Source organism: Heterocephalus glaber, unplaced genomic scaffold, assembly GCF_053883595.1.
Source record: "Heterocephalus glaber isolate CG9 unplaced genomic scaffold, H.glaber_assembly_v1.0 deba00001724, whole genome shotgun sequence".
In the NCBI taxonomy this organism is placed as follows: domain Eukaryota; kingdom Metazoa; phylum Chordata; class Mammalia; order Rodentia; family Bathyergidae; genus Heterocephalus; species Heterocephalus glaber.
In genome coordinates, this window is record NW_028258435.1 from 3,727,173 (window position 1) to 3,871,351 (window position 144,179).

General features: G+C 41.4%; 3 long non-coding RNA genes across 3 annotated transcripts; 1 reads left to right on the forward strand and 2 right to left on the reverse strand.

Moving 5' to 3' along the window:
• Positions 1 to 51,795: 51,795 nt before the first annotated feature.
• On the reverse strand, positions 51,796 to 94,409 carry LOC101721252 (uncharacterized). The gene is made up of 3 exons (XR_206296.3): positions 94,303 to 94,409; positions 93,756 to 93,856; positions 51,796 to 54,237 (listed from the first exon to the last, which is right to left on the reverse strand). It is a non-coding gene; the product is annotated as an uncharacterized LOC101721252 (long non-coding RNA).
• On the reverse strand, positions 74,342 to 79,838 carry LOC110346742 (uncharacterized). Its single transcript, XR_002390952.2, has 3 exons — positions 79,744 to 79,838; positions 78,527 to 78,657; positions 74,342 to 74,487 (listed from the first exon to the last, which is right to left on the reverse strand). It is a non-coding gene; the product is annotated as an uncharacterized LOC110346742 (long non-coding RNA).
• Positions 79,965 to 90,310, forward strand: LOC106008168 (uncharacterized). The gene is made up of 4 exons (XR_001182651.3): positions 79,965 to 80,217; positions 81,420 to 81,571; positions 82,877 to 82,961; positions 90,039 to 90,310. It is a non-coding gene; the product is annotated as an uncharacterized LOC106008168 (long non-coding RNA).
• Positions 94,410 to 144,179: the final 49,770 nt, after the last annotated feature.

Below are 144,179 nucleotides of genomic sequence, written 5' to 3' on the forward strand. Positions count from 1 at the left end.
TCACTAGTGAACATAGATCCAAAAATCCTTAATAAGATATTGGCAAATAGAATGCAGAAGGTCATCAAGAAGAGCATACACCCTGACCAAGTGGGATTCATCCCAGGGATGTAGGGATGGTTCAAAATATGCAAATCAATCAATGTAATACACTATATCAATAGAGCCAAGGACAAAAACCATATGATCATCTTAATAGATGCAGAAAAACCATTTGACAAAATCCAACATGCATTTATGATAAAAAAAAAACCCTACAAAAAATCAGAATAGACAGTCTCTACCTCAATCTGATAAAAGCCATCTATGAAAAACCAACAGCCAATATCATACTAAATGCTCAAAAACTGAAATCCTTCACACTAAAATCAAGAACAAGACAAGGATGTCCACTATCACCACTCCTGTTCAATATAGTTATGGAAACATTAGCCACGGCAATTAGACAACAGAAAGAAATAAAAGGAATAAAGATAGGAAATGAAGAAGTCAAATTGTCATTATTTCCAGACGACATGATACTCTATATAGAACACCCCAAGAACTCCACCAAAAGTCTTCTAGACTTAATAACCAAATTCAGTAAAGTAGCTGGATACAAAGACAACACACAAAAATCAATAGCTTTCCTCTACATGAACAACAGACTCACTGAGACAGAAATAGGGCAAACAATTTCTATCACAATAGCATCCAAAAAACTGAAATACTTAGGAATCACCCTAACAAAAGAAATCAAAGACCTCTTCTCTGAAAATTATAGCACTCTGAAAAGAGAGATTGAAGGTGATATCAGAAAATGGAAAGACATCACTTGGTCCTGGGTAGGAAGGATCAAGATAGTGAAAATGGTCATACTTCCAAAATTGCTATGTAGATTCAATGCAATCCAAATTGAAATCCCGGCAGTATACTTCATAGACCTTGAGAAAACAATCCAAAAATTCATTTGGAACAAGAAGAGACCCAGAATAGCAAAAGCATTTCTAGGTAACAGGAGAAGGCAGGGGGTATCACAATCCCCAACCTGCAACTATACTTCAAAGCTACTGTGACAAGAACAGCATGGTACTGGCAAAGAAACAGACCTGAGGGAGGACCAGTGGAACAGATTAGAAGATGCTGAAAGAACTCCAGGCACACTTAGCCACCTCATCTTTGACAAAGGAGGCAAACACCCTCACTGGAGGAAAGATAGCCTCTTTAATAAATGATGCTTGAGAAATTGGGTTTCAACTTGCCAAAGACTAAAACTAGACCTGTATCTCTCACCATGCACTCAACTAAAATAGAAATGGATTAAAGATCTAAATATTAAAACAAACACTGAACCAGCTGGAACAGAGGTTAGGTAGAACTCTTGAAGACATCGGTGTAGGAAAAGATTTTATGAACAAAGCCTCAGTTGCCTGTGAACTAGCACAAACAGTCAACAAGTGGGATCTCTTCTTATTAAAAAGCTTCTGTACAGCAAGAGAAACCACCAGCAGTGTGAAGAGACAACCCACAATATGGGAAAAAATCTTCACCTGCTTTTCCTCAGCAAAGGTCTGCTACCTAGAATCTATGAAGAACTTAAAAAAAATCAGACCTCCCAAATGTAAAGACCCAATCCAAAAATGAGCATCTGAAATGAACAGACATTTCCCACACAAAGAAGTAGAAATGGCAAATAAACATATGAAAAAATGTTCAACATTGCTGGTCATTCAAGAGATGCAAATGAAAACAACGTTGAGATTCCACCTCACTCCAGAAAGAATGGCTGCTATCATGAAATCAACCAATAACAAATGCTGGCAGGGCTGTGGAGAAAGAGGAACCCTGCTCCACTGCTGGTGGGAGTGTCGACTGGTGCAACCACTGTGGAAATCAGTATGGAGATACCTCAAAGAACTAGGGCTAGAGGTCCCATTTGACTCAGCTATTCCTCTGCTGGGTATCTTCCCCCCAAAATTAAAAGAATCACACCACAGTGATATATGTGTACCCATGTTCATAGTGGCACAGTTTGTAATAGCTAAAACTTAGAAACAGCCCACATGCCCATCAACTGGAGACTGGATAAAGAAAATGTGGGGTTTTTTATAAAATGGAGTACTACTCAGCCATAAAAATGAGAAATTAGAGACATTTCTAGCTAAATGGATGCACATTGAGGCCATACTCTTAAGTAAAATAAACAGGACACACATGTGTAAATACCTAGTAGTTTCTCTAGTATGAGAAACTGAAAGTGTAAATAAGGACTAAAAGGTATAACAGATAATGTGAAATAGGAAGAAAAGGGGCAAAGGGGAGGAGGAAGTGGGAGGGGTAGGGGAAAGGAAAGAAGGGAATGGAATTAATATGAGAAAATGAAAAAATGGAAAGAAAGTCTCTGTAAATAGGAAGGGATGCAGGTATTGAAGGGAGGGCAGGGGAAGGGGAAAAAAATAAAAACCAGGAGAGATTATGTAAAGGTGCAAATTTCCAATGATGAATGTCATCTTGTATACCTAAAATGTACCAATGAAAGGATATACAGTTAAAAGAAATACTCAAAATACCTCCCCTCACTTTGAACACTTATCTCTGAAGCAGGTCTGGAAGTCCTATTTCATAACAAGGTATGACCAAAAATATCGTAACTGTGTATTCCAGATGCCATCCAACAGAGAGGCAGGTTTGTAAAACTATGACGCTGTGTCTTCATCCAACTTATTGACTGGACCTGGCACCATGGGACTACTGGCTCATCCCCAACGTCAAAATGACCTTGTGAGCCAGGTGCCTGCAACACCAGCACTTTCGTGGCTGAGGCAGGAAGACCACAAATTTGAGGCCAGCCTGGGCTACATAGTGAGAGGCTGTCTCAAAAAAAAAGAAGAAAAGACCAAGGTAAATGTTTCAAATCAATTCAGGACATCAAGGAAGCTCTGAGAGTGCAGCTAACAATACTCACAAAAGATGACTTCCAGAACTGCTTCAGAAAGGGACAAGAATGATGGGAAAAGTGAAATCAAAGTGAGGAAGAACATTTTGAGGCAGATTAATGGTTATGTCTTTTACTTTAATGAATGTTTTTTAAAATGTAAAAACAAAGGAAGAAAAGATATTACTTCATAGCTTGTATATAAATATATACAGAAGGGGCCGGGGATTTAGCTCAGTGGTTCCACCACCTGCCTTGCAAATGCAGGGTCCCGAGTTCAATCCCCGGTACCAAAAAATAAAAATAAAAATAAATAAATAAATAAATAAATAAATATATATATATATATATATATATATATATACAGAATATATACTTTAGATATTTTACACAAATATATTTAAAAATCCACTAGGTATAGTTATATTGATCACATATTTAAATATAATATATAAATATGACAATCACATTATAACTATGCATTGGATGTTATGTATAATTATGTATTATGTATAGCACCTATATAATTATATATTATACACAGTACATATATAATCATGTATTATTATAATTATATTGTTATTTTATATGTAATATATGAATGTATAATCCAAATTTATAGCACATAACAAAATACATTTTATGTATATAATAATACATTGCATATTAATTACACATTGCATATCATATACTATTATAATTAATAACAGAGCTATATAATATATAGCATGACATACAATTATGTGCATTAACTATTAAGATACTATTATAATGCATAACATATATAAATATATGTTAGATTACATTGAACTATATTTATATATCATATTAATAATGGTATTCATTATATATTTGCATATAGTATATTTATAAACATATATGAAATATGTGTAAAATATGGAGATGAGACCATCGAACAGAATCAAGGAGACTCACAAAGTGTTTGTTTTCTTTGATTCCAGATGTCCCAGGACATCAGAAGCTTTGTAATTAGATATGAGACACAGAATCTGCCCGTATTTTACAGGTGGACAAACAACTTGGGTAGCAGGAAGAAAACCTCCATGCTTGACCCACAGCTGCTATGTTCGACACGGGGTCTACATGGCCCCTTCTCAGGTATTTGTGCACACAGCGCTTCATTCATTTGTCTCAGAAACCAAGACCAAGCCTCCCCTCCGTGCACACGAGGACCAGCCGGCCTGGTGAGGCCTCCCAGCTTCCTAGGACTGTGCGCTCAGGGTCAGAACTAGGAGTGGGGGCCGGGGATTTAGCTCAGTGGCGCCGCAGCTGCCTCGCAAGCTCAAGGTCCCGAGTTCAATCCCTGGTACTGAAAAAAAAAGGGACTAGAATTAGTGCTCAGGTCTTAGACACTGTCTCCATTATTCGTTCCTGTGTAAGGCGCCAGTGTGCATCTGAATACAAGGATGAATGATGAAAGTTTCCCCAGAGAGAATCACAGAACACTGAACCATAAGACTATGACTGCTTTTGAAGAAACGGGCACAGTGTTCTTTTTCATGCTTCTTTTTTGTCTTACATGATTATAAATCATGGACTAGGTGCACGCAACAAAAGCAAAGCATACACTTTTCCTGCTTTTACCAAACACCATTTGAATAATGTTTCGCTCCCTTTGATTTTAAGTGGATGTCCTCTTTTTTATTTGTTCATACAGTCTGCACGGGTGCATGAGACATTTGAACTACACTCTCCACTGAGTCCTCTCCTGTGCATGCATTTTTCCTCTCCACCCAGTCTCAGACATGAAGCCCTTGCTTGTCTGTAATCACCTCGTGCTCGCTTCCCACAGCTCACCTGCTACCGGTTAAGCAGAGGCAAGTAAGGTCAGCATGGGATTTATGAATCATCCTCTCCGCCACCCTTTACCGGCACATCAAGCTGAAAACCAGACTCATTTGACATTGACTCAGAGCGGAACATTCTTAAGCAGTGAAAAGAAAAGGAAAAGATGTGTTCTAAAATTGAGCTCAACCTCAGCAACCCTGCTGCACGACAAGCCCAAACCCCAGCACCTGGGGCTGCAGAACTTTCTGGTGGAAGTCTAGGATGCATGCTTGGCCCAACATTCTGCTACCGATTTTGACTTGTTTTTGTCCACATTCCTACTAGAGAATCAAAAAAATTTCCCTCGCTGAAATTTCAGTTTGTGCCTTTTTCTCAAAGGCCTCTGTTTGGAGAGGAACATCTGTCTGGTCATTCATTCAACTGATTGATGGATCAGTCCACAGGACTTCCTGGGAAGGTTTCTACCATGCGTTACATACTTATTCCATCCTTAATGTTAACTAGGTGGTTGCATATATTTAATATTAGTTAATCTTGAAAAGAAAAGAAAAAGGAAATCATATAAAAATGTATGTGAATGGTTATCTGGTAAAGGTAAATGCATGGACAAAAATGAAAAGTAGTACTAATATAATCTAGTTCACCACCCTACTTTTGATTTTTTATGTAATTTAAAAAGTACTGGAGATTGAATCCAGGGCCTCTGCACTGAGCTATATTTTTAGCCCTTTTTTATTTTGATACAGGGTTTTACTAGTTGCCTTGGCTGGACTCAAACCTGCAGACCTCCTATCTCAGCTTCTCAAACTATTATGGCCATGCATAAAAATATACATAAATCTATGTCTTTATATAAATGTATGTTGATAGATTTATATAAAGATGTGATTTGTATATCAGTAACATAAGGTGGAGGAGAACGTAAAGAAGTAGCTTCTACATGCAATAAAAGTCGGGTTGTTATGAATTTAAAATAGATTGTCATGATTTTATAGGATATTACAGGTAATCCCTATAAGAACCAATGAAGAAAATATCTAGAATATGCACAAAAGAAAACTAGATGAGAATCTACTAAATACAAGAGAAAGCAATATGGGAGGCAATAAAGAAAAAAATGCTATAAGAAATAGAGAAAGTAAATAACAAAATGGCAATGGTAAGACCTTCTGATTGATGATTATTTAAAAAGAATGCATCATGTGCAATATTTAGTCACAAAAAGGAAGGAAATTCTGACACATGCTTCAACATAAATGAATCTTGATGCACTTATGCTACTTGAAACAAGGCAGTCACAGAAAGACACACTGTATGATTTCATTTACTTGAAGTCCAGAGAGTAGTTAATTTCATAAAGACAGGAAGTAGAATGACAGGAAGCAAGGACTACAGGGGGACTGGGGAGTGACTGGTTAAGGGAGACAGTTTCAGTCCCACAGATGAAGAGTTCTGGAGATAAGATGGCGGTAGTGGCTATACAATGGGAATTTATCTATCTGCTGCTCCAGAACTGCACACTAAAACATGATTAAAATAGTACATTTTAAACATACAAAAGAAAGAAATTAAAACATTAAAAAAAGAAATTAAAGTGAAGAAGGTTCCCTTTTGCAGGTGCGCAAAGTAAGATCTAGAGCCATTGAACATCAAAGGAGGATCTGATGACAAGTGAGGGACAGAACTTGGATGTCCACTGAGACCCTGGAAGACAGAGGTAGGTCTACATATGCAGACTCAAAAGGTGGAACCACATAGAACTCCTTCAGTGTAACAAAGACAGTACTTGCTTCTCACAGTATTTTGTAGGTCAGGATGTTTCAGGAATTGGGAAGCAAATCACCAGTCATCAAAAGGACAATTCCTGAGCTCTTTCATGGCCTTATGCTAATTTCCTTTTGAATGTTGAAAGATGGAATAAGTAAAATTTCATGGATAGTCCATGAAGGTACATCAGATAGTCTATTTTTATAGACAGTCCATTGAGGTACATCAATAGAGGGATGGTTCCCCATAAGTTTACTCTGGTGAAATCCTAATCAGGAGACCAGTTAAGAATAGTGCAGTGGAATCAAGGATCAGAACAACAGAAATGGAATTTTCTTGGAGTCTGAATCATGTGCCAAAAATTATAGAAAACTTGGAATACAGAGATTTCATGGAACCCCTGGTATGCATCCTAGGTTGATAAGGAAAATAAAGGCTCCTATTCTCTCCTGGGAACACAAAAGAATTATTAATTTACATTTACAGGACACTAGATGTTCAAGTACTTCTTCAGATACTATCCTGGCTCAAAGGCCAGCTGGAGAAAATGAAAACATCTGGATTTGCCCTGGAGTGAGGCTGGCAAAGCCACAACCGGCACCAGGCGTGGACGCTGGCCCAGTGCGGGGAGGGAGTCACTCAAAGCACCTTGTCCCAGGGAGGAAGGGCTAAGAGAGGATATGTTACTACCATGACATGGTTTCTCTCATATCTACACTTATTGATTCACTAATGACAGCTATTAGTACCACCAATAATCCATGTCTTTGAATATAAAAATGTATCTAAATTATTATGCCTGGAAAAGAGCTAGTTGTAAATTGTCTAAAAAATTCTCTTGCAGTGGATTTTTTCTTGACTTTTTAAATGTCTAGTGCACATTTTTGGTACTGAAATTTGATTTGTGATCTGGGAATTAAGTCTTCACCATTGGATAAATCAGGGCAGCAGAGAGGCTGCCTGGGCAGGAGGTAAGTACGTGTTCTAGGCAGAGCGAATGATCCATTTCTATAACTGAAAAGGTCAGGAGTGAAAAAAAGACAGAACTTGGGGGCCCAGAGCTCCCCACAGCTGCAAGGGCAGGTGTGGCAGGTACACAGACCTTCTTGGCCCCTGGGGCTGCCAGGCGCCTCCCTTTGCTCAGCAGGGTGCTCCAGTCCCAAGAGCTTCCTCTAAGCCTTCCAGTAAACTCCCTTCTTAAATTAGCTGGACTTGGTTTCTGATGCTCACAACCAAATTTATACTTGAGGCTTGCTCCATTGCTAAATTGCTCATTCACTGAATCATCCATGCATTTATTCTTTGGTTGGCATTTATCTTTAGTTGATAAATACTAACTGCATATATGCAGTAAAAGGTGAGATTTTGATTGATGAGAACATTACAGGAAGATTCAATCAAGCTAACATATCTATCATCTCATGAGCTTATTGCTTCTTTGTGGAGAAAATGTTAAGATCTATTTTTAAGCAATTTTGAAATATACAATACATTATTATTAACTGTGATCACCATACAGTGCAATAGATCATGAAAACTTACTCCCCCAGTTTAACTGAAACTGCATCTTTCCATCATCATCTTCTCTTTTCCCATCTCTCTCCCTCTCCACCCAGGTTCCAGTAGCCACCTTTCTACTTCCTGGTTCTGAGTTGGACTTTTTTCCGTTCCACACGTCAGCGAGATCAAATACAGCGCTTGCATTTCTGGGCCTACCTCCTTCCACTCAGCACGAGCTCTCCCAGCCTTATTCATGCTGTCACAGATGACACGAGCCTTTCTTTTTTAAGGCTGAGGAAAGTTCCATTTTATGTATAAATGCTTCATGTTCTTTAACCGCTCATTTCTTGTTGGATACTTCAGTTGCTTCCATATATCGCCACTGTGAATAATGCTGAAATGTGCATTATTTATTCTTTCAATAATCATTTATGTAGCCAATATAGTATGGAGTCTTCTAATTAAATCCAATGTGACAATTTCTCCCTGGTTTATGCTCCACTAGGCAAAATCACAAGCACAACCTGCTGTTGCCTTTCTTTTTTATATTGTCTAGTTCACCAGAAATACTTTCTTTGCCCCTTCTGGAAGCCTTTTCTGACTCCAGGCTGGGTTGGAGGACCTTTCCCTTCCCGATATCTCCCCATGGTTAGCACTAGTGGAGGCTCTTTCATTGGGGAGTTAACTGCCTGAGGGCACAGACATGAGTCTTGACTCTGGCAGCCCTAATATTCAGCACATGTTTCATCCCCAGTGGGCAGTCATTGCTGATCTTGGGACAAAATGCATTGGGTGACTGTTGGGATGGATTGTTATCCAAGGTGCCAATGGAGAACAGAGAAAGAAGAAACTAAATATACTTCCAGAAAGGGGGTTTTGTGAATCTTCAGGTAAGAGATGTTCCCTGAGTGAAAAATTAAAGGATGATTAAAAATTCTCAGGTAATAAAGGAATGAAATTATCAACAAAGCAAGAAGAGCCATATGGAAAAATCATAAAATAATGAGAAAGCATAGGAGGGTGTATTAGTCAGTTGTCCTGTTGTTAGGACACAAAACCAAACACTCACAACTTAAGGGAGGAGAACTTTAATTTGGCTCATGGTTTCAAGGGATTCAGTCCATGGTTAGCTGCTACAAGGCAGAAACAACATGGCAGAAGGGTGTGGTGGAGCAAAGCTACTAGTTCATGGTGGTTAGGAAGCAGAGCACAGGAAGAGTACCAGAGAGGAAGACCTAAAGGACCAGACATAGGCCCCAGTGTTACCCCTCCATGACTGATCTACAAATGTGCTTTATACTAAAACCCTCAGTGGCTCCCAAACCAATCATGTTGACAAAATTAAGCTTAACCCCACAAAAGAGAAGCCCAAATACCTCAATATGTCTAGAATATAAAAGTTTTGCAGGCCCTGAAGGCCATGAGTCAGAAGAAGGTGGTACATCCAATGTCTTAGAAACTTCGTTCTGCTAAAGAAAATCATTTGCAATGAGAGGCAACATAAGAATATTGGTTGGCATGACCTGCAACACAGATTACCCCAAACTGGGCAACTTAAACAACAGAAATGTATTTTCTCACAGTTCCAGATATCAGAGGTCCAAGATCAAGGTGGGGCAGGTCTGGTTTCTTCTTGGGCTTAGTTTCTCCTGATGCACAGATGGCCACCTTCTGGCTGTGTCCTCCTAGGGTCTCTCCTCTGTGTGTGCATTTGCCATATCCAAGTTTCCTCTTCCCATGAAGACCACACTATGTTGGGCCAAGCTCCACCTTGAAAGACTTCATTTTGATTTAGTGATTTATTTAAAGAAGACTCTCCTAATATTATTATATGCTGAGGGACTGGGGGTTAGGTAGTCAACATATGAATTTCAGGGCTAAGAGTGACACAATTCATCTTCTTAAAAGTGTTTGTTCATTTCAGTTGCCTATATTATGGTTTTTTTAACTTAGAGGAGATCTAATTTTTTTGAGTTCTTTGTATAGTCTAGATATTAGTCCTCTGTCAAAGGAATGGTGGTCAAAATCTTTTTTCCATTCTGTAGGTTGTCTCTTCGCTGTGTTAGTTGTTTCCTTTGCTATGGGAAGCTTTATAATTTCACATGACCCCCATGTGTTGATTTTTAATGTTATTTCTTGTGCAATTGGAATTCTGTTCAGAAAGTCTTGCCTCTTCCTACACACTGAAAAATATGAATAAATAAAAATAAAACTTAATTTAAAAAGAGTAACAATTCAGACCATAACAGTAACCCAAGGGCCAGGAACAGACTTCTTGGAAATAGACTTCTTGGGATCAGATCACTGGTTTGTCATCTAGCACCTGCATAACTTTGGCAAAGTTACATAAACTATCTGTTCTTCAGTTTTCCTAAGTTTTAGCTTATTTTTTGTTGCTATAACAGCATATCAGAGACTGGGTGATTTATAAAGAAAAGATATTTATTTCTTACAATTACAGAGACTAAGAAGTCCAAGCTTGAAGAGCTGCATCTGGTGAGGGCATTCTTGCTGCACACTGACATGGTGGAGATCATCGCAGGGAGACAGCAAGCTTGAAAGTTCAGGCCTCACGCCTTCTTCTAAAGCCACCCTCATGATGTAATCAAATCCTAATTACCACCCAACTGTCCCATCGATAAATGGTACTAACCTAGTTCTCCGGGGAGTAAGTTTCCAAGCTTTGAGGGACAAACATTCAAACCATCTTCCAAATGGTATCAGTAACCACCACTGGGTCGTCACCAAGGAGAGCAGTGTGTGGCATGCTGATAAAGGAAAAGTATCCATGGGCAAAGCTGAGGGCAGCCATTCAGGGACAGGGTAGGACTGGGTTGGCGGTCGGAAGGCTGGAGGCAGGGAGGCCAATAGAACAAGCAGAACTTTCCACCGTGAATCAGCAAGTCAGAGGGAGACGTCCGGTCTGGGGAAACCTGTTGGCATCTGGTGGGGGAGGCGAACCTGAGGGGCAGGACATTGCGGGCAGAGGGGACGGAGTCCATTTAGAGATGTTCTGAGACTGACGTGCTTGGGATTCACCTAGGAACTGCACCTGGCACAGCGACCTGTGTAGATTTGAACCTTGGAACACACTTGGGCTTTCAAATAAGAAAGTAGAAAGTCACTTGAAAACCTGTGCAAGAAATTGTGCACAGGAAGTCAAACTTCTGTGTGATTCTGAGACATGAGCTATGCTCTGGGGACACAGTGGCTACAGAACATCCCCTGCAGCCTTGCAGAAGGCTGCTCTGCTGACCACAGCTCTCCCTACTGAACACCAAACAGCACCAGATCCTCCCATTTCCAGGAATGAGTGCCAGGGAAGTCGTGCTGCCATAGAGCAGGAGCTCCCAGCTCTGCGAACGGGGCCACACAGCAGAAGGGGAGTGGTGGGCCAGTGAGAGAAGCTTCCTCTCTGTGCTCCCCACCTTGCCATCATCACCTGAGATCCACTGCTGGTCAGATCAGCAGCGGCTTCAGAGTCTCATAGGAACTGGAACCCGACTGTGAACGGCACATGCAAGGGATCTAGGTGGTCACTCCTTTGAATCGTCCTGAAAACACTTCCCCTCTCATGTCCCCCAACTTCGTCCGTGCAAGAATTGTCCTTCAGGAAACCCATCCCTGGTGCCAAGACTTTGGGAGGGTGCTGGCATAGACAACCCAGAATCCCATCCTCTTTTCAATACATCTTACTGTATTTCAACTGAGTAACACGTAGAGCTCAAATGTATCATAATTTCATTCACAGTTTTCTCCTAAGCCCAGGAGACAAAGAAGCTAATCAAGTCAATCTTCTTTTTCAGAAGCCACCATGGCTACCTGTAGATTACTGGGACTTGAAATAGGTAATCAGATCACTGTGAGCCCATAGTGTCTCTTGAAAAATTACAATGAAACCGCAGTAGTCCTGCCTTTTTTCTGAGTGACAAACTGCAAAATATGCTAGTTTTTAATTCCCCGCAGTTTACGCCTATGGGGTCCTGTTGTATTGTTTTTAAGCACTGATGCATGCCTGTGCTATTCCAAAGTAATAGAACTCAGTGGACCGTACCTTCATCTGCAGCAGAGACATTGAATCATACCATTACCAGTACACTCTTTGTTAATGACAAAAACAGCCATCCGGTGACTGCAAAGTGACAACATGCAGAGAAAGATATTTCATCCTGAACCATGTGAGAAGTCACTTGAGAAAGATAGCCTCCACCCCAGGCATCCTGTGATGAAGGGTAACATTCATCTGAGTATTATGCAGTCATGGGATACAGCAACTGGGCAGGAAGTGGAGCCACATCTTACAGATGGTTGATTTCATCTCCAAGCCATCTGCTGATGAGTACTGAAGCCCTGCCTCATTAGTCAAGCAGGAAATATCCAAAGAAGCTGGAAAGACATGAAGTGGCCTGGTGAAATGAAAATCCCACCAGGCTGGGAACTGGGAAACGCATTCCTCCTCCCCCACTCCCACCACCACTACAGCAAATGAATCACCTGCCCAAACAGGGACAGGACATTTTTCTTCTCTGGGATTTAGTTTCTCCCTCTGCAAAATGAGGGCTTTGGACACATTATTTCTTTAGGGAGGAACCATCTCTGAGTACTGCACAAACTTACAGTACAATTGGCATCTCCCTACTTCAGAGATGGTGCTGCTAATGTTCAGATGAAGTCATTTCATGTCTAACTTCCCTCTCCTCTCTACCTATCCTAGATTTCCGCTGACCCACTTTTGACCATCTTCAAGCATATCCAGCTGTAGCTGGGCTTGTGTTTGTTTTAATGCCCTTCTGCTAGATCTTGAAATGCTTGTAACATTTGGAAGAAGGACCTCAAATTTTCATTTTTCGCTGGGCCTCACAAATTATGTAGCTGATCCTGCCTTGATTCTACGATGTCTGGTAATTGTGCTCCCAAATGAGTAGAAGCTCAGGGTACAGACAGAAATGTCTTCCCCCACTACATGGCTCTCATCCTATGAAATGACAGTGACGTGGTTAGGATGAGTGAAACAGATGTGAGGTCAGGGAACTGAGGTGAAGATACAGGGTCAGTAGGTATGAGAAAGAGAGAGAAAGTCTCATGATCTAGGCAGAACTAGGAACCAACTCTCCTTCCATTTATTCCAACATGCTGAAACATAAAATCTTATTGATTCAAGAAGTCCAGAGCTATGTATGCCCTCAACGTGGGGTGAACGCACTAAAAGATGAATTTGGGTTCCTCTGAGACTGTGGGCTGATGATCACCAAAATAGTCAAATAGCTGATAGGAAAGGAAGATAAAGACTTCACTCAAATGACCACAGCAAACACCAGGTGTCTAAATCCCCCCAGCATTTTCTGATGGGAATATCTTAGATGGAACTGATGTTTTCTGTGGGGCATCCCAAGCCTGACACCCACTCTGTGCTCACCTGATAGTCAGGGGAGCCCAGCACTATTGTTGCTGAAGGCAACCAGATCCAGATGCCCACAGCCGTCCAGAGTGTCTCAAACACCTCATGGTCTCCAGGCCAAATAAGAAGAGCTGTTGTGGTTTCTATCTAGATAGCCCTCTCAAGGCCTCCTGCGCTCATGGGTGAGGCTTTTGGGTGGTCACCGGATCACGGGGATGTTGTAGTCATCACTGGACTGGTTCACTGATGAGTTCATAGCGAAATGGGCAGCAAAGCCTATTTGGAGGAGGTGGGTCCCTAGGGGTATGGTCTGAAGAGTCTATTGCCTTCCTTCTTCCCTTGATCTCTCTCTCTGCTTCTCACCACCATGCCATGAGCTGTCTCTCCTCTGCCAGGCCACCACAGATCCACTAGACTATGGACTGAAACCCCTACAAACCATGAGCCAAAATAAACCTTTCCTCCCTGAAGTTTTGAGTGTTGGGTATTGTGTCTCAGAAAAGAGAAACTAACTAAGACAAGTGCCTAGAGCAGCATTCTAAACCAAAGAGAATCGGGAGGTGCAGTGAAAGAAAAAGTAATGGAAATCCAGAGCTTTGATGCTTTGATTGAAAGATCTAATCTCTGCCACATGTCTCAGCAAATCTCTCTCTGTCTCTGTCTCTCTGTCTCTGTCTCCCCCCACCTCCCTCATTCTCTGTCCCCTCTTTCTGCCCTCATCTATAAAAGAAGAATTTGGATACAGAGGCAATGTGGTTGAATAGAGGGAAGATGGGATACAGATTTAAGCATCTGTGCATTCTGATCTTGGTTCCACCATGGCTGTAGCTATGTGATCATGGGCAGGAAGTCACCTCACTTCTGAAAGTTGTGAACACTCTAAACTGCAGGGAACACCGCCTCTTTCACAGGGTTGCTGTGTGAAGCGAGCGGAACGCTGAGAGGAAGTGTGAGTGTGCATATCACACAGGCAGGCATTTGATCTTTGAAAACTGTCCCTGTTCTTGGAGGTTCTGAGGCTTCCTGAGGATCTGTCCCTATGCAGATCAGATGGGTTTGTTTTGTGCCTGGGAAATGGTCAACAGGAGCATAAGAAGCAAGACTCTCCCAAGCATGCCTGGACCCTGCCAGCACACATTTGCAGATGAGGCAGTGCGTGGGCAGATGCCTCCATGCTTTGTGCCAAGTACCTGAGCGCTCATGGGAAGAGGAAGCCCCCACTCTCTCCAGCCCAGATTCTGTCCTCGGATGCTCACCCTTCAGGCAGCCAAGATGAGTGGGTCTGGATCATAGCATCCAGTACCTCACGGGCCCAATCTGTGCTCCGTCTAGACAGACAGCTGGAGATGGGGAGCTCAGGATGCCAACACTCCAGGGAAGAGGGGGTGCCATTGCAAAAGTGTTCTTTCCTCCTCTCTGCTGACTGCTGCTTCCCAGGAGAGAGTCGGGAGAGCTGAGGACAGGGCTCCTGTGGGATCCTGTGGTGGAGGGCTGGAATCCAAGGATTCGGTCTGCCCAATGGGTGGGACAGAGACATCTCCAGGAACCAGATAGCTCCTTTGCTCTACCTAGGCTGTGTTGGGGCACAAGGTGACACACCCGGGGGACTCACAGAACAGGACTCTGCCCTTTCCAGCTGTTCATGTTTCATTCTCCAGTCAGTCCATCCACGTTCCTGGCACCAGGAACCCAGGTATCTCAGCTCCTGTTGGACCTTAGCCTGTGTACAGCCTCAGCAGATACCAAGGAGCCTCCTTCCGGACATGGCTCCCTCTTGCCTCTCCCATCATTTCTCCTCCTGCTTTCTGCCTCACTCTTTGTGCTTCAGCAGCACCAAATTTCACCGTGGCTCTTCCCTCTCCTGGGAAACCGTGTCGCTCGACCTCTGTGGCATCCTCAAATGTCACCATTAAGATGGTATTCTTCATGTCTGTCCCAGGCCAGGCTTGGAGTTGCTTCTCCATTCAACCATGACTATCTGAGTGTACCTCAGCTGTGGTGCTTGTCCAAATCAATCACTTCCTAGCTCCACTTAGATCTGAAGGCAGCATATGAGCCTTCTTCCTTGTAATCCTCCTCCTGAATGCACACAGAGTGCCATTTAATGCAATTTATTCTAAACCCTTCCCTCTATCACTCATTCTTCACAGAATAGCCAAGCTGAGCCTCCCACAACACAAACCTAGCTGTGGCACTTCATGCTCAAACCATTTTAATAGCTTCACCTAACCCTTAGAGGAAAGCGTCAAATCTGCGTCATGCCTGCAAACTCTTACCACACCTGGCCTCTTCCCATTGTTGTCTCAAAATCCTCATCCATATTCTTGTCTCCTGAAATAGCTGAAGTTCTGATCTTGGTTCCACCACAAACCACCCAAAGCTCTGTGGCTTAATAAATAGCTATTAGTGTTCAGATGATCATTGTTTTAAGCAGTGGCCTCTGGGCTCACTGGTGCATCTGCCAAAAGCAGTGGTTGGAAAAGACGTTCTGGAGACATTGGCTAGACTGGTTTTGGGGTCAGGGACTGGCTTGCTACAGGCTGCTCTGGGATGGTCTCTGAAGCACAGCTAGGACCTCTACTATGTGATCCTTTGTTTTCATGCTGGCTGGCTGTGTTAGTTACTTTTTTCTCACTGCTGGGACAAAATACCCAGCACCCAAAGTTAAAGGGGAAGGGGTTTATTTAGTTTACAGTTCATAGAGCTATCAGTCCATAATCAGCTGGCTCCAAGGCGGGGTGGCACAGGGGCAATGGTTCATTGTGGTGGAAGCAGCAAAAGCAACAAGAGACCTTAACAGCATCTTTCTGCTCCTTTTATCTTACTCAGACTACCGGGATTGGGGCAGTGCCAAACCAATCACTCACATGCTGTGGTCTAGTAATCACACACCCTTAATCCCAGCATCACACACTCTAGGCTCACTCACTTATGACCGCATAAGGCTTTGGGGGAACATCTAGACCCAAACCATAACACTGGCTCTAGTTTACATGGTGATGGTAGGTTCCAAGATAGCACAGAAGCCCACTCTATTTCTTGAGTCTTGGGCTCCTAATGGATATGAGAACCCTTCCCCTTCATTCTGTTGGATGCCAGGTCTCAAGGACAGCCTAGATTCAAGGGGTAGAAAGAGAGCCCACCTTGGGAAAGGCTACAAAGTTACATTGCAAATGGCATGGTCAATGATTAAAAACCCACTGCCATTTTTATGATCAATCTACTACAGTTTCCAACCCTGGAGATTCTGATTTAATAATTGGGAGTGAAAATCAGGCATTTCTCTTCTTGGCATGTATTCCAGATTATTCTGAAAAAGTTGATGACAGATCAGCTTTTGAAAGTACCACATTATCCTCCAGCCAAATCGTCTTCCTTCTCCCCTGAATATGTCCTATTGTTTCCAGTGTGGCAGGTCTTGACACACATAGTTTTTGCTACCTGGCACTATTCCTTCTACTCCTGGCCTAATGAGTACTTCCTGGTGTTCCAAAGCTCAACCTTCTTTGATTCTTCATCCTAGGTATGTCACATTGACTTTCCTTTATTGATTTCTAAACACACTTCACTTTTCTTCCAAATAATCTTCACTGGTTAATTGTATTACATTTTCCATAATAAACAGTAAACACTATTGTACTAGCTTTCTATTTGCTCAGATGTAACACCCCAAACCCAGAATTTAAAGGAAGAGAGGTTAAATTTGGCTCATGGTTTCAGGGAATTCAGTCCATGATTAGCTGGCTCCAAAGGAACATCATGGCAGAGGGCAAGGTAGAGGAAAAGATGTTCAGTTCATGTTGGTCAGGAAGCAGAGCAGGAGAGCATCACCAGAGAGGAAGGAGAAAGGGACAAGACATAGTACCAACATCATACCTCCAGGACCCACCCAGGAGCACAGCAAAAGTGTGCTTTCCTAATTGCCTAGGGAGCTCCCAAGTCAATCAAGTTGACACTGTACCCTAACCTCCACAACCATGAAGACACTGGGCGTGTCTAATTTGCTAATCTCTGTAGCATGGAATCTACTAGAACTAGCACCAAAGAGGGATTCAATAAATATTTGCAAAGAACAGAAAGTATATTATATTAAAATCTCTGTCAACTAATGAATCTGAGATTTTTCAGGAACTGCCGCTTTGGAGCAGTAGAGAATTGTGCTCACTTCAGCAGCACATATACTAAAATTGGAGCAATAGAGAATCATTGCTACTTTCTAAGCTAAAGGAAGACTAGACTAGTATTGTAGACTGGTATTGTAAGATGGTCTGAGGGGGTTGCCTGAGTGACTTTGGGAACCCTAGAGCAAGCTGGAGAGAGAAAGAGCATTCCCTATCAGAGAAAGGGAGGGGAGTAGGGTTTAAGGGATGTTTATGCAAATTGGGTTAACCAAGAATAAAATCCAAATGGCAAACATGAGATGTTCCCAGGGCAAGGGATCAGGAAAACAGAGGGTCTTAAGCATTGTAATTAAGCTTAATTTTGTCAATTTTATTGGCTTGGGAACCACCTAGGGGATGAATGAAGCACATTTCTGGGTGTGACCAGATGGATCACTGAAGTGTGACCTTGGGTCCATGATCTGATCCCTGGCCCCTTCTTCTCTGGCACTGTTCCCCTGGCCTCCATGTACTAAGCATGTTTGCTCCACCATACCCTTTCGTCATGGTGTTTCTACCTTGGAGCAAGTACACCATTGACTGAATCTCCTGAAACCATGAGCCAAATTTAACCTCTCCTCCTTCAAGGGCATTGGGTATTGTGTCCAACATCAAGAAAGCTGACCAATACAGGCAGAGGTGGGAGAGCAGAGACCTAGTAAGGCCCTTCATAAACACGTGCTGATTGAAAGAACAGCCATTATCAGGAGGCAAGAGGGTTGAAAGCAAGCAGAATCTGGGTTCAGAAACTGAATCACTGTCAAGGTAAGATCTAGGCTGGTGGAGGCCTTTCTCTTGGGATATAATGCTGGACCATGGATGGTTGGAGATGGATCCCACTGGAGACTACAGAGGGAAGCAAAGATTGAGCAGAACAGCCAGAATTCAGATTCTCACAGGCTTTAGATCTCATCTCTTCTTCTGTCCTTTGGGACTTCACTGAAATTCAAAACACTCAGGTCCCTGCCATGTCTGACACATCATGCCAAAGACAGCAGCCCTCTACTGTGCTGTGCCCCATCTTTTCCTGAGCTGATCACTGCTTGAGGAGAGTCTCCTGCAAGTGATTAGGAAGGGATGTCTCCCCTCGCTGTAGATGAAGTGACAGCAGACCTCTAACAGCAACGCTTTTCACAGGGGAAGCATTAGCATATTCAGAGGTGGGTGTGGGGACTTCCATTTCCATTCCCAGGAGGCTACACCCAAGCCCTGATTCATCTTAGCAACAAGAAAGCAATAAAGGAGCAAATCCCTCTCCAAATCCCTCAATCCTGAAACGGCAATCTGTATATCCATGGAGCAAAGAGCTGTCGTCATCTATATCCAACACCTCAGTCCTCCAACCCCGAGACTTGAAAGATCAGAACATGTTTGATTTTCACTGCTCAATTATGAAGAAAAATCTTCATTTCCTATCACACTCCCTCAGCTGGAATACTTCTCACATGTTCCTCCTTTTTAAGCTCTCTTTCATCTCCCAAATATAGCCACATCAAGGACGAATTCTTCCTGTGTGCTTTCTTAAATAAACCGTGTCTCCTTGGGTTTCCATTATCCAAGCTAAGGCTGCATCATGTGGAGTTCACATGTCGCTATTCTGGGCCACAGCTCCAGGCAGGGTGCTCCTGCCCCCACTCTGTACTCAAGCCATCTTCCTCCCATGAGATCTGACCCCCAGGCTCTTCCTTCCTGATAAGCTGACTTGTCAGTGGCTGCAGATACAGCTTGAGCCAACACTGAGTGTTCCCAGTCTGCCTGGTCAGACACTGACAATGCAGAGGAGGATATTTTCTTGGTTGGAGTCAGCCACCTCCACGTGCTACCAAATTTAGAAGCAAGAAGCACCATTTGTCAGGTCCCACTGTCTTCATTTGAAAGGAAATATGATAGCAGGTGTCGGAGTTACCCACAGGCTGAGTGGAATGGGTTGCAATGTAACAAGACACAAGATGCACACAGAGACCAGAGAGCATGTCACAGGGCCATCGATTACCAGAAAAAAATGGAATCAGTCATCTCACCTAACTGTCACAATCAAGCAGAATTTTCCCATCAAATCTAAGTGATAAAGGAGCCCAAGAGGTGGAGATGGGTACATAAAAACTTTGCCCACATTTTGACTCATTCACATCTTCACCATGCCTTGGCCAACAGAGTTCTTCTTCTTCCTGTGCCTCCATTGTTCCACCTGGGAAATGGGGATGACAATATTTGGGACTTTGAGCTGTTTTCAGGATTAAATGATGTCCTGCATGCAGAGCATGTCACTTGGAATCTGCTCAACAGAACTTCACTGAACGTGGTTGGAAGTCAAGCCAGAAAACGAAGGAAGAGAGAATAAATGAGGTCCCACAGTGTGTCTGCCACAGCTGGTGCCAGGAGCGAAAGAGGTGGATGTGCCTTGAAAACCTCTGAAATCAAACTTTTAGTATCCGGAATGATGAAGCAATTCAATGCTTGAGTTCATTTGGGCCTGAGGAAGAGGAAAATAATAAAACACTAGAAGATGAGAGAATTAATGATAAGCCCTGCAGGAATCAGAGGGCCTGGTTCACTGCCCAGTCTGCAGTGATTCTGGAAACCATACCCAGTTTGCTATGAATGTGAGGGTTTCATGATCATAAATGGCCTTTTGGTGGAATAGCCTAAAAAAGACACTTAGTAAGGAGGCTTAGCAGAGAGTACATTGACATTGAACTCAGCCCTAAGAAGAGCGCATGATGTATGAGAAAGATGTCAGGCTGGAAAACAGGAAACCTGGGTACCAGTTCTAAAGAGCTGCTTTATCTTAAAACAGGCCTTTCCTCCACAGTCTCGTTTGCCTACCTTATAAATGGAAGGTTGGAATGAGCATTATTAAAGTCCTTTCTAAGGGCCTTTGTGGGTCACCCCAGTGACAGTGGAAGCTGTCATGAGCAGGAATCCCCACAGGATAGCAGCTGCTGGGACTTGCTGTTTGGAACCACACTGAGATGTCCTATGCAGGCCTGCTCAACAGGAGGCTGGGCCTGATCAGAAAGGAAGGGCGACAATGTGACAACCTTGGAGAGAGGAAGAGTGGCCCTAGCTCAGTAGTCCAGACATGGAATGTAAACAAATATGAACACTATGGAAATCAGTGTGGAGAGTCCTCAAAAAACTAAAACAAGAAATCCCATTCAACCAGGTATTCCTCAAAAGAATTAAAGACATCATAGTAGAGTGAACCACACATACCGTGTTTATGGCCTGGATTGGGAGCCTGGGGTGTCAGTGACTAAGCAGCAGTAGTTGTTGTTACCATTATCATTTGGGGAAGAGGACCAGCTTTCTAACTACCAGCTTAGTTTGGATGACTGTGTTAAGTGGGAAGCAGATGTCAGAACTTCGGCCCAGTAAGTAGTCACCCTGCTACAGTTATTAGAATTTGCAAACATCAGAGCAACCATTATTGCCTGGGGATTACTCAGCAAGATTAACTGTGGTCAGCAGCCACTGTGCTGTCTGAATTCCTGCAGGACTACAAGAGCCTGACAGGGCCTTTCTGCTTCCACACTTTCTTTGTCCTGAAGCCCAGTGGTGGAAGAGTCTGGAACAAAGTTACACACACCCCAGCCTCCACTACATAACCTCATGTCACATCTATTAGGTACTCAATGGGATATTAAGTGTTCCCCAAAGTCTCATGTGTATGGAAGGTAATTTGATCGTAGGGCGCTGTGCTCATCAGTGGATCCATCGTGGATGAGTTCATGGCTGAATGTGCTGTAGGAGGTGGGGCCTGGTAGGAGGAGGTCACTGGGGTGAGACCTGGAAGGGTGCGTTCTTATCCTGTTCCTTTCTTCTCTCTCTGCTTCCTGGCTGCCATGAGGTGAGCAACTTTCTTCTGCCAGGCCCTTCTACAATGATGTTCCTGCTTTGGAGCAGCTGACCATGGAGTGAAAACATGAACCAAAATAAACTTCTCTTTCTTTAAGTTGTTGGTGTCAAGTGTTTTGTCTCAGGGATGGGAAACGTGACTAATAAACACTATTTATTAAACAAGTAGTAACTTGGTGAGAAGGTTCAAATTTATTTATTCATTGAACCTGTTCCACCTATCCTGGAAGCTGGTTTGGCCAGTGATGAACTCGGGCTTTGGTTTCGCCATCCAGCTTTGTTATTCATTTTTTGGATTTAGTTTTATTGTACAATTATGATAATAAGGACACTAACATTATTTATTTAAAGACTTAAGGAAATGATACAAATTATTGACTATAACAGTTTCGGGCCCTGAGAATTAAGGAATGGATACGACATGACTTCCTAGAATTGGGGGGAGCCAAAACACTAAGCAGATGTCCTTAATCTAGCCTGACACATGATGGATGTGTGCTTTTAGCTTCGAGAAGGTGTTACATGACTTGGCCATATGAGGAACCTAAGACAGTTTCTCAGAGGGCGGCAAGCATGTGGTCAACAGGTAAACAAGACGGGGTGCCAACAGGAGAAGCACGAGAGCACAGGACACCCCAGCACAGGGAGGGAAGCCAAAGGGCCAGCTCTGGAAGGCTGAAGTCTTCACTGAAAGCCTAGAGACAGAAGTCCAAAGGTGATGGGGAAATGGCTCTCCTCTGAAGGAAAAGAAGTTATACTTGCTCTTTGGCTCTTTGTACTAAGCTATCATTTTCCAAAGTTGCTGTGGAACACAATGGGGCAGGGGAGTGGATCATTAAATTTTTGAGACTGCTATTAAAATTGAGCTACGTATTTTACTGAAGGAAAGAACCTGCAATATTTTGGCCATATATTGTATAACTCCATGAAGAGTGAGAGGAAATTAACATTTCCTAAAATGTTTAGATGTCTCAGATGAGATCCAAGTTTAATGGTTCGATTCCAAGGACTAATGTTCTGTAATGCAGGCAGGGGACTTTTGCATGACATTGCAAGTCCTCTGTGGAAAAGTCTGAGTTAAATATATGTATCTCTGTCCAGGACCTAGATTCGTGTCTGCCACTGAGTGGAAACAAAATAAGCATATACAAAGAGCAATCAAAATACACAGTGAATGCTTACATTATTTTAAAACAAAAACCTTATATTCAAAGATACCTTACAATGAATCCCCCTCAAAGTCCTCCCCCTCACTTTGAGCACACTTATCTCTTCCTTCTTGCCATTTTATGAAGCAATTCTGGAGGTCATCTTAAATCTTTACAAAGTGTGATAAAAAATCTGGTGACAGCTGCTCATAAAAACATGATCCTGTGTCCTTATCCACCTTAGTCACCAGATCTGGCACAGTGTGACTTCTGGCTCTTCACCAAAGTCAAAATGACCATGAAAGGGGAATGTTTTGAATCCATTCAGGATATCAAGGCAGCCAGGACAGTGCAGCTAAAGACCCTCAGGAAAGAGGACTCCAGAGCCGCTGCAGAAAGTGGCAGAGACAATGGGATGAGTGTGTTCAAAGTGAGGGGAGGATTTTTGAGGAGAATTCTAGTGATGTGTCTTTTTACTGTAATGAATTTTGAAATTTAAATAGTCACCGTATTTTTTGATCACACCATGTGTGTATGGAGTAGAAGAAACTGAACAGCATAGCTTGCTAATTCTGCAGCTCAGGGCCAGAGGAGGAGCTGGAAGCATGGAGCAGAGCAGGCTGAGCTCGTCCCTCTTTCCAAGAACTGACTGATTCTCATCAGCAGGCAAGATGCTCAGCACAGCCCCCTGCTGCCGCCCGCTCTGTGCTGACTCACAGCAGGTTCTGGGTGCCTCCCCCAGAAGAAAAAACTGTGGAATGTTTTGGCTGGAACTCAGTGGCTGAACATCTTGCCACCTGCCATACTTCTGCAGGGAGCACTATGAATTTGACAATGGCCCTTGTTTTTTGTCCTCAAGCAGACTGGGGTGGGAGGAAGCTGGCCCCGGCAGAAGGAAGCGGGGTTTTGCAAATACTTGACAGCAAGGATCCTGTTCCCAGCCTGGCGACTCCCACTCTGTCTCTGGAAGTAACCCGAAGCAGAGACTCCAAGGTTTTCAAATTGTCCTCTTGGCACACGGGACCGGCTGGAAGCCCTTGAACATATCTCCAGGGTTGGGATTGGCAGACATCCGCCTCCGGAGATGCTGACTTCTCTGTTTCATTTGGCTGGGCTGCTAGGAACACTGACTGAAGTGGAGATGCTGGGATAGAAAGGTCCAGGGGTGCCAGGCTTTGGCAAAGCCTGTGGAAGGATTGGTTAAATACTCTGGCTCTGCAGAGGCCAAATCATGTTTGTAAAGGATGTGTCCTCTTTATATTAAAGCTTGTGCATTTCATGGGAAATCCAGTCTATATGTTTGCAGCCTGTTTATCTTTAATGTACTCAAATGCCATCCTGTAAGAAAGTCTGATTTCAAGAAAACATCATCAACCTTCCATGAGACCCCTTTCGTGGAGTCAAACATTGGGATTTTGCGTCAATTCTGCCAAATCTCTTACTCAAAGGAGTTAGGAGGCTTTCATTCCAAGATGAGACTTTTCCATAAAGAATTTTGGGGGGTACTGGGGATTGAACCCAGGGTCTTCACCCTGAACTACAATAAGTTGCCCAGGCTGGGCTGGAACTTGTGATCCTTTTGCCGCAGCCACTCAGCGTGATGGGATTAGAGACTGCACCTCTGTGTCCTGCCAGAAAGAATGTTTTGAACTCTGTTGATTTCTAAACTCTTTGCTGCTGTAAACTGTAGCTACTTTATCATCCAAGCAAAAAAAAGCCAAATAGATATCAGAATGTGGTTGGCAATGTAATGAGCATTTTGTTTTCTTTTGTTTATTCCTGATTCAGGTAAATATCATTTCACTGCTTATTTTTAGTCTTCTTTATAAAAGTGGCACTGTTCCTTGAGAGAGAAATGATTTAAATTTGAGACTACAGTTCAGTGGTCACACTTAACCATGAACCAACCATGTGTCAGTACTGGGGACCACACACAAAAGACATAGCCACTGGTGTGAAGATGTGTGGACAGGCAAGAGGCTGAGTTTCCCAAGAGGAGTCAGGAGTGCATGATTGGTGATCAGGGAAAAGATGCATCATACATCCAGACTGACTTACAGAGAACACAGGCCTTTACAGATCACATAGTGCTGATTGAATGGCTTCCCGAAAGTAAAAACCAGCAGAGCCAAGTAGCCCTATCAAAGACTGAGCAAAGACTGGTACAGTACAGGCATATTCATTTTAATCAGAGTTATGAAGGATCAGCCAAAGATTTATGATCTAGAATCAATGGACTTGAGTTTGAATCCAAAATTAACTGCTTGCTAACTATGTGATCATATATGACCATAGGTACATTACAAGGGGCCACTGAGTCTCAGTTTCTTATCTATGAAATGATCTTATAGGGTTATAGGGTGACATAAGTGGAAAAATGTATAGCATTGTGTTATTTTTAATGCAAAAAAATTTTCAGAATAATACCTAAACAAAATTAGGTGTATACTGAAAAGAAAATTAAAATGGGCTAATTTTAAAGGCAAACAATTTCTCTATATTTTTTTCTATTTCATATTCTTCATAAAAGGAGGGGCAAGCACTTTTTGATCATAGACTCATAGACATAGGGCAGTCCACACTGGTTTTAATTTTGGAGGCTTAAGAAATAGCAGAGGTTTTACTGTTTGGTGTTCATCCCTTCCACGGATATGTGAAGACATACTCTGAAAAGAAAAAAACTACAGAACAGAAGAGAAAATCTGAGAGGCAGGGCTAGGACTGGGTCCCCTGACCGTGAGGCCAGACTTCATTAACAGTAACAAGCTGTTTCCAACATAACCCCTCCACCACTCCATCTCCAGATCCCGGCACCGGCCATCAGTCTTCAGAGTGCTGGCTACACTGAGTGCAGTGGACCCCAACTTTTTGGCAACAGGGACCAGTTTCATGGGAGATAATTTTTCCATGAAATGATTCAAGCACATTACATTGATTATCCACTTTGTTTGTTTAGTACATTAGATTCTCATAAGGAGCATGCAAACTTCATCCCTTGATGAAGGGACAGTTCACAGTAGGTTCCTGGCTCCTATGAGAATCTAATGCAGACCAGAAGGTGGAGCTGCGGTGGTGATGCCAGCCATGAGGAATAGCTGGAAATACAGATGAAGTCTCTCTTCCTTGCCCGCTGTTTGCCTCTTGTTGTGTGGCCTTGTTCTCCATGGCCTGAGCATTGCGGACCCCTGACCTCATGAAAGAAGGTCTCTGGTAAAGTTCTATAGAAGCAGCAAAGCTTTGGGCAAAGATAAACACACAGATTCCCCTTATGGGGGGACACATTCCAAGACCCCCAGTGGAACCCTGAAACCAAGGATTGTGCCCAGCTCTATATTACTATTTCCTACACATGAATAGAATAAACTATGATAAAGTTTAATTACGGATTAGGCACAGTAAAAGACTAAAAACAACTAGTGGTAAAAGAGTAACTATGACAATGTACTGTAATCAAAGTGGTTTAAAACTTATAAGTTGTTTATTTCTGAAATTTTCCATTGAATCTTTTTAGACCACAGTTTGACTGCTGGTAACTAAGACTGCACAAAGTGAAACTGTAGATAACTGGGGATGACCGTTAATATTTTCTTAGACTTTACCCATTAAGACAAGGCAATAGGTAATTTTGCCTATGGTAGCTTTATGTACAAGGACTGGCTTTCATTCAATGATCCAGAAAAGACAGAACAATAAATCTTCAAGGAATTTTGTTAATGAACATGCTGCTTTCTCTTTGCTGTACTTTGTGCTTCTTAAATTAGAGTGGTCTCAATCTTGAGGCTCTCACTAGGGCACCAGGGCTGTTGCAAAACCAAGCACAATAGGGTACCCTTCCTGCAAGGATCAATTTTACTGCAATCTGGGGGAGATAGCATTACTTTGTATTAAAATAAAGAGATGTAGACTAAAATGCAATGTTGCTTGAATTAAACTGAAACTCGGAACCTACAATTTTGTTTTTTAAATAATAGCTTTTTTCACTGAGACCTTATCTGTAGGCACTGTGCTAAGAGCTTAATGTGTTTTAAGTCACTTAACCCTCAGAGTAACCCTGAAAAGAAGACAAACTCATCAACGCTGACAAGAATTAAAACTGACAGAGGTGAAGAAAAACCTCCAAGCCACATAGCTTCTAAATGTATCAGGGTTCTAACACCAGACCTCCTGCTATGTTTCCTCAAAAATGAGACCTAGCTGGAAAACAATCAGCCTTGAAAATGAAAGATCAAGATGCCAGCTTCCATCAGCCTGCCCTGCCTCACCTACCTCACAGAGCAGCCACCGAGCCAGAGAACAGCGATGGCAGGTGAGGCAGGGCAGGCTGATGGGGCTGGCGTTTCAATCTCCAGTTTCCAAGGCTGCTTATTTTCCAGTGAGGTCTTATTTTCAGGGAAAGAAGGTACCACCAAAGCCCATCAATCTCACCACTATGTCATGTGGCCTCTCACTCTGACACTGGCCGGGGAAGCCAGGAAAAGCAAGGGAGCTTTCATTTCCTCTCTCCTATTGGCTTCGAATCCTCAGTGGAAAGTTTTGAGAAGCCTCAAATCTTAGCTTCCCCATGGCTAGTGACGGTTATATAACAGGCACCTCAGTAAAAGAGCTGAATCGCCAATAGTCCACTAACCTGGAAGGAATGTCTGAATGACTCCACGCCACACCACACTAGGGCTAATTCAGTCAGGGGAGTTTTGTGGCTTTGCTGCGATTTTATTGAAATAAAGGGTTTGGCGATCACAGTTCGTAACTTGAGTGTGTCTTTTGATCCATGTAGAAAATCGCTCATCCAAATGACATTCCCATGTTATTCTTAACTGCCTGTGGAATTAGATAATCCTTTCACCAGAAGGATGTTGGCGGCCTCCATAATTTGTGAAGGAAGAACAACCGGGAAAGAATACAGTGTCAGGCATACCTGGAGGCAAGATTTCTGGGGTGATGATTCACAGACTTTTATAACTGTAGTGTTCACAGTCTTGCTTTTCAAAAGCAGTTTGGATGTCTGTGAGCTGTTTGATTGTGTGTATTCTTAGGTGTGCATTCGAAATGCTTTTCCTCATGGACATAGGATTCCAGAATGTGATGGAGTGGAGAGGGGAAGTGATATGATTTATCCTGGTGTGGAGTGAGAAACCATGTGAGTAAGCAGGGCAGAACCTCCTGTTCCAATATGCCAGTCTCCACTGTGCCAACGATGAACAGATCAGGAAAAAATATTGTGTCATAAGCCCAGATCTTGAATTTTCACCAAAGGTCTCACCAAATGGTGTCGGGCTGAGTCTCAGGGCCAGACTGTTCTGTGCAGGATGTGAAAGTTCACCATGGAAGAACTCCAGGATTTATGACTAGTCTGAAGTCAGAGGAAAAGTACCGTGCAGGCTCGGGTTCACTCAGTGCTAGAGAATCTGTTTGCAAAGCCACTGGGAGAGATTCAGACGTGAAGATCGATGAGTCAGACCCAGGTGTCCTTGGATGTCCATGGTGAGGAGCAGTTGAACTGGCCAGGGACCTTGCCAGGGCCAGGGGCTTCTGTTTCACAATGGTGGATGTAAAGTCCACACTCTACATAGCACAGGGGGCTGCCCGGTGTGCTCCATACTGCTGACAATGGCCCACCTGCCTTCCTGCCATTTCTACCACCCTCACTCATTGCTTTCCTGGAGAACCCAACTACCATGAGCCCCTGGCTCCCTGCTACCCTACAGATCGGATGGACTTAGACTCAGCTTCTGCGGTCTTCTTACTAGAATGAAATTCTGACTGTGTCTGTGCCCTATCCATCACACATCTTGCAATACTGCATGCCAGTAACTATCACCCAGGTCTAAACGTGACACTCATGCTTCCACACACACCTCACTGGGCTCCATCCCCGTGCCGAGCTCTGCCTTTGCTAATGACATGTAGGTGTGTTCCCTTTGCCTGCAAAGTAGAGGATCCCTCCCTTCACCCCATTGGTGGGATCATTGTCCATGGTCTCAATTACTTTCCCATTAACCGTAGTCTGTAACTATTAAAAGGAAGATTCCAAGCACCCGGAAGGAAGCTCCCCCACTGCCATCCCAGACTCCTAGGGCAGTGAAGCTCAGCCAGTCCCAGCACCCAGAAGGAAGCTCCCCGACTGCCATCCCAAGATCCTAGGACAGAGAAGCTGAGCCCCATGGGCACCAGAAGCACACACACCCCTGTGGAAATGAGAAGACACATAAACAAACGTCAAAAACAGACTTCCAGATCACCTCCAGCAACCCCAAAAGGAAACGAGATGGAACACTCTGATACTCAACCACCTGGACTCTCTGAACTGGCAACAAAAGAGGATCTGGGAAAAATGAAATCAGAAATAATTACTCAGATAACAGCAAAGATTTTGCTCGTGGTACAGGACATGATTAATAAATCTAGAGAGGACACAGATAAAAAAATAGAAGATCTGAGGAACATGATGGAATCCCAACATAGGAAACAAATGGAATCCATAAAACAGATATAAACAGATTTCCAAGAGATTAAAAACTCCATCAAAAGTCTGCACAGCAGAATGAAACAATGTGAGGATAGAATTTCACATATAGAAGATAAGATTGCAATCAGTGAGGAGGAAAAGAAAAATTGCTTTAAAATTGTAAGGGAACATGAGAAATCAATCCAGCAGCTGCTAGATGATGCAAAGAAGAATAACATAAGACTGATTGGAGTCAATGACAAAAGAGGAGAGAGTGCAGATGACATAAAAAAACTGTTCACAGAAGTGATGGCAGAAAACCTCCCAAGGAGGGGAAAAGAACTTGACATACAGATAAGTGAGGCATATAGGACTCCAGCTAGCCTTAATCAAAAAAATCTACACATAGGCATATACTAGTTAGGATTCCAGAAATCCAACAGAAGAATAAAATTCTACAAGCAGTGAGAGAAAAGAAACAAATCACATACAAAGGAAAGCCCATCAGAATCACAGCAGACTTCTCAGTGCAAACCCTCAAGGCAAGAAGAGCTTGGAGTGATGGATTTCAAGCCCTAAAGGAAAACAGCCTCCAACCCAGATTGATGTACCCTGCAAAACTATCTTTCAAAATTGATGGACAAATAAGATACTTTCATGATAAAGAGCACCTCAGGAACTTCATGAATACCAAACTGGCACTCCAGAAAATTTTAAACAATACCCTAGGAAAAGACAATGAGGATCACAACCCCAGGAAACCCAGCAGAATGAATCCACTGGGCATGGCAAATTAAACGCAAAGTGGGAGAATCCAACAAAAAGAAAAGGTCATGACAAGGCTTTTAAAACTTTTGACTTCATCTCCCTAATGAGTGTATAATTCAATCTTTTTATTGTACTGATTAGTATTTTTCTGATTCTAGGGTTGCACACCATTCCTTGTGCTATACTGGCTATTTATCATCTTCTTATGTCTACATTTTAATTAGGTTGTCTATTAATGAGCTCTAAGAATTCTTTATATATTCTGCTCATAGGTCATATGCATTGTAAATATGGTCTGTTTAAGGACTACTTTTCATTTTAATGATGTCATTTAAAGTTCTAAATTTTGATGGAATCTCATTTATCAATTCTTTTTCTTTTATACATCTTGTTTTTTATATCCTAGGAAATTCTTGCCTACCCTGAATTCAGAAATATTTTCCCTTATAATTTCTTCTTAAAGCTTTATACTTTTAGGCTTTCTTATTTAGGTTCATAGATCCCCTCAAGTTATTTTCATGTATGGAAATAAAGGGTTGGGGTTAATTTTTTATATACAGATACCAGGTGTTCTAGTGCCATTTGCTGAAGACACTGTCTCTTCCTCGGCTCTTGAATCAAGTTTATATTCTATAAAATGCTAATATTAAATAATCTTTCAAAACTCAGTGGACCATATATGTGTGGTTCTATTTCTAGATTCTCTGTTTTATTCCAATGATCTATATGTCTTTCCTTACACCAACACTGCCTTGATTACTGTAGCTTTAGAAGAAGTCTTAAAATTGCATGCTAAACATCTTCCAACACTGTTCTTGCTTTTGTTTTTAGCTTTTCTGGGTCCTTTGTACTCCTACATAACTTTTAAATTTCAATATCCAATTCTTCATTTATAGCAAGTATACACAGACCTGAATTTTTATATGTACCTTGTGTTTCCTAATCCTGCTAAATTCAAGTACAAGTTCTAGGGGCTCCTAGAGATTTCTTAGTATTTTCTCTGTAGATGATCATTTCATCTACATACAAAGATTTTGCTTCTGCCCTCCCAATCCTATCCTAGTTGTGTCGTTTTATTGCCAGACTATTTTGGTTTAGACCTATGTTTCAAAGTCTAATGGACAGATGAAGAGTAGGCATATCTGCCCTTGTTCCCCACTTTAGGGAGAAAGCATTGTATCATCTCCATTCATAGAAGGAGGTTTTTTGGAAGTACGGAGTACATGTCTTTGATCGGTTGAGAACGTTCTATTCTACTTCTAGTCTCCTGATAGCTTTTATCATGAGCAGCTTTAGAATTTAGTCCAATACTCTTTCTCCAACTAGTGACAGGATCATATGGTTTTCTGCTTTCCTCTGTTAAAATGATGACCTTTGGGGGTGGATCTTCCAATGCTGAACCAACACTGCCATCCCTATAATAAAACCACTTTCTACATACTGCCAGATCTGACTTCTAATAGTTTGTTTTGTTAAACAAATTTCTATCTATGTTCATACTTTTTCTTCTATTATCTTTATCCAGTTTTAGAATTAGCACAATGTTGAGTTCCTAAAATGAGTGGAGAAGTGTTCCTTCTTTTTTCTGCTTTAAATGTTTGATATAATTTATCAGTTAAAATGTTTATGAGCCTGCTGTTGTCATATAGGTAGGTTTTCAAGCTAGGAATATACTTTCTTTAATAGGTGCTATTCAAATTTTATATTTCCTCCAGAGTTAGTTTCATTAATTTGTCTTCTAAGTTACTTCTTAGAAGTTATCAAATTTATTTCAAAACAGATTTTTGTAATATGCTTTCTATATCCTTTTAAATTCTGTAAAATCTGTGGTAATGTCTCCTAGATCTTAATATTGTAATTTTAAAAATGTATAACTGATATTGTGTAACAGGAAGAAAAGGTCTAAAAGAGCAGGGGAATTGGGAGGGGTGGGGTAGGGAAAAAAGGGAAATGAAAAAGTATGAGAAGAGGAAAAAAATGGAAACAAGGTCTTTGCAAATAGGGAAGGGTGGAGGGGGGTGAAGGGAGGGCAGGGGAAGGGGAAAAAAATAAGAACCAAGAGACTCATGTAATGGCACAAAATCCCAATGATGAGTGTAACTGTATTTTATACCTAAAATGTACCAATAAAGTTAATGGGGAAAAAAAAAAGAAAAAGGAAGATTCCAGAAGTAAACATGCCACCATCTTTAAATTGTGTGCTGTTTGGAAGTGCTTGATACAATTTGATACAACTTCACACCCTACTCCTCCATCTCACAGCACCCCGTGCATCCAGCGGTATAGGCGACCTTACCCCTTGTCACTTTGTCTCAGTTATTAGGTTATCACAATGCTAGTGTTCCACTATTATTTATTTTACTTAGTTATGGCCCCAAAATGCAGGGGTAGAGATGCAAATGAGGCTGCAGTGCACAAACCACGGTACAGTAGGCTAACTTGGCTGTTGGTACTATATGGCAAGGCTGCTGGGCATGCAGGGAGAATACTGTCTGGGGCTCAGGCATCCACAAGGGGCCCTGAGATGCACCCTCCATGGATCAGGGGGACTTCTGTAACCTGACATCCCACCTGAGCTGCATCTGTCCCCAACCTCAGCTGTCATTGCTTCCCCATGGAGCCTCTGCTGCTCATAAAGTCCCGACCCATTGCACATCTAAAAGAACATCTGGACTGTTTAGGAACACAGTGTAATTTGACACAACTTGTATGACTATACAAACTAATGTTGGTTTTTTTCCCCAAAGACCCCTTTTTGTTAGTCTTCTTTGTCCTCCTGCTCTTTGAAACTAGTTCACTTCTACAGAAAGCCATGCCTTAGGCTTGGGGACTGAAAGGAAGGAGATGTAGGCTCACTTTGCTCTCCCTTCTGTTATGTGGACAAGCAGGTACTTGGAGCAAAAAGCTGGTTTATCTGAACTCTCTGTGCAGCCAACTTCAATATCATCATATCCTGGGACTGGAAAAGTTATATCTCCAAATTCACCTTGGTTAAACCAGTTTATCCAAGACAGATGGGGACTCACACTTGTGTGAAGAGCTGCCCAGCATTTTGGGAGGAAGAATCTAGATAACTCTGAGATGAATAGATGGGAGAAATAGAGCAATGTGTTTCTGAAGATAGAACCTTGGGGAGGAAAGTAGAGAATCAGGAGATCAGTGATACTACTAGTTTTGAATCCCAACTATTGCTATGGGGAAACACACAGGAAATGTGTTGAGTAGTATCATGGCTTGGATCCAAAATGTCCCCCAAAGCTCTGTGCTGAAGACTTGCTTGTCAAGTGATAAACTTTGGGGGGAGGCTGGATTATGAGGGCTTTAACTTCCATACTGGATTAATTTATTGATGGACTTTTAATGTGATAGCATTATTGGGGGGTGATGGAAACTTAAGAGGTAGGGCTTGGCTGAGGGGAGGGGTCATGAGGACGTACCTCGGGAACTATATCTTGTCCCAGCCCATGCCTCTTGAGCTTGCCCCCTTCTTCTCCTTCCTAACTGCCATGAGGTCTGAAGCTTTCCTGCACCACACCCTCCTACCATGCTGTTTCAACAGTGCCACCGGCCTGGAAACAGGGAAGCCAACAGACCATGGACCGATACCTCTGAAACCATGAGCCAATACCACTTTTCTCCTATAACTTGATTTTCTCAGGTACTTTGTCCCAGCCATGGAACACTGAACAGCACGTGTCTCAGGCTGTTCTTGCTACCAACAAAATCCCCCACAGGTTGGGAAATTTGTAATAATAGAAGTGCATTTCTTACCATTGTGGAACCAAACAAGTTCAAGATCACAATGCCATAAAGTCACTGCGCCAAATATTTCTGGACCTCTGTTTCCATGAAGGTGCCTGGGAGCTGGGTCCTCACAAGACAGGAAAGGCTGAATGCTGAGTCCTCACGTAGTGGAAGAGGAAAAGGCCAAGGAGAGGAAGAGTGTGAGGTACCTCGGGTAGAAGAGCTCTAACCCCTTTTGTGATAGTGGAGCCCCTGTGACCTTATCACCTCCTAAATGCCCTACTTCTTAATACTACCTTCCACTATTTGCTCACCACCCCATGTCTCCAAATCTTCTCTCCAAAGTAGGAGTGACCCCCACAGCATTGGGATATTGCGCAGATCCAATATGGCAGCCATTGGGTGAATGGGCTTCTGTGGAGTGTGGGAGAGAAACAAGACAAGGGAAAGCAGAAGCAGCCAGTACAGTGGGGCTGTAGTGGGGGAAGCATAGACCTAGGGGATAGCAGCAAGGGCAGGGACAACTCAAAATCTACCCAGATATAAGAAACAAACCACCTGAGGCTGAACAGGAAGAAGAGGGGATCTGAGAGATCAGAGTCCCAGTAGCTGCCTTGTGTGTGGGTTTGGGTCCAAAGCTCAGAGACAATATCATAGGCGCTTCCTGTGTCACCTCTCTCCTTCCCAGGCCAGAAGAAGTAAGAGTGTGTTGTTTCCTTGCAGGAAGGCACTGTAGCCGGTCCCTAGAGACACCAAAAGGAGGTGGGTAGTGGGGGTGAGTCCCCCCGTGAGGCCTCAATGCCTCCTTGTTTTGCTTCTAGAGAGCCAAATGTAAGACTCAGGCTGGATGTTTCATGTAAGGGGAAAGCGCCTCAAAGACTATAGAATGCAAATGTGTATTCCATACATAGCGACTTCCTCCCTCCAGGAAGCCAGAGAAAGCTCAGCTCCCAAGCACAGACAGCTAAACAAAGACTCCAGCATCCTGTCGCTGTGACTTGCGTGAGATTCCAATTTGAATCACCCTGCCGCAAATGTAAAATGACTTCATTTCCCTGTGCCAGATCCCCTGGGGATGGCAGAGTTGTTTATGCTGTTCTGCAATGAAGTGGAGCCCAGCCCAAGTGAAGGGAAAAGCTTCTATAGGCAGGAGGCCGCGAGAGCCAAGACATGAGTGGAGCCTATTCATCTGCCCTCCACAAAGCTCATCCTCTGGGAACAAGGGAGCCTCAGTCCCCAGGGGCCAGGCCTGGCAGCTCCCTGAGAGCTGGATTCCTGTCCCGGCAGAGAAGCCAGTGCTCAAATATAAAACCAAGTGCTGGGAACCCAGAAAGGCCACCTTCCTCTTCCTGGGAACTCTGCTCCCACTAGGACTCTACTCCTGGCTCCACCCCTTGGCAGCATTTGTAAACAATGTGGGTGGAAAGCAGATCCACACCCACCAGGATGCTAAGTCTCATGCGTGGCAAGTGGTCCCGTGCAGTGGTTGAGTGGGAGCATATCCTGTCATTGGAGGGGTCCAAAGAGGTGTCCTAAAAGCAGATGAGGACCTCAACTCACCCAGCCATGGAGGAGGTAGTGCGGTCACTGACTTCCGTCACAGAAAGAGAATGTTCAGGACGCATCAGGGAGAGGAATTAGAAAGGTTTATCGCATAGAGTAAAACAAGTCCACCCTCAGAAAGATCAGAGAGTGCGGTTCTCAAGAGAGACACATTTTGATCTGGGGTTGGGGGTTTTCATGAGGCCTTGGGGTGTCCTCAAGCTGGGGGATCTGGGGCGTGCATTTCTACTTTCTGTTGGGCAACCCACTTGGTGGCTGGGCTGGAATGCAAACCATTCATTGTGTTTGAGATTTAGAGCTATGCTGCCAGCTTTATAGAGCTGCTTCAGTTAGTGGAGGAGAAGCTCAGGCTCCATTTATGGTAAGAAGTGGGGCTAAATTTCCAGGCTTAATGGCTGTTCAAGACCTTTGGGAATTTTATTTTGAGGTACTGAGGATTAAACCCAAGGCCTTTGCACTGAGCTACATCTCCAGCCCATTTTGAATTATTTTTATTTTGAGACAAGGTCTAGATAAATTGCTCACTTGTCCAAACTGGGCTTGAACTTGCAGTCCTCCTGCCTCAGCCTCCCAGAGTGCTGCGATTATAGATGTGCACCATCACACCTGGCTGACCCTTAGGAATTCTTTGGAATGAGTTTCCAGGAAAGAATAAAGCATTGTGACCTTGGATAATGCTGCATCGTGAAGCTAGTTTTCCTTAAAAGTACCATTTTATAATTATGATTTTCTTTGTCTCCTTTCTACCCCCTTTTATTTCTTTCATACAACTTCATACCTCACGTTTGTCCCTTTACCAAGACAGGCACGCACCGGTTAGATATTTATCCATCACTACAACATGATAAAAGGCACAAAGAGACAAAAAGAAAGCAAACCCGGCTCTGAAGCTCTCATTCTGCCTTTCATGGTGGGGATCTGGGGCCGGTCTTGCTCCTCCTATCTGTCTGCTACTTCACCTACAAAATGGTCCTCATGGTTGACACCTTCCAGTAGCACTGGGAGGATGACATGAAACACTTGGAAGCAGGGCACACACACCAGTGACACTCATTTCTTAACATTGGTCTGGCTCTGTGAGGTGGGTTCTATAAACTACAGTGAATATTGAAATGCAAAACTTTATTACAGTAAAAAACACACTGCCCTGAATGTTCCTCAAAGTCCTCCCCCTCATTACAAAAACACTCATCCCATCATCCTTGCCACTTCCTGCAGCAGCTCTGGAGTCCTCTTTCCTGAGGGTCTTTAGCTGCACTGTCCTGGCTTTCTCTATGTCCTGAATGGATTCAAAATGTTTACCTTTCATTTTGGCCTTGGGGAAGAGCTACATGTCACAAAGTATCGGATTTGGTGGCTGAGGACACCGTGTCATGTTTTTATGAGCTGCCTTTCCATTGGCTGGCTCTCAGCAGCAGTATTCACCCTATTTTTTATCACTCCTCATAAAGACATTCAGGAAAGAAGATTACAGAGCTGCTGCCAAAAGTGGCAAAAAGAATAGGATAAGTGTTTTCACAGGGAAGGGGATTAGTGACAATGTGTCTTTAATTGGAATAATTGATTTGAATCTTCACCATATATTTTGATCACTCATGTGTATCCCTGCCTCCCTTGCCCGTGTCTCTGAAGACAGAGTCTGAGCTGCAGATCTGAGAGCCAGTCTGAGGGAATTAAGTGATTTGTGCCCTTCGGTGCTTATTAAGCAAAGCTGGCATTTGTGGAAGACAGGTTGGTACAGCGACTATTCCTAGTCAGAAGCAAAGACATTGCCCAAATGAAAGGTTCCCTACACAAAGAAAGAATTGTTTTCATACACATAACTAAGCCACGGGACTGTCCCACTCCAAGCATCTTGTGCGTATGAACAGATTAAGGCTCATTTTCTACACAAAATCCCTGCTGGAAAAACAGAGACAAAGCATGTTGGTACATCCACGTTATCCCAGAACTCTGGGGAGGTTGAGGCAGGAGGATCTCAAGTTCAAGGCCAACCTGGAAAACTTAGTGACTTAGTGAGACACTGACTCAAAAAAATAAAAAAGATGGGAAAGCAGCTCAGTGAGAAGACCCTGGGTTTAATCCCTAGTATGGAAGGAAGGAAGAGAGGAAGGAAGGAAAGAAAGAGGAAAAGAAGAAAGGAAGAATGAAAAAAAGAAAGAAAAACCACACACACACACATTAAAAAAAAAAACCAACAGGTGATTTTTGCACAGTCACCGAGACCCTACACCTCACAATCACATTTGTCCATGCAGAGGTGAGATCAGAGGAGGTTTTAGAAGTAGCCAGGAAGATATACTTAATCAGACCCATAACAAAAGTCAAGGGCCTCCTATGCCCAAATTCTCACAATCGGCTTGTACTCACCATAATGAGATTTCAGGGTTGATGAACTGCGATTGCATCTTATTATGCAGTTATTGAAATGTGTTTCTTTAATCTCAGAGCCAGAAATGCAAGTGAAAAAGAATGTGCTCGCAACTAACCATGGTTCTCCTTAGGGTGTGCCCATGATATTGTGCAGAGCCCCCCTGTGCTGTGGTTGCTGTTCCAAACCAGAGCTAGAGTGGCATGAAGAAGACCAGGTACAGGCTGGAATGCAAGACTCCTGGGTGCCGGAGCTGCCGTTCACTCACCAGGGGACCTGCTGCCATGGGATCCAGTCTCACAGTGGTTTTGTGATTGGAGATAATAACTTCACTTTGTAGATCAGGAAACCGAGGATCAGAGAAATGAAGTAACTTTCTAATGGTCACACGTGATACGCACTTGTGACTCCCAGTCCCTTCTACTCCCAGTCCTTCTGTCCCCCACATCTGCTGTCAAAGCTTAAGCTTTTGCAACTGAAGGAAGAGCAGAGTGGATCATAATGTGTCTCTCCAACTCTTCCAGCTTCAAACTGAGATAAGCATGAGGACTTTCAATCACCATAGATATTTCTCAAGAAAGATGTAGAAAACATAGAAAATGTTGACCAAGCATTACTGAAAAGAGTAAGAACCTGAGTGTAGACATACAGAGGAGTTAGTAATTAACTGAAAGTTTTCAGTTATTCTAAGTATCAAAAATGTACCACATAGTATTTACCTAAGAGTGGACTCCGTGCAGGGCATAGGGGAAGCAAAAGCTAATTAAAGGGGAATGAAGTCACAGAACTTTGCTCTTAGGTCTGTGTATGGTTCATATCTAGATGTCCCCTACAGCCACATGGATCAGAGCTGGGACCTTTGGAAGGTTACTGAGTTTAGGAAAATTATAGCTTGCTTTCTGATAGGTGGTGGGGCCTGGAGGGAAGAGGCACTCGCTCAGGGTCTGATCTGGAAGACTTACCTGTCTCTGCCTCGGCTCCTCCCTTCACTCTCTGCTTCCTGTCTGCCGTGCTGTGGGCAGCCCTTCTCCGCCAGACCCCTCTGCCATGTGGTTTCTTCTTGGGAGCCAGCCCGCCACGGACTGCAATGTAAGCCAAAATAAACCCCTCCTCCTTTAAATTGCAGGTGTTAGATATTTTGTCCTAGAGATGAAAAAGTGACTAAGACAGTATTTAAACAGCTATTGGATCTAAACAATGTTAACCATGGGAAAGAAACAGTCTAGAAGGATTACTGCCTTTGTCATGCCTGTGAAAGGCTGTTAACGTACACATTGCAAGTTTTGTCTTCAAAAGATAAAGGAAGGGAAGCTCACTCCATTTAAGTGACTTTTCCAAGTTGAAATGGCTGCCTACACTGTGATATCTGTCTCCCAGTGCCTAGTCTTATATGTGACAAACAGTTGGCACTTGCAAAGATCTTAATGAATGAATAAATTCCAAATTAGAAAATCCACCCTCATAAGGATGCTAAAATTGTTCTCGTCTTTATACCTAGGTGGAAGAAGCATCTGTCTGCCAATTTTACTGAAATGAAAGGTTGAAATTTCCTGGGGAAGCTGCTTTTCACCAAAATTGTACCATTAGCAATACTTAAGAAATACTCCCTTTTCAGTGCCCACAGAAGAGAGAATAAAGTTACCAACACATGTGTTCTAAATGTTGTAAATAAGTTGAATACACCTCCATAATTCATAGAAACATTTATAAACAATGTCTAGGTACTAAGTCCTGGACAAACCACCAGGAACACCATGGTAAAAGAAGTGCTGTTGGTGCCAGTAGGAATTCATGACCCAGGAGTGGAAACATGCTGATGAATAGCAATTAAGGGGTCACTAGAAGTGTGGCACTGCTGTAATAGGGGCAGGACCCCTCACGGGGTTGAGTGAGAAATTAGAGCAAGAGATCGTAAGACTGCCTGATGAGACAAAGATCAGTGTATAACCTTGAAACAATACTCAAATAATTTATAGAACTCTGCTTTTTGTTTAAAGCTGAAAGTGGCTTGGATATCAATTTTAATTACATCTCATCAAGTGAAGATCAGAGAGGGGCCCAGGATCACATGAAGGTTAATGTCCATGCCAGGGCTCCTGGAGTTAACACCAACAGTAGTTCTCAGATCACACTCAGAAAGATTAAATAAATAGTGTCCTCATTTTGCCTTACGTAGAAAGCCCTCCAGTTCTCACAAAGACCCATGTGAATTATGTGTTAGTTTCGTTATACAGGGTAGAGGACAAACAGTCAACCACCCAGTGATGTAAGCAGGATTTGAACCCAGACTGTCCCATCTCCAAGCTTCCGAGGCAGGTGACCACGTCCATCTGTGTATGGGATAGAAGCCCATAGTCATGAAAGAATCCCAGGTCTTCACTCCTTCACAGATGGATGTCCCCTTGTGGGTGTACTGCAGTGGGCTCAGAGGCACAATCTTCTAGAAGCAGTGAGGTCATCTGCCATCCCTCCCAGAACTGACCAGACACTTGGATGTGATTCGATCCACTTTATAGGCCATAAGACACGAAGGAGGTGACAATCCTCAAGTCATGCTTTGAAGAATAATGGAAATCATTGCTTTGCTCTGGTCACCAAGAGCCATTAACTGCCCTTGGTCAACGATGATTTCATTATGGTCCTGACTAAAGGGAAGGGATATATGACCTGACCTCCCCTGGCTTCTCCATTCCTGGGCCCTTGGGATTGTCTTTATTGGGTTGCGGTGCTGAGAGTGGAGATTTACATCTCTTCTGGAGTGATTTGTTTTGTATATTTTTCAAGATTCATGGAACAGATTGTTAGAACAGATTTTTTTATTTTCCTTTTTGTTATGTTTTAATACTATAGTGCATGCAATGGCATAGAAAGAACTGTTTGAAATCTGCTATATTCTTTCTTATTTTAAACTGCCTCCCATCTACACATAGCTACATATGGTGCTTGAGACAGTGACATAAGCAAGGAGGAAGCACAAAACCTCAACGAAGGAGATTTCCTCCTCCAATGTGGCCAAATATCTTCACCAGGGCTCTCCTGTTACTCAGGGAAATGGATGAATATGTTGTAATTCTTGCGCTCAGGGTTTACAGTAAAAATTAAAATTTCCCTTCACAGAAGATGAGAATGTTCAGTAAGTCTTGCTCTGAAACTATGGCCAACACCTGCTTTACATTTGGGTTTTAGGGGAATCAGAAGTGATGTGGTATGTGGTTATTGACTCAGATTTAAACATTTGATCTTGAGACTCTCAGTCAATTCAATTGGGATAATTTTTAAAAATAAATTTCTATAGATACCTACCAGTCCCAGGTAAGAGCCACAGATACACCTCTGTCCTGTAGAAGATGACAGCTTAGTGTTAAACATAAGTTCAGAAGGACTGAAGGTTGAACATATGTAGACACCTCCCTTAGTTTTGTTTTGTTTTGTCTGTTGTGCTTCTATAAAAGGATGCTTGAGACTGGATACTTTATAAAGAGCAGAAATTTATTTTCTCATCATATGGGAAGCTGGGAGGTCCAAGTTGAAAGCACCAGCACCTGGCCAGACCTTCTTGCTATGTCATCCCATAGGGGAAGTTGGAAGGGCAGCAGATGAGAGAAGTGAGGGCTGGACTTGTCTTTTTGTAAGTAGTCCACCCCCACCCTAATAAACGTTTCCCTGAGACAATGGCATTGATGTATTCATGACTGTGAAGCCCTTGTGCCCTATTCACCTTCCATTGGGCTCCATCTTCCAACATTCTTGCATTTGCATTTAAGTTTCCATCATATATTTTTAGGGCGATATATTCAGCTCATGACAACACCACAAACCAAACCCATGAACCATATATCTCTCACATGAAAGTAACTGGACTATCCCACAAATGAGAGAGATGAATAAAAGAAGAATGTGCTCTAATTTTGCAGTGATGATCAGCACCCATTATGAGAAAATTTTAATAAGTTTATAAATCAAAAAAATGGAGCTAAAGCTATCTGCTGCACCCCAGTGTTCCAGATCTCTCCTCACCTTATAAGGACCGGACAGAGATTTGAGCTACCACACCCAGTCTCCTAGGCCAGCATTAATCCAAATACACCATACTTCCAGCCTTACTAACAGCCACAACCTTGGTTCAGAGAACTAGGAAAGAAAGTAAAGACAAAAACTCCAAAAGCAAAAATTATGCTGAAAAATAAAATGAAATAAAAGGAAGGACCCAAATTCTGAGAATTTCTTGGAAAAAAAAAATATTCCATAGAATGTAAGTAAATTTTAGATGATTATTGCACTACATTTTCAAGACAATTGAAGATAATATAAATTTTAAGATCAGAACAGAGATGCAAGATGATAAAATGAATGATACATATTGTTATTAGTGATAGAAAACAAGAGGAAAATAGTATCACTTCAATGTTTTTAAAAAGGGCATTAGAAGCTTCAAAAATAGCACTGATGTGACAATATGGAAGTCTCTGATAATGACATAGATGTTAAAATAAGAAAAAATTCATAAAATGAAGTGAAAAGAAATGGAGAATTTGAAAAATGAGTACCTATTGGCACTAGACAACATAGCCATCACTTTGGGGTAATTATTATTACTAATACAGTGAATAGCATATATTAAACAAAAAATGCAAACATGGAAATGAACATTTTCTAGAAATGAAGCCCGGGATCTGAAGTCCTGAAATACTCAATGTGTTCCAAAAGGAATCCATGAAAAAATGTTGAGTATTTCACCATATTTGGATAAGTACTAAATATACTGAATAGGATCCAGGCCAAAGGGGAAAAAAAAAAAAAAAAAGCCCGTTGTCCTATGAAACCACATGATTAGAAATAACCACAGCGATATTAAGTGATAGAAAATATAAAATCATTTTCTATGAACTTTCAAATAAAATGGTTTGAGGACCCTGGAATTCTGTATAGAGTCATATTTTGAGATATATAAGAATAAAGGGGGAAAATCTTCGAATATACTCTTTTTGAAAAATCTACCAGATGATGTAACCGACCCCATGGAGAAATAATATTGTTTATGATAACCAATGTGGCAAATCATATGTAGGTAATGAATAGAGTAAAAGGATCTTTGGGGAAGATTTAATCTATTAAAAAGAAATTATGTCTAAAATGTCTGAAGCACTTGGTACACGTTTGCTAAATTATTTTCTTTAGGTTCTACTAGTTTCTTCTCGCTTCTTTTCAGAGTACATGTACTCTGATCAGTATTAAAAATTTAATTTTTTGCTTATATACCAAAATGTAAAGCTCTGTTTATTTACTGAAATATTCTTTTTCTCATTGATATGGAATTCAGGAGACTTCACCTTGAAGCTTTTCTAAGGAGACTTTTTCTCGAGTCCCTGCCTCTGGATAGGACTAACTACTGCACATCATCATGATAGCCTAGGCAGGAGAATGTGACAGAGGGCCTGGCTCTCCTGTTTGGGCTTTCTCACTACAGACAGAGAGGGGTGTCTGGATCATCCATGCATTTCCCACAAGGTCCCTTCACATCAGGTCACCTGAGCTGGGCCACCCTCAGTGATGGCTGCAGCAATATTCTTCAACCAACTGCTGCACAGTGGGTCACATGTATGTGTGTTAACTTGTTTCCTGTTGCTACAATGGAAAACCTAAGACCGAAAAATTTGTACAGTAGATGGTTTATTTCATAGTTAATGATGGAGTCTGAGAAGTATAAAAGCATTGCACCATCATCTTCCTGGCTTCAGGAGGTAGGCCACCTGGTGGAAGGTGTAGGTGGGCACATGCAGATAGTAACCATCCCCATGCCAACTATTCAAGCCCCAGAAGACACCTGTATTCATCTCAACAAAGTAATCACTTCTTGGAGCATGAAACCCTGCTACACCTCCACAGTGAAATTTTAATATGACATTCAGAGGGGACATCCCATACTCAGACCACGGTGGTGGGTGATTCTCAAATTAAGTACAACACACAAGATCTTGGGTTTAGACACTGAGCTATAAGTCTACAAATCACCCACCAATTCAAAATGTATTTATGATTATCTATATCTAAGATATTCTTCAAAATTCTCATGTGTACAGAGATGTAGCTTTATGAAAATGATTGTATCATGGTGGGGCACTATATTCATCAGTGGATTAATCTATTGGTGAGTTTAGAGCTGAAGTGCTATTAGGATGTGTGGTCTGGTTTGGGTGGGTCAGTAGAGGTGTGACCTGGAAGGGGGCATTCTTGTCCTCAGTTTCTGCTTTCTCTCTCTGCTTCCTGAAAGTTGTGGGTTGAACGACTTTCCCCTGCTATGCCCAGCAGCCATGATGTTCTTGCCTTGGATCCTGATTACCATGGACTAAACCCTCTAAGACTGTGAGCCAAAATAAACTTCTTCTACTTTAAGTTGTAAGTGTTGGGAATTTCGTCCCAGCTATGGAAGAGCTGACTAATACAGCTGCCAAGAGGTGGGAAGAAGGAAAGTAAAAGTGACTACTCCGAACTGACAATTGAGAAGTGACTCTTCTGGGGGGCTTATTATTTGTCTGCCGCAAAGTCTTTACCTGTTTAATATTCTGCACACAATCATATTCTTAGATATATAAAAATAAAAGAATAATGTCAGTAATATATAATACAAATGCTACAGAAATGTTGGGGAGAGGAAGGTAAAAGGTAGCCTCCCTCTATCACTTGCTGTAGTGTTTGACCTACTTGCATATTTCTAGGAGGGCTGAATCAGAGACAGCTAGTGTGACATCTGGCACTCAGTGAAAGTTGTTTTTAGTCCGGAACAACTGTTTTGATTTTGTGACAATTCACAAAAGAGACATTGCATCTGGAACTGACCACAAATTATTAAATCCCATTGTCAGAGTCAAAGCCATGCCAATACTGAAAATATGAAAAGCATCCTTAAGTTAGTTTTATTTCTCTGTGTAATTATAATTATACAATAACTACATAGAGACAACATGGGATCCTAATACTCTACGGCAGGTAGATGAGGTCTTTTCATCCAACAATTTCCAGCTTCTTTGAAGGTCTGGTGAACTAAGCTTAAAGGACTTGGAAAGTCTAGCTTATGAGGAATAATAAGGTTTTTCTTAATGGCAAGGAAATTGAAGCCTGGGGAGGAAGAATCTTATCCATGAGTGGAACACTGAAGCTAGAACTGTCTAGTAGAGCAGGCTTTCTGTTACCTAATTTTTTGATATGCAATAAGTAAATGTTATTCTGCATATTTTACTTTTTTTTTTTTTTTGGTACCAGGGATCGAACTTGGGACCTTGTGCTTGCAAGGCAGGCGCCGGAACCACTGAGCTAAATCACCGGCTGCATATTTTACTTTAATGCAAGCATATTATTCAGTTCTCCAGTTGTTGGGATAAAATACCCAAAATCCACAACTTAAAGGAGGAAAAATTTAATTTGGTTCATTGTTTTCAGAGTGTTTAGTCCATGGTCACCTGGCTCCAAGACAGAAAAAGCGAAGTGGAAGGGGGTGGTAGAGGAATGGTGCTCACCTTATGGCAGCCAAGAAGCAGAGAGAGAAGGACGGAACCAAAGAAGGAGACACAACCTTCCAGGTCATACCACAGTGGCCTGCCTCTTCCAACCAGGGCCCACTTCCTAATAGCACGTTCAGCTATGAAGTCATCAATGAATGAATCCACTGATAGTATAGTGCTTTATGATCCAATCACCTTTTAAAAGTCTGGCCTCCAAACACATGAGGCTTTTGGAGAACATTTTAAATCTAAACCATAGTAGTAAGTAGTAGGATGGTGTCTATTTGCATTTCTGCCCTGCATAGAGTAGGTGTGCTGATCCCATGCCTGACCACGGCCACACAGGGTTCTGTTCCCCTCACTGTGATACATACCCCTGGTCTGCACATGTCCTTCTCACTCCTACAGCACAACAGATCACAGAGCAACCAGGCAGTGGGGGTGACCCTGTGTCCATACAGAAACATTGAAAGACTCCAGGTCTGTTTGCTTTTGTCTGGCAAAACTTGACAACAGCTTCAATCTATTTACCTTGAAAACTCTCAAAGATAATACCAACAGTTCACAGGAGGAGAACTAGTCATAGGCAAACATGTTTTCCCAATATTGTCCCAAGAAAAATATTCCCCTTCAAAGTTCTCAGATTTCAACATCGCCTAATTTATGGAACACTGGGCTGGAACTCTGAGGTTCTGATTTTGTCAGAAATTCTACCATGAAAACTTGCTAGACTGGCAGGGCCCCTCCAGCACTTTCAAGATCCTTGACGAATACCCTGCATTACTATCTTTTATATATGAAAATTTTAAATATCCTACTCTCCCTCGAATTCTTCTTTATAAGCAAAAAAAAAAATTGAATGATTAAATTTACATCACTTTTTACAACCTTGTTTAGTAAACAATATAAATGGGAGCCCTTGAGTGCATATATATTCAAACTGGAGTTATATCCTAAGTGGAGGTCATCTTGCATCATCTTATACATGTTTATTGAGCAATTGTTATGTGCAGGTTCTGGAAGTGTTGTGACACATCTGCTGTCATGCAGCAGATGTGACTCAAGAAGTATGAGTTGTGAGAGAGGTAAGCCAGCACATCATAGTGCTTTGAGGAGGGAGGTACAACTCAGACGTGGTGTCCAATGGCATCTTAAAAGACATGGAGTCTGAACTGTGTTCAAAAGGGTAAAGAAAAAAATTGGTTAAGAAAATAGTGAATGGAGCATACCTTGGTCTTATTATTCCAACAGGGATCATGTAAAATAGCATATTCACAGCATTTTAGATCTGGAACCCAGTATTGGGCCCATCAGTAGGCTAAATCCAAGAGTTAACTTAGCCATTGAGAGTAGCAGGTTCATAACAAGGCATGGATGAAACCCAAGTACCCTGTCCTGGAGTTCAAATGCATGGAGAGAAGGGTAGCAGTCATGAAGCCCTAACCTTGCAGTCCTTCATGCTGAGGTGGGGCTGGAAGCCTGGTGGGTGCAGAAGCACTGTGATCCCCATAGCTCCATGCCCTCACCATCATCTGGACCTGTGATGAGCTGCATGGACTGTTTCAGGGCACAGCTCTCCTTGACCTAAGCAAGGCAAACATCTTAGCTGCATTCTTCACCCTGGGGTAAAGTAGACAGGGTCGTCCTTGTACAGTAGTGGAGGTGCTAAGGTAAACAACGCATCAGGGACACATAACAGTCTCAGTTGGTTTTGAACCTAAGCCTGCATGGCCCCAAAGCCAGAGTGTCCCATTAAACCAGCTTCATCCATGAGTAAATAGAGTCCAAAAGTCTCCTTGGCCTTGACCCAGAGGGGACTTTGAAACTTTCCTCCACCCACCAACCCTCAACCCCACTGGCATATCCATAACGGCAAGCCTTTTGGTTGTGAGAAGTAAAACAAGAGAGAATCTGTTAGTCACAATTAACGGTGACTAACAGTGGAGGTATTAAGCAGCTAACTTTCAAAGATCTGGATTTTTACAAGTTAAATCTTCATTTAAAGTTTGTACTTATTTTCCTTATGATCACTGGGTATTATCACTTCTCTAGAAGCAAGAGCTGTCCATCTGATTCTGGAAAACATTAGAAGACATCTTTCTGAGGTTTGATTTCACATATTAAAAATAGGGAGCCAAGGAAGGCTTTTGAGGGGCTGGCACATAATTGGATCTGTCCTTAACCAATGTGGCCAAGAAGCCCACTGGGACCAGACAAGAAATGGAGGAGATGAAAGGAGAGAAAGAGGAAACACCACTGTGGAAAGATTCTTCCTCCAAAGGGCATAAGACTCAAGGGGTCAGAAACTTTGTACTCCTACCCACCACTCTATTTTTAGCACCAGAATAGTGTCTGGCAAATAGCACTCCACAAATACTATCAATTTTGTAGCTATTGTTGAACTTGGAAAGTTTTAGTAAGGAGGTAGCTGTCAACAAACCTGGGAAGCATTTGGAAAGAGAGCTTTACATTGATGGAATGGATCTAAGAGCTGAAGAACAGAGAGCTGTTCATAAGAGCAGGACCCACACCCAGTGGGACAAGGCTGTGAGTCATGCTTGGGGAATGAGGAGGAATTGGGGAAAGAAAACAAAAAGGAGCAGTAATGAGCAGCAGATACTCTGCAAGGGCCAGAAACACCCTGGTGGTGGGCGAGGTGGCAACCAGAGCCCCAGGAGAGGCAGGTGTGGGCCTGCCTGTGAATGGTGGAGAAGCCTTCCGTCACTAGGTAGGAAATGCTGCAGCACCTCTCACGGTGCCGTCCTGATTGGTGCTGCTTGGCCAGTAAGTGTCTCCTCCTGAAACATCTCATCTCCACTGTCTCTGCTCTGGTTCCCCGTTCATTGTCACAACCTCCCCGACACCCTGTACTCTGGCCCAGTGTGAAAGTCACCAATAGCCTTTCCCAGCGATGCTGAGGGTAATGGTCCTATTCAAAACTGCTCCAACCTGCCCTGGGCCCAGAAAAGCCCCATTTCTGGACTTGCCAACGAGGAAGACCTCATATCTGACCCCAGACTTCCCAGCCAACCCCATTTACCACCAATTCTGCAAGTCATGCTTCCTTCATGCCCTTATGCTTCCCTAATTACCTCCCCACATCCTCAACCAGGAACACCATTCTCTAGAGCCTCAGTGGCCACCTTTTCTGCAAAGTATGTCCTGAGCCTCTTCTTTGACTTCCCAAGTTAAGTTTGTTAACTTAGCCAACCCAGGGGATTGTAAAGCATGGAGGGTGACCTTGGATCCATGTCTGCTCCCTGGCCTCCTCTCTGATGCTGTTTCCCTGATCTACCTCTCAGCTGCCATAAACTCATCATCTTTGCCCTACCACATGCTTCTGCCATGATGCTGTTGCCTTTTAGCTAGCCAGCTATGGACTGAATCCCCTGAAACAGTAAGCCTGAGGACCTTCTCCTCCTTCACGTTGTGTGTCCAGTATGTGTCCCAGCAATAGGAAAGCTGACAAGGAAATGATTTAAAACTCTTATGATAATGTTATTTTTTGCCTTGCCTTTTGATCATCTATGCATGGATCCTATTTTTCTTATTAATTTTAATACATGTTTGCAGTATGTAATGTTTGCATTCCTTGTGAAGAGTTGGTATATGTACATAAAACAACTTCATTCCATTTTTCATCCCCTTCCCCGCCTCTCTCTCTTCCTCCCCCTCCATTTCTTGAGCCTCTCTGTATTTGAGAAAGATCTGTCTCCCTGCTTCCTAACGGATTCTGACCCCTCTGTGAGTAGGATTTATATTATTCTTAACGCTCGGAGGCCTAGTCCTTTCTTTGACCTAAGTTGTAATTCAGTGAAAGAAAATAAAACATTGAATGAGTATCTGATTTTAATTATATAGAAACAAGTCCAACACAAAGATCACCCTAAAGTCACCAGAAGTGGATGATCAGAAGCAAAAGGCAGATTCTATGTTCTTGTAGCCTTCAGGGTGGTTTCTCACTGGGCGTTCACAGTGCACAGACTTGAGGGGCAGCACCCTCCTCCCCATCCCTTCCCTCCTCAGTGCTGCTCTCTGCTGTGCTGTGGGCAGCTAGAGTTGAGTGGCCTCCCTTCTGCTGCTGTCAAGTGGACCCGTCCATGAGCTGCTACTTTCTGGCAGATTCTCACTCTGTGTTGTTTGTTTGTTTGTTTGTTTGTTTGCTAGTGCTGGGAGTTGAACTCAGGTCCTTCACACTGAGCTATATCCTCCACTCTTTCTATTTTCTATTTTGAGACAGAGTTTTATTAAGTCACTAAGTTGCCGATGCTGTCCTCAAATTCACAATTCTCCTGCCTCAGCCTCCTGGAGTGCTCAGATCACAGGTGTCCACTGGGAGGCTTAGCCACCTTCTTATTCTTTATCCTGTCCAGCCCCTAATCCCTCACTTGTCTCTTCTGGTCCTTTACCTGGTATTGCTCCAATTTAGACACCATCTTCCCTATTCGAGGAAGTGCTAAATTAACTCACCTACACAGTCAGAATCAGGAGCTTTGGAAATGAGTTTATTGAGGAATTTTCACATTTCCTTCTTGGCTCCTCCTAGTTCCCCTTTGGTCTGTTTGTTTTGAAAACCACTCCTGCTTGTTTTGCTTAGGTTTCCTTAAACATCAGGAAAGGAAGGCACAAGAACTGACATGAATCCTTGCTTCAGAGGTTTAGTTCCAGGATTACTATTTCAACTGTGGTTCTCCACCACCTCACAAGGCATGTGTCTTCATGTGTTTTGTGTACATGAAGGAGAAGAGGAAATTCCAGGCTATCACAGGGAAGGATTACAATGGGAGGCATTAGACCAGTGTCCCCTTTCTGGTCCTTCAAGTCAATAGAAAAAACAATAATTATAAAGAAACTTGGTTTCTACAGGACTGGAGATTGAATCCAGGGCCTTCACACTGGGCAGTCCGTCCTCCTGTCTCAGCCTCCCAGGGATGCATGCACCACCAAGCCCAGATAATACAGAGGCTTCTTAACCAGCAAAATTTGAAATTTGAAAAACTAATCTGGTTTGTTAATAATATTCCACATTTACCTTCTATATGATGGTTTACAGTGCACACACCTATCTCTGCATTAGCAATGGGAAATTGAGCCCTTTTTATTCTCTAGGGCTCAGGAAACTGAGGCTCAGAGGTCTCCTCGCCACACATAAATTCCCAAAGCTGGCAAGAGTGCTTGGCACTGACCCACATTCTCCTGGCTTTCATGTGAAAGCTCAGCCACTGGCCTTGGAGAGGTGGGAGGGGTTGCTAACCAGCTGGTCACAGTCATGGAGCTTGAGCTATGAGAAGCCAGGCCTGGGGAAATTCTTGTATGTTCGTACACGTCAGCATGGTTTTGTTTTCATTTTTTTTTGGTTTTGGGGGCTGAGGGCAGTAGTGAGTCTTGAACCTAGAGCTTCCACCCTGAACTGCATGTCCAGCCCTCTTTTCATTTTTTATTTTGAGACAGAGTCTTGTTAAATCGCTAAGACTGGCCTCAAGCTTGTGACCCTCCTGCCTCAGCCTCAAAGAGTGCTGGCACTGCAGATGTGCACCCCCCCCCAGCTGGCGCAAGACGTCGGTACCAGCCCAGCTGCTGGAACAAGGTGACCTGTCGTCCAGCTCATTTCTGTGTCACTTCGGGCACACCCAAGTCTCAGTTTTTTCCACCTGCAAAAGCAAATGAAAGTTTGTGCCCACTATTCTAAACCTTCTGCGGATACTTTTAGCAAAGGAAGGACAAATTGACTTTCTTCTCTGGTCTCTAATTTTCCTAATTTCCCCCCCATAATGATAAGGCAGAGTAGATGATCTCACCCAAGCACATCACCCCATGCCATTCCCCTATCAAATCTATAAGATGTGCAGTATCATCTCCAACTTACAAATGAAGAAATTGCATTTTGTGGAATGAGGAGGGCTAAGCAAAGGAGCATGGTGAGGATGAAAGCTCAGCACTGGGAACACACCGTGATAGAAAACCTCGTGCTGTCAGACTCGGATTCCAACCAGTGGCTCACTGTCTCTCAGTTGTGTTCAGGGTAGTAATGGTGTGCAGGGTGGGAGGAGGCACTAAAAAGAGTGCGGAATTACAGAAGGGAGATCCGGAGATGCCTGCTTTGTTCTGCGTGGGGGGGATAGCAGGCTGTGAAGGGTGCCTACGCCCCTCGGGGGACTTGTCCACCAGTGTCACCTCCTCATATTTGCCTCCAGTCACTGCCACCAAGTGGCAAGTGGCTGCCTTCCCCACTGCACTGGAATGACTGTCACAAATGGACTTTCTTGCTATGAAGACACTGGATCCAATCTACACCTGGATCTCCCTTAGCCAGCTCCATTCACCACTTTCTTAAAACTCTCTCTGGCTTTTGCTCCCTTCCATTCCCCTCATTTCCTTCTCACTCCTCTGGAGATGCTGCGGGTCCCTCCTTGTCTTCAAGTCATCCTTCAACCTCAGTCTTCTTTGCTTGTATCCCTTCCCTGTTCCCTTTTGTTCTCAATTTCATCCATTCCCAGAGCAACAACTTATTTCTACATCGAAATGAGTCTCATGTCTGTAACTGTAGCCCACAGCTCTTTCCTGAATCACCTAGAAGACATTTCCACTTGGACACCTCAAAGCTACTTTAAACCCAACCCAAGGAAGCTCCTCCTAGTTCCTAACTTTCTTCTTCTTCCCTTCTCCTGTGATGAAAGGGACCACAGAGGAGAGACCTCTGTCTGGAGGCCAGGTGTCATTCAGGATGCCACTCTCTTCTGCAGTTCCCACTTCTGATCGCACACAGTCCTCTGCCTTCTGCTCTTAGCATCTTCTCTCTCCCTGTATCTCTACCCTCACTGCTGCCAGCAGAGTTTTTGATGCCACCATGATCTCTGGTGAGTTTTGCAGCAACCTCTGGCAGGGCTTTTCAGCCTGTCCTCATCCCCCGGCGTGATCTCTGTGCTGCAGTCTGTGGTGTCCTCTGCTTCTGCCCCTTCCACGCTCTCTTTGCTGTGCTCTCCTGAAGGAGACATCCAGATCCCTCGTGTGACACCCTGACCCTTCATGTTCTGCTCCCTACCTTTCCAGCTTTATCTTCCCTGACTCTTCATTTATAATTTCGTTTTCAGACGCCCCAAGCTTCCAGCAGTTCTGAATTTGTCAGGTTCCTGTTTCCAGGCTCCAGGATAGGCTACTCTTTACCTACACTGCCTTCTCTGTCTCTTCCAGGCTGATCCGTGAAGATCCTGCAGGTCACCTGAGAGCCTTCCTAGGCTCTTCACCCCCAGGACTCAGGTATGTCTCCTTCTTATGTATTCTCTCAGCATCTTCTATTTGTATTTATCACAAGAAGTAGCACACTCTTTGTGTTTAATGATCCATTTATTTATCTCATCTTCCCTCCAAGCTCCTTATATAGGGATTGCCTTTCACTCACAGTTACAAGTTCAGTCCATCAAACAATGGTTTTCTGAATAAATGAATAAATATGTGAAGTAGCCCATGTTGGCCACACAGCCTTATTATGCTCTGCAAGCACATTCCATGCCTGGGTCACTCATCAAGTCAGGGGCCAACAGGCCAAACCGTGTCCTAATTTAGGCTTCTAAGAGCCGTGAGAACCACTCGGGTTCCTGTCGCCCAGTGACTCATGTCTAACCCAAGTTTCACTCTGAATTTTCAGATTCAAAACAGAAAACGTGCTTGCTGGGCAACTTTAGCTTCAACTGAGATGCAATGACACATCTTTGTACCATTTCACCCCAGCGTTACCTCTTTTCTTGGTTCAACACCCCTATTTCCCAACCGTGATGTTCACAGTGGCATTTCAGAGAAGGATACAGATCATAAACCAGTCTCCCCACTTCCTAGAAGCCTCTGATATGGAAACCATATGAATGACTAGCTTCCTTATCCGCTACACATGATTCTCCTGAATCTATTTGCAAATCATATTGGACTCTGATTCCCAGGCATCCATTCTGACCACGACAGAGTTTAAAGGATTTACTCTGAAAAGAAGACCTGCGTAAACAGCCAAAGTTGACCTTCTGATGTTTGTTTTCTGATTTTATTTAAAGCCATTTTCAGTTATAGATGTTGTTCTGCTACACAATTCCAATATAATAATGACTGTCTATTCCTTCAACAAATATCTACTGAACGTCAAACATGATGGGTATTGTTACAGGAATTTAAGGCACAAAGATGAATGAGATTCAGGCATTGGCTACAGAATGTCTACTACAAAGAAGAAACTTAAGAAAAAGAAAAAGAAAAAATGTATTAAAGCAAAATGAGCACAGTTCTCCCAGATGATCCAATAGATAATTATATTTTTGTAATCTGTTTGCTTGTATGTAATTGTTGCGCTATAGTACTGATCTGATCGTAGAGCATTCTGACTTAAGAGAAATTTTGCGTGGGAATAACTCAACTTTAATCCTTTCAATTATTTTGTTTTGACTCCTTCGGACTTTGTTATTGTTTTTATTAAAGAAAATACAACAAAAATGGACTTATTATCCCACACGGGAGATTCAGGCTGCCCTGAACTCACTATGGAGCCCAGCTGGCCTTGAACTGACAGCAATCCTCCTAGCTCAGCCTCTTGAGTCCTGGGATCACAGGTGTGTGCCACCATGCCCAACACTTCAGTTGTATTCTTTATTTACTCTTTCTCTTTCCTGATCCTTTTGGTTTGGACCAGAAGGAGAACTGCTTTTAGGGTTGAGCGGTATAAAAAGCTCTTGTATTTTTATTGACACAGCCACTCAAAGGAAAACTAGGGATAAGAGCCTATGCTTGTAAGCCAAGCAATCTAGGAGGCTGAGGCAGGAGGCTTGTAAGTTGGAGCCCAGCCTGGGCAACTGAGCACCTTAGCCAGACTCTGTCCCAAAATAAAAAATAAGAAAAGAACTGGGGTTGTAGCTCAGTGAGAAGGCTCTGGATTCAATTTCCAGTGCTACAAATAACTAACTACTAACTAAACAAATCAAAGAAAATCTGGGAAATTCTAGAACAAGTTCCACTTTCAATTTCAGCCCTAATTTTCTCTGCAAACCAAATTGAGAATAGGAAGAATTTAGAAGCAAATGGTAACTCAGATCCTGCTTCCGATCTCCCTTCTGCAGGCAGAGGAGACCCACGATGGGCGGTGGGAGCTGTCACCCCCAACAGTGCAGGGGAGCTGGCGGGTGAGAGGTGGAGAGGAAACTCGTGTCTTCTTCCCCAGGTTGTTCATTCACATGCAGGTGACAGAGTTGATGGTGTTTCCAGGTTGTGCCATAGATTGTGCCGTAGAAGAATATTTTCGATGCTTCATTTGGAACCTGAAAATTAATGGATAAAGTCTCTTAAATCATGAATTAAATAGGCAAAGGTGAACTGTGGTCCATTCTATTTCCGTATGTTCCAAGCAGAGCATACTGCAGAGCTGCAGGCATTAAAACTGCCTGTCAATCATTTCCACCTGTAGGGTTCACACACACATCTGAGCCTTACTCATTTGCTCTATAGCACTTCACCACTAGGCCACATCTCCCTCAGGGAAGGGAACCATTACCTGGCCAATGGCCAAGCCAGAAATCTACAAATCATTCTCACTTCTGTCTCTAGCATCTTGCAAACCAATCCATGTCCCACACACTGGTCAATCTACGTGAAAAGTGAGAATTATCATATGGTGAGTTGGAATGAGAGAAAGAAGGCAAAATTCTATTGTCTGTGTCTTGGGATAGAATACTATTCTTTTTTATGCTTCACTTTTTAATTTATTCCACTTGTAACAGTCATTCTTCTTCTGTATGCCCAGCCCAGGTTCATGTTGGGTTTTAGGGAACAGTAATCCTACAAAACACAACACACACACACACACACACACACACGCGGAAACAGCACCATGATCACAGGCAGCCCAACCACCAAGCAGTCTACTAAACACTACAAAGAATTCAGACACTAAAATTCCTACGGATTCACATTCATTCAAATATCGATATATTTAACAGATGTGTGATAAAATAAGGAATCAAAAGTAGGATTAAGGGATTATAGAAATGATCAGGCATATTTGAAAAGCAATTTTCTAGAAATTAACACTATAATAATTCACATTGAGTTTAAACAAGATGAAGACAGAACTGAGGTAATTATCCACGACAAAGTACAGCAAGGCAAGTAGGCATAAATTATAAAATAAAAGGTAAAAAACGTGGAACAAACCTCTACAATATGAAGACTATCAGAGCTTCAGAGCTCCAGAAAGTATTTATTAAGAAAAGATGGGGAGAGAAAATTTAAAGTCATCCAGACTGTATCTTTCAGGACTCATGAGAATCTAAGTCTTCAAATTCTGTCACCTGACTTACCTCCAGTAGGATAAATTTACATGATCTAGAAATATTCTAGGGAACCTGAAAGCCACTGAAGAATTAAAAAAATAAAATACAATAAGAGCATCGGGAAATATAGGCACACTTCCTACTAAGGAAGAATAAATGTGCAGATTCTTACCCATTTCACCAGCTGTGGAAACCAGGAGACAAAGAAAAGATGTGTTCAAACTGTTAGGAGACAATAACTGCCAACAAACACCGTTCAAGAATAAGAGCAAAATTTAAAAACTTCACATAAGCAAATTTAACAAATTCATTACCCATAGACACACATTGCACAAATTTAAAAATACATTTTTAGGAAGAAAGAACAGGACATCGGAGGGCTGGGGATTTAGCTCAGTGGTTCTGCCACCTGCCTCACAAGCACAAGGTCCTGAGTTTGATCCCCAGTACCAAAAGAAAAAGAAAAAGCCACATCTATAGGGGCCGAGGATTAAGCTCAGTGATTTCGCCACCTGCTGCGCAAGCTCAAGGACCCGAGTTTGATCCCTGGTACCAAAAAAGAAAAAAAAAAAAAAAAAGAACAGGACATCGGGGGAAAGTTTGAAAAAGAAAATGTGATCGGAGACACTAGTTGGAATAAATCTAAATAGATATTGATGACAAAAAATAGAATCATAATGAAAGCACCTAGTGGATAGGATTATAAAAAAGAAGAGAAACTTAATGCCAACAATTATATTCAGAAAGGAAATGATGGGAATAAAATAAATTAAAAGCTGAATATTGTTTAGGAAGAAGGTAAAGCTATTAATTTACTTTATACTATCCCAATTTAATTGCCATAGTATCTAGGGTAGTGGGTAAGAAAAGGTAATCTGGTTGATTTCCAGATCAGTAGAAAAGATGGACAAAGAAATTATACTTAATCTACTCAGAGAAAGATAAGAACTTTTTAAAAATGAAATAAATAGAATGCAGAAAAAACAAAATTCACAAAATAACCTGAAAGTGGATTAGTAATAACACAAAAATATAAACAGTATTAGAGGACATATGAAAAAATGCAAATGTATTCAGAACGAGATTACTACCCAAGACACAAAGATACAGAAATAGTTTTATGTATATGTCTTCAAGAAAAAGACAAAGACCAAGCATAGACTGTGGAAGCCCTTGAAGTTGCCAATGCTGAGACAAAATTATGCAATTTTCCTGTCAGCGATTTTCCCCCAAAGAGAAATACTCCTAATGGCGCAGAGCTCTGTCTTCATGGAGATCTGTTTTCCTTCTGTGATATCTTAGTGTGAGGCCTTGAGGTTTTTACCACTATTGCAGATGTCCCACTCTGCCTCCAAATGCAATAGGGGGCTCATTTTTCCATGATACAAATGTCAGATCTCCCCCTTCTTTGCCATCTTGCAGTGAGGACAGCAGTCGTGGCTTTTTACAATTATTCCCTGGGAGACAAAAATCCACTGTGCTGATCAACTGTTTTACCCATCCATGCCACTGGAGACCCTTCACACTGGTTAGTCACTGTCTGCATGCACATTCCAGCTCTGCCTGAGGTTGTGGCCATCGCTGTAGACAGCACAGTGGGAGGTGGTAACAATCCAGCCAGGACACCCGCATTGTGCCTTGACGCTGCCTTTTTTTCTTTTTTTGGTACTGGGGATCGAATTCAGGACCTTGTGCTTGAGAGGCAGGTGGCGGAGCCACCGAGCTAAATCCCCAGCCCAGGCTTTTTTTAATCTATAACTTTCTGAAACTTTGAACTGAGCTGAGGACAAGCCCACTTCTGGACTCCGTGGACCTTTGGATTCTTGAAACATTCTCTGCTAACCTCCATTTACCTTCTATATAAGGGACCCCTTTCCAGGCACTGAGACGACACCTAAATCCTCTCTTACAGCAGCCTTACTTCTACCAACACCTATCCTAATGCTTGACTGACCTGTAAAGTAATTTCCAACCCCCTTGTGGTCTAAAGCTATAAATACAGCTGCCATTTTTAAAACCCAGAAGCACTTATTCTGAGCAACCAGACCACTTGTTTCCTTGGTGACTATCCTGGTTTTGGCTTACATAATCTCTTTGTTATCACCTGGGGTGCCTCAACTTGTCTTTTGGGTTGATGGTACAGTCAAGTCAATGGACTCAAAAGAATAAAGAATTGACTTGGTTGTACAGAAGCACTTCACAAATACATACAATACTGCATATGAAGTATGTGACTAAGTCGAGCACCCCTCACTTGATTAGTCTGAAGCAGTTAATTCTGTACATACTGAGTTGTGGCCTCACAAAGTTGAAGAATGAAATCTTCAGTTGAAGAATGGACAAAAGAATGAAGTTCATAGAGAAGTTATAGGGAGGAAGGAGAAGAAAAGTAGCTCCTGGATTTCCAGTGCGTGTCCAGAGTGGGTGGTCATGGGCTCCTTGGTGCGGAGCAACTTACAGACAAGCGCAGCACAGGAAGTCCTGTGTTACTCAGTGGCCACCTATCACTGGCAGCTCTGCAGATTTAAAACAACCAGTTTCAACTCAGCCTCTCTAACCCAATTCCTCAACATGTAAGGTTTAAAGAAAACTGGAATTTTAAAGAAAAACCAGTTATTTTGCATTTTAAGTTCTTCAAAGCTCAAGAGTTTAGTAGGAAGGGGCTGGCATTCCCTTTAATAAGGAGGGGCTGCAGTCCATGTTGCCTGAGAAAGTTCACTCTTTGTCCAAAGCTCTAGTTCACTGCCTATTCTTATTTTAATTCTTACCAATATGGCTGATCACCCACCTCTATCTCAGGCCTTACTCACAAGCTAACTAATGAACAATAATTTTCCACTAGGTAAAGACTGTTGGCACATACATCTTCTAGACAAGGAATCAAGAGCCCAAAGAAGTACTACAACTTTCTCAAGGTCAGGAATGAAACCCAAGGTTGTCTAACCAAGGCTGTCTGTGCTGTGGGTAAAGGGGCGTCTCAGTCAGGAAGGTGGTGGCTTCCTGGCCTTCTAAGGCTCTGCTGTCACCACTGTGAGACCACAGAGGGTCAGAACATGCTTCACCTTCCTGGCAGGACTTTACAGGTTGGTCCCTGTGGACTGGGCACCTTCCAGGGTGACACTGAACTTCAACTCCACAGCTCAGTTTGTTTGTTTTCTATGAGGAAGACAACAGAAATTGGCCACACCACTGAATCATATCCAAAGCTAAAGAACCCCAAACGGCTGCAGGTATAAACTTTTGATGGTTTCAAAATGGATAAGAAAACAGCAAAAGTGAAAAAGGAGAGTAAAGGGGAAAAAACACCTTCCTTAATCAGCAGAGACACTGAACAAACAGATGAGTAAGAGGAAGTGTTTGAAGGCGAGGTGAGATATGGAGGAGGAGAATCTCAGGAAACACCTTTATCACAGAGAGCGGGCTTCCTTTCAGGCTGAGTTCTGAAAGCTGAAATAAATAGCCTGCTTCCAAGAATGCTGTTTTCTCAAAGGGCGAAGAGCAAACACATTAAAGTGTTCTGTGTCTTTGGCAAGGCAGCTGAAGGGAAATTCTTCCTCCTTCTGGACTGATGTGCACACATGCTCACCAGCAGGATCAGAATAAACATCCAGCCAAGTCAAGGGTCACTATGACTTCTTAGAGCATCAATTTTCTCACTTAAAATGACAGCAATACCATTATATGGTTGCTGTGAAGAGAAGAGAAAAGCATCCAGAAAAAAACTCTAAAGACTGCTTTTCATATGACGTAAGCTACAATAAAACCCTGTTACTTCCTTGTGGCTCTGTACTGAATACAGTCACAAGTCTAAGTCTGGCGTGTGATCTGACTTTTATAAAGACAATGCCTCAGATATTTCAGAATGGCAGCCTGGTGTGCAAATGTCAGTCCAGGTTAATTTAGGTAAATACTTTTTGCTAAGAGATTTCTAGCTGGTCTTGTGAGGCAGATAAGAGAGGTATTTCTCACTTAACATTTTCCCTTGGAAAAATTCACCAGATGCCCGGGTCTCCTTCAGGAGGTGTTACCCTGCCCTAACCTCAGATTGCCCTTTGACCTTGCTAAATTTCTGTGCCTCCTCAGTCTTGTTTATCTTTCAGGACTGGAAGCCTCTAGAAGCCAGAGCACCCTCTCTGGGTGGGCTATCCAAAACTGGCTGGATCCAGATGGCTGTCAAAGTGACAGCTGGCAGCCTTCACCTTCATTATAATCCCGTCTGCATGATGAGTGACCCACCACCCCCCAAACGAGGACAGGTGACAATCGGTTGTTTGATGACCCCAAAGAACCACAAAAGGAGCTGAAAAAGGTGGTACCTACATTCCCAGAAAATCCCCCCCTGCTCTAGAAGAGGAATGGATGTTCTTCCCTGTCATCAGCCTATCTCTCCCTTCTTTTTACTCTATTTCTCCCTTCCTTTCTTTTCTCTATATCAACCCCCAGTGGGTTGAGAAACTGAGTTTATCTCCCATTTTCCTTATTCTTGGCCAAGAATAAAGTTCTAGGTCTTGCTACGTGCTAGGTCTCCTATTCAGTGCTAGGTCTTGTTACCGGTTCCACAATCCCATCACAGATAAAGAACCCAGTACTGGGTCACCAATTAGTAACAAAGCCACAATTCAGCCCCCACTACATAACCCATGGTGACCAGCAAACCATCACTCCAAGGCTTCTATGTCAAAGAAGAGCAGCCAGAGATACTATAAAACAAAGCTTTGTCCTTTAGGAATATTTTATTAACTATGAAATATGGTAGGGTAATACCGATACATGACTCAGAACAACCTTACAAATTACAAAAAATATTTCAGTGTCATAATTTTGTAGAACTCAATAAATACTGCTGTATTAATGTGATATTGTCCTTGGTCATATAATTTGCATGTCTTGCTGTTCTGCAAATGTATTTATTATGCCATCAAAATTTATACTTTTTGGAACTTCATTTTCAATCTCTATAATGGAAAGTGACATCAGTCACTCTGGCAAGATCGCAAATGATGTCTGATAATTTTTAATTTTCAGAAGGCTCTTTCCACCGATACAACTGTTAGCGGAGGTGCTGAGGGTGTATTGTATGGATGGTGACAATTCTGACAAATTGTTCCAAAATATCAACTGTATATCTAGAGCTGATGACTCTCTCATGGGACTTTTTTTCTAAAAATGTTTAACTCTTCATCCAATCAGCTTCATCAAAATCTGAATTTAGTTTAAAATATGAACCAAGCTTGGTGGCACATGCCTGTAACCCAGCACTCTGGGCGGCTGAGGCAGGAGGATTGCCAATTTGAACCCAGCCTGGACAACTTAGCAACTTGCGAGACACTGTCTCAAAATAAAAAATAAAAGGGCTGGGGATGTACCTCGGTGTAAAGGTCCTGGGTTCAATTCCCGGGACAGCAAAAAAGTAAAATGAAATAAAATACAAGGTTATACTATGGATTTTGTGTTCCTCTGGTATTTCCTAAAGCTCTGACCATACAAGAACTCTAAGTGACTTTTCTATTTGCATTTGATTTGGAATATCTCTTCATGAAATTTATCGCTGTTCTGACAGCAATGAACATTTTTAATATCATCTTTCTCAGCCACCAATAAAATAATTGTTTCTTCTGAAGCTTCATACAAAATTAGTACTCTTTTCAATCAAATGTAATAATCATTCAATTTAAATATTTTTATTTCTAGGCCTGTGGATATTTGTTTTCAATGTTGTGACGGGTTTCCAACCCACAGATTCTAAACCCTAAAGAATTCTAATAACTGGAGTTTATGTTTCATTACAATGTTCATGAATACAGTTTATTAACATGATATTCACATGTCACAGGATTAACTGAGGTTTTCTAAGGGCACTGTACATGTAACAAATTGCATAGTACAAATGTACTTTGTACACTTGACTTTTGTGCATGTACCTTGCACACTACAAATGTAACCTTTTGACATTTGTAAGCCAGGTGTGGCGGCACACATCACTAATCCCAGCACTCTCAGGAGGCTGAGGCAGGAGGATCACTGTGAGTTCAAGGCCAGCCTGAACAGATTCTGCCTCAAAATATCGAAAATAATAATAACAATAAATAAACGCACATTTGTATGTCTTCTTTGGAAAGTACCCATTCTAGTCTTTGCCCATTGTAGGGATCATTGCCTTTTTATTGTTGAATTGTATTCTTTATATATTCTGAATATGAAATGCTGGTATAGATCTTATGTGTCATTAGATTTAATTATATGGAACTGCTGATATTAAACTATTTTAATGACTTATTTTCTCTTTTCTCCTTTCTTATCCTACCTTTTCCTTTCCTTTCTTTTCTTTTCTTTCTTTTTTTTTTTTCCTGGTACTGAACATTTACACTGAGCTACAACCTCAGTGTTTTGTTTTGTTTGGAGACAGAATCTTTCTAAGTTTCTAGGTTGCCCAGGCTGGACTTTAACTTGTGATCCTCCAGCCTCAGCCTCCCAGAATGGTGAGCTTACAGGAGTGCTCCACCAGGCTCAGCTAACTGTAATGGTTTCCATATGGCTCAACTCCCTGTAACCAAGGGGTAAGGTGTTGGTCACACCCTTGTGGGAAGTTGAAGTGTGTGTACAGGCATTGCTGAAATCATGAACACCCCAGTGACTCTTTCAGAAAGCTACATCAGATGAGATGCTAATGGCTCTTTGAACCGGCAGAACGTGTGCCTCACACACACCTGTCATCAATTAGTTTGCAAAACGCTAGGTAGGAAAGAGCCAGTTTAACCCGAGGTGGGGAATGGAGAATGACAATATCCGGAAGCCACCGCAGAGCCATCGGTCCGGACTTGCTGCTGACAGACCGGCGAGAGGACACCACGACAGCGGTCCCAGCCCTGCTGGTACCGGGGACCGGTCTCACAGGAGACGGGTTTTCCACTGTGGGGGTGGCTTCGGGGTGGCTCAAAAGGGCGACAGCCCAGATCCTGCACATGTGCGGTCCGGTAGGGCCAGGGGCCTCTGAGCACCTCGCGCCCAGAGCAGGCCTCCCTGACTTGTCCCCTGCCCACTTCCCGCCGGGTGGCCGTTCTTGTAACACAGGGGTCGGGATGTTGTCCCCGCTAAGTGGCTCCACCCCCAAGGCCTCGACCTTGCAGAGAGAGAGGATGAAACCCAGCGGAGGGAAGGTGACTGTCACAAAACCGTCCCAAGCGGCTTCGACCAAAGAGGGGTGCCCAGGCCCCTGAGCTGCTTTCTGTACAAAGGCAGCAGGCACGCACCGCAAAGGCGCTTCTGCGTTAACCTGCGCCGCAGAGGCTCTCCGAATTTCCCCCGAGCTGCGGCCTCGTGGTCACAGCTGAGGTCCTCGGAAGCAGGTCTGTGCGTTCCCGTTCCCCCTTCACACCCCCCAGAGTGCGATGCAAACTAAACTAAGGCCTTAAAAGGGCTGTTTTTCTTCCATCCTAGAAGAGGTGAGACAAGTCAGGTCGCTAGATGTGCTTAAGGACCCGGGGACTCTTCACCTGTGCGCTGGGGCACCGGGGCTGCGCGCGGGCAAATCTACATTTTAACTGAAATATCAGAACCAGAAAGTCCTGGGTTAAAAGCCTACCATGCACAATCAGAGTCTCAGAGTCCAATTTTTATCCCGTGATGGCCTCTACCCCCTTGTGCCTCGGTTTCCTTCTCTGAAAAGTGGGAGAGTCCAGTGTCTACCATACACACTAGTGATTATGAAGTAATTATTTCAGGAACATCTGCACTTCGTGCCCCTTTTGAGACAATGCTGTAAATACCCAGCCTCTACAAAAGGGAGCTGAGTTCAAATTACCAGCGCCAAATATGTTTCTGGGGGAACAATTATTTGTCTTCTCCGCAGACTTCTCCTACTCCTTGGAGCTCAGGGAAGAATGGCAAGGGTGGAGAATACAGTTAGAAGAATTCACCTGTCTTGGGAGAGAATCCTTTAATAACTGGGAAGTGTCTGTAAGCCCGAAGTATAGTATTTTGTGGGCAGAAGGATGCCCTATGATCTAAGAGGGCCTAGACTTGCTCCTGTCCTGCATTCTTATTGTTGGGTTCTTCTTAGGAAACTGCACAATGAAACATTGTAACTGACGATGGGCTGTCATAACACCTGGGGCATGGGGAATAAAAACAGTTAGGTCTCACTTGCTTTATAATTTCTTCATCACAAAGACCCACTCCTGATACCCATAAGCAAGTAACAAAACCTCTGTGAGACCCACCTTTTTAAACTAAAAGTTGGTATAATGCTAGCACCCCAGGGAACAATGAGGTCTATGCATATATTAAGCCAGACATCAACTTCAGTGGGGGGTATGTTCAGTGCTCGGTAAACGGGTAAACGCCCGTCATTCTGGTCATGAGGTCAGTAAAGCTAGATATTCTGATTTCACAATGACTAGCCCTGTGAGGCTAAAGAAACAACCTTTTTGAGTCTTCTATTCCTATCTATAAAATTAAGACGATGCTATTTACCCTGTTGAAAGGATACTTAGAAAGAACAGCAAAAAACAGGCATGTGATAGCACAGACATGTAATCCCAGGAGTCTGGGAGGCTGAAGCAGGAGGATTGCAAGTTGGAGCCCAGCCTGGACAGCTTAGCAACTCACTGAGATCCTGACTTAAAGTAAAAACATAAAGTTAAATTCAAAGGTCTGATGATGTAGCTCAGTGCAAAGATCCTGGGTTCGATCTCCAGTACCAAAAAAAAAAAAATTAGCAAGGATACAGAAAGCTCCTGGGCCTTGTGGTGTCTTTAGTTTTCCCTTCTCTTGACCACCTGCTGGTCTGGGGGTCACTCTTAGGACACCCTTGAGAGAATGATTCAGCACAGTTGTTTCAAAGGTTCCAACCAGCATGAAGTGAGTTCAAATGAGGACAAGGCATTTCCCCCAGCACCAGCAAAGGTGTGGGTTTTCTTGGTCCGTGTTTGTGTGTGTGTGTGTGTGTGTGTGTGTGTGTGTGTGTGTGCATGCGCGCTGGAGATTACTCCACTGTACTTCCAGCCTCCTTTTCATCTCATATTTTGAGAGGGGGATTTTTAAGTCACAAAATTGCCGGGATGAGCTGTAACTTGTGATCTTCCTGCCTCAGCCTCCCAGAAGGCTGGGATGACAGACCTGCACCACCACGCTTGGCTTGTTGGTCTGCTCACACTTGCGTCTGCTTCTCAGCTTTTCTTCAAGCTCTCAAAGTTTGGCTCTGAGTTATAAAATCATATTAAGTTCTGACAGTTTAAAAAGCATGCCCAGAAAAATAACCAGAGCAGCAGGAAGGAGAGGAGAAAGTATTTGAAGGTACAGATGGGTTTTGCAGCTTCGGGGAGGAACATTAGCATTAGACATGAAGAAACGTCCAGCACGGAGGCCCAGTTTCCTTGTGCACAAAGGTCACTGTCACTGCGGTGTGAATAGAATCACGTGGAAGGTGCCACATGGCTGATGTCGTTTATCATTTCCTCCCTCCCGAAAGGTTCTCAGCTTGGCAACATTTCCCCTCCACTAATCCAAGTCTCCTTGCAAAATGTCATTCTGCTTAAATTTTCATAGCTCTACCCCCCTCTCAGGCACCTGGGATTTCCGGATCAAAGCTGTTGATCTGGTGAAACTAGGAGCCCATGGGTGGTGAGGAGAGGCAGCTTATTACTGTGAGTGCCCGAGTGAATTAATTTCAAAGAAATGCCAAGCAATTTCTTTTCTGCCTCTCTCCCTTCTTTGGCTTTTTCTGCTGACATCTGGGTGTCTCCATGCACAAATACGGTCAGCTCCCAATGGGCCTCTCCTGGAAAGGAGCCTAAAGCATGGGGACCCTTTCGGGACAGATGAAAGACAGGGCAGATGGCCTCATGCCAGGAGGGTGGATGGAGGTGACCGCTGTGGAAGAAGCTGCCATTTCCCACCCTTCCATTCCACGCACTTCTGCTCAGGCAGAGAGTACACCAAGTAAACTACTTTCGGACAGAGCAGGGGCGGGAAGGAATACTTGAATCCAGCCAACCCCAAAACTCTCTCTCTTTCCCTGTACATGTAGTCAGGGTCACATAGGAATTTGGGGTCAGCAACCTTATAGGAGAAATTTAAATGCAGTAGAATCAGATATTTTGTGGACTTAGGAGACTTCACAAAGCCTGTGTATTAACACCAGTCACACACAACACAGCAATTGTGTATTTGGAAGGAAACATTCAATTGTATGCATTTTTCTTTATTCTGAGAGACACACCCAGGTTAGTTAATTATCTGTGATCTCATGTATTTTGCTTAAGGCATTTAAGAAACTGGGGACTAAGCCATAAAAAAAACAAAAATCAATTTCAAAACCATTAAATGTCCTATAGAGTATGTTCTTTTGTCCACAGTGAAATTAAGCCAGAAATAACAAAAAGATACTGATAAAAATCCCCAGATGTTTGGGAATTAAGCAAGACACTAGTAAATAACACATGAGTCAAAACAAAAATTTCATCAGAAATTAGGAAATATTTTCAATTGACTGCTAGTAAAGGTACAGCATTATTCATTGTGGCATTGGGTAAAAGTATTACTAGAGAGAAATTTCCAGTGAAATTTGAAACAGAGAAATTAAAAGAAAGAAAATAGGAATTCCAAGAGCAGAAAAAAATGAAGTAGAAAACAAAGAGAAATACAGAGAATAAAAGAATCCTCAAAATATTGGTTACTGAAAAAATTATTATGTAGTAAATTATTTAAGACTAAGGAAGAGAGAAAGAGGGAAGGAGGGAAAGAAAGAGAGAAATAGACAAAGAAATAGAGAAGGAGAAAGGTAACCCCATCAACATCAAAAATCACAATGACATAAATGACAAAGTCAATTATTTGAAATCTCCTAAATGCCTACCAATGGTACAACAGATCAAGGAACTGTGGCATATTCATACAAGAGAATATTATACAGCTATGAAAATGACTTAACTTCTGCTACATGCCTCAACACAGAAAGTATCACAAGCCTAATGTTGAGAAAAAGAGGCCCGATATAGGGCCGGGGATGTAGCTCAGTGGCACAGCACCTGCCTGGCAAGTTCAGGGTCCTGTGGTCGATCCCTGATACAAGAAAAAAAAAAAGGCCCAATACAAAATAGTCCTGCTTTGAAATTAACATTAAATTGTAAAGCAAGGAAAACCCATATATGGTAATGGGAACCTGAGTAGTGGGTACCTTGGTGAGGGAAAGGAAGGGTCACTGAAGGACAGGAAATTCTGAAGGGGATTTGGGACCTTGTTAATATTCCATTTCTGGGTCTGGACAGTGCTTATCTGGAAGTGTTTATTTTGGAAATGTTGAGAAGCTATAAATTGTGATTTGTGTATTTTTCTGAATGTATGCTGAAATTTAAATTCTTATTTTAAAAAATAGTAGGTGGTATTTTAGCAAAAGGATGCCTCGTTTGAAGGAAATAGAGGGAGAAGACTGATTACTAGATGCTTCCTCAGTCATTAAAAGAAGATTTGTAGAACAACGAGAAATATATAGATATCAGCGGGTTTCAGGGTTATGGAGCAGCCAGCAGCTACTTTGGGATCAAATAGACCACAAAATTGAATCCTGCTTTTATCATCTAAAATCTTGCTTTTATCATTTGTAACTTTGAACAAGTCTCGGAACCTCTTTGAGTCTCCTTTCCCTTGTCTATATAATGTGGATGATGAAATCGAACCTACAGCATATATTGGTGGAAGAATTAAATATTTATGTTACACAGTAGGTCTTTCATAATCACTAGTACGTCCTCTTCCTGTTACCACAGTAGATTTTCAAGGCAATGTTCTGAGCTGTTAATACTGTAAAGCTACAGTTCATTAGTCTTTCCTAGTAGTCTTTTATTTACATAATCACCCAGAGTTTCCAAAATCCAAACCAAACCAAAAAAGGATAGGGATGAGTAATATCCTTTTGTGGCTTTGTAAAGCTTGGCCCTACATCCATAGGATTAGATGGAGGGGTTGTGGCTGTGTACTGGGAGAAGGGCATGAATATCATATTAAAAGATCTGCATTCAAGGCCATTCACTGTGGAAATCAGCTTTGGAGCAAAAATGGCATATCACTCCGGTATCTTCCACAATGAAAATAAAGAACTTTTGTTAGCAGCTATTTCATGTGCTGCTCTACATGTTAAGAAAACAATTCAAGAATAGTTGAGCATCTATTTTTGACTTTATAATAAAAGGAATGAAAATCTTTGATTGGACCAATTGCTCTATTTTGTTGGTATTTGTGTTTTTGTAACATTCGTGCAGAAAAAGTTTTGTTGTAGCCTAATGTGAATAAGAACACTTCATCTCTCCTATGAAACAAAATTATTTTTCCCATGGGGATTTCAAATGGAAAAGTTGGCAACTAGATGCCTTTTTATTTAAAGAGAATCTGCTGAAGTTGTTTCTTGGATGATTTTTTTCTGTAGAGGCTAAATTTGCCCAGGCCTTTAAGACAAATAAATCTCTCTCAGTTCTCAAAGATCATTGGCACATATAAGAAAATACAAAAAATTTCCCCCAAACCTAGGCTAGTGACTTCCTAAGTTATGGTTTATCACCTCTTATTACCTTTAGTCACTAAGTTCATAGCCAACTTTTCAGTTTAGTTTCGCAAATGTTTCCTAAACCACTATCACGTGTAACATGTTCCAGACGCAGACCAGAGCCTTGGTTTAGTTGATGAGTGGGGAAGAAGATAGAAAAAAGATAATTTAAGTCGTATAGTGTTTGGTGTGCCAGAATGAGTGTGCGGTTTGTCCCCAGGACTAGTGGAAATTATCATTCTTCAGAAGAAGATAAGTAAATTTACAATCTCTGTAAAGAAGAAAAAAGGAGGCAAGCGTGTTGGTGGATGTCTGCACCCCAGCACTCAGGGAGTCTGACGTAGAAGGGTGACAGGTTCAAACCCAGGCTGGGAAACTTAGGGACTTAGGGAGAGAGACCCTCTTGAAACAAAACATTTTTAAAAGGCAGGCCATGTAGCTCAGTGTGAATGCCCTGGGTTCAATCCCCAGTACCATCAATAAATAAAAGGAGAGAGAGAGAGAGAGAGAGAGAGAGAGAGAGAGAGAGAGAGAGAGAGAGAGAGAGAGAGAAATGAAGAAGGAGGAAGAGGAGGGGAAAGAAGGGGAGGAGGAAGAGGAGGGGAGGAGAGGAAAGGGAAGGACAGGAGAAGAGGAAGAAGAGAGAATACACTGCTTATAATTCATCAGTGTCCAATTAAAAATACCTAGACAGCCAAAGAATTAAGGCCTAATCCCCAGCAGCACAGAGAACAGCGCTCAAGTAGTTACTATAAATATGCTTCAAATTTAAAGAGCATTTTCTCTGCTGGTTGCATTTCCTATTTTCTCTTTAAATTTGTTTTTTACAGTTGGCTGTGATTTGCCTAGGTGTGGCTTTTTAGAGGGAAGTCACTGTGTACTATGATTTGTAGCTTGACATTTTTCTTAAATTTTTGAAAAATTTCAGCTATTTCTTTTTTGTCTTTCAGAACTGGGTATAGTACCCAGGAATGCTCTACTACTGAGCTACAGCTCCAGCCTTCTTTATTTTTATCTTTTATTTTGAGACAAAGTGTTATTAAGTTGTCCAGCCCGGAGATTCAAACTTGTGATCCTCCTGCCTTAGTGTCCCTCAGTGCTGAGATTAAAAAATGTATACCACAACGCCATGTTTGCTATTTACTCTTTAAATATAACTTCTGCACTATTATCTACATCACTGCTAAGAAAATTCTACATATGCGTGTTACTTCTTCTCACTCTATTCTTTCTTGATCTTCGCATTTCTCATGTGTTTTCCTTTTCTCTCTGTGCATTTTATTCCAAATACTTCTTTTTGCTGTGTTCTTCAGATCACTGATTCTCTTTTCAATTTCTTCTGATATACATTTGAAAATATTGTGTTCTTTGTATCATAATCATAATTGTTATATCTTCCAGTTTTACATTTCCCAATTGATTCTTTTTCATTGCTTCTACTTTTCTATATTTTTACTTAACCTGTTGTTTTATATCTTTGTACATAAAAACATTGTTATTTCATAACCCATCTAGTGACTTCTCTTCTGGATCCTTACGTCTATTATCTGTTTCATATTCATGTTGTCTTTTTACCTGCTTTGTTGTTTTTTATCGAGCACCAAACACTTTGTGGTCAGTCACCTTTCAGAATCTTCCAGGGCTAGTTTCAGGATTGCTGCATGCTCTACTCCCTTGTAAAAGTCTGCAGGACTGACATGCAGCAAACACATATACTACTGTCTACTTTCAATCATTTCTGGATGATTTATGATACCCAATACAATGTAAATTCAATGTGAATCATTGCTTTGCTATATTGTGTGGGGAATAATGATAAGAAAAAAGTCCACATTTTTACTACAAACACAATTTTTAAAAATATACTTGATTCACAGTTCAATCTGTGCATATGTAACCTATGGTTAGGGAGAAAAAACTATTATCACGTGGTTTCTCTTAAAAAATATAAATAAACTAAGGAGCAAAATAAAAGATATGGAACAGGGAGATAGATCTTTTGCAAACAAGAAGGAAATCAACAGATGGAAGGAGAGGAGAGAAAGGAGGAAAAGGGTCATAAAAAGGTGTGTTACGTGCATGCACCAACTCCTGGAGATGAATGCGATTATCTTGTAGTGCAAACGTGGACTAATAAAATCAAGAGTTATAGAAATTAGTGAAGGCCAGTAAGACGTTACTTTTCTCCAGGAAAGAGACAAAGTCTAAGGCCAAAGTCCATCTGGATCATCTGTTATGCACTGACTTGTGTCCTCCAAATTCTTACATTGAAATCCTCCCTGTAGCTCCCCAGAATGTGACTGTGTTTGGAAATAGGAGCTTTAAAGAGGTAATTAAGGTCAAATGATGAGATGATGTCACATGGGTGGACCTAACCCAACACAATGGGTGTCCTCATAGAAAGAGGGGGTTGGGACACAGACAGACACAGAGGGAAAACCAAGGGTCACCTAAGAACCAAATGGCCATCTATAAGCCCACAAGAGAGACCTCAGAAGGAACCAACCACATTGACATCTTGACCTTGGATTCTGCTCCTTCAGAACTGTAAAGAAATAAATTTATTTCATTTAAGCCACAGAGTCTGTGGCATTTTGTTGTGGCAGTCCTAAAGATGTAATACACTATTTCAAAGTATCAATTATTAGTTATTAATCCTTTTAGTCCTTATTTACACTCTCAGTTTCTCACACTAGAGAAACTATTTGGTATTTACACATGTGTAGGGGTGGTAGGAGGGGAAGGGGAAAGGAAAGAATGGAAAGGAAAAATCATGAGAAAAGAAAAATAAACGGAAACAAAGTGTGTAAATAGGGAAGGGTTTGGGGTGAAGGGCGCACAGGTAATGGGGAAAAAATAAGAAACAAGATACATCATGTACAGGTGCAAGCACCCAAAGCTAAATCTAAATGTACTGTATACCTAAAATGTACCAATAAAAGAATTGAAGAAAAAAAAAAAGGTGTAATACACTAACTTAATTATCAAGAATCAAGATCAACATGAGACCCTACTATGTTCACCCTTCCTCCCAAAGTATTGTTCCATCTGGTCCCACCAAGCCCAAGTTTGAGAACTACTTGGCTTCCCTTCCTTTTGTAGAAGGTAGAATTTATATTTTATAGGTGAAGAAACAGTGTCTTAGAAAAGATAAGTAACTGGCTCAAGGTCACAAAACAATTAGGGAAATAAAAAAGAGAAAGGATAAAAAATTTAGAGTAACAGATTGTCTCTTTCACTCATAGTTTATATATTAATTTGAGTTTTTTCTGATATTTCAACCATACAAACTCAGTTCGCCATGGGGATTTTGTAGAAGCCACATCTCCACATGTCACAGATCCTCTTCCCAGGATGACATCTCGTGAGTTACACATGTCCGCTCTCTGTAGAGTAGAAACCCATGGCTTGCCTTTAAGGTCACCAAGCAATAAGGAAGTGTTTCTACCAAAGTGTTTAAAATTTGTTCTCCTTACTTCAGTGGGAGGAGGTGGATTCCCAAATCAAGTATTATTTTTTCTCAGACCCAAAATACATGCATCTTTGTTATAAATTAGTTAGAAAATAAATTATTAAGTTAAATAAGCACTTCTAACAGACTACAGACAGCGCTGATGAAATGAAGTGCATTTCCGATGTCGGGTGTGATGTTGGGAAGTTACTTCCCCTCTCTAGGCCTTATTCTCCTTCCCTAACAAATGAGGCAGCAGATTACACAAGCTTGTCTGAACGTTTTACGTCATACAGTCCTTTGAAGTGTCCCCTGATTAAGCTTGGAAACTTTCCTTTAGCTTCACTGTGTACTTTTCTTATTGTATGAAGGTATCAATAAAGCTAGGGCTGTGCTGTAGATTTTATGTCTGGGAATACATTCCAGAGTAGACTATTTCTCAGGCCTTTTAAAACTCTAATCTTTCGTATTTTTAGGATCACCATTAGAAAGCATTCTGAGTATATGGGTTCATTAGCTACCAGCAGAAAGCTGGCAAAGCTGAAATTCATTTCTAGTTTTTATGGTCTTTGAATTTAATATAAAAATTCTCAAAAGGGAGGGGGCCAGGAGAGAAAGGGAGCTGACATTGATCCTATAAGGCACTGTCATTCCCATTGTTTTCAGTTGGGGAAACTGAGGCATAGACTCAAACAACTTGCTCAGTGTCAAAAACAGTTGGTCAAATATGGGACCTATATAGTTCTGGCTGGTAAGCAGCACTGTTTAAAATGAGTACATGTTTGCATAATGATAACACTCAGTGTGGGAAGATGGTACATGCACACAACACTTCTTAATTCTTTTTCGATCCCCTTTCCTTTCCCTCCCCTGCCTTCATTTCTTGGTCCCCTTCCCATATGCCAAAGATCTTTCTCCCTGTTTCCTTTTATCCATCTCTCATTTTGCTCTTTATTTATACTTTGGGTTTCTCATGTAAGAGAAGCCATGTGATATTTTAGCTTGTGTGCCTGATTCATTTCACTTAACATTATGGTCCCGAGGTGCACACATTTTCCTACAAACAACTCAAAGTTATCCTTCTTTATAGCACCATCCCAGAACCAGGCAATCCTATGAAAAACTCCAACAGTCTCAGAAATGTCTCTCCTTCCCCATTGTCTTAAAAGGGATTGGGATGAGTGTTTAGAGGGACACAGTAGAGTCTCCTCTCTCCTCTGACATCACACACACCTCAAAAGCAAATTTGTCAAGAGGCAGGAAGGTTCAAAACTGTATTTCCCTCATTCAGATTAGATTGATCAACAAACAACTAAAAATTATAGTAGAAACTGTGAGGAAAAGGGAAGCATTAAGGCTGAAAGGTTTTTTTCAGCCTTAACTGGCTGATTCCAAACACACACAGTTTCCCCTATGGTGAATAAAATATTGTATTAATAAACGCATTAAGGATTTTTGTTAACCTTAGCCTTTAATTTAGAAAGGGCAAATAATGACTAGAGCTTTTTAGGTATTATTCTCTTTAGGATCTTTATATAAGTAGTTAGGATTATGTAAGTGCAGGGAAGGAGACAGGCTTTATGCTAAAAACTCGAGAAAGAAATTTAAGATCATGCCCACAGCTCACGGCAGATGAGCTGTGCCAATAAGATTTTTGTTAAGATTATTGTATCAGTTTTCTATCACTGACACAACATACCTGAGATAAATAAATTTTAAGGAGTAAAGTTTATTTGGGTTCATAGTTTTAGACATTTCAGTCCACAGGTGGTTGGCTCCACTGCTTTGGGGCCTGTGGTGAGAGAACATCATGACGGCAGCAGAGTGTAGCAAAGCTGCTCATTTCATGGTGACAAGTTTGCAGAGAGAGAAGGTACCAGGTTCCAATATCCTCTTCAAGGCCCAGCCTCCAATGACCTGACTTCCTCCCACTAGGCCACACCTCCTAGAGATTCCACTTCCTCCCAACAACATCACAGCCTTGTGACCAAGGCTTCAACACAAGGCCTCCACAACAACAGAATGCTCAGAAGAAGGCAAGTGCAGGTTCTTTGTTGGCAGAGAAGGTGACTGATCAGAAATGGAGGGGGGATGTGCTCAGGGAGTCAGATAGCATTACTTGGGCTTAACATTTTAGGATGAATAACTTTAGCCAGAAGTGAACTAGAGGGAACAACCTCTAGAAAACAGGAGCCACGGCAGTACAAAATATACTACATGCTGTTGATTTTGAGTGTCCATGATTCCAGATACCTGCTCAGACAACCACGATGACCCCTGGTGTCCCTTCTGGCTCGGCCTCAGAGTCTCGTGTGGCCTTGTCTTTGACGAGAGTCTCAGAGGAGCCTCATGGATGGCTGCCGCCCTCCAACCTAAGGTCTAAACTAGATTCACATTGGCTATAGGGCCCATTCCTTCACACCTCCCTGTGGAGCCGGCCAGGGCATTGCCCTCACAGACGTGACATACAAGGATGGGGTCTTCCTCCCCTCATAACTATGTCCCTTTCCCTCTTCTTTCTCTCTAAATCCAATATCCATCCTGTCAGAACCTCCTACCAGACCCTGACCGGAGGTGAGTGACTGCTGGAGATGCCCCAAGGTAGTCCTCAGTGAGTCACCCTGTGTGACGCCCCCCCGTGATGGCATCTGTGACATAGCTGACACGACACTATATGACTCCTCCTGTACAAGCTGGAGAGAGTGAAACAGCTGTTTTCCAGCTCCCATAAACAGGGACACACGGCAGGGAACTGAGGTGGCCTCCAGGATATGCAGCCTCCATTCTCCAGCCCATAGGAAGCTGATGTTCTTAGTCACACAGCTGAAAGAAAATCGTCTGTCCCTACCCGAGGGAGAGTAGAAAGGGTCTTTTCTAGCTGCCAGTCCAAATGAGAGTCCAGTGTAATTAGTGCCTCGGTTGCAAGCTTAAGAAAAGCTGAGCAGAACATGGAGCTAGGGTTTCCTGATGAGCATACAGCGTGAGCTAATAAATGTGTCGTTTAAGGCCACTAAAGCTGTTGTCCTGTGTAGCGCAGCAACAGTAAATGAATCCAGCACCCGGCCTTATCTCATGACACCACCCACCCGGAGCCCTAAAGGAATGAAGACCTCGGGGGGAAGGAAGTTCTGTCCCACTTGCACCTCTCTTCTCCGCAGAGTGACCAAGCTGTTCTCCCACTCATGTTTACATCATCTTGCTCTCCTTGCATCGTGGTGGACAGGGAGCACCGGGAGTGGTTAGACATTTCCTATACAAGAACAGAGGAAAAAACCTATGGGAAGAAGCATAAAACTGTGTTGGTGCACTAGGACAAAAAGCAAAGCTGACACAAGAAAGAGGTGAGGGCCATGCAAAGGGCAGCAGACAGGCTGAAGAGCAGGCAGTGGTTTGCCCCGGGGGAGCAGCTGTGCAGTAGCTTTCCAAACCGACCCCTCCACCCGCTGGAGCACAGGGTCCTTTTCCATCCAGAGCAGTCAGATGTGAGAAAAGAGGCAGCAAAGTGGGAAGCAGGCTCAGATCTCCCAGGCTTCTGTCCACAGGTGAATCAAGAAGTTGGCCCCACCCGTGGAGCGGCAGGCTCCCCCGTCTGCACACCCATGGGGCTTGCAAGGGCTTTCTTTCCCGCTGGGGTTTGTGCGTTGCCTATAAACCTTTGGCTCTGTGGCCTGGTCTCCTTCAGGACAGAGAACGTAGAGTAGCAGCCTGTGACCGACCACACAGCACAGACACGACAGGATCCAGAAAAGGGTTCAGGATTCTGATACCAAGGTCCCCTCTTTCTCCTCTAGCATAATAGTTTTCACCCCTGGGAGCTTTGGGGGAAAAAAACCCTTCCAGAGCAATCGATTAGAATTTCTGAGGGTGGGAGGCAGGAATCGGGCTGGGATGTTTTCTTTTCTTTTTTTCCTTTCATTTCTTTTCTCTTCTCTTCCTCTTCCTCTTCCTCCTCTTCTTTCACCTCCCTTCCTCCTCCTCCTCCTTCTTCCTCTTCTCCCTTTTTCCCTTCTCCTGCTCCTCCTGCTCTTCCTCCTCTCCCTCCCTCTCTCCCTTCCCCTTTCTCTTTCCTCTCTCTCTTCTTTGTTTCATTCTTTTTTCTTTTAAGCTTACCAAAAGATTCTAATCTGCAGCTGGGATTAAGAACATTTGCTTTGTTCCACACTGCCATGAGGAGGTAGCAATTTCAAAAGCTCAGAGTGAAGACAATTCCAAGAGGCATTTGAGGGAGGCAAAGGCTGAAACTATGAAACTTAGAATTTTTGGCATGCTTTTTTTCCTGCTGCTTTTGAAGATTCTCTTCTTAGACACACGCACACGCACACGCACACACACGCACAGATTTTTACCAAATTGAATGCCCTAACGTTGCTTTCCTCACATTCACAGTTTCTCTTTCAAGTCGGGATCATAAAGCAGCTCACTGCATTGTTAAAAAATAAATTAGACATAGCACGCCTAGGGGACTGGGATGTTTCTGTTGACCAAACTCTGTTACTAATAACTTGCATCATCCTAGGGATCTATTTAGTCTGTTTGAATGACTTATTCTGTGAAATGGGGAGGTTGGCTTTGCTAATCACTGAGGTCTTTTCTAACTGAGAATTTCTGATAGTTTCATAATTAAGAAAAGAATATGAGAAGGACACATATATGGCATAGCTGTGGTAGATGATACTATAAGTGAAAATGTTTTATGGAGTATTGATTGCTGATAATTTTATCTGGATGCTGCTCTGTATGTGTGTTCCTTAGTTTTGTCTACATTTCACATGAAAAAAGAAATGCCCCAAGAGCGTTTACATGTCCACACTGAGCTTGTGACTTGTGTCCTGGAAGTCACACATGCAAAGTTAAAGAGCAAGTTCTCTGGGATGTCTCAGGCAGTGGCATACAATGATCAAATGACCGTGGGAGGTCATTTCCCTCCCAGACTCTAATTCCTCGCTTTTAACACTAGGATAACAGTAATGCATGCTTAGAATAGAGTGAGAACCCAGCAAGTTAATAGAAGCTGCTCAATACGATGTCTACTGCATAATGTACAGTCACTAACTTTAGTTATTATGATGTCAATTTAATCAGCTAATCTTTCCCAACATCCCAGAACTAGTTTCTACAATACAGAGGTGAGTGGGGACAACTCGGCGGACGAAGGGTAACCTTAGAGTCATATTCTTTGGCAAGCAGCATAGGGACGAGGTCATGGTTAACCCATTTGATACCAGGGTTGGGCAGGGACAAAGACGATCTCTATTCGTACTGGGCGGGGGAGCTGTTCCAGAGCCTCCCCTGCCCCTGCCCGTGTCCTTGGACAAAACAAGAACCCAGTGGACTGAAAACCTGAATTCTAGCATCAACTGTACCCTCACCATCCCCTCAGCGCCCCTTGCTCATGCAATGCTGGGGACTCTTATCCCGTTAGGAAGCCCGGTCCACCCCACTTTTGCCAGTCTGAACTAATGAATTCAGGAGCACGTGGAAGAGAAGCTTTTTGCAGTCAGTCAGATCCGCACCCCTGCCAAGACCCTGCAGGCTGAAGCACCCCAGGGCAGTGCCAAAGTGCCGCTCCCCGGAAATCACAGCCAGACCTGAAAACGTGCTGTCTATGTGTCAGGAGATAAAAGACACCTGGTCTACATCCCATGGTTGTCATGACAGCCGAGTCTAAAATAGACTTTCAGACACAAGAGCTGTTTGGCTGCCTCTGACCTACATGTAAGCATGAATATTATTCACGTTAGAAAGAAAGCCATTTTCTGTTTGATTCAAGGAGATATTTGGAAAACAGGCTGTGGATTTGCTCCATGGGGATATTAGAAAGTTTGAAAGGAGTGCCTACATTGTGAAGAAGATAATAGTTTGTACTTCTTGTAATAACGCCCTTGAACAAGGTGACACTAGCATGCTCTAATTTCCACCTGATCATGTGTTAGGAATTCAGTCTATATAGCAAGAAAAAAAATACAAAGCTGAATAGTTATGAATATTCTTATCTGTTCACCCTTTACCACTTCTGTTCACTAGCAAGAAGAAAAAGAAATAGGCAGCTAGGGAGGCTGAGGTGAGGTATTTGGCGTAAGAATTAATTTCTTTCTCCTTCCTCAACTTTTACTTTTGTTGGGTTTGCTCTGCCCATGACAGTTCTACAATAGCTCAGAATGTTTTTATGAGCAGTAACCCTGCCATTTTCCTCTAGAATTTTCCACTAGTAAAAGACATGGGCTGAGGACTTGTGCTATCCAGTGTGACAGCTGTGAGCCACTTGAGGCCACTAGACACTTGAAATGTGCTTGGAATAGATGACACGTGCCTTAAGGGCAAATACACGCACACGTACGCACACCAGATTTGGAAGATTTAGTATGAAAAGTAATGTAAGATGTTGCCTTTATATATTTTATACCAATTACCTATTGAAAATACTTTGGATATGTTTGTCTATTAAATAAGTTGTTATTAAGTTATTTTCCCCTGCTTTGTTCACTTTTTGAATGTGATCACTTAAAAATTTTAAATTATGTACATGGTCTACATTAGGAGTAGATGGATACATGTTAGGTAATAGATGATTGCTAGCCAAATAATTTATGATAGAATGTGAAGTTGGAAAAGAGGACAAGAGAGGAAGGGAAGAGAAAGAAAAGGAGAGAGCACACATCGGTCTGGGGTCAGAGTGCCTGGACCTTACTCAGCTTTTTGTAAATGAGTGCATGTCCACAGCACAGAGTGACTGCATGTGTCCTGGAGAGCTGGTCCTTGGACGCAATACATCATCACTCCTCTGTGATTTTCCATTCCCTACCCTTCTCCCTGCCTGATCCTTCCAACTCTTGATCCTCTTCCCATTTGCAAAACCTCCATTTTCATCAGCGTTTTTCCTTTCAATTCTATTTTTTTCCATCTCCTTCCCCTCACTTCCTCCACCTCCCTCTGTCTCTTGTTTCCTATCCATTTCAGAGAGAGAGAGAGACAGAGAGAGACAGAGACAGAGAGAGACAGAGACAGAGAGAGACAGAGACAGAGAGAGACAGAGACAGAGAGAGCAAATAAGAGACAAATAGGAAGTAGAGAGAAGCTCAGACCTTTGCTATTATTGTTGTCTACGACCTTGATCATATTGCTAACTTATTTGCCCCTCAGTTCTCTTATCTGTCATGAGAGGACAAAAACATAAATGCTGCTTTAGAAGATTAAGCATCCAAGACAAGATTATTATCAAATAAAGCCCAAACTTCTTTATCCTACACTCAAGGCCTTCATATTTTGTGCCCCCAATTTTACACTCTTACCTCTCCCCGTTTTTAAAATCAGTCTCACGCGTGGACCAAATGACCTTCATGCAGTTAAGCCCAGGTTTGCAGGACTCTCGCCTTCTGCCCTAGATGAGGACCCCTCCACCGTCGGAGCGGACGCTAGCTCACTAGGTGCACAAACCAAGAGGCAGAGTCACCCAGGAGCCTTCTCTTCTCATCCCCTCCTGCCCCTGCCATGACCCCAGCTGAAAGCGTATCCTGGCTTTCCCCTCTCTCCACCCTTCGGCCCACACTCCACTACCTGACACTGCCTCCCATGCCCAGCATCCTCGGTGGTCCCCAAGCCTCCAGCCCTGCTCCCTCTCACACACATGGTGGGAGTGAACTTCTAACGCAGAAACCAGACCACACCCTGCCTCTCTCCGATGACTTCTCATTGACTAAAACTCTTTATCCTTGCTTGACAGGATCTGAGTGGGCCCCATCTGTGACTGATTTTCTTATGGTTTTCTCCCCAAAGGATAAACTGGTCTCTGTCTGGAGAGTGAGTCCAGCTTGGACCTCCTTTTGTCCTTCCTGCTTCACTGCGTGGCTTCTCTCTCTCTCTCTCTCTCTCTCTCTCTCTCTCTCTCTCTCTCTCTCTCTCTCTCTCTCTCTCTCTCTCTCTCTTCTTTTCCTATTTACTGGTACTGGGGTTGGAGACCAAAGCCTTCGCACTGAGCTACATCCCCAGCTCCTTTTATGTTTTTATTTTGAGACAAGGTCTCCCTAAGTTGCCAAAATGCCCAAGCTGAGCTCAAACTTGAGATCTTCCTGGTCCCAGCCTCCCAGACACACTCTTTCTTTTTGTTTTGTTTTGTTTTGTTTTGTTTTGTTTTGGTGCCGGGGATGGAACTTGGGACCTCGTACTTTTGAGGCAGGTGCCGGAACCACTGAACTAAATCCCCGGCCCACTCATTCTTTTTTTGATGAGTTCTTTTCTCACAGTTCAGATCTCTACCCAAATGTCACCTTTCATGAAATCTGTCTGGCTGATCTAGAAAGGAGCGCGGTGACCGTTCCCCTTTCCATCAATGTCCTCTTTCTTCTTTTGCATTCCTAAAATGGCTTAGCACTTCCTCTCTGCAGGTGGTCTCATCTGTTTGTATCTTCAGCCTGTCTTCCCTCCCTAGGGTGGAAGGCTTGTCTAACTTGGTCACCACTTCACGCCCAAGCATTAACAGATATTCATGAAAATCTCTGGGTGCACTCACTCATTTATTCTTTGGTTCACTGATTCATGGGAAGCCTGTGGTCCCACTGGCTCATGTCTTGGCTTTGCACCCTCTTTCTCTCTTTATGATGCGATAAACTGATCAGTCTCCTCCCAAAATACAACTCCAGCTGACCTCTAGGTTCTCTCACAGCACTCATCTGTGACCTCACAGAACCCCGGGCCAGGAAATCACGATGCTTCCGCCCAGTGATCTGTCTTTCCCACCTACTCTGAGTCCCTCCAGGGGAAGAGCCAGAGCTCCTACCTCTGAATTCCCAATGCTCACCAGAAAGCTCAGCATCCTGGTTAGGGAGAAAAGTAAAAACCAGAGCAGTGAGTGACTCAGGTTTAAATCTCTCCCCTCGTTAACAGATGATTCTGAAGGTGATTCAGATCATCTCTGATTCTCCCTGTCCTTACTGCTGGGTGGAGGCTTCCTAGGTGACTGTCTTCAGAAGTTGCTTTCATCTTTGTAAGCATGTGTGATATGTTCTTTTATTTTTTCACAAATGAGAATGTATGATGTATGCCAGCTTGTTCCCTGCTTCCTGCACTTAACAACTTGTTATAATTTAATTCAGAGATCCTTTCTTACCTGCTTTTTGCAGCACTTACTCTTTTGAATGGTGGCATATTATTGATATTATGGATTATTACAATTATTAATTGGTTTTCTACTGGTTGGCATTCATCTTATTTTTAATCTATATTTCCAAAATAAAGATGCTGCCTTGAAGTAGCCTTGAATGTGTATATGTCTGTGGCAAATCTATCCATAAGTAAAAATGCTATAAGTTAAACTGATGACTGAATCAAAAGGTGTGTCCATTTTTCATTTTAATTTTTGCAATTTGTTTTGGAACATTATCGATAATATATTTAAAATCCCATCAATAATTCATAATAGTGTATGTTGTTTCACACTGTGCCGTGTTATCAAAATCTTGATTTTTGCTAATCTGATAAGAAATGTAATATAATAATGCCTATTTGCATTTCCCTTATCATAAATAAAGTTGAATATATTTCTACATATTTGAAAGCCATGTGTATATAATTTTCTGTGAATTAGTCCACCATATAAGTTTCCCATTAATTCCTTGTTATTCTTTTCTTATCAATATAGAGAAACTGTGTATAAAGGGCACGAAGGGTATATTAAGGATATGATGCCCATGCAGATATTTCTCCTGTTTTTGTTTGTTTGTTCATACAGTTAAAATTAATAATTTGTGGACTCATTTTTTCTTGTAAAGTGCTCCCAAACCGAGATGTGCTTTTAACGTTAGAATATTTTCTTCTAACTTAGAAATTCACTTTTTATGCCTAACTCTTAGCTCCATCTATAATTTATTTTATGGCAAGTTGTGAAAGAACTATCGGCATCACTCTTTCCAGATGGTTACCCAGTTGTCCCTATTGGTGTTCTGTGATCAGAATTCTCGAGTTTATTATAGTCTTAGTTCTGCAGTTAAATAGATTCAATTTTCCCTGCCATTTGTTACAGCTCTCCACCCCCAACTGTTCTCAGAATTGTTTTGAGGATAAAAGTTAATATCAATTAGCCTAACACAGGCAAAGTGCTCAATGAGTTTTATCTCTGCTGTTATTGAAAGCCTCATTGTATCATTCCACTTATTCCAATATAAACTTAAATTCCTCTGCTTATTTAAGAAAGAACTATTACAACAACTCAAAGCGTCGCATCAGGCTCCTGGTCAGGGAACTGAAGATGTCACATCTGGGCGACAAGACCACTGCTCTGCTACCCCTGCAGCCCACTGGGGTGGTAAACTCGGCCCCAGTAAAAACTAGAAGGACAAAATGTAAGGAAAGAAAGACGCTTTATTTGTAAAGAGGGAAAGGAAAGGGGGGAGTGGAGAAGGTAGATGGCTACCACGGTAAGGAAGAATCACGGTGGGGGCTCCTTTGTTCCCAGCTGCTTTTACATGGCAGGGAGTGACACTGCCCCCCTGGGGCCCTCTGGGTACCTCTGTCTAACGTCATCTCTTTGGGTGGTCTATGTGCAGCTTCTGTCTGTCTGTCTGTTTACTTGTCCTTGACCTACCTTTTAGAGCCTTATCTTTAAGGTGAGCAGCTAGTTGGCAAGGGAGTGTCTTATTCTTGGTTAGCTTAGAGTTAGTAAGGGCCGTGTGGATGTCCGTTGTACCCTATGATGACCCCAGAGTGAATAACATAGTGGCTCTAGAATGAACACACATGTAAATGAGTGTGTATGTTAGTGCATAGGTGTGACTACATATTGCCTTAAAGTTAGCCCCTCCCCTTTGTTTTCCTAGATTTTATTGGAGGTGGGGGGTGGTATTTTTGTGCCCCTGGCCTTCTCTCTGTGTCCTGTCAGCTTTTTTTTTTCTTTTTCTGATCTCTTGATGCAAGTCCTAAAGCTACGTGGTGCCTTTCTTTATCTGGTTTTCCTCTCTTTTTCTACCCCTGTCTTTGCCCAGGCTGGGATCCAACTTTTGATCCTCCTGCCTCAGCCTCCCAGAGAGCTGGGATTAGAACATATGCACCACCACTGCCAGTTCATCATGACCTTTTAATATTTTATTCTATTTCTGGTCTTTTTTCTTATTTCTTTCTTAAAACAACAATTGTATCATATGCTTCATATATTTTTTAAAAGATGAAATTCTGTGTAAAACATTTAAACCATTACCAGAAATAATTTCCTAAGCAATTATGTTCTAGACATCAGGAAAAGATGGTAAACTAGACAGCAATGTCTTTGCCCTCACAGAACTTATATTCTAGCTGGGAAGAAAGATAATAAGCAAACAAGTAAGAATACATCTGATAGCCAAAGGATGAGTGCTCTGGAATGTTGGGTTTTTGTTTTTTTAAAAAAAAAAAAAAAAAAAAAAGGCAGGGTAACAGAAACTGAGAGAGAGGGCTAGCAGCCCTGTAAAAGGGGGTCAGGAAAGGAGGACAGGACACTGAACACATCCAGAACAAAAGCTAAGTATAAATAAGGAAGAATAAATACAGTGTGTTTCCTGGGTTGTGTTACTTGTATGTCTCAACAATTTGAGTATATCACTTGTGATTCCTTTTTTGATTCTAAATAAATATTTGCCTTCATTTCAAAGAAAGTACAATTTTTGGTCTTGCAGACAATAAGAGACAGACAAACGAACAGATAATTCTGTGTCTATTAGACATGACAGAACAGAATGTCACAGGAGCTGAGCTAAGGAGGTAAGTAGCTAATTAAGTGGGATCTGGAAAATAGATTGGGTGATATCCAAGATAAGTCAAGAAAACCTAAGGAAAGAATATCAGAGGCAGAGGAGTCCTGAACGTGTGTGTGTGTGTGTGAGTGTGTGTTAAGGAGTTAAGATGAATGAGATAAGTAACATCTAAGTCCAACACTAAAGTTGTAAACAGAGTAGACCTGGAAGACAGGAGCCGTAATGGAAGAAATTGTATTAGAAATTTTTAGTTGGAACAATTCAATGCACTGGTAATAAAAGCGAAGGTTGAGGACAGCTGGTATTCTAGAAACTATGCAAAAACAGCACTGATTGTTATCCTAGTGAACATAGTTTTAGACAATGTTTTGGGCCCCTAACTATCTCATAAGTAATCACATGCTTTTGATTAAAATTTTCTTTCGAACGAGTAAGTCTTTCTCTTCCTGACTTCCTTTTGTCTATGGGATTTGGTTCATTTTCATCTTAACTTGGGTCAGTCTCTTAAATAAATGTTCATCTTTCATCAAGTGCTTCAACTGCTGATCATGGCTGCATTTTGTAGAATACTTCGCATCTATTAAAACAGATCTTATACATAAGGAGGTGATGTGTTATTAATGGAAAATACACAGGACTTGGGATCAGTTCTGAGCTCCTTCTCAGCTCCAGGACTTCTAGACAGGCACCTCTGAAACGGAGGGTCCTGGAGTCAGATAAGAGTCAGTCTCAATTTTATGGCTGCATGGATTTAACCCCGACCGTGAATGTGAAAAATGTTCTTCACGACCTGTGAAATAGTCTATGGAATCCCTTTGATTTTTGTGGATTTTTTTCAGCCCAGCTTGAAAAGAGAATTTACCTTCCACTTGTGTTGAGGTTGTCTTACTTAAATTACTTTGTGCTTTAATTTAAAAATTCTTTTGAGCTTTAAGACTAAATTGTGAGAGCTCTTGGGTTGCTGAGCTGATGGTGTCTCCTAGTCACACTATAATCATAACCTTCCTGTTTTCAGAGATAACAGAGATAAATCCTGCAATTTCCATTTCAAAGTGGGAATCTTTTATTTCTCCAAGCTTCTGGGTTAACTCTTTGATTGTACTTAAAGTGAAATACACCGAGACGGTCCCTGTATTGCAGTACCAGGTTTCTACTATAAATTAAGATGCACAGTAGTCTTCCGAATCTTTTCTACATGTCTCCTCAGAGAGTCAGGGATATTTTATACCCCAAACCATTCTTTTTCTAAAGCTATCTTCATTATGATGACCATAATTATCGTTGAGTACTTTCTAAGAGAAATGTATTTCTCCTGTGTACATTTTTGCATTTTGTATTCATTATCACATGTTGATTCCCTAGAACTACTTTATATATTAGCTTCTATTATTTTGTCTGCCTAACAGAGAAGGTGCCTGAGGCTCAGAGACACTGACCAGTTTCCTCAAGGTCACACAGCAGACTGAGTAGGATGTGAATATGATTTTGTCTGATTGCAAGACCAGACAGACAAAGATTGGCAATGAAGACAATAATGAAATTGGAAATCATACATACATATATACATATATATGAATTATATATATATATATATATATATATATATATATAGCTTTTGTAGAGTTGCAGGCACTGAGTCTTCAGAATAAACTGGGTTAAATTTTAATTCTTGTCAGCAACTAAGAATGTGAATTTAGGCAAATTTACTGAACATCTCAGAACGTGCATTCCTCATCAGTAAAGTGATGATAATGTCTGCCAACTTGTTGGTAAGAAAATTTTATAATTCTGTGTTTCCTTGGGCTATGTTGAATTTTTCATACCAGGAAAATCAATAGCAGCCACAACCAGCTATTATGCATATCACTGATATTCATATTTAAGGGTAAATAATATGCAAAACTTCCATAAAAATTTTTGTGACAAATGGCATTCCTGTTATTTTGGATTTACAGTGTGTCATGGCACCTGGAGCATACTGTAGAATCCTACGTCTTGAAGGGGCCTTAAATTAGATAAAATTATTAACTAGGAAAATGCTAGCTACTTTAACAAATAAGCCCCCAAGTTTCAACAATTTAGCAAAATAACTATTTATTTTTCTGTCAAATTGCAGTGCGATGTTATCATTGTGATGTGAAGGCAACTCTCTTTCACATGTTGATTCCAAAACCCACAGTCCTCTTGTTTCAAAGCTGTCCTGGGGTCAAGAATTGAAAGGCTGGAAATACATTTCCACAGCTCATGTCTGGTCCACGCGTGAGATCACTTCCTCCCAGGGATATTCCCATGATCTCTTTCCAGACGGTAGAAGCGTCCCGGCCCTACTATGCCTCCCACACCCAATCCAAGTGGCTCCACTTGGTCCTCCAGAATAGGTGCCAGGGTCCTTGTCACCCCACCACGCAGTCTCCAGATCTCAGCTCATGCTCAGGGACCCTCGACACTGACCTGACCTTGATCAAACACCAGTATTTCTGAGCTCAATCTCTTCCCTCACAAACTGAGGGATTCAATGTGGTGACTTTACCTTTTACTGAAACATGAGGATTTATCTTAGAAATCAGAAGCCAAGATAAGAGAAAATATAGGTGCAACCAGTGCTCTTGTCACTGTCGGTACATCTGAACATATTGTTTTAGATGTCTTAGTCACTTTCTCATCACTGAGGTGCAATACCCGACATCTACAACTTAAAAGAGAGGCTAATTTTGGCTCATGGTTTTAGCCCATGGTCAGCTGGCTCCAAGGCGGGAACATAGAGGAAGGGTCTGGCCGAGGAGAGCAGCTCATCTCATGGCAGGAGGGAAACAGAGAAAGGGAGGATCTGGGGAGGCAGACAAAGCCTTCCAGGTCACCAGTTCACTGACATTCCCTCCAGCCAGGCCCCACCTCCTATTGGTAACAGCACATTTAGGTCTAACTATAGTAACCCTTGACACAATCCAAAGGTCCATCTCTGAGCACATGAGCCTTCCAGGGGACATTCTAGACCTCAACCATAACACACCTGTAAGCGGAACAGAAAGCTAACTATTTCCACCTTCCTTTCTGACCAGCAGATCTGTGAGGAAGCACTTCTCTCTATCCAGAGACACACGCACCACTGAGCTGTGGCATCAGCAGCAAAAAGTGAACCACCTTGGGGGGTACTGTGACCTTGATATCACATCTAGAGTTGACTCCGTGGTCTGGTGATCTATGAACTAGGAAGACCAGAAGTATGTCCTCCAAATCCACATCTAAGACACAGGGGTGTAGCCGGGCTAGTCAGAGCAAAAAAGGAACTCCCACATAGAAAAGGAAGGTGGGTGGCATGGACCTGTAATGTCAGCACTTTGGAAGACTAACATAGGAGGATCGCAAGTTCAAGCCCAGGCTGGGCAACTTGGCAAGACTATGTCATGAAATAATAAATTAAAAAGCTGGGGCTGTAGGTCAGTGTGAAGGTCCTTGGTTCAATCCCAAGTACTGGAAGAAGAATAAGGAGGACAAGAAAGAGGAGGAGGAGGAGGAGAAAGAGGTGGAGAGGGAGAAGGAGGTGGAGAGGGATGAAGGAAGAGAAGAAGGAGATGGAGAGTGAGAGGGAGGAGAAGGGAAGGAAGAAGAGGAGGAAGAGAGAGGGAGGAAAAGGAGAGGGAGATGGAAAAGAAAAAAGAGAAGTATAAAGGGAAGGGGAAGAGAGGAAAGGAGAGGAAGAAGAGAAGGAGAAGAGGGAGAGGAAAATAACAATGAAAGGGAGGGGGATGGGAGGGAGCAAGGAGAGAGAGAAAGAGAGAGAGAAAGAAAAAAAGAGAGTCACAGGGCACCCAAGGAGCATCTGGCCCCTTGTCAGATGGGTTGCTGGTGGCCAGAGACAGCCCTGAGGTGCCATGGAGGAAGGCCCTGGAATAACCTGTTGAGGGGGACTCAGGGCTCCCCGTGGCCCTGGCTCCAGCTTGTAGGGTGTGAATCACAGTCCTTTGTCCTCCAAGGTTACGTGAGTGTGAGGGCTTTTGCAGAATGGTTTCTGCTCGGTGAACAGTGGGAGCCGAGAATTGTTTTACTGTAAGCAGCCTTTTCTTTTTTTGTCCTAAACATCTAAGAAAATTATGTCTTTGGTAAAATAATTTCCTCCAAAAATTCCTGTTATGGGTTGAATTGTGCCATCCAAAATTAATATATTGACATTCCAGCCAACAGTGCCTCAGAAAATGCCCACATTTGAAGACAAGATTTTTATAAAGTTAAGTTGAGGTCACTTGGGTGGGCTGAATTCTTAGGCAACTGGTGAAATAAAAGGAGAAATAACAAGAAATTTGGAGACAAATTTCTTTCCAGGGAAAAGGTCATGTGAAGCTGAGGTTGGCGTTCTATTCGCCGAAGGAGAGGATGGGGACAGATCCCTCCCTTGTGGCGTTGGGGAGGAGTCAACTCTGTCAACACCTTGATTTTGGACTGGAAATGTAAGATAAGCTCCATTCTCCAGCACCCAGTTTGCAGTCCTTTGTTGTAACTTAGCAGACTTAGCTAATTCATGTAATTCCTTTAAAAGTTTCTGGTCTATTTTCAGTTCCACGTACAAGACTTAAAGTTCTTTTCCAGGCATCGTATCAAGTTTGCTTCATTCTCTGCTCTCAACTTCCACACCTGTCTGTATTTGCCCAGTTAGTATTTGATATCGTGGATTTCTCTGAAGCATTAGACTTGCACAGAAGCGATTGCTGCTCATCTGACCTCTGCCATGGGGTTGATTTTTCTTTTCTTTTTCATGGTCCTGGGGACTGAACCCAGGGCCTTCATACTGAACTACATCCCCAGACCTTTTTTTTATTTTTGATAAAGATAGATAGAGTCTCACTAAGTCACAAAGTTGCCTGGGGTAGGCTCAAATTTATGATCCTCCTGCTTCAGCCTCCCAGAGTGCTAGGATTACAGGATATCTTTGATCTTTTAACCGAGTAGACTCAATGGGTTTCTTATCGTCATTATCATTGATGATGACCTTTCCTAGACTGATGCTGGCCATTTAGGATTCAGGTACCATTCACTTGTCAATCTGGTCAAAACCTAAATTTCTGCACTGTCTCCATTTCCCTAATCCTTCACTTCCAAATCAGCCAGACCATTACTGAGCTCATCTCCTTAATGCTTAGATTCTTTCTAACTGCTTCCTCCTGAGCTTCAGGTTCAGTAGGAATTTTTTTTAGATGGTGTCTAACTTGCAATCCTCCTGCCTCAGCCTCCCAGAGTACTGGAATTAAGGGCAGCCAGAATGTCATCTGTTTGCAGGCAATAGTTTCCTCACATGACTAGAATAATATTCTGGGCTATGGTTGTCTTTGTCATGACTCTTGCCTAACTGCTGGGGCAAACCTCCCAGTTTAGATATTTACTGAGGCAGAATTTTCTTTCCTGTGGCGATTCATGTAATAGTTTTCATCATGGTAACAGCTGTGATGAATCACACTCCGAAGTTTGGTGATATAATACAACAGAAGTTTATTTCTCATGTAAAGGATACATACAAGCACTTAGTGCTTTGCCTTGCTTTGTTATTGTGTGGGAACTGAAAGACCCAGCTCCTTTCATACAACAGCTCCACCGCAGTCTGCAGGCGACTGCTGGACAGAAGACAGAGTGGGGGAAGACATATTTGCTTCATTAAAACTTTGACCCTAATGGCATCTGGCACCTCTGCTCTTTTCCTGCTCTCTGAAAGCCAACCCTGTGGTCATTGCTAATCACCAGAGAGACCAGTAGTGTGTTGTGTGCCCTGGAATACAGGGATGCTTGCCTTGCTGTGAACAGATGTTTTCTTGGCCATTGAAGATGATCTGTTTTCCTTAGAGATGAGAAAATGGGAGCTCATAGAGCTAACATAACTTACTCAAAATCACATGGGTTTATTATTTTTTAATCAACCTTAGTTGATTAAACATTGTTAGGAGTGACTTGATTGGTGATATAAAGGATCCAGTTGTCAGATTTCTGAAATGACACACATCCGGAAATGTAATATACTGGTTTGTTCCACCATTCACTCATTGAAAGAAATCTGGATTATTTCCAATTCAGGACTATGACAAATACAACTATCATGAATATTTGTGTACAAATTTTTGCATAGAAATAAGAGCACAGCTCCTGGGCTATATAATGAATGTGTGTGTAGTTTTTTAAGGAACTCTCATGTTGTTTACCTGAATGGCTGTCACACTTGTACACCCTCCCACTTGCAATCTGGGAATTTCTTCCCAACTCACCATTTTTTTATTTTAGCCATTCTTTTTTAATTTTTATTTTTATTAGTACATGTTTGCAGTACATAGTGATTACAGTCATCATGGGGAGTTGGTACATTCTCATAAGGGATCACTTAGAAGGGAAACGAATTCATGTGCATCTGAATCACATGCAAAAGACAAACCAGAGGAGGTTAGCAGGATGGTTGGTACTCTGGAAAGTACAATTCACCAGATTTAGCAAACAGAAAGACAAGCATTTAATTAAATTTGAATTTCAGAGAAACCACAATAATACATTTCACATAAGTATGTCCTGGGCCACCTCAAAAGCTGGCATAAAATGAATGTTTTAAGAATTAAAAATAGAAAGTACAAAGAAGACATAGAGAGGAAGGCACAGAATGTGCTTAAATATATCCTATGTATTTCCAAAAAAATGATAATGCCTTAAAATTACAAGGATGCTCTTTTTGGCTTAACCCAAGAAGGAGTTGGCATGAATTAGAGCCACTCCTTGAAATGAGATCCTTGTCACTGAAAGTGTAAAGTGAGGCCTCTCGGGGGAAGTAGCTGAAGAATCCATGAATTGTGTTTCTTTCCTGGGAGATGTTTGTAGATAATGACAACTTCACACCATGTAAGGTGATATTCTGCAGTATTACTGGCTATTCCATGTGGCATTGAGGAAATACAAATAGGAAACTATTCTAAGGCACAGTAAAAATAACTTTTATTGTATTTATAATATGTCAGATGTTTACATTCCTAAAACTACGAGTTGTATCAAGAAGTAACTGAGTAGACTTAAAGAGTGTTGGGCCTACAGCTTAATCTCTTACCATCTTGGTCCGTTCAAGGTACCTCAGAGTGAGTAATGTATCAACAATCAAAATGGAAATGCATTGCTCACCATCCAAAAGAAGGGAGTCCAAGGTCAAGGCCAAGATGGTGGAAGACTATGAAGACTTGCTGTCTGCTCCAAAGATGGAGCCTCTCTGGTGAGACCTCCAACAGCAGAAGGCAACAGTCAAACAATCTTCCTAAAGCACTTTTATAAGAGCACTAATCCTATTCACGAAGATGGGACCCTCACAACTTAACTACTCCACAAGACAACGCTTCTTAAATATATTGCATTTGCTACTGTCTTAGTTCCTTTTCTCTCATTGCTGGGACAAAATACTCAACTCCCAACATTAAAGAAGAAGAGGTTTATTTAGCTCACAATTTGTAGAGGTTTCAGTTCATAATCTGCTGGCTCTGAAGTAGGATGGCACGGCAGACAGGCATCACAGAGGAGAAACAATTCATGGTGGGCAGAAGGTAACAAAGCAAGCAAGGAGCAAAATAAGTCTCTTTTTGTCTCTTATACTTTATACAGGTTACCAGAATTAGAGTCACACCAAACCAATCAGTGGACTGATTTAGTAATCACCCACCCTTAATCCTAGCATTGCACCATGAATCAATCACACACTCTAGATTCAGCAACCTCTGAAGAAGCCCCATCTATGACTGCATGAGTCTTTAGACACAAGCCGTAACAGCTATTAAGGTTCTGTATGAATTTTGGAGGCACACAGACATTCACACCACTGAATTGGTCACCTCTGATCAGATACCATTAGCTTTTACCCATCTGCATATATTATTTAGCACTCAGGGAAGTGTGACAAGTGCAATTTCTTCACATCATGGATGAGATAAATGAGGTTGAGTTTTTCCAAGGACATTTTTTAGCAGATAGAACTCTCAAAGGCCTTCATTGAGGTTACCTGAGGCTTAATTTACCCATGTCCATTAAGGCGATTAAAAAACAATTCTCCCCTGCCCACCCTCTTCATAGTTCCCCAATGTGAGACACACAAAAATAAAACCAATATCTGGAAATTATATGATTTGCCAACAAGTTCATCTGATAAGAGATTATAACAGGCCCAGCCACCATCTGTAGAAGGCTTTGTCGCCATGGTGAATGAAAACCAAACCTTTTCCTTCTACCTCCTGATTCTCCAAACAACAGTCACTTGACAGTGATTCCTAGTTGTAAATTAAAGACGGCTAATGGATGTTTTGTTTTGGTGATTCTGTTTTTAAATAAAAGCAAGGTAATATCCCGTCACATTCTCTGCAGATGCAATCTTTGGCAGTGGCATAAAACAGACCTTATTAGAGCTGATTAAGCAATGACTCCTAGTCATCAAAAAGTATTCCATTAAGCTCTACAGTTCCCTAATAATTTGCTCAGTATGTTTTTCAATAATTGGAAAATCCACAGGCATTTCCATTCCAGCACCACTAGAATGATTCATCCTTTTATTTTAGCAACAGAATGGGCACAAGAGGAGAGAAGGTGAATGTCAAGGGGATATTAGAAATGAGAGTGCAGAAAGGGCCAGAGAATATGCCAGAATCATCTCTAACTGCTGAGCAGTGAACATTTTAGCAGAAAACATATATTTCATTAGCTAAATATTAACCTTGAACAAGAAACGTAGCTGCACTTTGAGTTTAAAAGCAGTCTATTCACATAAGAACTATTGTAATAAAGCTTGGTTTAAGTCTCATCAACCTACTCAATAATCAATTGAGATCTTGCAGAATTTCTGCTTAATTAATTTTTAAAATTATTGATAAAAGCTATGGGTCTTAGCTTTGCCTTTCACCTGTTAGGATCTACATTGTTTGATCAGCTAAGTTTGTGCAAAGGATGTTATGGAATAAATCTGATTTGTTTTCTTTTTCTAGTTTTATTGAAGTATAAAATATAAAATAAAAATTGTCTGTTTATGGAGCAATGTGTTGTTTTGATATATGCATCCATTGTGAGATCATTACCATAATCTAGCTAATTAACACAACCATTGTTTCACATATTCATCTTTGCATGTGTATATGTGAAGAACATTTGAGATCTACTCTCGTAGCCATTTTCAAATATAAAATAGATTGTTATTAACTATACTCAACATGCTGTAATTAGAACTCCAGAACTGACTTTTCCTATTTTTGAAGAAATGTAGAATTGTTTATTTTTGAAATAGCTAAAAGAAAAGTACCTCAGGCATCCCTAATTATGGCTAGAAGAACTCATCTTCTGTCAGGAAAGTTGTTAACCTTTGGCATATATTTTTTAAATTTTTCTCTTCCTCTTCCAATTATTTCCTCCTGTGTGGGCTGGGTGTCTACTATGTGAAAATTAAAATATATGACCTTGAGTTATCTAAAGAACCTCCCACACATTATTAGCTAGTGGTTAAATTGGTGTGTTAAATTTAAAAAAAAATTGGACAAAATTTGGAAATGATGATGTTGATGTTACTGTCCAAAAAAACTATGTCCTCTTTGATTAGTTCCTCTGCCAAGCATTCGAATATAAATGTTCTTCTGAAGATTCAGTGTTAGGGAGCTGCTTCTGGACTAGCAGAGTAACCTTTTTAAATAAATGTTTCAATGCACTTTGCAGATCTTTTGGGAGACTCTGAGGTACCAGGGGGAGGGTATGGATTTTTGAATCAAGGGGATGTGCATTCAAACCATCTCAGCCTCTACTAGGCCAGGTACTGATCAGAAAAGTAACTTCTTTCCTCCTGTCTTGCACACGTGGTGATGAAGAAATGTTGTGTGAAAAATAATTATATGCAAAGAACTCAGAAAGGTCTCATGTGTAAAAAGCTCTCCATAAATGTGATAAAAGTTTAGATGGCATTTTAGCATTTATAAAGCAGTTTTTGCATTATTTCTCCTGCTCACCATTAGTTTGCATAAATTAGATTATCACCCTGGCAGCCAGTATCAGAAAACTACTTTTAGGATATCAGAATGAAATAATGCAGAAATGTAAAAGAAAGCAAAATAATAAAATGGAAATAGAAGTCCTAATTTCTGGCATGATGGAAAAAAAAGATTCCCTGGGAGGAAAAAAATCTTTCAAACCCTAAACATGGCAAATAAAAGTTGGTAAACATCTTTTGAGACAGCTGAGTTAGTAGAAAAATCTCAAAAGGGAAAGAATAAAAAAAAAAGATAGAAATTAGAGTGTTAAGATTTTGGTGAACTCAAAGCTACTAGAGTAGCTCCTGCTGATCCAATTAAACAAGACCCAGGGGAGCAACCATCCCAAAAGAAAATGGGAAAGATTCTGGCTTAGGGAAAGGTGGGCAGCAGGTGCTGGAACCAGGGCCACAGTGCTGCTCCGAATGACAGGATGGTGAAACTAAACCCAAACAATTCAGACAAGTTCACACTCAGCAGGGAAGCCACACTGAGGACCTTCTCCACCCTTGGCCCTTCTCTTAGAAGAGTAAAGAGTCTTCTATGAACTCCTAACCAGAGAACAGATAATGTGATGTGGAGGACAGATAGAGACCAGAGGTAAAATACCCTAAACTATTTGTCTTTGGAAGAATAGTGGCGAGATTAATTATGTATCTACACATTTTTAAGATGGTTCTACATATTATCACTTTAATACTGACCACTAGGAAAAGGAGAAATCAAAGTCAGGAGTTCAAAGGTGTGTACAAGTAGAATCTTTTCAGTCTTCATTATTAGCAGGATGTGGTAGAACATACCTGTAATCCCAGCACCGAGGCAGCTCAGACAGGAGGATCCAAGCTCGAGTCCATGCCTTCAAAAGTATGTACAAATCCAACTTTTCAGCTGGGCACATATCCTAGAAACAGTTCCACAAATAACACAATCAGATATGTTCACACCTGTTCAGACAAGCACAGATTTTAATACCATACAGTCAGAAATTACAGGTTTACTGTAAAAGAAACTAAATAATTTTTATTTAATGGAATACTATAAAGAAATGCAAATAAAGGAAATAGTGTGATCATTATCCACATTTGCACACACATAAAGTTTATTTATCCACATATGCATATTTACATAAATAAATATTTATTTATTCACATATATACATATATTTGCACTATATAAAACACAAATCAAATACCGAGCATTAAAAAATTAAGTTACCGAAGAACATATTTAACATGCAGCTATCTGTATGAAGGTTTAAATGTCAAAGTAACACCAGACATCTTTTTAGACACACGTACATATATTTGTAAAAGTTAATGGAAGTTCACATGAACAGTAAATGCCTACCTCAGGTTAGTGGCTACAGCTGCTGTAAAGTGGGAAGCAAGGGAGATCCGGACAGGCAGAGTTTATAGACGATTGCAATTAAACAATTCTGAAGCTGGTCCATGAGCACATTCTTTACATATTTTCTTGACAGGACTCATTTATCATTTTAATTTTTAATTAAAAACAAAAAGACTTCAATATTTGAACTAATACATCCTTACTTCAAAAATGATGTACTCAAAGTCGCAGATAATTATAATTTCTGAGGCCAGGGGAAATGGGAAAATGTTGGTTAGAATTTTCTAATAGGACATGGAGAAAAAAGACAAAGAGTAGATTTTGGGGAAAAGTAATGAGTTCAGACCAGTGCTTGATAACTTAAATTCCTGGAGTGAGCAAACAGATAGGCTGTTTGACTTGTGTTCTACACCTCAGAGAAAGCTGAAAATGTTTATTCAGTGTCATCTGCAAAGCATGGTAGTTTCAGCAATAAGAGCAGATGCATTTCTTCAAAAAGAACACATATAGGGGAAAAAATTACTGTGACACTAAAATTGCTTGCCAAGAACAAAAATTTTCAAGGAGATGGTCAACTCTACCAAATGAGACTGAAAAATCATAGAAGGAAAGTTGAAACTGCCCATGGGATTCAGCAATACGAACATGTTGGTCATGTTATTATTTACATCTACCTGAAGTGTCCTCCAAAAGCCTCATGTGTTTGGAAGGTGACTGGACTATGGGGTGGTGAGTTCATGGGGCCTGGTGGGAGGTGGTCATGGGGGGTGGCCTGGAAGGGTGCATTCCCGTCCCCAGCTCCTCCCTTCTCTCTCTGCTTCCTGGCCACCATGGAGCAAGCAGCTTCCCTCCGCCAGGCCCTTCTGCCATTCCATTTCTGCCTTGGAAACACCCGACCATGGACTGAATCTCTTGAAAACTATGAGCCAAATTAAATCACCCCTCCTTGAAGTTATAGGGATCAGATATTTTGTCCCAGCCAGGACAAAGTGACTAATATAGGCTATTTCAAAATATAAAGGTATAAGAATCATAAGTTTCCTTTCGTGATAAATTATTTGCCATAATAAAGGGAAATGAGGAACTATGTTGGCCAAACTGACGAATAGTCCCCAAACTCAGAATCCTCAGAAAAATGAACCTCAGCTTGACTCAGAAAGTGATCTAACTCACTCAAGAAACTCAACATCTATGCCTCCAGGAAGAGAGGATTTACAGTTGCTATGGGCTGGGCCACTACTGCTCAAAGTGGATAGACTCTTAATGGGATCAGTGACACTTGATTTGGGGGGATTTTTAAAAAATAAAACATGGCCTGGGAATTTAGCTCAGTGGTTCTGCTGCCTGTCTTGCAAGTTCAAGGTCCCAAGTTTGATCCCGGGTACTAAAAATAAAAAAAATAAAAATTTTAAAATATTGCATGATAAAATATTAAGAGAATAACAGTCGTGAAAGCTCTGTGTATCATTATCTTCAAAGTAATTACTCCCAGGGCAATACTCAGGGCCATGTCCTTTAGGGAGTTTTGATTTCCCTTGTGCTCACTTTGGTAGCTCTTTATTGAGTCAGGACCAGGAAAACAGGCTTCACTTTGTTCATGGGTCACAAACCACAGAAACACATGCAGCAGAAAAATTTTACCTGGACCTCCAAAGGTAGTGAGAAAAATCTGACAATGCTGTTTATCTTTCCTCTGTCTTATCTCGGGCCCCCTGCCCTATTTGAAAAGAGCAATACTTGAAAATCTTAGACTTAGGCCCCATTCTTCCAGGAGATAAAATGCTCTTTCACTAAGTATACTTCCTTTAAAGTTTTCCTTTAATCATTCATGTATAGAAAAATGTTCTTTTTATACTCCATAATTGTTGCTTATTTGAACCTATTTTTAAACATTTAATGACTGGTATCTATTTTACAACAAGAAGTAAACTTCATTATCTTACAACTTTATGAGAATAAGAAGCAATATTAACATTACTTTTTGAGTTGATAACCTTGAACCACAGGTGAAAATTTGGAATTAATTTCTGTAATTGCCTGGAAATAATGAAGAATGACAATGAAACCTTTCAATTTGACTTGTAAATTACTTTATCTTAGCAAAGTAAATGTCCCCACTACAAATTTTAAAAATGAATAGAAAAAATGTTTTGAAAAAGCATTCAAAACAAGAATCATTATCTATTGCACTGAAGCCAATAATTGATTTTTTTCTATTAAGTCATACTGAATAAGAGCCATAGCTATTCAACTTATTTTAATATAAATTAATTACCTTGGTTAACTTCTGACTCATGATATTTCTTCTTTTGTTTTTCTAACTCAGATTAGACATGTGGAAAAATTATAAGATGCACTGAGCCCTTCTGCTACCTCACATTCAATTCTTTAGTGCTTAGTGTATGTGCATGTGTACAGAGGAAACCAAATGATTTTCTACTGATTTTCTTTTGAACTCATTTTCTTTTGTTTGAACCAATCACAGATCCACATTATTAAGCATTTCTGGAACATTCCAAATTTAGTAGAAGTAGAGCTGAGATCCAGACAATGCAGTCACTATGTCAATCCTAAAAGTATTCGGGGAGAGGATTCTTCCCCACTCTGGGTACCAAAGGAACAAAAGGATTCATAACACTTGTTAAAGATGGTAAGGAAGATTTTCTTAAAGGGAGAACTACAAAGACTGAGTAGGTGGGAGCCAGAGACTGAACCTGACTCCCAGTAAAACAAGGATGAGTAGAGATTTCTACAGCCAAGGAGCTGGGCCAGTCAGTGAATGGAAAATTAAAAGATGGTATCCAGGGTCGAGGGGATATGGTGTGACCAAAGAGTATGGCATATGTTTAAATTAAAAATTTACCATCAATCCACCACCCCCACCCCCACCACTGTGAACACCCTCATCCCATCCTCCTCACCACTTCCTGCAGCAGCTCTGGAGTCCTCTTTCCTGGGGGTCTTTAGCTGCGCTGTCCTGGCTGCCTCCATGTCCTGAATGGATTCAAAACTTCTCCATTTCATGGTCATTTATGGATCTGCAACTTTGTTAATAAATGAAGGTGATCAATTAGGGTCCTAGAAAAACTGGGGCCAGGTTGGGCAGAGAAATGGAATTTGGCAGAGTTCAACATGTGTTCCTTGAGGACTTAAGTTCAAAGGGAACACGAAGGTCTAAGCCCCATGGCAGGTCTATCTACAAGAGGAAATGGCCTGTGAAGTTTTCTCCCAGACCATCCTTTCCATTTTCAGTTCTAAATCTAACTATGCTATGCACAGAGTATGATGACAAAGTGAGTTTATTTTCAGACAGATTAGACCATGACTGTTCTTTTGTCAGGTGTCTTTTTGGAGAGAATCAGTTGAGAAGGTGAAAGTACAGCAAAGAAAAGCAGAGACGGGAAGAAATGGTGAGATAACTTAGGAATTCTGCTGAACTAAATCCTAGGAAGTAAGCTGCATTATAGGCTTGGAAGACAACCAGAGTTAGATCAGGAAGTGAACAGGCTCCAAGAAGAATGTCTTCAAGATGAGAATGAAATAGAATTCAAGCAACAGAGTGACTAAGAGGCTGGATTAGATCAGTGATTTTGTGGCAAAGGGAAAAAAGCACACATTTCTTCACCCATCAAAAAAAAGTAGAAAAGCCAATTAGGGAAAACAAAGCATTAACTGCAACAACAAGAATATGCCAAACTCCTAAACAAAATATGAGGCAAACTAAAATTTGGCATGTTTTTAAGACACTGGGTCACCGAAGGAAAAAGAACCCTTTTGTCTTGGGTGGCAGAAACATTTCCATTAAAGTCACACAAATCTTAACCTTGGGTCCATGGAAATAGAAGTGAAATCTCAACACTATTCAGAATTTTGCAGGGAACACCCATAAACAGTAATAATTGGACAAATATTATTCATTTTAAGTTTTTACAGCAAAAGAGAAAAATTTGGAGGACTTAAATGCTTTTGTTGAGCAGCATGTTATCTAAAATTGATAGAGATTGGGAAGTCAGTTAGCTTTTTGTAGAAATCCAGTGGAAAGTCAAAAGACATCTGTCTTTTTCTTTTTTAATGCTTTGCCATAAATATTTGACAATTATGTTTATGATTTTTATATTATGTTGTAAAATGTGTCCATTATATTTTTGGTTTTATTTTTACAAGCATTTGAGTGAATGAAAACTCGAGTATTTCTATAATAGTTCAAAATAATTATCTCCAGAGGTATCCAAATCTGCAAGACCAAGGGATGGAGATTTAAGGTCCAAAAACAACCAAATCTTCTGGTTAGAATTAGACCTGTCTGCAGGTAGGAAGGATCTGAATTAGCACTTGTTTATGTAAGATGACAGTTTATCCGTCTCTCACAGAAAAATGCAGGAGACAACTCTGACCAGACATGCTTTATGAAGGCCTGGGGGCCCTTGGTTTATTTAATTTTCTTTCTTTACTGAGTGAGTCATTGCTCACAAGTGAGCTTTGTCGTGGAGAAGAGCTGCTTCCACAGACATGCCTGCTTCCAGGCCGCAGAAGCCAGGAAGGGAGAAAAGGAACCCAAAGGCACATCTCGTCATTTTAAGAAAGTCCCTCAAAGCCATCACATAGCTTTGATTCTTACATGCTACAAGGGAAGACTCGGTCACACACTACAGCTGGCTGCCAGGAAAGGGAATCGTACTCAATTCTTGCAAGTTGAAAATCAAAATAAATAAGTAAACCTAGATTCTGTTGTGATGATATTTGGGAACAATGGGAGTTTATGTTCTACCAATGAAAACCCTAAGAAAAAGAAGACAGCATCTGGAAGAGAACTGAAAGCACTGCAGTGTTAGTGAGTTTCCACTCTGCTTGGACCCCTCAATAAGGTATGCTGGTAGTGGGAGTTGGAGCATTTCTATAATCCCTGCACTCCAGGAGGCTGAGGCAGAAGGGTCACAAGTTCAGCTCCTGCCTGGAGAACTTAGTGAGACCCTGTCTCAAAATTTTTTAAATAAATAAATTTAAAAAGCAAAGCTGAAAAAAAAAAAGAAAAATGAGGATGTAGCTCAGTGCAAAGGACCTGGGTTCATTCCTCAGTATTGTACACACCCCAAATAGATTGCGATCTATGGGGGTGGATATTGAAAATGCTAAAACTGAAAGTTGCTTTTCTCTGGTTCATAAAAATCAGCATAAAAAGCAAGAGGCCAATGCTTTGCATCATAACTTACCTGTAAGATATAAAGCTTTATAAATGGAGAAGGAAGGAAGGTTCTATCAACACTCTTAACAGCTCATCTAAGGAAAACAGCCTATGGACTTGATGAGGAAGTAAGCCGTGGAAGAATAAGACCTATGCCTGCTTGCAGGAGGCTGGAGAAAGGAGGAAAGGAAGCTGTTCATTCAGATCTCTTGCGTCATTAAAGCTTTGCCTACGGCTTGACAACTTCCCGTCTGTCATCAGCCTCTTTGCCCTTTCCAGGAAATCCCTTAGTCTGAATATCCGCCAAGATCTGAGACCGTGGTCTGCTATGTGGTCTGTCGATCGGGGTGGGGGAAGGATTACCTCTTACCTCATGCTAACATTCTCCTGGAGCAGCCTAGGTTTGTACTAAAATTCGGAGGACCACTGGGCATAATGCTGCATGTCTGTAATCACAGATCTCTGGGAGGCTGAGACAGGAGGATCCAAGTTCGAGTCCAGCCTGGGCAACTTAGTGACTTAGCAAGACCCTGTCTCAAAATTAAAAAAAAAAAAAAAGGCTGGAAGAGTAGCTCATTGCAAAGTCCTATGTTTATTCAATCCCCAGTACTACACACACCTAAGAATGTTTACTTGCATAAACATACATATATATATATATATATTTATATCACATGAGTGTCACTTGTCTATTCTATCGAGAAATGGCATGTGGAAAAACATGAACTTAATGATCAGTCTCCCACTCACTTTCCATCTCATGCTTCTGTTCACCATTAAAATTCCAAACTGGAATTACTAGGTATAAGTGTTTTGTATTTTTAATATGGCTCTGATTTTTAAAAGAGATACAGTAATGCACATTCTCACTGACAGAAGAGTGTCCACTCCCACACATATTTGCTATATTTCTGTCAGTCTGCAGATTGAATAATGTCACATTGGTTCATTAATTCATATTTATCTGACTATTAGGAAGGATGAATATCACGTTATATGTTTATTGTCATTTGTATTTTCTCTTATAAGTTGTTTAAGTATCTCTCCTCTTTTCCTATCTTTTTTATTAGTTTGTAAGAGACTTGTGTGTATATAAACAATATTTCCCTGTTATCTAGGCTGCAAATATTTGCTGTAACACTTGTCCTTTGAATTTTTAATATGTTTTCATAAAATTTGTGTATATTTTGGTTCTTTTTTAATATGTAGAGTTGCTTTCCTAATTTGGGAAGAAGGAGTTACTGGAGATTGAACCCAGGGCCTTCACCCTGAGCTACATCCTCAGCCCTTTTTATTTTTCATTTTGAGACAGGGGTCCATAAGTCACTAAGTTGCCCCGGCTGGGTTCAAATTTCCGATCGACCTGCCTCAGCCTCCCAGAGTGCAAGGGCTACAGGCATGCACCACCGCATCTGACTCTTTTCCTAATTTTTAGGACACAGATGAGTGACTGTGAACATGGGTACTTCCATAGGAATTGCAGGTCATTATCCCAAAGACATGAAAGATATCCATGGGTCTGACTCACAGGAACAAGTTCATGAGTGCAATTGAAAGTTTATATCAACATCTTGCATGATGATGGAATCAACCAAGCTTTCTGGTCCACTGACTTCTGTAACCTGAGAAGGACCAAAGAAAGCCATTAAGTAACCCGCAGCTCACATCATGGTCACACACTCATCCAAAACAAATGTTCCTGACCTTACCTTTGAACCTCCTCCTGTGAACTGCAACAGTGAGCTGCTTTGCAGTCACTCAACAATGGGGTCCATTTGTCCCGCATCTGCAAGTTACTTGCAGAAAAGCTTCATTTCATCAGTCCACCAAAGACACCAGTGCACTTTATCATCTCTAACTTTCTGATCAGAAAAAGATTCACAGAGGTGATGAGTGACATACTCAGAATAAAACAAGTCGGTGGTCGAGATGGACTAGAACCCAGTCCCAGCCCCTAGGACTTCCTTCCAGACACCAAAATTCAACCTCACACATCTAGGAATTAAAAGAGAAGGCATAACTAAATGCATTCTGCTAAGCTTCAAATGCTTTGAAAATGCACAATTCTAAAGGAGTGTCTAGTGAGGTTTGAGGGGCAGTGGTTTTCTCATGTTTTCCTTCTTCCCCTTTGGATCCCACTTCTGCACTGACAATCACATCACTAGGATGCTTCCCAGCTCTCGACTCCAGACACCAAGGCTCCAACAGAGCTGCATGACAGATACCCAGGCCTGAATGTGGAGTGATATTAGCATCCAGGACTAAGTGGTGACTTTTCCCCCTGAGGCTTTTTATTTTGCTTTGACTAAAAACAATGTGAATTGAAGGTAAAGCCCTAGGTTCACAATGTAAGAAAAAAACTATTCAGGAAAAGAAGAAAACACTCTGTTGTTGAGCTGTTGGTTCAAGTTCACTTCAGCAGAGAGCACAAAAAGAAGAGTCAATTGAAGAAAGCAGCCCTTTTGGGGTACATAGAGGTGGGATATGGGATGTGGGGCTGTCCCGTTGACCAGCAGCACATGCCCTGCCTCTGAGAGAGGGGCCAAGCAGATGACAGGATCGCTGCCCTTTGCGGGCCCTTTGCTAGCTTCCAGGGGCCACTCTTTATGGGGGTTGTTGGGGACCCATGTACAGAGCCACTGTGAGGATAAAAAACTAAGAAAGTACTAAGTGGCTCTTTCCACATCACTCGGGTTTGATAAATATGGGGGGGGGGGCGCCACTTGGGCAGGAGGGAAGAAGCACCGATGCAAAGTCTGCTAGAGCACAATTCAGAGGAAACAGGAATCCACCATGGAAATGTGATCTTTGTCTACCCAGGGTTACAGTGTGGCAGACATTGCTAACAGTAATTTTTTCACCAACAACAAAAATGAATTTGAGATAAGAAACTCATTGTAGAAGATACAATTCTGCTGGAAGGAAAAGTAGCCTTTAACACATTTCCCCCACGTTTTGTGGCTCTGGATTGTAAGATCACTTTTCTGTATTGGAGTCCATTCAGATTCACCTTGGGTACAATGTTCTCAGGGATCTGAATCTAAAATTATCCCTTTGTATTTGGGAACTCATAACTAGTGCGCTAAGTGGAGAGGGGAAGTGTTGCAAGTTCTTCATACGTTTATTACTCCTAGGTGAATTGTTGTCGCACATCATCTGTTGTCTCTATTATGCCAGACAGGTGAGGCTGTTCAGAGACCCGGGGACATTACCTGAGCTCAGGGATCACTCGAGTGGACATCCTTCTTCCCATTTATTGAGAGACTGGCTGGCTTCACATCTCAACAGATAGCCCAAAATGCTTGCAGATTTTTGCTGATTGATGTATGTAACACATAACATCCTGAACTAACTGTTCAATTGCCAAAATCTCCACTAAAGTCAAAAGTCTGCAGAAACACTGCCAAGTAACCTTTTATGAAGTCAATGTATATGGGGAATTCAGGGAGCTCTGTAGATTGTTCTTTTAATTGCAAGATCTTTTTGGTGTATTTCACAGTGGTATGAATATAAGTGTAAATTCAGGGGATAGCATTGGAGGTACCCCTTGGTTAATACAAATATATCTCCCAAATGGCTTTATTTGGGAGCAACTGGAGAATAAATTAAATCCAACACACTTGGATGAATGTATACCAGCTCGTGCCATTAGAGAAATGGCTTATATCAGATTATTCTTCTTTAGTAGATCTACTTTATTGTAGAAAGTATATTCTAGGATGCCACATCAAGAAACAGATAACACAGTCAAAAAGGTAAGCCCATGTCATGCAATTCTTTGTGTTCAAAAGATTAAGACTTAAAATGATACATCAGTTATTATTATCAGTAAATCCTCAAAAGTGTGACACATTCAACAAAGTTGATCATGGGAAAAGCTATAAGGCCATGTTCAAGTGTTCAAGGATTTGACAGCTATTTTTATTTATTTGGTTTTTTATTTAATTAATTGTCAGGGGAAAATACATGTGTGGCCCTAAAATTTGCTTTGCAGGGCATCCATTTTAGAAATTATCTTATCATCTTTACAACTCTAGAGGTGAGAATTTATTTTTAACTAAACTGCTTCTTAGAATCTAGCAATCATTTCTGAGTAAGACAGGATGTTTTAGTCCAACCAATTTCAAATCTGAGTTCATTTTGACCTGTTGTGCTTTCAAGAGCCAACAGTCAATGTGCCAGATGGCTTTGACTAATCTTATATTGCTCCAAATATACCTATTTATAACTCCCCTGGAACCTTGACACTAGTTAGTATATGAAAGATCACCCAAGAGTAATAACTGAATGAAAAATTTGTCTGGGCTGCACATTACCCAAGCATACAGTATTCAAAGCAGGCATTCTGCAACCTACAAACCAATTATTGAAATCCACAGACACTCTCCTAGAGGAGGACAAGATGATACACAGCCCAATTTAAGGGAAGAGCAAAACCAGGATAAATCAAATGCCTGAAAGTTGAAAAAGCAATTTTATTGCAGGTGAAGGGTTTTGACAATAGGTCAATCCTGAGATTGCTTTCCATTGCTTCATAGATTAGCCATGGCATGAATACAAATTACCAAATAATATTAGCAGCAGAAAAAATAAATCAATCTATAAATAACAGGGAGAAAATTCTACATAATAAAACTCAAAGAAAAAAAACACATTAGTCACTGGAAGTGGTGGCTTACACCTGGAATCCCAGCACTCTGGGAGGCTGAGGCAGGAGGATCACAAATTCAAGCTCATGTCTCATTCAATCATGTCTCAAAAAATGTTAAAAGGGGGCAGGGAATCTAGCTCAGTGGTGCCACCACCTGCCTCACAAGTGCAAGGTCCTGAGTTTGATCCCCTATACCAAAAAAAAAAAAAAAAATTTGAAATGGTCTGAGAATGTAGCCTTGCGCAAAGGTCTTGAGTTCAATCTCTAATACCGAAAAAAGAAAAAAAAAGCAACCCAAAAATCCCTTACTAGTAAATTATTTAAACTGCTAGAAGAATAAATTATTGACAATTTAAACTAATAAACTTAACATAAAAATATTGAACTCAATAGAAATAACAGCCCCCTCAGAAAAACACATAACAAAATTTCTAACCTGCAAGATTTTTTTAGAAACCAAAGCAACTAATCAACAAAATATTTATTGTAAAATTTGTAGGGAAAATAATGGATTCCGGTGAAAATAAAGTGGAAAATAGTGGAAATAGCTTGAGTGACATGTAAAGAACACCTATTAAGAATTAAAGTGACTTAATGGAATTTGTTCTGAAATGTGCTATCTAAATCGAAATGCAATGATTTTCTTATAATGTTGGATAATTTTAGTCAAAATGTTTATTTTTGAAACATCCTAGGTACTCAATCACTTATAGTATAATTATCACTAAATGAATGTGGCATGATCAGAAAAACAGTAGAAAGGCAATTTGTACCAATTTTTAAGATTTCCCCCTCTCTAGTCATCTCCTCCATCAAACAAATTTTCTCTTACCTCTGAACTGCTCCTTTCATACCCATAACTTTTTGTTAACATTCTCATTGCCTTTCTGAATTCCCTCCTTCCCTTCACACTTAAGTCAACCAGTCACATCAGCCAGATAATTCTGTCTACTGAGGATCTTTCCTGTGAATACTCTGTTTCTGTTCTGTATGATAATTGCTACTTTGTTCAAATGTAAATTTCATCACACCATCATCCTACTCACAAACCTTTGGCTTCAGCCTCTGGTTTTAACAGATTAACTGTGTATTAGTCAGCTTTCTACTGCTGGGACAAAACACCCAATACACACAATGTAAAAGAGAAAAGGTTTATTTGGGTTCATTGTTTCGAGCGTCCAGTCCACAGTTAGCTTCCCTAAGACAGAAACATGACAGAGCAGCATGATGGAGGAAAGCTACTCAATTCTGGCACCTGTGAAACAGAGTAGAGGAAGAGTCAGAGAGGAAACAAACAGGGACCAGATATAGTCCTTCAGGTCATGCCCCATGACTGACTCAGACACACCCAGAAGTGTGCTTTCCTAATCCCCCAGGCATCTCTCAAGTCAACCAAGTAGACAATCAAGAGTAAGCCTCACAAAGTGTTACCAGACTTGCTCTCTATAAAACAATTTCAAAGTGACTGTTTGCAGGCATTGTTTACATGTAGTGCATGACTGCGATCCTTGAAGGAAATAAAATTCACGAGGTAGGTCCTGTCTTTACCCTTCACTTCAGCCTATTCAGGGACAATTTTCCAGCTGTGCACGGGGAGGGAACAAGAGTGCACCGCGGTCCTGATGATGAGCTCAGGAGTCAGACATCAAGTGTGCAAAGCTGCTGAGACAGCAATGAAGCTGCTCAGCGGGGTGGAGGGGAGCCCCAGAAGTCTGTGGAAGGTTCTCTGCAGGCCTCTTGCACCAAGGGATGTAATGCATGTGCTCAGGATGACACTCCTTGAGGACTGGCACAGTGAGGTCAAAAGCAGATAAAGGTGCAAAATGCCAAATCTACCGGGGAAGATGGAAGTTCTGGGAGGTCTTGTTAGCACTGTGGCATTCAGATGAAGCATCACTAAGTTCACACCTGAAAAGTAAGGACTGGAGTAACGTGTCTAAAATACTAAGGACTAAAATGATTTGCTGGGCACAGTGGTCCATAACTGGAATCACAGCACTTGGGAAAACAAGAGGATTGATTGCAAGTTCAAGGCCAGCCTGGAAACCTAGTGATTTAGCCAGATTCAGTGCAAAGGCCCTGGATTCAATCTCCAATACTGAAAAAGAATAGGATAGGATAGGATAGGATAGGATAGGATAGGATAGGATAGGAGAGGATAGGAGAGGAGAATTTAAATGATATAATGGAATTTAGAATTTGTCACTCTAGATAAAATGACACTCCACACCCAGTCTACCATACCTGAAGTCAAACTTTGAAAAGATCAGACAGACACCAGTGTAAATGAAACTACCTCCCAGGGCAAACCAAACAGTCCTTATAGGAAATAACACAAGAAAACTTCCAACAACACAGCAAACATTATGCTCAACATAATATCAAAAATTACTAGACACATACAGAAAAGGGAAAGTCTGGCCCATAGTTTTGTTTTGTTTTGTTTTCTAAATCTGATTCTAGTATCCCCTTTTCACTAGACACCAAAATAAAAGCTTTAATGGTATGCTAGACCCTTGATAATTTAGCTTATTTCCAGTGTTACACTTTAGTCCAGCCGCTCTTTCCCCACATACACTATCCACTAGAATCTTGTGAGTTTTCACCATGCTTCTCTGTTACCTGAACAAACCATCCATGCATCATCTGTGGCTTTGCAAACATTGTCCCCTGGAATTCTATAGTTTCAGTTGTCCAGAGTACATCCCTCACCATCTATCTTCAGGACTAGCTCATATTCACAGCACGTATCAAACAGCATTTATTAGGAATTCAGGGGGAATCTACTTAAACAGCTCTGCAGTACATTCCTACACTACTTACCATTCATTCACACTGAGTGTGTGTGTAATTTATGTCTAGTTGGTGTGAATAAATCAATTAGACATACTTCCATCACACACACAAACGCCCAAATACATATACACATATACTCAAGAAATGTTTACGAAATCTTGAAATGTTGCTTAAAATCCAGAACATTGTCACTCCAATTGTTACAAAAACTAATCCATTTTTAAATATATCAACTTGTAAATGTGTAATTAAAGGTTACCAAAATTACACATTCAAATATATGCCCATCGCAAACAGTTATGAGGAAACCATAACTTGAAATTTTTAAAAGGCACTGAAAAGGAGAAATGCTTATTCTAACAGTCTACATTTTAGTCCTAGTCTTGGAGACTTTCCTATACACATATGCAACCAACACTGAGCATAGTCTCATTTTCTTCAAGTGTTTCTCAAATTTAGGGACCACCTTTTGCGCCCCTGATGCCTTCTGTGTAAGTTATCTACATCTCCGCGAGAGGTGTTCACTTCTATTGCTCAAGGGTACCCCATGCTTCAAGCCCAGTTTTTCTGAGTTCCATAATGTATTGTCTACTATTTTCCTACTGCTGCTGTAAGAAATTAATCCATATTTGGAGGGTTGGCACATCCATGTATCCTCGCCCAGTTCTAGAGATCAGGAGTCCAGGCAGTATCAGCTGGTTCTTCCGACCATTTCTCACAAGGCTGAGACTCAAGATGTCTCTTGCAGCTGAGCTCTTATCTGGAGGCTCCCTGTGAGAAGTCACTTCCAGGCTGATTGCAGAGTCCAGGCCTCTCTTTCCTGCTGGGTGTCAGTTGGGGCTTCTCTTGGCTCCTGTAGGCACCCCCTTGTCTAGCAGCCCCTCTATCTTCAAACCAACAGCAGCAGATGGAGTCCTTCTTATGTTTGGAATCTCTGATTTCTCCTTCTGCCTTATCTCTTCTGCTGAGAAAAACTTTAGCTGCTAAGGTCCACACGATGAGATGGAGCCACTTCCAGTAAACCAGGAAATCTTCCTATCTTCAGGTCTATAAACTTTACACATTTCCCAACTTCTTCCTTCCGTGCAACAAAATATATTTATAGTTCCAAAGATTAGGGCAAGGGCATCCCTTTGGGGAGTTATTCTGCCTGCCACATGTAACATTTACAACTTACAGCCTTTATTATATCATTGGAACAAAGCTTCTTGCTAATGCTACCCACCCTGCTGCAAAACAGCCATGGCAGGCTCACTGTGCTAGAACTGGATTTAGAAACACACATTTGGCTCATGGCATTGGAGCATAAACAACAAGAAAAGACATTTCTGTTTGATGAAAGCATGAGAAAAAAACCCTCCTATTTGTATTTGTAAGGAAATGGATATTTCAAGACATGTTTATATATGACTGCCTTACTTCCAATCACATCATGATTTGGCATGGTGAATACATCTAGCCTGGTGCCCAGATTTATTTTTAGCAGTTGATATTAGTCCCTGCTTCTCAAAAAAAAACCCAAAAACATACATTTAATGATCTGTTCTCAAGATTTGGTGCACTGGAATGTAATGAAAGAGGAATGAAGTTCATCAACTGCTGATACAAATGACTACAGAAATAATTTTTTTCTTTTAACCATGGCATTTCATTAACACATTTACTGAGCATCCATCTAATGGGAGCTGCTGGGCTTGGCATGGAGTGCAAAGATTTACACTGTCACATGGACCCTACATGCCTATGTTCCTCATGTTTCAAAAGTGAGCCTCCAGAATTTTAATAACTGTTCAATGACTGGGATCATTAAAATAAGAGCACTTTTGTGCTTTTAGTACCTGGAAGGGAATAATATCTTCTCATTATAGCATCAGGACCATAAAACTTCAAATAATTCACCTCTGATCATCTACATTAGAATTCAGTCCAGTCCTGCCAAAAGCAATGCTTTAATGACTAAACCATACTTCAAAATAGACTGGGGCCAGGGATTTAGCTCAGTGATACCACATGTGCCTCACAAGACCAGAGTCTTAAGTTCAATCCCGAGTACCAGACTGGCCTCATAGAAGTCCTGACTAAATGTTTAGGAAAGCTTTTGGGATATAATCCTGGGGGCCTTTACTTTAAAGCCTTATGAGTAGTCAGGGGCAACAGCGGCAGGAAGATACAGCCATGCCTTTTTCGTCCTGGGTTTTATAAACAAAGTTTCTTCAGAGTGAATGCAGACATGCACCTTACTGTCCATTTTTCCTGCTTTGTCTATGTTTTTTCCTTTCTTCTCAGAACTGAAATGATGTGGAAAAATGCCTGCTGTGTTCTGATCTACAGCAGCAAAACACAGCTGTGTTTCAGCTAGCATATGTACATGTAATATTTAATTCTGTGTTGTTGATAAGTAGCAACTATTTATTTTTAAGCAAGTGCAAGTTCAATAGTGTGTACACATAGCTGAAGTGTATGATGCCTGACTGAATTATTAAATTTGTTTATATGAAACACGAAAACTGTTCTTCTGTCTTTGCCTTAGTCTCCTATCTTATCTGACCAGCACTACACTTAGAATAAGCCTGACCAAAACATACAGTGAATGTTTAAATTTTTTAAATGTATTTCAGCAAAAAATGCATTATCATGAATCTTGTCAAAATCCTCCCCCTCACTTTGAACACACTCATCCCATCATCCTCCCCACTTCCTGCAGCAGCTCTGGAGTCCTTTCTCCTGAGGGTCTATACAAGATGTAATCAAAAACACAGTGAATGCTGTTGCGGAGCACCATCCAATGGAAAGGCAGCTCATAAATACACAATGCCGTGACTTCATCCACCTCAGTCACCGGATCTGGCACCATGGAACTCCTGTTCTTCCTAAAAGTCAAAGAGACTACAAAAGGAAAACATTTTGAATTAAATCAGGACATCGAGGCAGCCAGGACAGTACAGCTAAAGACCATTGGGAAAATGGACTCCAGAGCTGCTGCAGAAAATGGCAAGGATGATGGCATGAGTGTGTTGGAAGCAAGGGGGAGGATTTTAAGGGGGATTCATGGAAATGTGTCTTTTACTGTAATCAATTTTTTAAGTTTGACATTAACAGTATTTTTTATTAACAGTATTTTTGATCACACCTCATATAGATCTCATCTTCTTCTGAGGAGACAATGTTACTCGAGCTACATAAACAAGGATACATCCCACTCTCTTCTCCTCGCCCCTGTCCTGTAAATCGCATGGTTTGCTGATGATACCTCAGCACCTCCCTCTGCCTTCTCCCTTTCCCCATCCACAGCTGTGTCTCAAATCACAAGTCAGCTGGGCTTGGATCTGGAGAACTGAAAAGCTGGAACTAGGATTCCACAGTTCATGGCTGGTCCACGCGTGAGATCATTTCCTCCCAGGGATATTTCCATGATCTCTTTCCAGACGGTAGAAGCGTCCCGGCCCTGCTATGCCTCCCACACCCAATCCAAGTGGCTCCACTTGGTCCTCCAGAATAGGTGCCAGGGTCCTTGTCACCCCACCATGCAGTCTCCAGATCTCAGCTCATGCTCAGGGACCCTCGACACTGACCTGACCTTGATCAAACACCAGTATTTCTGAGCTCAATCTCTTCCCTCACAAACTGAGGGATTCAATGTGGTGACTTTACCTTTTTGCTGAATCATGAGGATTTATTTTAGGAGTCAAGAGCTAAGCTAAGAGAAAATAAGGTACAATTGGTCCTCGGGTCACCGTTGGTACACGTGAATGTGTTGCTTTCAATGTCTTAGTCACTTTCTCATCACTGGGGTCCAATACCTGACACCCACAAGTTAAAGAAGGAGAAGTTTATGTTGGCTCATGGTTACAGTCCCAGGTCAGTTCGCTCCAAGGCAGAAACAGGATGGCAGACAGTCCTGGAGAATAAAAAGGTAACCACATCACGGCAGCCTGGCAAAGAGAAAGGGGAGGAGCCAGGGAGGAAGGTACACCCTTTAGGGTTTCAACTCCAATGACCCTCCCCTAACCAGGCCCCATCTCCTAACAGGAAGTCAGCGATATCGCGCCATAATCCATCCCCTTCCACAAGCCCCACCTACGAGCACATCAGGCCTTCCCGAGACTTCTTGGTCTACATCAGAACAGATGCTTTGCACAACGTTTTTGAAAGTGAAAAGCTGAGATATATATACAAGAAAGGATAATGAATCTAATGCTCTCCATCTTCTTTCAATATTTGAAAGCAAATCCTAGCCATAATGTTCTGTCACCTATACGTTACTCCGTATATATATCTAAGACATAAGATTTTTAAGAAACAATCACAATACTATCAGGAAACCTAAAAATTCTCTGAATACTATCAGTTCTCCAATCTTGCCCAACTATCCTCTTCGGGTATTTATTTTTAATGACATATTGAATGGAAATCTGCTTTAACAAGAAAGTGTGATTTGCATTGAAACCAGGTCTACATCTCACCAGAACACTCAGTTAGTTTATCAATTTGGAGTATAAATAACAAAGCTGGGGAACGTACAATCTTTCAAAGTACCAGGGCTAAAAAACAAAGACCCCAGAGTTTCAAATTAATCACTGTGATTCCAGAGTAGTCCGTTTTTAAAAATGCTCGTAGCTATGTTTTTATATATTTATTGTATTTATTTACTTGGGTCTTGATTTGTTTATTTCTTTTCAAGAAAGTAAACAGTACTAGAACACATAGAACAAACATCAATAGAAATAACCGATACTAATCAGAAGGAGATCATTCCAAGAGGCCTGCTTGGTGCTAAAATTCTGTGACTTTAACAGCAATAGGGACTGTGAAGGAAAAGATCCCACCCAAATTAGGGAAAAGAGCTTTCTACATTAGAGAATGCTTTATAAAACAAGGGCAGTCAACTGGCTCAACTAAAAGCTGACTTCAGCTGGTAGAAGTATTTTTTTCTTAGTCATTTGATTCTTTAACTCATATAATGAACACTTACTGTATGTTCCTGGGAGACACAATTATAAGAGCTAGAAAAACAATATTTTTAATCCCCACCCTCATGGAGCTTGCCTTCTTGTGCAGAATTTGAGTGCATGAGTTGAGTTATGTATTTTTTGGTGCTTTGCTTTCAGTCTCTTTTTTTAATTGATTAGGAAGGGTTTTTTTTTTAAATAAAAGTATGCCCTCCTCAGCTAGGCCATATAGTTGTGTGTTTTCATACTGGGCACAGACTCATACATGTGTGTATGTATCTGTACAAATACTCAATATGCACAATATACTCAATACTCAACATGCACAACTTAAAGGAGGAGAGGTTTAATTTGGCTCACAGTTTCAGGGTATTCAGTCCATGGTCAGCTGGTTCTAAAGCATAAGCAAGAAGGCAAAAAGAGGTGGTGGAGCAAAGATATTTAGTTCACGGTGGAGGGAAGGAGAACAGAGGAACAGCTCCTGAGAGGAAAGAGTGGGAGACCTGATACAGTTCCCAAGGTTATGGCTCCATAACCCAGCCAGACACAGACACTACTGGATGGGTTATGGAGGGGTAACTTAATGGATACACATACACAGACATAGGCACACACAATCAGCATTTGAGTCTGTGGCAGTCTATTATAAAGCAAAACTATTTTGCCTTCAAATAGATATAATGACCAATTCTTTACTTTTATTCATTAGTGATTATTCATCATTTGGGGGACAACTTTTGTATCCAACATGCCATGATTGACCTTGACTCTGGGGAAGGTGCTGAGCTGGAAGCCAGTAATATGGAGAGCACTAAGTCCCATCCCATGACTTCCTGTCCTGTATCTCTAGTGAGATACCCCAAAAACGGCTCACTAATATCATGTGCCACTGCTATATTACAACTGTCAGAAGTGGTGGGGAGAATGGGAAGCTACTTCTTCCCATCCAGGGAGAGAAAGAGTCCAGGAAACTGACAGATAGACACGTTCTCCAGGGCAACGAAAGGGGCAATCTTAAATGTAGTGATGCTATATGTATAGGCGTAGCATCAATGATACAAAGTTTGCTTCAGAAGGTTTGTTGCTGCCTTTCAGCAGATTTGTTTCTGTGACTACACAGTTCCCATCATCTTCATGAGATTGTGTGGTTGTTTGCTAGATCTACTTCACTTCCAATAAGTACAAATTATATCTTAAAATGATTTAACTTAATGCTCTTTTGCTTCAGGTCATTATGCTCACAGATGTTAAATGCTTATTTCTTTGAAAAGATAAGGATACTAACAAATATTATGGGATGATTTATATGATGATGGATTTCATTAGAACCAAGGTACAACGTTCCCCCATGCAGATGCTCTGTCTTTACATTTTAGCACACAGTAAAGGATCCTCACAGTGGAACTAACTGTGCAGAATGGCAGAGCTAAATGGATTTCTTTAGACATAACCTCTGGCCTCCTCCTCCTCCAGATGAGACAATCCTTGAAGCACCCAGGAAAGCTGGGAATAGTTGCAGACTGTCCAGGCTTACAGTTTCAAAGCCATCCTCCCCTGGTGCTTTCTAAGTAAACATGCTAAGTCAGACACGAGACCAATGCCTCCCTGTCCACCCTCCCTGGAGAAAGCAAATTGAACAGTATCCTCCTCCTGGAATGCCACATGTATGCATTTGAAACCAGTTGTTTTCAGAACCTTCAGGATGCCAAACATGTGCATGTAACCAATGGAGCTTCAGTGTTAAGCATTCCAATCAACTGGATTTCAGTTTCTTTTCCCCCCTGGACCTTTTAACCAAATATGAACCTGAAAGCTTACTGAGAACCCCTGATTCTTCATCTGAGGTCATCTCTGTTGCTTTTCTAGACATCTTTTGCAATTCCCGCACACTCCATTTTGAAATAGGAAAGAAAATTTAGTCCCCTTATTGTACTAGTGGTTTGGTGAATATTTGAACATCCTGGGTGTAAATTTTCACTCTTCAAGAAATCAGACACCTTGAGCAAGAGAAATACTTGTTCATCCCTTTTAGAAAGACCACACTAAGTGTTTACGACATGGAGTTTGGAAATTTCCCCTTCTATCCACCAATTCCATCTAACCTGTTTTTATGCTTCCACTACTTACATATTAAATAGCTAAATCTATTTCTCTAGCTTTTTTTTTCCACTGTGGATTGAATCCAGGACCTTTGCACTGAGCTACATCCCAGCCCTTTCTAATTTTTTTATTTTGAGACAGGGTCTTGCTAAGTCTCTAAGTTGCTTAGGCTGGGCTTGCATTTGCAGTTCTCCTGTCTCAGCCTCCTAGAGAGCTAAGATTATAGTCACACAACCACACAGGCTTCCTCCTTAGATTTACCACCACTAAGCTAAAATACATTTTTTTGCACACGTTCCACCAAATACTACTTCACACTCTACTAAAACTAGGGCAATCTGTCATATATATAAATCTAAGTCTGATTTTTCCATCTCCCTGTTTAAAATTAGTCAGTTGTTCCATATACAGACTTCTTAGCCCGGCACGGGAGTTTGTCCAAGACAGAGCCTAGGTCTTCCAATGCCCTTCTATGGTGTAAGCCCCAGGGACACCCACCTACTCAGCTGCTTCAAACCCACTCTGGAATCTACAGATCCTCTCCTTTCAATGCCCCTCCAGGGCCTTTCCATTCCTTTACCCATCCACCCCCACTGCCTTGGCCAGCCCTCTCCAAAATGGGACAAAAGTACAAGGACGTACTACCTTTTGATGCTTACCTTACAAATCAAGAGCCCCACCTGGGAGACCCCAGCTGCTTTCCTGTTTCACAGGCACAAAGGAACAATGCCCTGTGTTTTCCTTCTGGGCCACGTTTGCAGCCACCAGGCTCTTCCTCTGCAGGAACAGCTCCTAACAGGCTAGCAGAACACAGAGAGGAAGTGCAACTGTTAAAGGATGGGACCATTCCCTATTATCACTCACAAGAGTGTGGGCCCAAGTTGTACCCCCCAAATAAAATAAAATTACATCAGGCCACAGTGACTGAACTCCAAGACATTGTGGGCTTTTTGGTTTTGGTTAGGGTGGGCAGGACGTCAACAGGGAAGCAGAAAAGGTCAGACAAGAACATTCCCATGGCCTCCAGCCAGAAGTCACACAGGGCAACCAGTGGTGCTTTGCCTTTAGCCCTGGAGTCCTGTGCTCCCCATCTCCAGTGAGAAAACATGTGAACAGAACCGTGCAGGGGCTGACCCGATCCCAGCGCAAACCTGAGGTGACCTGAATTCCAGGGTGCACATGGAGGAGCTAGGTTTTACACGTTGCACATTCTTTGTGTTTTTAGGGAATTGGATTGCTGCATACTTTGTCCTGATTTTTTGGAACATTTCTTCTTGATTAATTTGAATTCGTTGTGACTTTAATTTTCCCAAGAAAGACTGATATCACCTGCTGTGTTGCTTTGCCTTGTATAACAGACAGAGAGAGCTTGAGATTAAATACCGAGAGAGAGACACACAGAGAGACAGACGGAGGCTGTGAGCGCTCTGGCCTTTGACTAGTCCACCCTCTCCTCCTCTCTACTTTGCTGTCTCCGGGCTTCCGGTCCTGGGTCTCCTCCCATTTGTGTAGAAGACCGAGGTGCTAAGTGATCGCTGACCCCGTCACTTCACCCTGAGACTTCATCTCACCACCCCACCACTCACTTGCCCTTCAGCCACTAAATATCCTGTCCTTCAAGCCATTCTAGGTGACTTCCGGCATCCTCAACTGTGTCGGTGACAAAAAATCTCCATGGAACTTGAGCTCCTAATGCTAAGTGAAATGGATCAGACACAGGAAGTTAAATATGAGAAACCTAAAATGAAAGAAAGAGAAAAGAAGGAAGGAAGGGAGGGAGGGAGGAAGGAAAGAAGGAAGGGAGGAAGGAAGAGAGAGAAAGAACAAAAAAGAAAGCAAGAAGGGAAAGAGGGGCAGAAGGAGGGAAGAAGGAAAGCAGCAAGGAAAGAAGGAAGGAAGGGAGAGAAATAAAGGAGAGAGAGTGGGAAACATGGCAGATTTTTTGGAGATAGGGAAGGACATCAGCAGTGGGGAAACAAATGGATTAAAAATGATCAAGACATGTTTTATGCCTGTACCCCCAGTAGCAAACATACACTAATAAAAATGAAAAAGTAAATAATGTAAAGAAAGGAGAGTTTTATTTTGGCTCATAGTTTCAGTCCGTGGTCTTGGCACCGTGATTTTGATGATGAAGAGCATCATGGTGCCATGTGTGGTCGACGACGGTGCTTCTTCCATGGAGGCTGGGAAGCAAAGGAAGAGAGGCTGGGTCTGGAGAGCCCACCGCGTTTCCTCTCAACTAAGAAAGGCTCCAGCACCTCCCGAGGGTGCCACAGCTGGCCTGGCAACCAAGGCTTCATTCAGCCAATGGCATTTGGGGAGCTCAAGGTCGAAGCTCCCACATCAAGCAAGGTCAGCTCCGCCGCTAGAGGTCAGCACTGTGCGCCACACAGTGCAGACCCCATTCCTCTCATGTGCTTTCACCTTGGTTTGAGTTTAAATTCTGTGACCTGTTCCTGAAGGCTACCATCCATAAGCATCAGCTGGGTTACTGTCTCGTTTTTCCTCTCACTCCATTACTTTCTAAATCTGTGCTGTGACATTTGAAATTGAAGGTAATGGCTTCCTTAAAAGAGACATGATGTAATACATTAAAAAAAAAAAAAAAAAACAGACTGGAAGTGAGACCAGCCTCACTTTGTCTAAAACAGACTTGCTGTGTGACCTCAAGAAAAGCTATGAAACAGCTCCCAGCACAGAGGAGGCCTCCAGGTCACAGTGCCATGGCTCTCAGCCCAGAGGAGGCTTCTGGGTCAGCATGCCACAGCTCCCAGCCCAGAGGAGGCTTACAGGTAGGCATACCACAGCTCTCAGCACAGAGGAGGTGAGCTGCAGGGGTGCCAGCAGCACCCCCCACCCCATCGAAATGAGAAGACACATAAACAAGCCTCAGAACCAGACTTCCAGAACACCTACAGCAACCCCAAAGGGAACCAGATGGAACACTCTGATACTCAACCACCTGGACTCCCTGAACTGGCAACGAAAGAGTACCTGGAAAAAATGAAAGCAGAAATAATTTCTCACATAACAGCAGAGATTGTGCCCATAGTGCAAGACATGATTAATATATCTAGAGAGGACACAGATAAAAAATAAAATGGAAGAGCTGAGGAACATGATGGAATCCCAACATAGGAAACAAATTGAATCCATAAAACAGATGCAAACAGATTTCCAGGAGATTAAAAACTCCATTGAAAGTCTATGCAGCAGAGTGAGCCAATGTTAAGACAGAATTTCAGATATAGCAGATAAGATTGCAATTACTGACCAGGAAAGAAAAATTTCTTTAAAATTGTAAGGGACCACAAGAAACCAATCCAGCACCTGCTAGACAATGCAAAGAAGAATAACATAAGACTGATCAGAGTCAATGAAGAAACAGGAGACAGTGCAGATGACATACAAAAATCAGTTCACAGAAGTGATGGCAGAAAACTTACCAAGGAGGGGCAAAGAACTTCATATACAGGTAAGTGAGGCATATAGGACTCCAGCTAGCCTTGATCAAAAAAAATCTACACATAAGCATATAATTATTAAGATTCCACAAACAGAACAGAATAACAAAATTCTACAAACAGAGAAAAGAAACAAATCACATACAAAGGAAAACCCATCAGAATCACAGTAGACTTCTCAGTGCAAACCCTCAAGGCAAGAAGAGCTTGGAGTGATGTATTTCAAGCCCTAAAAGAAAACAACCTCCAACCCAGATTGAGGTACCTTGCAAAATTCTCTTTCAAAATTGATGGAGAAATAAGATGCTTTCATGACAAAGAGCACCTTAGAAACTTCATGAATATCAAACCAGCAATCCAAAAATTTTAGACCAAATCCAGGAAAAAGACAACAAGGATGACAACCCCAGGAAGCTGAGCAGAATGAATCCACCAGGCACAACAAGAAATTAAAAGCAAACAGGGAGAATCAAACCAAAAGAAAAAGTCATGACAATGATAACTCAATACATACCAGTTATAATCATCAATGTTAATGGTCTCAACTCACCAATCAAAAGAAATAGACTGCCAGAATGGGTCAATAAGAAAGATCCAAAAATATGCTGCCTACAAGAAACACACTTAATTCAAAAAGAAACTCATAGACTGAAAGTTAAAGGGTAGAAAACAATACTCCATGAAATAGGAACCCGAAAAAAAGCAGGAGTAGCTCTCCTCTTTGCACACCAAGTGGATTTCAAACCCACAATGCTTAAGAGAGACAAAGAAGGACACTATATCCTTGCAAAGGAAACAATCCTGGAGGAAGAGATGACAATCATAAATATCTATGCACCAAACACTAGTGCACCCAATTATATAAAACAAATACTAACAGACATGAAAAACCATATAATCACTAATACAATAGAAGTGGGGGACCTTAATACCCCATTGTCACAAATACATAGATCAACTAGACAAAAAACAAGCAACGAAATACTAGAACTCAAGCAAACTCTTGAACAAATGAACTTAACAGATGTTTACCGAGTGTTTTACCCCACAAAATCAGAATACACATTCTTTTCAGCTGCACACAGGTCGTTCTGCAAAACAGACCACATACTCACTCATAGAATACATTGTAATAAGTGCAAAGTAATTGAAGTTATCCCCTGTATATTATCAGACCATAGTGTGGTGAAATTCGACATCACCAGCAAAACAAACTGCAAAAACTTCATAAACACATGGAAATTGAACAAGACACTTCTGAATAACCAATAAGTCACAGAGGAAATTAAAGAAGAAGTCAGACAGTTCCTTCAATTCAATGACAATGACAATACAACATATCAGAATCTAAGGGACACAATGAAAGCACTCTTATGAGGGAAATTCATACCAGTAAATACTCATATTAGGAAAACAGAGTGAGCCCAATTAAACCACCTGATGCTGAACCACAAGATGCTAAAAACAAAGAGAAAGATAAACCAAAAGCTCATACAAGAGAGGAAATTATAAAGATCAGGGCAGAAATCAATGCAATGGAGACTAAGAAAACAATACCAAAAATCAATGAAGCCAAGAATTTGTTCTTCAAAAGAATAAACGAAATTGACAAACTCTTAGCCAACCTTATCAGAAAAAGGAAAGAAAAGGTCCAAATCCATGCAATTAGGAATGAAAAGGGTGAAATTACAATGGACCCAGCAGAAATCCAGAGGATCATCAATACCTACTTCCAGAATCTATGCGCCAATAAGATGGAAAACACAGAAGAAATGGACAGATAACTAGACACGTATGAATTGCCAAAGTTGAACAAAGAGGACCTAAAAATTCTAAACAACCCAATATCAATCAATAAAATTGAAAACATAATTAAAAACTTAGCAACCAAGAAAAGACTGGGTCCTGATGGCTTCACTGCTGAATTCTACAAGACATTTAGAGAGGAACTGCTGCCACTACTGTTTAAACTCTTCAATGAAATTGAAAGTGAAGCAATACTCACAAACTCATTCCTGGAAGCAAGCATCACCTTGATCCCCAAAGCAGAGAAAGACCCAACTGAAAAGGAGAACTATAGGCCAATCTCACTAATGAACATAGATGCAAAAATCCTTAATAAAATGCAAATAGAATGCAGAAGATCATCAAGAAGATCATACACCCTGATCAAGTGGGATTCACCCCAGGGATGCAGGGATGGTTCAACATACACAAATCAATCAGTGTAATACACTATATCAATAGAGCCAGGGACAAAAACCATGTGATCATCTCAATAGATGCAGAAAAAGCATTTGACAAAATCCAACATGCATTTATGATCAAAAAAAAACCCTACAAAAAATCAGAATAGACGGTCTCTACCTCAATCTGATAAAAGACATCTATGAAAAACCAACAGCCAATATCATACTAAATGGTCAAAAACTGAAATCCTTCACACTAAAATCAAGAACAAGACAAGGATGTCCACTATCACCACTCCTGTTCAATATAGTTATGGAAACATTAGCCACGGCAATTAGACAACAGAAAGAAATAAAAGGAATAAAGATAGGAAATGAAGAAGTCAAATTGTCATTATTTCCAGATGACATGATACTCTATATAGAACACCCCAAGAACTCCACCAAAAGTCTTCTAGACTTAATAACCAAATTCAGTCAAGTAGCTGGTTACAAGGTCAACACACAAAAATAAATAGCTTTCCTCTACACGAACAACAGACTCACTGAGACAGAAATAGGGCAAACAATTCCTTTCACAATAGCATTCAAAAACTGAAATACCTAGGAATCAGCCCAACAAAAGTAATTAAAGACCTCGTCTCTGAAAAGTATAGCACTTTGAAATGAAGGGGATATCAGAAAATGGAAAGACATCCCTTGGTCCTGGGTAGGAAGGATCAACATAGTGAAAATGGCCATATTTCCAAATTGCTATATAGATTCAATGGAATCCCAATTGAAATCCCAGCAGCATACTTCACAGACCTTGAGAAAACAATCCAAAAATTCATTTGGAACAAGAAGAGACCCAGAATAGCAAAAGCAATTCTAGGTAACAGACACATGGCAGGAGGTATCACAACCCCCAACCTGCAACTATACTACAAAGATACTGTGATTAAAACAGCATGGTACTGACAAAGAAACAGACCTGAGGACCAGTGGAACAGATTCAAAGATGCAGAAACAACTCCAGACACACTCAGCCACCTCATCATTGACAAGCAGCCACACACCCTCACTGGAGGAAAGATAGCCTCTTTAATAAATGGTGCTGGAGAAACTGGGTTTCAATTTGCCAAAGACTAAAACTAGACCTATATCTCTCACCATTCACTAAACTAAAATCTAAATGGATTAAAGATTTAAATAGTAAAACAGAAACACTGAACCAGCTGGAACAGAGGTTAGGTAGAACTCTTCAAGACATTGGGGTAGGAAAAGATTTTATGAACAAAACCTCAGTTGCCCATGAACTAGCACAAACAATCAACAAGTGGGATCTCTTCTTACTAAAAAGCTTCTGCACAGCAAGAGAAACCACCAGCAGTGTGAAGAGACAACCCACAATGTGGGAAAAAATTTTCACCAGCAGTCCCTCAGACAAAGGTCTACTATCTAGAATATATAACGAACTTTTAAAAAATCAGACCTCCCAAATTTACAGATCCAATCCAAAAATGGGCATTTGAAATGAACAGACATTTCTCACACAAAGAAGTAGAAATGGCAAATAAACATATGGAAAAATGTTCAACATCACTGGTCATTCAAGAGATGCAAATGAAAACAACATTGAGATTCCACCTCACTCCAGAAAGAATGGCTGCTATCATGAAATCAACCAATAACAAATGCTGGTGGGGCTGTGGGGAAAGAGGAACCCTGCTCCACTGCTGGTGGGAGTGTAGACTGGTACAACCACTGGTGGAAATCAGTATGGAGATACCTCACAGAACTAGGACTGGAAGTCCTATTTGACCCAGCTATTCCCCTGCTGGGGATCTTCCCCAAAGAATTAAAAGAATCATACCACAGTGATATATGTCTACCCATGTTCATAGCAGCAGTTTGCAATAGCTAAAACTTGGAAACAGCCCAAATACCCATCAACTGGAGACTGGATCAAGGAAATGTGGTTGTTTTATAAAATGGAGTACTACTCAGCTCTCAAAAATGAGAAATTAGAGACATTTAGTGCTAAATGGATGCACATTGAGGTGATACTCTTAAGTGAAATAAATAGGACACACACGTATAAATACCAAATAGTTTCTCTAGTGTAAGAAACTGAAAGTGTAAATAAGGACTAAAAGGTATGATAGATAATGTGAAATAGGAAGTTAAGGGGCAAAAGGGAAGGGGAAGGGGAATTGGGAGGGCTAGGGGAAAGGATAGAAGGGAATGGGATTAATATGAGAAAATGAAAACAAGAATACAACATCTTTGTAAATTGGGAGGGATGGAGGGGTTGAAGGGAGGGCAGGGGAAGGGGGAAAAAATAAGAACCAAGAGAGACTATGTAAAGGTGCATATCTCCAATGATGAATGTCATTATATTGTATACCTAAAATGTACCAACAAAAGGATATACAAAAAAAAAAAAAAAGCTATGAGCCTACATAGTGCCCGACTTCCGTACCCACAATCTCAGACTATTTTTGCCTACTTCACGGATTGTGAAGGTAAATGCACCCCAGGCTGTCATGTCTTGGGGCCCCAAGGGATACCCTTGGTTGTCTTCCTGATGTTGGTAGCAAGTAGGGGAAATTTTATTCCATTTTCCTGTTATCATATCATAATCACAGGTCTTGACTTTTGTTGAAGATATCTCCACTCATAAAATGAGGACATTCTGTTCCCAAAATGCAATTTCTATTTCCAAAATCTAAAATACTTGCTCAAGGAGAATACTATCACCACTACTTATACACAAAAGCATGTCACTGCTGCTAGTGTAATAACCCCTCAAACCTGATTACCAGGCAGTGTAACAGCCTGCCATTTACGTGAACTCCATGCTTAAGGCTGCTGTGGAGCAGAGTCCTGTAATTTTCCTGGGACTTTCTTGCCATCATTTAATGAGTGAGTCTGTTGGAAAAGTCATCTGTATTTGGAGACAAATTATTAAGTAACAACTTGCATTTATGACTTACATATTCTGATCAGAAATTCTCTAGAGTTTTTGTTGTTGTCCTTACAATATATCTCCTAATCTGCCCATGTAAAAAATGTGCGTTTTCAAAATTTTCCAAGATGGAGATAATAAAATTCCAATGCCTCATTTTCTGTAATCCATTATGCCCTCTCTGTCTAAAATTCCAGTTTCAAACTAAATACATCTTTACCATGGAGAGCTATCTAATTTTGCTTGGACATTTTATTTTAAACCACTCCAACTATAAATAAAAGAATAACATGTATTATTCTGTCATGGATATATACATATCCATCCCCTCAAAAATTGTATGTATATCTTACAAAATTAAATGTTAATTCATTATAAATATTTGCAAACCTAGCTTACTTCCTGTTATGGCTTGTATCTAGACATCTCCCCAAAGCCTCATGTGGTCACAGGTGGGGCTTTTTGGAGGTGGCTGGATCCAGGGTATCTGATACTGGGATTAAGGATGTGATGCTAGGATGAAAGGTGCCCTAAGGGTCAGTGAGTGTTATCTTCCCTGAGGATGGGTAGCCTGGATGGAATACAAGGGACAGAAAGAGGGCTACTGCAGTCACTTGCTGCAGCTGCTTCTGTTGTTGCTGCTTGTCTTCTGCTGCCTCCTGTCTGCTCTGCCATGGACTGTTTCTCCTTTGTGATACCTCTCTGCCATGCTGTCCTGCCTTGGAGCCAGCCAATTATGGACTGAAGCTTCTACAAACGGTGACCGAAATATAACTTTCTTCCTTTAACTTTAGGTGTTGGATATTTTGTCTCAGCAACAAGAAAAGTAACGAAGATACTTCCTTTGTATCATTTTAAATTTTAAAAATAACTATATATATGAATACCCACTGCTCATTCAAAATTTTTATCAAAAATTCAGTAAATATTTCTAAATGAATGAATATTTAGCTCTATCATCCAATAAGGTAGCCACTAGTCACATGTGTGTTTAAATATAAATTAATGGAATTTAAATTAATTAATTGAAATAAAATAAAACATCTGGCTCCTCAACCTAAATCACAAGAAATGAGTGACTACAGGGTCCAAAAGTGCGTCTTGGAAGCTTTCCCTTATAGGAAGTTTCCCTTAGGCAGTCCCAGATTCAGTGAGTGAATACAGGAAGGAAGGAAGGAAAGGAAGGAAGGAAGGAAGGAAGGAAGGAAGGAAGGAAGGAAGAATCCAGTAGGAGGCTCCCCTGCAAGCCACTCTGTGCCTTTCTGCTTCTAGGATGGATTTGACTGTGTCACATGAGCATGCCACATACTTTGGAGATCAGCTGCCCAGAGAAAGTGCTGTCTGTGCACAGCTTGGATCATCTGAGAGGAGTTGGGAAGTGGCAGGCAGGCGTCTTCCAGTCACAGATGCTGCCTCCCTGCAGGCCCATCAGCCCACACGAGTCAGGAGCGCTTCCCAGCTCCGATCTGATTCTCCTCTGCTCTATTAACAAAGAATGCCTGGCCAGAACATGTCAATCATGCCCATAAAGAGCTATTTCCGTTGTCTTTCTTCTTCCAGAACTGTGAAGATTGATTCTAGCAAGACCCTCTCTTTTTATTCATTCCTCTACTCTGAGTTGGCTGCAGCTGGTCCCCAATACACCATCAATCCAGCTTATTTATGTATTTATTTATTTATTTGGGTAATGTGTAATGCTAAGCATCCTGATTATGACACAAAAAGCATTTGCCTTAAAATCCTGACTGCTGTGTCTCATCACTCAATCTGGCTGCGAGTGCAGCATCCCTGAAATGCCCCTGGCTGGAACTGAACATGCTGAGTCTCAGTGTTAAAATACAGCTCCACTCTGAAGTGCAACAGAGAGGACAGACCTGAGTGGCCTGGGTGGCCCAGGCCTCTGTCTCAGCCTTGCACATCAGGAAAAGAAAACCTAAGACTTTATTTGGGCAAGCAAAGCCAGGGCAGAGAGAAGGAAGGGAAGAAAGGGAAGGCAAAGAGTCCAGGAGCAGAGACACATCACAAAGAGCTGCTTTCTCAAGGCCTTGATGTCCCCACAGGCAGCACCAAGTTCATGGTGACAGATGCACAGCCCTTCTTCAGGAGACTACTACAGAAACCTGTGCCTGGGAACAGCACTTAGAAGAGAAGTGGGAGCAGAAGGATCATGTGCTCCTTCCCTCCCCCTTTGCTCCAGGAAGAAGCAAAACCTGCAGAATTGCAGGCAGTACCGGGCCCTTTTCATGAGCTTGGGTGCCAGACATCAGCTCCAGTGGGGTGAGAAGTAGACAGGCAGCTTGCCATGGTACGGCTGGGTGTGGGAAGGGCAGGACCCAAGCAAGCTCTGCACTTGCAGCCCTCTCACAGACCTGCAAAGGCAGTACCAGTGAGCCAGGCCCATGAAGTGGACAGCCCTTTGGAATGAAGAAACAATCCTAGTCAGGGAAGTAGGGGGGAATAGGGTCTTGGTCTAATACAGCTTCTCGGCTCACATGTTTGCAAGATTCACTTTCAGTGGGACGAGTACATATTTTTAAATGGGAAAACAGAGCCATGTATAGTGTCACATGTCTGTAATCTCAGTGCTCTGGGAGGCTGAAACAGGAGGATCAGAACTTTGAGCCCTGCCTGGACAACTCAGCAAGCCAGTGAGATCCCATTTCCAAATAAATAAATAAATAAATAGTAATAATAAAGGATGGAAATATAGTTCAGTGTGAAGGTTATGGCTTCAGTCTTCACTGTAAGAGAGAGAGAAGAGAGAGAGGGAGGGAGGAAAAGAGAAAAGAGAAAACAAGAGAGAAAAGGAAAGGAAAAGGAGAAGAAAAAGAATTCTTCAAAGTAAGGCTACTCTGGAGCACACAGGAGGTGAGCCGCTCCCAGTGCACAGGAGGGGGCTTCTGGGCCACAGTACCACCCATGCCAGCACAGAGGAGGTGAGCCGCATGGGTACCAGCAGTAGCCCCCCGCCCCCACCTTAAAATGAGAAGACACATAAACAAGCCTCAAAACCAGACTTCCAGATCACCTATAAAACCCCAAAGGGAAATGAGATGGAACATTGTGATACTCAATTACCTGGACTCCCTGAACTAGCAACAAAAGAGGATCTGGAAAAAAATGATATCAGAAATAATTTCTCAGATAACAGCAGAGATTGTGCCCATAGTGCAAGACATGATTAATAAATCTAGAGAGGACACAGATTAAAAAAAATAGAGGAGCTGAGGAACATGATGGAATCCCAACATAGGAAACAAATTGAATCCATGAAACAGATGCAAACAGATTTCCAGGAGATTAAAACTCCATTGAAAGTCTAAGCAGCAGAATGAACAAATGTGAGGATAGAATTTCAGATACAGGAGATAAGATTGCAATTTGTGAACAGGAAAATAACAATTTCTTTAAAATTGTAAGGAACCATGAGAAATCAATCCAGCAGCTGCTACACAATGCAAAGAAGAATAACATGAGGCTGATTGGAGTCAATGAAGAAACAGGAAAGAGTGCAGATGACATAAAAAAAAAAAACAACTGTTTACAGAGGTAATGTCAGAAAATTTCCCAAGCAGGGGAAAAGAACTTGACATACAGATAAGTGAGGCATATAGGACTCCAGCTAGCCTTGATCAAAAAAAAAAAAAAATCTACACATAGGCATATAATGGTTAAGATTCCAGAAACCAAACAGAAGAACCAAATTCTACAAGTAGTTAGAGAAAAGAAACAAATCACATACAAAGGAAAGCCCATCAGAATCACAGCAGAGTTCTCAATGCAAACCCTCAAGGCAAAAAGAGCTTGGAGTGAGGTATTTCAAGCCCTAAAGGAAAACAACCTCCAACCTAGGTTGATGTACCCTGCAAAATTCTCTTTCAAAATTGATGGAGAAATAAGATACTTTCATGACAAAGAGCACCTTAGGAACTTCATGAGTGCCAAACCAGCACTCCAAAGAATTTTAGACAATATCCTAGGTAAAGACAACAAAGATCACAACACGACAAAGCCCAGCAGTATGAACCCACTGGGCACAACAAGAAATTAAAAGGAAAGGGGGAGATTCAAACAAAAAGAAAAAGTCATGACAATGATAACTCAATACATATCAGTTATAACCATCAATGTTAATGGTCTCAACTCACCAGTCAAAAGAAATAGACTGGCAGAATGGGTCAAGAAGCAAAATCCAACAATATACTGCATACAAGAAACACACTTAATTCAAAAAGAAACTCATAGACTGAAAGTTAAAGGGTGGAAAACGATACGCCATGCAACAGGAACCCAAAGAAAAGCAGGAGTAACTATCCTCTTTGCAGATCAAGTGGATTTCAAACGAAAATCTGAAGCACTCTGGTCCCAAGAATTTCAGATAAGGGATACTCAACTTGTATGTACAAATCTATTGTGAACATGTGTTTTCAGTCCTTTTAAGTAAATCTTAAGAACAGAGCTGTTGGTTCTTAACAGTAATACAAGAAATTTCTATATCGTTTTCCAAAATGCTTTTATCATTTTACATTCACATCAGCAATATTAGAAAGTTCTAACTGGTTCACACCTAAGCTGACATTTGTTCTTTTAAAACTTTTAACTTCATCTCCCTAATGAGTGTATAATTCAATCTTGTTATTGTACTGATTAGTATTTTTCTAATTCTAGTGTTGCACACACTTCCTTGTGCTGTACTGGCTATTTATCATCTTCTTGTGTCTACTTTTTAATTGGGTTGTCTATTAATGAGCTGTAAGAGTTCTTTATATATTCTGGTATAGGTTATATGCATTGTAAATATGATCTGTTTAAGGACTACTTTTCATTTTCTTAACAATGTCATTTAAAGTTCTAAATTTTGATGGAATCTCATTTATCAATTGTTTTCTTTTATACATCATGCTTTTAGTATCCTAGGAAATTCTTGCCTACCCTAAATTCATAAACATTTTCACTTATAATTTCTTCTTCAAGTTTTATAGTTTTAGGCTTTCATATTTAGGTTCATAGATCCCTTCAAGTCATTTTTATGTATGGAAATAAAGGGTTGAGGTTAATTTTTTACATACGGATACCAGGTGTTCTAGTACCATTTGCTGAAAACACTATCTTTTCCTCTGCCCTTGAATTGAGTTTATGTTCTATAAACTGTTAATGTTAAATAATCTTTCAAAACTCAGTGAACTAAGTTTGGTTGTATTTCTAGATTCTCTGTTTTATTCAAATGATCTATATGTCTTTCCTTACACCAACCCTGCCTTGATTACTGTAGCTTTAGAGGAAGTCTTAAAATTAGGTGCTAAATGTCTTCCAACACTGTTTTTTCTTTTTACTTTTCTAGGTCCTTTGTACTCCTACATAACTTTTAAATCTCAATATCCAATTTTTCATTTATAGCAAGTATACATAGACCTGAACTTTTATATATACCTTATGTTTTCTAATCCTGCTAAATTCAAATACAAGTTCTAGGGGCTCCTAGAGATTTCTTAGTATTTTCTCTGTAGATGCTCATTTTATCTACATATAAATATTTTACTTCTACCTTGCCAATCCTATCCTAATTATGTCATTTTATTGCCAGACTATTTTGGTTTGGGCCTATGTTTCAAAGTTTAATGGACAGATGAAGAGTAAGCATATCTGCCCTTGTTCCTCACCTTTGGGAGAAAGCACTGTATCTTCTCCATTCATACAAGGCGTTTTTTGCTGGAAGTATGGAATACGTGTCTTTGGTCTGTTGAGAAGGTTCTGTTCTACTTTTAGTCTCCTGATAGCATTTACCATGAACAGCTATAGAATTTAGTCCGATACTTTTTCTCCAACTACTGACAGGATGATATGGCTTTTTCCTTTCCTCTGTTAAAATGATGACTTTTGAGGGTGGATCTTCCAATGCTGAACCAACACTGCCATCCCTATGATAAAACCACTTTCTACATACAGACAAATTTCTATCTATGTTCACACTTTTTTCTTCTATTATCTTTATCCAGTTTTAGTATTAGCACAATGTTGATTTCCTAAAATGAGGGGAGAAGTGTTCCTTCTTTTTTCTACTTTAAATGTTTGATATAATTTATCAGTTAAAATGTATACGAGCCTGTTGTCATATTGGTAGGTTTTCAAGCTAGGAATATACTTTCTTTAATAGATGCTATTCAAATTTTATATTTCCTCCAGAGTCAGTTTCATTAATTTATCTTCCAAGGTACTTCTTAGAAGTTGTCAAATTTATTTCAAAAAAGATTTTTGTAATATGCTTTCTATATCCTTTTAATTTCTGTAAAATCTGTGGTAATGTCTTCTAAATCTTGATATTGTAATTTTAAAAATGTATAATTGATATGTGTAATAGGAAGAAAAGGTCTAAAGGAGCAGGGGAAGTGGGAGGGGTAGGGGACAGGAAAAGGAAAAGAAAAAATATGAGAAAAGGAAAAAATGGGGCCAGGGATTTAGCTCAGTGGTTTTGCCACCTGCTGCACAAGTGCAAGCACCCGAATTTGATCCCCAGTACCAAAAAACAAAAAAAGGAAAAAAATGGAAACAAATTCTTTGCAAATAGGGAAGGAAGACCAAGGGAAAGGGAAAAAAATAAGAACCAAGATACTCATGTAAAGGTACAAGATCCCAGTGATGAATGTAACTGTATTTTATACCTAAAATGAACTGATAAATTTAATGGAAAAAAAAAAAGTAAGGCTACTCTGACAGAAATTCAGTTTTGGAGAACAGCAAATCTTAATCCTCAAATGTTGCATTCATGAAAATCAATGCCAAATAATTGGTGTTTGACAGAATTAAGATCTTAAACACCATTTACTAGAGGTAAGGCTGCCCCTTCCAGCCAACCAGCAACAGTGATGTAAGTGCTCTAATGTTTCTGTTTCTTCTCTGTTTATTAGACAAATAATGACTTCATGTTCATTCACTGGAGAAGAAAATGAGAATGGAGGGGTGGCATCCAAACTTGGAAGGTTTGACAGTTGAGCTTAATTGTCAACTTGATTGGCTTGGGATCCTCTTGAGGGATTGGAGCATCCTTCTGGGTGTGTCTGGGTGGTCATGGAGGCAGATCCCAGAGGTCTATGTCTGGTTCCTGCCCCTTCCTCTCTGATGCTGTTCCCAAGCTCTGTTTCCTGGCCTCCATGAACTAAGCAGCTTTGCTCCACTACACCCTTCCACCATGATGTTCTGGCCTTGGAGCAGCTGACCATGAACTGAACCCTTGAGCCAAATTAAACCTATCCCCATTTGTGTCAGGTATTTTGTCCCAGCAATGGGCAAGCTGACTAATACAAAAAAGCTTTAGTCCTGGGGTGAATTAAAGTTCTTGGGGTGCTCCCGCCATGAAAACCCACAGCACTAAGTACAGATTTAGATGTATTTGTTTTGTCAGTGTTGCTATAAAGAAAAATGGAACTGGAATGGATTTTCTAGAAAGAGAGAAACCAGTTTAGAGGTGTAGACCAAGTGAGAGGTGGGAAAGGCCTGAAAGGCCTGGACGCATAGAGATTTAACAGGAAGATAAAGTTTACTGTAATGTAGACCTCAAGCCAAAGTCTAAGCTGGAGAGTGAGAATTAGGAGTCATGGCAGAACCAGCAATGCTCAATGAGAAATTGCAATTGCCTCCTTCTTTTCCCAATATAAAAAGCAACAAGTTCTGACAAAATATGAGCTGTTGCTTTGGCACTGATGAGATATTAAGCATATATGTGTCTCTCTAGTCTTTCCCTGCCTTAGTGAAGTGGAAGATAACACAGATATGAGATATCACAGCTATGAGATGAGGGCACATATCAGTCAAGGGTCAGTCAGGGACACTGAACCACTGGACACAATGCAACTGGCAGAAGCTAACAAGGGGCTTTCAGGGGAGACCATAGAGGGAACTGGTTGAAACAAGTCATGTGCAGCTATGGCTTCTGTGTCCACACAGATCCTAAATTCAAGCGGGAAAGCTGTCAGGGAAGAAACCTGGGAGAACGAGGCAGATGGGAACCCATAAAGACAACCTGAAACCCGGACTCGGATGTCACCACTCCCAAGCACCAATTTAACCATGTGATGCCTCTCTCAAGCACCCAGCTGAAACGTGAATATACCTGAGGTTGTCTAAGGCCAGAAACCAGGCTATGGATCGTGCCTTCATCTGAGTAGTAGAACCAGTAGAATCTGAATTTTAATCTTTCCATGTACAGGTGGAAAATCTAGGACTCAGAGAAAAATAATAACATAGGAGAATGGAATCCAGAGTCTGACTCCCATACTTTTTATTCTCATGTTCTTTCACTACTTCCTGACTCTAGTTGTGGTCATTATGGCCACAGTCACCAGATTGGTCATTCCCATCCCTTCTATAGAATCCTAAGTTGTGCCATGGAGATAACATGAAGGAAAGAGATGACAACAATGAGAAACCCTTGCAAGGATTCACTTTGGACCTGCCCTTCAGGAACTGCTATGGAGATCACCTTTGTGAGATCAGCAGCTGTGTACCACCCTCTCCAAACCACACAGGCTCAGTGACAGAATGGCCCAGTCTCCAGTTCAGTGTACGTAAAAGCTTTCCAAGACCTCTTGGACAAAATAAGCTATCTCTCTTCAACAACAAGCACACAGGAAAAGAGTGAAAGGCATGCACTTATTTATGTCATCGATATTTATAAGTGCACAGGAGGGACTTTGGCAGATGGACTCAGAAATTCCAACACAGCAGGCACTCACTGGCTTCAAGGAATTCAGTGCCAAACAGAGATGAGACAGGCTGGTGAATAACCTGGATGCGAAAGAGAAAGCAGCTCCTGCTCTGAGAAGTGTTGTAGCTAACTGAGATGGCCAAGACAGGGTTCAGGGAAGGGAATGTTCCTAAAGAGAATGTGGACCAGTGGTCAGGATTCCAACAAGTGGAAGTGGAGAGGGAAGACTTGGGAGGATAAACTTGCAAGAGCTTTGTGAGGACACGAGATGTCTACAGAGTAGAGACCCATATTTGAATCCCAAGCATATTTCCACTAGCTCCTGACTTTTGGGCAAATTATTTCACTTTTGGGAAGCTGGATTTTCTCATCTCTATAGCAGTATTATATGCACCACGGATGAGGTTGAAGAGATTAACTATCCAATGATATATATGCAGTATGAGAAAAATATGCAATGCATGTTAAAATTTTAAAATGTATGTACCATGAATCCCTCTCAAACTCCTCCCCTTGCATTGAACCCAATTATCCCATTATTCTTGCCACTTTCTGCAGCAGCTATTCAAGTCCTCTTTTGTGAATGTCTTTATGAGATGTGATCAAAACTATATAAATGCTGCAGCTAAGCAGCATCCAATGGAAAGGCAGACTTGTAAAAACATGACACTGTGTCCTCATCCACCTTAGTCACCAGATCTGGCACCGTGTGACTTCCTGCTCTTCCCCAAAGTCAAAATGATCTTGAAAGGAAAACGTTTTGAATCCATTCAGGACATCGAGGCAGCCAGGACAGTGAAGCTGAAGGCCCTCAGGAAAGAGGACTCCAGAGCTGCTGCAGAAAGTGGCAAGGACGACGGGATGAGTGTGCTCAAAGCGAGGGGGAGGATTTTGAGGAGAATTCATGGCAATGTGTCTTTTACAGTAATGCATTTTTAAACTTTAAGCATCACTGCATTTTTACCATACCTCAGAGCTTGGGTTGACAGACTCTAAGTTGACTCCTGTGAGCTGCCCCTCCTGGCTGCCATACCCATGTGTGACTCACACACTCACACTGTGTGGGACATGTTACCTGCTCCAACCAGTCATAGATTTCTCTCCCTTGACACTCCATGAGCACGCCATGGACACCATGCCGAGAGACTCTCTTTCTCCTATTGGTTTGGAAAAAGAAAGGTGCCATGATGTGGTTCCTCTCTGAAAAGCCCTAGGACAAGGACTTGTGGGAATTTGTGGCAGACATCCAGCAAGAAATCTAGGCCCTCAGGCCAGCAGCCTGAAAGCACCCAAAGTCTTCCAACACCATGGGAGCTGAGACACCTAGTCCTCCCCAGCTGAGAATGTTCAATCCATGCACTATCTCCCTCTTTAAACCTACCTCCCAAAGAGCTTCAACTTGAAGCATCAAAAGAATTTTTAAAAGGGAAGAGATAGTTCGAAAGCCACTTGGTTTTATTTATGCAAGAAGTTATGCACAGTAGTGCCACACGACTTCTCCTGAGTTACACAGAGTGGCACGGCCAGCTCTCTCCTAGGCTACGAATAACCACTAAGCCTTTTCCACTCTGCGCCAGTTCTCTAGCTGGTCTTCACCAGCATCTGAATTCTGACAAGTTCTCACCCCAGCTAGTCCCCAGCTCTTTCTGCCAACTCATACACAGGCAGTTGCAGCTTCTCCAGTTGTTTTATTGCCGGTGCTATTCCACAAGCATGACAAACTATCCAAAAGAACTGGGCTTCCTTGGGTATAAGCTCTCCTTCAAAAACCCTCTGCCCAACTGCTGACAGGAAACAGACATTACCTTCTTCATGTCCTTGGTGGGAAAATGGCCAAGGTTCTGTCTGAATGACTTGTTTACAGTGCTTCTTCTTATTTTTTCACTTCCATCTCACTTTCAAATATCTCCTGAACTACAAAGGCAAAAGAGGAATGTTTTCACATTCTAGCAACAACTCTCATATGGGAGCTGGTAGCTATTTCATTCTCACTAAACAAAATTTATCTTTCTGTTTTGTCTATTCAGTTGGGGTGATCTTTCTCAGATTGTTGATTTTTTTATACATCACAAAAATGTAATCATCTATTCTTTATTACGTCCACTTGGGCACAGAATAAGAATCCAAGTGTCAAGTAAAGAATACAGTGCCCACACTGGGAAGAATGAAGCTCATGACAATTATCACCAAGCAAGGGTTTTATAAAATACCATGCATGTGCTGGGATTTTTGAATACCAAAATAATTTTAGATCTCACTGAGCCCTACTAGATGGGTCCAGTGATACCCTCATTTTACAGAAGAGGAGGATATTTGGGCTTTTGTGAGCCTTAGCTGATAAACAGTAGACCTACTTCAAGTTGCCTTAAATTTCAAGCTCTTGCTGTGTATAAAGAGGTGCCTCAGACTCAAAAGAAGGCATTGTACCCCATTCAACCTGCACCCTCAATTCACCCAAGACTTGTTTCTGTCATTCTTTCTTGCAGTCCAAGCATTATATTTTCATCATGCAGTTTAGCTTTCCAAACATACAAAAATGGTACCAAAGTGGAAGTCTGCGTTGTTAATTCAAGATCCTTCAAAATTACAGTGAAAATTATTTTTGGTCAGTCTTTCTAAATTTATATGCAAGACTCTGCAATGAAGGTGATAACCCATTTCCAAAATTATTATGCACAACTTCTCCCTTGCAACACATGTCTGCGCCCCTTGCTCTTTTCTTCATGCTTAGCCCTTCTTTGAGAAATGTAGAGCAGTCTGAACTCTTGAAAGGTGAGAAGCAATAATGCAAGTGTTTAGTATCTATGAATGCCTATATTAGACTAATCACTAATTTTTAATGAAACTGCAATGTCTGGTTTACTAGATAACTTCAACTTTTCCCTTACGTTTTTGTGTGACAAGATCCTTTCTACCATTTTCAATTTGTGCTGTAAAAACAAAAAACAGGTGTGTCCTCCGCTCATCATTCATTTGATGAAGGCAACAGGTAGCATTTGAAAGAAATTGGAGACCACAGTGAATGCACTGGTTGTCACGAGAGTTCTCCAGCACTGCAATTTCTTTCGCTTGGCTCTGGGGTATCACAGAGTACAGAGGGTAGGTAAGCCCATGTGACAGTGAGAGACAGAAACACAGATTGCAGAGCTTGTGAGTGCAAAAGAACAATGATACATTCTTACATTCCTGAGAATAGGGTCAGGAGGGGGAGTGGAAGTCATTGTCATCTGGAAGTTGTGTCCACCAGATGGTTCGATGCCACTTCGTTGGGAATTTCCCTTTACTACAACCAATAGAATCTCTGCAGAATGAGGTCTCACTTACAACCTCTGCGATCTGCAGTTTTTGGTGGTTTTTTTTGCAGTACCAGGGATTGAACCCAGGGCCTTTGCACTAAACTACATCCCCCGCCTATTTTTATTTTGAAATAGAATCTTACTAAGCTGCTGAGTTGTACCAGCTGGGCTCAAATTTGTGATCTTCCTGACTCAGCCTCCCTAAGTGCTGTGATTACAGGTGCGCACCACCCCACCCAGCCTGGCTTTGCTGTCTGCATCCTTGATGACAAAGTTGTGGCTGATCTCTGAGAGGCTTCAGGGTTTCATGGCAGTTAGTCATAAGTGCAGAAACCTATTCTGAGAAAACAGTGATATTTCCCATCACCTCTTCAGCTTCGAGGATAATAACAGTGAACCTGAGGGCAAGTTCCCCACGGGGGACTAATGAGTCCTTGCAGAGCCTCAGCATGACCACTGCTGAGGCCAGGAGGACAGAGGAAATGGGACCTTTCCTGAGGTTTTCCTGTCACTCTGTTAGATATATATTCCTTGATGGGAAATGGTTCTAAATGTGGAATGTATATTTTGTACCTGGCATCATTTCCTGTTTTCTACTCATTTTTGTTTTATGTTGCTTTAAATCAGTCTGGATTTTGGCTTTCATTGTAGTTGTTCTTGCCCAATCAGCCAAGCTGGGGTGTTCAATGGCAGTAACAGCTTGCCCACTGTGAAGAACTTTTCCAAGCAGTGTTAGTGTGATCCTCCTAGCCACCCCGGGAGGTGTGTGTATTTTCCACACTTGGATGAGGAAACTGTCATTCAGAAACTTTCGGCAACTGGTTCAAGATCACTTGTTAAATTGACAACACGTCATGCCCAAGGCTAAGCCTCAGATTCCAAAGCCCAAGGGCTGGCTGCATAGAGTGATGCTGCAAGTTAGAAGAGCCATCTCCCCAGCCCCTGCCTGGTGAACCACTGTTGTATCGTGATGTGAGTTATTTCCATCCCCTGTTCTGCATTTCAAATCGTCCCATCCTTCTGCATGCGGTCTGTTTCTGGTTTTCTCCCTTAGACAGCTGAGCTGTATGTCAGACTGAACGAATTGACTGTGCTTTGCCAACATGCCATCCATCAGGCGGTGAAAAGGTGTTGAGAGCCCTCCACTTGCAAGAGCCAGAGCAGACAAAGAGAAGGCTAGAGCAGAAGCAAGTGCTCGTCCAAGGAGGAAACTCCTCGTTGTCTCTGCTCCTGCTAGGGGAGTCTCAAGCGGTGACGGGAACAAGGAAAATAGGAACAAGAGCAGCATGAATGGTGCAAACCATTCAGTACCCTGGGCAAAACCTGGTCCCCAACAGGAGCTCCTCCAGGAAATGGCCCAGGCCTGCTGCCAGGCTGACCTTACTGGTGACGTAGCCACTTTCTGTGCAACCACCCAAGCCTGTCACACTTTCTTAAGACACAGTGGTGCCATTTCCCTGGCCCAGAATGCACTTATCTATCCTGAATAACACTTCACATCCTTAAATCTGTGAATCAGTCATCTCTTCTCAGCTACCCAAAGCAAGACTAGATGCTAGTTGTTATGGTTTAGATCTAAAATGCCCCCCTCAAATCTTGTGTGTTTGGGGTCGGGGCTTTCAGAAGGCAATTGGATTATGGGGGCACTAACCTCATCAGTGGATTTAACCCACTGGTGAATTTGTAGAGGAATAGGATATTAGGAGGTGGGACCCAGCTGGGAACAGTGGCTCACTGCAGCATCCCTTTGGGAGGGTGTATCTCTAGCTCTCTCTGCTCTCTCTGCTTTCAGCTGCCAGGAAGTAAGCAGCTTTCTTCTGCCACACCCCTCCACCTGATGTTTCTGCCATGCAGCCAGCTTACCATGGACTGAGACCTCTGATACCATAAGCCAAAATAAATCCTTCCTCCTTTCAACCATGTGTCAGGTATTTTGTTCCAGAAATAGAAAGCTGATGAATGTATTAGCCTTCCATACAGCCTCTTTAGGGGACATCTGTCTTCCCCAGTGAAGTAATCACTGTTTACTAAGACATGAATATACTAATTACTAATCCTACGGCATATATAAATCAACTACATCTGTTAATATAGTGATAAGGACTCTTAACCACTTAATAGTTTACCCCAAGCAGTCACTCAGGTGTGCATTTGTTTACATATTAACTATCCCAAGCACCGCTAGGGCAGGTGTCATATCAACCAGTCAATTTTTATATTGAATAAATTTGATAAAGTTGTTATTTTTATATTTGCTGTCATATTATCTTATACAAATTAACAAAAGTATGCAATTTTTGGTCATCTTGTATTTAAATAATTGAACTGGTAAGTAGTTAATCTACATTTGTAACTAGTTGATCAAAATTTTCTTTGATTTGGTGCTGAAGTTACATTCATTTATACAATAAGTTAGGAAACTTATTGTTTTTGTACAGGACACTGAGTTATTTTGTTTAGCATGAGATTTACCTGCTTTCAGATCATTTGATACATTTCACCTGAAAAATATGTAAACTTCACATTGCTTGCTAAGGAAGACATGATTACCTATAGTTTATCAACAGTTATGGTTCTACTCAAATTCCTTCTACTTTTCAATATTTACATACATTTTTTCCGGAAGAATTCAACTTTATCTAGATTTTCAAATTTATTGGCATAAAGTTATCCAAAAATTTTCCTATGGATGTTGGATCTTTAAGTTTCTGCTCTTATGCCTTGATTTATTTCTAATATTGTTTGTCAATGGTGTTTCTTATTTGTTCTTCATACTCCTGAGCATATGCATATTTTATTAGTTTATACAAAGAATTACTCTCTGGTCATGTTGATTAAAGTATTTTTGCGCAAAGAGAGATAAATACACAGCACCTTATGGAAAAGGCACAAGAATCCAATATGGCTGAATGTCAGTGTTATGGTTTGGATCAAGAATGACCTTCAAAACTCTGATGTGCTCACAGGTTGGGCTTTTGGAAGGTGCTTGTATCATGAGGATGCTATACTCAGCAGGAGATTAATCCAGTGATGAATCCAGAGCTAAATGTGCTGTTAGGAGGTGGGGTCTGGTTAGAGGAGGGCTACAGGGGGGTGTGACCCAGAAGGTTGACTCTCTCTCCCTGGCTCCATCCTTTTCTTGCTTCCTGGCCACCATGACATAAGCAGCTTTCCTCTGAGGCAGGCCATCCCACCACACCATTTCCTCCTTGGAGCCAGCTGACCATAGACTGTAACTGCGAGCCCTGAGTATACCTCTCCTCCTTTAAATTATGGGTGTCAGACACTGCGTCTCATTGACAAGGAAAGTGATGAAGACAGTCAGTCTGGAAGGAGAGGCCACAGCCCAGGGCTCTTGGCTGGGTAATGGGAAATGCTGTGCCCAGCCATGGGAATGCCAGAACTTGGACCTCTTTGGTAGCCTAGGTGTCTTGGGCCTCACCGGTTAACATCTTCCTGGGGTCCTGGAGACCTGGGGCCCAAGCTCTTCCCTGACTACCTCTGTGTTTCCTGTAAAGCAACCTTTCCTGTTTCTGCTTTCTAAATTGACTTTATACTGACTCTTTCCATAGTCCCTGATTTATGACTTTCCTTTCTCATATCCGGGACTCTGTAGATTATCTAGTTTCACACTCACTACCCTTGAGTTTTACATGGGAACTCTTCCTTGTGCTTTTAGGAGTCAGTCTGAAGTGTGTTTTTCTTCTCCCCAGAACACACATACTCTACCATGTTTTAATAACCACTGCACACAACTAAAATAGTACTGTTCTCTAGGGTTTTAATTTTATATTTTTAATGTCATAATAGTTTCATAACCAGGATTTTCTGGCATATTTTACCAATTTCTGTACCTACTTGCAGCTGCGAATTTTTGCCCTCCTTAATTCTCTCTTTACCCTCCTGAAACAAATTTGTTAACAATATCCATATTGGTAGGATTCTCTAGAGGAACATAATCAACAGACAAAAACATAATACAAATGTACATTATTATGCAAAGGGATTTATTACAAAAGCATCCACAATGGCTGTGTGTACACTGGGAAGCCAGGGATCCAGTAGCTATTCAGTCAAAGGAGTTAGAAGGCACAGAACAAGAGAGTGCAAGGCTTCAGCTCTAGTCTAATACTTAAAGGCCTGGAAGGTCCCTGGTGTAAGACTCACTGAAAGTGTGAAGAAGTTGGAGTCTGATGTCCACAGGCAATGGCAGCAGCAAAAGTTGAACCTACTCAAGCAGAATGGAGCTTTTCAAATACAGACTGACTTCTTCCTTCTTCCTCTTTTAGTCCATCTCATATGCAAGCCTATTGGATGGTACCACCCACAATTGGGTGGGTCTTCCCTCTTCAATTTGCTGGCCTACATGCCAGTCATCTCTGGAAACACCCCATAGACAAGCCAGAAGTGAGCTTTACTCACCTGTCTGCTAGGTATCACTTCATCTACTTGACAAATCACCATTAATCATCACAATACCCTTAGTAAAACCTAGTACAATTTTTTAGTCTCGTGTACATTTCATATACATACACATTATCCTGCTGTCTTCAATCCTGAATGATATTTTTTCAGGGAATAAAATCTTAGACTGATGGCCTTGCCTTCTTGGCTCTTTGAAGGTAGCACTGATTTATCTTCTGGCATCTTCCAAGATCACCCAGCTGGACTGGGTTCCCCAAAAGGGAGCTCAGAAAGTTGGATTTCTAGATTGGTATTGGGAAATCTTGGTGAAGGGAACTTTTATGAAGTCCCCGGTTCCAGAAGAGAGCTCCCCTCAGGAGGGTGCACTGTGTGTGGAGTAATGGCTGGCAATGGTCAGAGGCAGCAGGAGTGGGAATTGGAGGCATTCGAAAGGGATGCGTGGGTGTCTATCTTGAGGAAATAACTTCTTTCCTCCTATTTATTTCATTGATGTTCTTTGGTGATTTTTTTAAAAACCCACTTAATCCTGGTAATGACTGTGCTGTGCAGGTGAGTAAATGCACTGAGCCTGAGCCCGGGTCTCCTGAGGGTCTCTTCAACCTCGCGAGAGCTGAGACCAAATCTGTTTTGTCTCATTCTCTCCTCAGTGCACAGCAATGAGCCAGGCCCACCATGGGTTACTATTCAGTTGGTTCTTTAGATAAAATCATACTGAATTATTTCAGGAAGTGCATTTGCAGGCAGATATTAAACAAATTGGTTAGCATGTAGGAACTTGAAGGATACTTAAGGGAATGAAGCATGAGTGGTTTTAGAAAGGTAGAAAAAAAAGTGAGCAAGACTGGTGGAGGTATAAATTGGGCAACCCATGTGATTTGGCCCAAATAAGATTCTAGGCCTAGAAACTATTAGAATTTTTTATATAATTTCAATATAGTAAGAAAGGGAAACAATGAGATGTTAACACCAAAGTGTGTAATGGAAGAGCATGATAATACTTTTAGGGTTTTTCAAGAAAAAATAGCCTCTTGGACTGTTATACATAGCCATATTGCTCATTGTGACTGGAACAGAAGACTTATATTCATTTGTGTTAAGTGAACAAATCTTACCTTTTCTTTGACAAATTCTCAAAGGCGTGTGTCTCACTGGCATCCTTCATCACCCAAGCTGAAGGAAGAGGATTTCAGTGTCTGTTATTCAGCTTTCATTGTTTTACTAACTTTTCCTCAGTTGACGGAAATGGGCAGTGTGTCATTCAAGTCATTTTTCTAATGTACTCTCCATGGTTAAATTGTAATGTTGCTTGCATTTGCTAATGTTTTTCGTGAAAGTTGATGTTTTCCAATGAACAAGTCCAAGTGTGACAACAACAGCACTCCAATGACATATCATGATTCAATACAGATGTGAGCAACACTGGGGGAATGAGTTGACAAAAGAGCAGTGCAAGAGTAAAACCCAAAAGAATCAGCCCTGGCTAACCATAGGAATGTTTCACCTATTTACTTGTATGCTGGGCACACTTCTGTGACCCTAAGATAAACAAGACAGAGTTCTTGCTTTGGTCTCCACCTGGAATCCAGGGAATCTGTAAACCCAAAGGGTCCCTATTTCTTTTCATATTCCATTCTCAGTTACTGTACATAGTCCACGCATTGGATACTACTTATAGTGTATTTTCTGTTCTTTTTTAATCCTTCATATCATTATAAGATAAGAAAGTTGGGTTTTATGTTTGGTATCTGTGGAACTAAAGTAAAGGGGAATTTGCACACTAACTTAATATGTTACACAATGCCTGGGTGATTCTTGAAATATCTCATAAATTGCAATATCATCTCCAGATAGATAGACAGACAGGCAGACATATAGACTATCTAAATGTCTCTTCTACAATGATGAATAAAAACTTTTGTTTAAAAAAATTAGTACCCAAATAAGCTTAAGAATAATTTTCTTTTTTTGTACCAGGGATCGAACTCGGGACTTTGCACTTGCGAGGCAGGCAGCGGAACCAGTGAGCTAAATCCCCAGCCTAAGAATAAATCTTAAAACAATGCTAAGACACCACTTTACTCCAAAAAGAAAGAATGGCAATCATCAAAAAGTCAAAAAATAACAAATCCTGGCGAGGCCATGTTGAAAAAGGAACCTTCCTTGTTGGTGGGAATGTAAACTAGCACAACCATTACAGAACTCAGTATGGAGAGTTCTCAAAGAACTTAAATTAGAAATTCCACTTTACCCACCTATCCCCTTGCTAAGGATCTTCCCCAAAGAGCTTAAGACATCCTACTATAGTGAAATGTGCCCACCAATGTTTATAGCAGCACAAATCATAATAGCTAAATCCTGGAAGCAGTTTATACACCCATCAACAGACAACTGGATAAATAAAATGTGATAGACATACCCAATGGAATACTACTTGGCTATAAGGAAGGACAAATTTGAGGTGTCTGTAGGAAAATGGATGCACTGGAAAATATAGTGTTGCATGAACACAGTCTTAAATACCATAAGGTATCTCTCTTTGAGTAAGGCAAAGTACAAACCAAGAAATCGATAGAGGATGGATAGAAATAGACAAGGAGATGGATCTCTTGCAGATGGGAAGAGGTCCGAGAGACCAAGGGCAAATGGTGAAGGGGAGCAGAAAGGGAAATGAGTAGAATAAAGATATTCCATGTACAGGAACCTAATAACCTCAATGAATGGAGGTTATTATATATCCTAAATATGAGCTAAGATCAATAAGAATAAAAATGAGGAAAGGAGTATTAGAGGAGGAGGGAAGGGAAAAGGACTAAAATTTTAAAATGAGGTAACTTGTATTATGTACATGTACCCACTTCACAAGATGACTATAAAGTACATGTACTGCAAACATGTACTAATAAAAAAGTGAAAAAAAGAATAAATCTTACCTTCTTTAAAATGATAGCGTTGATTTTAATAATCTAGAGCTATACAGTTCTTTACCATGATTTTACCTCTTTTCATTTATATTCTTAATTGGTACAAATAATTGCTCTTGAGAAACTCGTGAAACTACTCATAAATTTTTATTTCACTAATTCTAACATAAATGATGTCTGAACTTTTGGTAGTTTAAATGCAAGTCTGAGATTTTTTTTTTTAAAGGCTGTGGAAAAAACTCTGAGACAGACTATTTTTCATTAATCTTTAATCAGTTGCAAATTTTGCTGTCTCAAAAAGTTTCTGCTCTTTGCTTCATTAAATAAGTTCTGTCATTGTTCAATGTAATTATAGCTTTGGGGAAATTTTCCCAATAAGCACTTAGGAGGAAAAAAGGAGGTATAACAATTAATGTTAAAAATCATGGTTAACAATTCTCAGCTCCCAGATCTCCTCAGTGCTCACAGCGGTATGAGCTTCTGTGAGCTATGTGGGGTGCATTAGATGAATGTCATAATTGATTTAGACAGGAAAGGGTGTCAGAAAAGCAAATAATTTTTTTCTACTTAACAATTCCCTTAAATATCTGAGCATTTTCTGAATTCTGGGGTTAGCTCTGTTGTTTCATATCTACTGGGTAAATGGCAAACATCTGCAGATTCTCTCCTTGTTCCAGTTCCTCAAATGTTTCTCCCAGTATAAAGCTTTCTAGATCCACCTGAGAAACACTCACTTTTGACCCATGTAGACTCAATTCTGCTTAAGCATCTGAGTATCTGACATTACTACTTCCTGTCTTTATGGCCCCCACTGTGGGTTAGCAGTTGAGTTCCTTTATGCACAAAGCCTATTATCCTTCTACAATAAGGTCCTTTGCTCTCTCCTCCTTTTGAAGGTCTTTCTTCTAGGCTTTCTTATACATTGACTCTAGGGCAATGAATAGCACAAGACCTGAAGATCTACCAGTGCATATAAATATTTTCCTACATCTTCCCACAGCTGGTACAAAGAGCTCATGAAATGCTACCAATTATATCAGATTACCCACTTTAAGAATCAGTTCAAGTTTATATTATATCATCTGGCATATGCGAATGATTTAATAAATCTCTGTTAAGTACTTCTCACTAGTTGGAGCAAAACATATGTTTCAATTCACTTACCGTTTTTTTATCTCAGTGTTGAAAAGTAAGCCTATGTACAAATGCTCTTTGATTTATCATGAGGTCACAATCAGATAAATGCATTGCAAATTGAAAATATAATACACAGAAAAGTGCATTTAATCCACTTCAGCTAGCAAATATAGTAGCCTGGCAAGACAGCACATTGCAGAGAATCACTTGTTTCTTTTTGTGAGCGTGTTGCTGACTGGGAGTTAGAACCCGATGCTACTGCCTGAGTATTGTAGTACATATGTCTAACCTAGGAAAAGATTCCAAAGTAAAATGTGCTTTCTATTGAATGTGTCTCACCTTTGAACCATCATAAAGTTGAAAAATCCTAAATTCAGCCATTGTGGTTTGGGGAAAATGTTAAATTTCTTTGCAGTACCCTCGGATCACAAGTACATATTTAGGTCTTGATCATTTCAGAGACGCTTTTCATTCTTGACTAAATTTACTTTAATTATCATAACAAAGTCCAGAAGTCAACTCAACTGTCACTATTTTAAAGATGAGGATGATAAGACTTAGAAACATTAATTGGCTCTTGTAGCCACTTTGGCAACCAATGTAAAAACACTACAGGAGAACATCCTCCTCTCTTTCAGAGCACTTATGGTAATGAACAGAAACTACCAAACACTGTACTGTGCAACTTTTTTCTCAAGGTAATAATGCTTGAATAGAAAAGGAAAGAGTTCTCTAATCATATTCAGGTCCATTAATAGAAAAATGCCAAAAGCATCAGCCACCAAATGATGGAAACTTCCCACTTTTATCAACAGCCGTGCTTCTAGAATATTCTAGAGCATTCAACGAGGACAATGAAACCTCAAAGGCCTGTGAAACCTGCTATCTGTTAGCAGACATACACCAGCTGACTGTCCCCACAGCGCCCAGGGTAGATATCATCAAGCTCAGCTGGAGGACTGGCCCTCCAACCATCACTCAGACCTCAGTGGAACTTGTATTGCCTTCCTGACTCTATGTTACATGGCTGGAAACACACACATGCAACATATTGAGGTCTCATAAATAAATGATCACTAATAAAATAGCCCAATGTGATCATCCTGTAAGCAG